General features: G+C 40.5%; 1 protein-coding gene and 1 non-coding gene across 2 annotated transcripts; one reads left to right on the plus strand and one right to left on the minus strand.

Annotated features, from left to right (window-relative positions):
• Window positions 1-5,445: 5,445 nt before the first annotated feature.
• Window positions 5,446-101,163, minus strand: POT1 (protection of telomeres 1). The gene is made up of 20 exons (XM_001508129.5): window positions 101,074-101,163; window positions 95,639-95,772; window positions 91,319-91,391; window positions 87,685-87,776; window positions 81,450-81,560; window positions 79,400-79,447; window positions 78,416-78,530; window positions 50,208-50,338; window positions 40,898-41,188; window positions 36,861-37,016; window positions 30,238-30,407; window positions 29,506-29,594; window positions 28,049-28,105; window positions 23,908-24,064; window positions 19,430-19,632; window positions 14,702-14,837; window positions 9,953-10,041; window positions 8,886-8,977; window positions 7,480-7,585; window positions 5,446-6,535 (listed from the first exon to the last, which is right to left on the minus strand). Exons 2-20 carry the CDS (start codon window positions 95,759-95,761, stop codon window positions 6,423-6,425), a joined length of 2,352 nt encoding a protein of 783 aa, XP_001508179.3. The 5' UTR covers window positions 95,762-95,772; window positions 101,074-101,163; the 3' UTR covers window positions 5,446-6,422.
• Window positions 101,164-103,159: 1,996 nt separating this feature from the next.
• LOC114814841 lies at window positions 103,160-103,297 on the plus strand. Its single transcript, XR_003762638.1, has one exon. It is a non-coding gene; the product is annotated as a small nucleolar RNA SNORA7 (small nucleolar RNA).
• The last annotated feature ends 16,190 nt before the right edge of the window (window positions 103,298-119,487 follow it).

Here is a 119,487-nt window from a genome sequence, read left to right on the forward strand (position 1 = left end):
TAAGACAGATCAGTGAAACTAACTAGAAACTATTCCACCCTGTGTTAAGAAACCCAGGTGGACTCTGGGAGAGACCGAATCCTAGAGAGCTTTAAATGTCTTCATGGCTCATCCAAAACAGAAGGCAAGAAGATGGCCTAGTGGAAGGAGCCTGGGTCTAAGAGTCAAGAGTCACAGATTCTAGTCCTGCCTCCAACCACTGGCCTGTTCTGTGACCTTGGGCACTTTGCTTAACTTCTCAGTGCCTCAGTGTCCCCATCTGTAAATTGGGTTAATTTTACTGTGCTCATTGTGTGAGATAGGGATTGTGTCCAATTTGATTATCTCATATCAAACCCAGTGCTCAGCACAATGCTTGGCAGGTACTAGATGCTTAATACCATCATCATCATTGACAGGTCAATGCCCTTGACCTTAGATGTTTCCAAGTTAAATATGAAAATCACATCCTTTATATTTAATGGCTTAATGTAACTGTACTACAGACCTGAATAATTTATTTTACATTTCTTTCACCTGACTTTTCAAAAACTTAGGAAATTAAACATATAACAAAAACACAACTGACATGCCTTCCTTCAACGTTGGTCCAGCTTGTAATTGAACAGAATTCTTCAATTAACAGAAGCTCACTTGTTCTTTTCTCAGCTATCAGGAAGCCTGCCCCACCCACTTGAGATCATAATTAAGTGACACAAGTCTTCCTAAGTAGCTTGGAGCACTTTAAAAACAGAATTCTTTTCAACCCATGATATGGGGGTAATCTTCCTTCCCCACTCTCATTTAAAATAAATTTAAATGCTATGGTACTTTTGACTCATTCCATAGACCTCACAAAAGAGTTGAAAAGACTTTTTCAGATTCCAAGAGAATACACTGCAATTGGGAAAGGGGAAAATCTCCTGGACAGGAAGGCTATTATAAAAGGACAGAGGTCAGTTATGATTTCAGAAGAGGAATAATCTTTTTCATTTATATTTCTATTCACTCTTATGCAGCTGGCATGAAATTATTTCTCAAAGGTAGCCTGTAACATGGCTCTTTCTACACCTGCCTAGCTTCTTACACTGTCACATTCTTAGGAACATGGGTTCTGAAGAGATTCACAGTCAATCATTTGAGTATATTAGGCTTCCAAGACCAAGTCTGTCCCAAAGATGATCTTTCCTGAAATTGGGATAGGAATTGGTCCTTTCATTCATGATCTCAAGTGAGAGAATATTACAGATTCTATTTGGAAGAGGATAGTTTATAGTTTCCAGCATGATTCTTCAAGGTTTATCCACATACCCCAATGTGAAAAACATTTTCAGTTCCATTCGTATGTAGTAATACCATGGGGCAGAAGGATACCCAATTCCGTTGTCTTCTGGCCCTGCTAGTTCTTTATATTGGGAGGATAATAAAAGTATAATACCACAGAGCTGTGAAGGTGATGCAATGTAATGAACCACTCCAGAATATATAACCCAATTCCACAGAACACCATGAAAACAAACTTCTGAACAGCACTTAACATTCTGGTTCCACTTAGGAAATGATTCAATATACAATTCTAACAACATTAATGCCAAACCAGTGAAAATTGTTCCAATGCCTAGTCAAATCTGAATCATGAATCAAGGGATGAAGCTGCCTCCTAGATAAATCAGAAAGGACATTTTCTTGTGTTTTTTTCTGGTATTGATGACGATGATGATGGTATTTGTTAAGCACTTACTATGAGCCAAGCACTGTTCTAAGCATTGGGGTAGATACACAGCTCACAGTCTTAATCCCCATTTTACAGATGAGGTAACTGAGGCACAGAGAGGTTAAGTGACTTGCCCAAAGTCACACAGCTGACAAGTGGCAGAGCTGGGATTAGAACCCACAGTCTCTACCTCCCAAGCCCGGGCTCTTTCCACTAAGCCATGCTGCTTCTCATTCTGCATTCTGTACATGCTGTATTCTGAGAGGTACTTCTATACCATGAGAAGGGAAGTCTAGTGGAAAGAGTATGAGCCTGGGAGCCAGAGGACCTGGATTCTAATCCCTACTCTGACCTTTGTCTGCTGTGTGATCCTGGACAAGATGCTTATCTTCTCTGTACCTCAATCTCCTCATCTGTAGAATAGGAAATAACTATCCATCCACTCTCACCCTTAGACTGTGAGCCCCACATTGGCAGGGACATATCTGATATGATTGTATCTTACTAAGGCTTAGCACAATACCTAGCACCTAGTAAGTGCTTAACTTATGTTACTATAAGTTAGAACAATTAGTCATGTTAAATTTGTAATTTAATCATTGTTCCTTATGGTTATTATTCAATGATTTTATCTTCTTCCACTTAGATTGCAAGCTTCTTGTGGAACGGGGACCACAACTGAAACAAGTATTTTCACTGGTATTTTTTGAACATGTACTGTGTATAGACCACTGTACTAAGCGCTTGGGATAGTACAGTCCAACAGAGTTGGTAGGCACATTCCCTGCCCACAACAAGCTTACAGTTTAGAGGGACAGATAGACATTAATATAAATAAACAATTCATAAATACATATGTAAATGCTGGGGGCTGAGGATGGGGAGAATACCAAATTCCTAATGGTCACAAAGCTAAGTGCCTAGAAGAAGCAGAAGGGACAGGGAGTAGGGGGAAGAGAGGACTTAATTGGGGAAGGCCTCTTGGCGGAGATGTGACCTTAATAAGACTTTGAAGGTGGAGCGAGTGGTGGTCTGTCATATAAGGAGGGGGAGGGAGCTCCAGGCTAGGGGGAGGACATGAGAAAAGGGTAGATGGTGAGATTGTATTTGCTCCAGTGTTTAGCACAGTGAAGGCCCAATGACTGAATTCCAGAACTAAGTACGCTCACAGGTGAATTTCCTGAAACTTAAAAACAATTACACTACCAAAACCTTGAGTTGGCAGTTAGGCTAGGCAACTTTTAATGAACTTGGTGTAATAGCTGCTATTGACAGGGCTACCTCATAAAAGGCTCTTAAACTTGGTGAGCCGTTTGAACTGTGGAAAGGGCTTTGCACAGTAATTCTGGACAGAAGTCTGTCAGGAAGAGTTAAATTTAGATGACAGACAAGCTGGTTTCTATCTGGGAGATCCTGTTTTGAAGAGGGAAAAAAATACTGAAACTCCAGGAAAAAGAAAATAGGGGTTCCAGCTGGGAAACAAATAAATCATGGCGGCTGAAAATGCAGTCTGCAAGAGCACATTGGGAATACTTTCTAGTGGACAAACTTGAAAGACAAAGTTAAAAAGCTCAGCTAAGTATAGGACAGAAACAATGCTCTATCAGAAATTGATGGGTGAGCTTGAAGGACAAAAACTATTTTTTAAATACCTGCTTACAAAGAATTTGATTGGCAATCATGAAAACTGCCTCCTCAGGCTCAGCATATGATCTGGCAGAGTTGAAAATGTGAAACATTTCAGTAGCATTTCATGGGTCCTTCTTAGTAAAAGAGGACTCTACTGATGGTGAGATCCCACCCATATATGTGAATGGCTGAAAAGATAGCATTACTGTGGTGGGTAGACCAGAGCTCTTAGAGCTAACATTTCATTTATTTTTGTTATATCTCCAGAAAACCTCTATTGAAAGATCCAAATCCTACTGGGAAACAGTTCTGACACCAGCCTGCTAAAGGACAATAGCTAGTCTAACGAGAGAGAAAATGTCACTACCATATTTATGCCATCCAAACAGCTGCCTACTTCAAAGCAGGGTTTGAAAAACAGGAAACCAGGGAAGATACCTGAATTTACTCTGGGGGTTTTTAGAATGGAAGGACACTGGAACCACTGACCCAGTACTCTTTCAGGAATTGGGTTGGGGGCTGGAAGCAGGGGAGGGCTTAAAAGAGGGATATCTAAGGAAATATCTATTTAATTGGGAAGGAAAGAGTCCCTGAGCTATCAAAAAGCAAATACTACTAGATAGGAATCCCTTACCCTCAGAAAGATAGGTAGGGAACACATCATTATTCAAACTTTCCACTGGAATCTGTGTTTGCCAATTGAATCACTTATGCATTTTGTAAAGGGCAAAAGAGTTTGTGTGTGTACACTTACATTTTTTTTTGATATTCGTTCAGTGCTTCCTATGTGCCAGGCACTGTTCTAAGCACACGGGTATATACAAGACAATTAAGTTGGACACAATCCCTGTCCCACATGGGGCTGAGTCTTAATCCCCATTTTGCATATGGAGAAACTGAAGCACAGAGAAGTTATGTGACTTGCTCAAAGTCATACAGGAGACAGCTGGCTGAAAAGGGATTAGAATTCAGGTCCTTTGACTTCCAGGCCTGTCTGTGTTCTTTTCATTAGGTTGCGCTGCTTTTCTACAAAACAAAGATACCAAAGTTCTCTAAAAGAAAATAAGATTTTTTTGATTTTTTTTAAAGAGGATATTTTATTCACCATTATGGTACTCTGTTTTGAATGTATATTCATAAAATGACTCTAAGAACCTTAGATTGTGAAAATGCTGAATTCAATCCCCCTTTTAGATAGGAGCATGAAACTACTCATGCCCCTTGTAAATATCTCTAAATTTGATTTTAAATACAGCATTTCCTACATAGAGTACGTGTAAATAGAAGAGTTAAAAATTACTTTTCTTGTAAAATATCAATAGTTAGCTACTGTCTTTCATGAATAAGTCAAAAGCAGTTGAGTTGCAACATTTACTTTTAGAAGGCCAGTTTGGTTCTCTTATCAAAGACCTCACAAACTCATGCCAAAAGGATATCTAGCTTAGTTCATCAGAGTGTCATTTTATGTACCCCCCCGCACTAGACTCTGAGCCCGGTGTTGGGCAGGGACTGTCTCTATTTGTTGCAAACTGCATTTTCCAAGTGCTTAGTACAGTGCTCTGTATACAGTAAGCACTCAATAAATAAAAATGTATTTTATAATTTACTATTCCATCCCTTGTGGGCCACCAAAAGTCAGGAGAGCAACTGGATCCTGACTTAGCAATCACTGACTAATCAGGAATCACCTTGCCTTGACAATGAACCATTTCCAGACACTGTACCTATTAGCTTCTGACTGGTTCTGTTATTGTAAAGAACATAACCTCGGGGATTATAACACTCTCATGTGACGTAGGGATATTTAAGTAACAGAGGGATCTGGTGATGTTTGGGTAAAACTTAAATGACTGCTCATTTTAGTGCTCTGATCATTTTATTATTTCAAATGACTCGGAGAACTATAATCCTAATGAAAGTTAATTTTGTAAATATTATCTACATTATTTAAAAGCTGAAAATGTCCTCTCCAGTGAAAAGCATCTATGGTCAATGTACCTAGACATATATGAAAGCATTTCTGATTTTGCATTTGGAAAAAATATCTTGAAATTCAAGGCAAAATTACACATTCATTTTTCCATTGTGGTACCACTTTGCGTAATGAATCTTTGCCCAGGAAATTGTTACTACTAATTTTATTTGTCTTATGAAAGGATAGAGAAAAGAACAGCAGATGAGAACTGAGAGCTACAATGGGAAATCTACCCCTTTAGTAAACATTTTTTATGACAACACAAATCTCATCTGATAAAAAGCGGACAATGTCACGCAGTTCAGACATGAATAATCTGTGGATTGACCTTTAAATGTGCAAAATCAGTCCATGGGAAGAAACAATAAAGATCTTTCCCTAGTGTACCTCTGTCAGCTTGACTGGTTGACAAAACACTAACTACAAGAACTATCTGGTTCATGTAAAGTAGGGTGGCTTTAAACAGCCTATCCTGTACAAACAAAACAGCAGTTTCTAAGCTGCGACATGTCAGTCCAATACCCTGGTTAACTAACCTCTTCTAATCCAATAATTGGGTGAATATCATCTGCATCGCTGACACGAAACTTAAGGCAGTAAATGAACCCTAGCCTCGTTGGCCACTGCTCCTTAAGAAAGGAAGAAAACTGATGCTTGATAAATGGAAATACTACAAAACCAAAAGAAATTGAATTGTAATGCTGATATTTTTTTCAGACTTTGCTACTAAAAACATTTTACTGAAGAATAAACATCCAAACACACTGCATGTCCTTCTCAGATGCCTCAAAAGTATCATTGATTCTGGCAGTATAATTGGGTAGCTTGAGGGATAAATCAATTTCTACTGACTCACTAACTGAGCGACCTAAGAGGCAAGATGGTAAAACATCAAAGCACCTTTAGGAACTGATATTAAATCAATCAGTTGAAACTCAGATGGGGAATGTAACTATCAAGACAAAATTCTTTTAATAATAAAATCCATCTGGATAAATATTTTACAATACATTAACAGTATATATATGTACATACATATATGATGAAACAGTTATATTTTCCCAAGAAAACAAAATCAGATGCTGTTATAGATTTACCACTTTGGAAATCCTGCCAACTGTAACACTAGATAAAGTCTTCTGCAACTACAGTGTCAAAGATTTGATAGCAAACTTGCTCTTCCTTTCCATTTCTGACATTATAAGATTTGATGAAGCACTCCAGCCAAGGGTGCGCATCTGTAAATCAAAAGCAAATTACATTTTACCATTAAAACTAGAAACACAAAATCGAAAATCTACTCAAGCGTAATAAACAACTAGCAAAATTAACTCATAATTCAAGTCTGCTGGGGGGAAAAAATCACTGAAACATTTGGTTTGATTTTCTTCATTGGAAACATATTTGAACACATGCACTGACTTTGCAGAGATTAGATTCCCAACTCCAGCCTTGCTCGACTGAATGAAAGGGCAGGTGGGTGGGAGAGTTATCTGGTCCAAAAATTGATCCCTGGCCACATCCTCTCTACTTCTTTGTTCAGAGTGGAGGGGAACCTGTCAGCCCAGCTTCCCTGTGGCACATATCAGAATGGAATTCCAGTTGTTTTTAGCCCAGGCCCACGCCCCGGCCTGGCACACATCCCTCGTTCAGCTGTTAGGGGTGCAGCTCACAGTCAACACTTTAGAGGTGACGATACTGCTGGTGAACTGGGATCCTGCTCCTTGCCCACATAACTTCAAGAAAAATTTTCTAGAATTCCTACACGTCAATCTGATACACATCAGCCTCCCAACTCTAACATATATCAGTCAAAGTAGAGAAGTAGAGATGATGATTATCACAGGGGAGATGACAGTTGAGACAGCTGCCTTTGTCTCCATATTTCCTCCAGGATTATTTAAATGCAAATTTCTTCACCAGCTGGCTGGGCTATGAACTGTGAGCTTGTACAAGGGGTGTATTCATTCAATTCATTCAATCGTATTTACTGAGTGCTTACTGTGCACACAGCACTGCACTAAGTGCTTGGGAGAGTACAATGTAACAGTAAACAAGCACATTCCCAGTCCACAATGAGCTCACAGTCTAAGTGCCAAGGTAAACCCTCTTCTAGTTACATAGGATTATTTTTGAGAATTCCAGTGAAAAATAATTTGAAGCTGTTAATTTGATTCCCTACCTATTTTTTTTCCTGGTGGACAAAGCATACTCATGATCATTTCCAGATTTTTCTGAAGGTCATTACTGGACAGAATCTCTGATGCAGGAATCTGAAAGAAGTTTTCCTAAGGATAAAAGAAAGCTGTCAATATGATGGAAAAGCAAAGCAACGAAGACCCCCACCCAGACAACAATAAAAGCTATCACAAACTAGGAAAGACCATTAAGTGCTTAGAGCCCAAGCCCACTATTTGCTGATTCTCAGATAACTTAAAGCATGCTGAAATTAACAAAAATAACTGTCCATGTGTTAAAAGGTAATAATGGTGAGGAAGAGGAGCCAGATACCCTAACCCGTCAACTGCTTTCAAATTAATTTTATAATTTACATCCCCAGAGAGGATCTCAGCAATGTACATTTCTGAAGCACGTCACACAAATGAAAGGGCACTGTGGGTCAGAATAATGATCCGTCCAGTCTGGGATGCTGCCTCCAAAATCGGCAAAAGGATGCTTAGAGCCCAGCAGGATGGATAGTTGCCTCCTTGGCATCCAACTGCATGGCTTTGGTTTGCTTAACATCATTAATTTTCTAATGACTCATCATGAACCTATCATCCATGAATCAATCTAAATCTCCTCTGATTCCACTCATTTTCTAACTTTTCACTTTAGGAGTCCACTGTGGCCCTCGTGTTCACAAGTTATCCATCCCCTTCTTTAACTTACAGATATTTGCTGTCAAAATCAAAAGACATCACCCACAGTGTAAATAAATGTTTCCTTTTATTTGGACCATACCATATTCAAAACCTAAATGGGTACCATGGATGGTATGAAATTTGGAAAACAATAATTCCGTATTCTCCCCCATCCACCCCTTCCAAAATTTGGGGGATTTCAATTTCTACCCCCTCTCATTTCTAGCCTTTTGAGATTGATGTCAATCACCAAAATGATTAAAAACCAAATTCAAGATCCCTCTAATTTACACATAATTCAGCTAAAGATAAGGATATAATATTCTATTCTAATTGATTCAGTGAAAGTGTTAGTACTTGAATTTTCAATGAGAGTTATATCAAATTCTCAATGGTCATGATCTTCCAACTAGGTAATGAAGCAACTATAAAACAGAGTGACTGACACCTCGGAAAGTCTCTTGTTTACTATTTTAGGGTAGATTCAATGTTATTTTAACAATATGAAACATCTGAAGGATCTTTCTGAACCCCTCCTTGGATTTGGAACTAGTATAAAACAAAAATCCCAAACTTCTCAAAGATTCTTAAGAAAAATAATAGTAAAATTTTATGCTACAAATTTTTAATCCTCAGTTATCTACAATACCAAAAACTTCTGCATCTTCATAAATCTAACGGCAATCTTGCTGCTAAATATGAAATCAATAATCAAGCTACTTACAGAGTCCATCAGATAAGTTTCCAGCATTCCTGTTCCATCATCAAGAATAAACTTCATAACAAAGACATACAGGAGTGGTTCAATACCCAAAACTAGTGAGAAATAAATGGTTAACCTTTTGATAAAGGATTTTAGACAGCAGGCATACAACTGAATTGAAATGGTTTTGTAATACTAATAGCTATAATAATAATAATGATGACGGCATTTGTTAAGCGCTTACTATGTGCCAAGCACTGTTCTAAGCACTGGGGTAGATACAGGGTAATCAGGTTGTCCCACATGGGGCTTATACTTTTAATTTCCATTTTACAGATGAAGTAGCTGAGGCAGAGAAGCTAAATGATTAAATGATTTGCCCAAGGTCACCCACCAGATAAGTGGCAGAGGCGGGATTAGAACGCACATACTCTGACTCCTAAGCCACGCTGCTTTTAGCTATAAAACACTAACTTGAATTGGGATTAGACAAGGTTCATAGAAACAGATTATTGAATTTAAAATACTGGGGTTCACATAAACAAATTAACCTATTGTCTACAGCATACACTGCAAATTTTCCTTAGCAGTCCGAGATAGGTTGTATATGCCCTTTAAGACCAGAGAACAGTTCTTTCACAACAGTCAGAATAGAAAGTGGCAGGAAGAGTGAGGAGTTTAGGTGAGTAGTTGGTTGGGGGGTAAGCATGATTTTAGGATAATGCTACTTTGAAACTCTCTTTCAAAACCCACAGTTTCTGATATTCCCTTTCCAAAAATGATTATGGGGAAGGGTAGAGAAGAGGGTGGGGGGGAAAAAAGAGTTGGGGTGGAAGGAGAAGAGAAGGAGAAAAAAAAAGAAAGCGAGAGGGCAAAGATAACAGGAACGCCATCCATCCTTTATCTTCCCTTCCTCTTGCCTCACACATAAATGCCATTGTACTCATCTCCTGTAGTTGTCCCAGGAAGAATCCCAGACTCTTCATAACCTTGAAGGCATGTCAGTGTCATGTCTATTTGATATTCTTTTATAGCCCCCTTAAAAATAATACTATGAGGGTTAAAAAGCTAATAAAATGTCAGCTCACCTTGGGCCACTGCAGCAGGCACCCATGCTGCTTCTTCAGCAAGTGAATTCAGATTCTGTATAGTCTTTAGATTAGAGCACAGCTTGCACCTGACGATAGGAAAGGAAATATAGATTAGTAAAATAGTTCAAATTCCTGCATTTTGAAAATACTGTTTCTTTGGCACAGACCATTTATACACAAAAATTTCTTAGATAGCTGCGGGGATCTGCCCATTGAATGGAGAGGAACACAGTGTTCTCCCTTCATGCTCCACTAGGCTGCCTCTCTCCCTTAATGGGGACCAGAAAAAAAATGCTGATGTAGCTGCTTCCTGGCCAATTTCTGCCATTCCCTCTCTTACCTTAGGCTTGGTTCCTTTTCAGATGCAGCTTGGACTAGTGGATAGAACACAGGCCCGGGAGTCCAAAGGACCTGGGTTCTAATCCCAGCTCCACCATCTGTCAGCTGTGTGCCCGTCTCTGTGCCTCAGTTACCTCTTTTGTAAAATAGGGATTAAGACCATGACCCCCATCTGGGACAGGGACAGTGTTCAACCCAATTTACTTGTATCCACCCCAGAGCTTAGTACAGTGCTTGGCACATAGTAAGTGCTTAACAAATACCATTATTATTACTATTATTATTAAATGGCCCTGCAGAGCCAGTCACTGGAAGGTCTCACTGGAGTTTTCATTCCACTTCACATAAGCGAATTAAAGGCTTTTGAGTGCCATCCCAAAGCCAGGGAGGAAAGACATAAGGGTAGATGCATAATTTTCTCTCTCAAGGTAGTTCTAAGGCTTTTCTGTGGGGAAAGGAGGAGAAATATCCCCCTACCATCCAGCATACAATTCCACATTTTGGTTTTAAAAAGAGTCATGCTCGAGGAAGGGAGCTCCATCACCCTGCCAGCATTCCCATTTTGCTCCCATCAAAGGAAATGACCAGGCCACGGGCCACTGGTGCAAAGAGTGGAGTGCGGGCACCGGAGAACAGAAAAGAGGAAGGGATACGAAGAAAATACAAGGAAGAGCAATTACGACAGGCAGGGCAGGGGAAAACAGGTAGAGGCTGAAAAGGATCAAAAGGTCTTACAGAGGAGAAATCTTAGAGAATACACAATTGCAAGAAAAGACAGACACCACCACAGCTGAAAGCAAAGGACAGCATGTGGGCATAATGAAGACATATATTAGGAGGGGGTGGGGACCTGAGAGAGTAGAGGACAGAAGCACAGGTCAGAGAGAATGGGGACAAATTTTCCAATGGAAGAGTGGAGAGTTGAGAAATGTCAAAGGCAGGGGAGACAAGAAGAGTGACAGGGAAAAAGAGATGAATATTGATAGGATTGGGGAAAGAGGAAAAGAATCTGACCAAGGTGGAGAAACAATATTTCGGCTATTGCTGATTAAGAGCATATTATTCAGTCTAAGATTAAAACTTCTTACGTTTCAAGTGAATTTCTATCAGATGAGAAAATTTCATCTAAAACAGAACATCACAAACTCTTTTTGGAACTCCCACTAATCATTCCAACTACAATGGCCTGCTGGAAGAAGACTCGATGATAGGCATCTATGCAATGACATCTTAATCTCATAATAGTAGTTTCAGTTTAACAGCACTGACAGTTCTGATTTATGATAATAACAATTGTGGCATTTACTCTTGCTTATTGCGTGCCTACCACTGTACTTAGCACTGGAGTTGCCCCATTAGGTCAGACACAAGTTCCTTTCCCACCTGAGATTCACAGTTTAAGTAGAAGGGAGAACAGGTATTAGATTAGGTAGATCAGGAACTATTTCACCGAAGAGAAGGCTAAGACACAAAGAAGTTAAGTGAATTTCCCAGGGTATCACAGCTGGCAAATGGCAGAGTCAGGAACAGAACCCAGGTCCCCTGATTCCCAAGCACATGCTGTTTCCAATAGGCTACACTTCTATTTCTCCTATCATATTCTGTTTTCTCTGATCTTTGACACTCACACTTTTCTACTTAAAACACACTCTGAACTCAAGTCATACACCTTTGCTTATAAATAGATAGAAACCTGGCATCGTCTAAAACTGGTAGTCCATTTTTAGATCTGCTATGGCAAAACATGTGGCTCATCTCATTGAATGCAGTATGCTCAATTAGGGAACAGAAGACAAATGTGTCTAAGCGCAAACTGCCCCAGTTACAGAGAAACCACCTGTAACATGGCAGTATAACAAAGTCAACCCAATTAATGTTGTCAATTCAGGTTCCCACAAAAAAATCTTCTACATGTTCAGTTATCCATGGCATGAATTTTTAAGCTACGATAAAAATGCCCTAGAAATGACTGCTGTGCCAATGATAACTGTAGATTTAATAGGAAATAAAAATCTCAACTTCATGAAACATTAATGTGGATGTCCCAGTCTAGGCAGGAATAACTCCTCACCCATATAAAATGAATTTATTTACAGGTACCACTTTGTACATTCTCTCTACTGGAATTGCCTTTTGACCTCATGTTAAATAAGACATTTTCTTCCAAGGGCTTAGTTGGAAGTGGAGGGGTTCTACAAAGGAAGTGTCTTTCAATGAAAAACAGCACCCCAACACAGGTAGAAGCTGAAAAGGATCAAAAGGACTTGCAGAGCAGAAATCTTAGGGAATACATGATTGCAAGAAAAGACAGACAACACCACAGCTGGAAGCAAAGGATAGCGTATGGGCATAATGAAGAGGCATATTAGGAGGGGGTGGGGACCCTGCATGCCAAGCATTTAAGGGATGATTCATTCGATAGTATTTATTGAGCGCTTACTATGTGCAGAGCACTGTACTAAGCGCTTGGGATGAACAAGTCGGCAACAGATAGAGACGGTCCCTGCCGTTTGACGGGCTTACAGTCTAATCGGGGGAGACGGACAGACAAGAACAATGGCACTAAACAGCGTCAAGGGGAAGAACATCTCGTAAAAACAATGGCAACTAAATAGAATCAAAGCGATGTACAATTCATTAACAAAATAAATAGGGTAACGAAAATATATACAGTTGAGCGGACAAGTACAGTGCTGTGGGGATGGGAAGGGAGAGGTGGAGGAGCAGAGGGAAAAGGGGAAAATGAGGCTTTAGCTGCGGAGAGGTAAAGGGGGGATGGCAGAGGGAGTAGAGGGGGAAGAGGAGCTCAGTCTGGGAACGCCTCTTGGAGGAGGTGATTTTTAAGTAGGGTTTTGAAGAGGGAAAGAGAATCAGTTTGGCGGAGGTGAGGAGGGAGGGCGTTCCGGGACCGCGGGAGGACGTGACCCAGGGGTCGACGGCGGGATAGGCGAGACCGAGGGACGGTGAGGAGGTGGGCGGCAGAGGAGCGGAGCGTGCGGGGTGGGCGGTAGAAAGAGAGAAGGGAGGAGAGGTAGGAAGGGGCAAGGTGATGGAGAGCCTTGAAGCCTAGAGTGAGGAGTTTTTGTTTGGAGCGGAGGTCGATAGGCAACCACTGGAGTTGTTTAAGAAGGGGAGTGACATGCCCAGATCGTTTCTGCAGGAAGATGAGCCGGGCAGCGGAGTGAAGAATAGACCGGAGCGGGGCGAGAGAGGAGGAAGGGAGGTCAGAGAGAAGGCTGACACAGTAGTCTAGCCGGGATATAACAAGAACCCGTAGCAGTAAGGTAGCCGTTTGGGTGGAGAGGAAAGGGCGGATCTTGGCGATATTGTAGAGGTGAAACCGGCAGGTCTTGGTAACGGATAGGATGTGTGGGGTGAACAAGAGGGACGAGTCAAGGATGACACCGAGATTGCGGGCCTGAGAGACGGGAAGGATGGTCATGCCATCCACGGTGATAGAGAAGTCTGGGAGAGGACCGGGTTTGGGAGGGAAGATGAGGAGCTCAGTCTTGCTCATGTTGAGTTTTAGGTGGCGGGCCGACATCCAGGTGGAGACGTCCCGGAGGCAGGAGGAGATGCGAGCCTGAAGGGAGGGGGAGAGGACAGGGGCGGAGATGTAGATCTGCGTGTCATCTGCGTAGAGATGGTAGTCAAAGCCGTGAGAGCGGATGAGTTCACCGAGGGAGTGAGTGTAAATGGAGAACAGAAGAGGGCCAAGAACTGACCCTTGAGGAACTCCAACAGTTAAAGGATGGGAGGGGGAGGAGGCTCCAGCGTAGGAGACCGAGAATGATCGGCCAGAGAGGTAAGAGGAGAACCAGGAGAGGACAGAGTCCGTGAAGCCAAGGTGAGATAAGGTATGGAGGAGGAGGGGATGGTCGACAGTGTCAAAGGCAGCAGAGAGGTCAAGGAGGATCAGAATGGAGTAGGAGCCATTGGATTTGGCAAGAAGGAGGTCATGGGTGACCTTAGAGAGAGCAGTCTCGGTAGAGTGGAGGGGACGGAAGCCAGATTGGAGGGGGTCTAGGAGAGAATGGGAGTTAAGGAATTCTAGGCATCGATTGTAGACGACTCGTTCTAGGATTTTGGAAAGGAAGGGTAGTAGGGAGATAGGACGATAACTGGAGGGGGAAGTGGGGTCAAGAGTGGGTTTTTTTAGGATGGGGGAGACGTGGGCATGTTTGAAGGCAGAGGGGAAGGAGCCCTTGGAGATTGAGTGATGATTTGTCAATTTCCTACACCTATCATATATGTCATCTTTGCAACTTTCACAGTCCCCATATGCAATTTGAAAACCCAATCTCAGCACAGATAAATCATTAATTGCCTTTGATAGCTATTGAGTCACCAATAGGAAAATAACCTTTATGCAATTTTTGTTGCACAATTAACCATTTCCAAACTTACCCATAGTGCCATGTTTTTCCTTGGATTAGGAATGGTGCTTCAAGGTCTAGGAGCAGGAGGTCTTCCTCATCAGATGTCACAGGAATAATGCTTTGAAATTTCCTGGAGAGTTTGCAGATTTCATTCAGCGTTCCTCCTATTGTACAGGAAGAAATTCTTTAAAAATACAATTTTTAAATAATTCTTTTTGCAAGTTTTAAAGAGGTCATTTACAGAGTAGAATCACAGCTCCCTGGAACTCTAGGCTGAGTGAGTAGTGCCTGTGTGCCTAACAAAAAAAAAAAAAAAAACCCAAAACACTAGGTTACAGGAAATCCATTTCTGGATATTCCTGCCTGCCTTCAAAAGCATAATTATTCTCCTGCAGAGGGCTCCACCAGATGCCCTCTTGGAGTCCCTTCTAATCTACGATTTTCTGGTTCCCAGGTGGCCAGTGGTTGAAATAAGACATTCCCTGAAAACTCATACTCATGTTTATTAAATTTTACATTGAATGACGTTTAGTACAAGTTAGGTTACCAAAGAAAGAATCCCACAGAGAAACCCTGATGGACAAGAATTTCATTATCTTATATAAACCATCATGGTCTAAAGTAGTTTTCAAAAATGAACACGAACCATTTTACTATCTGCTTTTTAATATATTTTAACAACGGTGTACAGTTTTGGGTGTCACAATACCCTTGGATTTCTTGCAATCACTTCTATAAACAAGTATGTAAATTCATTACAAATCCTTAAACATAAATCATGGTAATCATCTGAGAGTTGCACAAAACGGCACTGCACACCACATAAAGAGAAATCCCACTTTTTCAGTGGTTCTTCAATGTGACTCATTTGGTTGTCAATGTCAGATAGAATCTAAAGGACTTTCTGATAAGCATAAATTTCTTATGGATTTTAAGGCCTAAGTCTCCTTCAACTACCAAGATTTAAAATGGATTCATTTTTTAAATCGGTTTTGATTTCTGAAGTGATTTATGGTGTAGAAACTCAAATCTCATCATCTTAGCACCCTGGTCGAAATGTGGAAACATCATCATCATCAGTAAACTTAGTAAGCACTTATAGCTTACAAGATACTGCTATATGCCAGGATCATTATATGATATTCAATTAGAACATGGACCAGGGCACATAAGGGGCTGACGATTTAGTAATAGTACCAATTATTGAAGAGCCCCTAGTTGCACTGTGCAAGGTCCTTGGAAAGTACCAAACAATGAAGTGACTCATTTCCTGCCCACAAGGAACTTAAACTCTAATGAGGGAGGCATACATAAATGTGAAAGATTAAGCACACAGAACAAAGGCAATATAATCCCAACAGCAAGAACACTGGTTTGAATTCAACAACTCGTAACTGACAGCTGAAAGAATATGTAAGCATTAATTCTGTCTGAGATATTTTAAGTACAATAGCTTCACCTCAAAATTTTCACATTTAAAGATCTCCCCAAGAGTGTTGCCCTTCATTTGGCAAACATGTTGCCTTGATGCCCAGTTGTCCACTGTTTATTATGGGTTCTGCTCATTGGCACCAAGAAGTCACTGATATGGCATTTAGCAGAATTCTGCAAACCTAGCCATAGTGGTCAACTGCTGAAAACTCCACTCACTGTTTCTATCTCATAGAAAGGCTCAGTGTTTCTAAGTCAAATAGTACTTTGGAAAGTTGGATCAGTTTGGACCAGTTGAAAAACAGAGAGTAACTCTGTCTAATTATATACAATTTACAGATGATAAAAGTTTTTCTTTCTTTTCTTTGAGTTTCTCTATGGAAGATACTTTTGAAATACATATGATTAGAAACATTAAAATATAAACTCTATCTTCTAATATTCAAATATGAATTAGGTTGACATTTTTGTCTTGAATAGTCAAGAGTAATCCTCTGGGTAAAAGGAAGAGGAACTCCATTGATCCCTGTAGTTCAACTCTATGAATAAATGCAGCTATTTAAAGAATTAGCAAAATTGTTAAAAATCTGTTCCTTTCATTCTATAAAACAGATGGAGGAAACAGATATTTGATTGGGTAGCAGAGCAGTAAATGGTTGCTGTGGAAATTGTATCAGAAAGAGAAGAAAATTATCTCAGGTGAAGAAGAATCAGCATGAGCAGATGGACGCTAAAAAAGCCAAACAAATTTGTTTTGAGGCACATTTTTTTAAAGCTTCAAACAATTGGACAAAGATAGATTTTAAAATTACAGGACATAAAATTATATCATGTTTGGTCAAATGCCTGTGCTTCTATTTTTTTCTTCACTCCCACCCTCATCTACAGAATTTACTGTAATGATTTAAACTCTCTGGATATTGTAGAAGGAAATCTTTTATAATCCCGACAACTTTTATAAAATGTCCAGTGCTTGGTCATTATTCACTTGGCTAGTCCTGTGCTTGGTCATTATTTATGTGGCCAATTCGTTCTCATTTAAAAGACCACATAACTACCCACTGTTGCTGCTGGTGCAATGATGTTCAAGAACAAAAACCACACAAACACAAGAGAAGAAAGATCAGAGACTTTACCAATTTGAAGGTACCAAGAATCCTGAAAATGGCCAAGGAACCCACTAATTGGCCACATCCCCAAGAAAGAAAGGTAAATAATTTAACCAATTTGAGGATAAAAAGAATGCTACTTGCTTAATATTTCAGGCAATTTTTTTTTCCTTTGGACAGACAAAAAGGAAAAACTGGCAAATCAGTATAGTGAAAAGGTATAAGTTATTTTAATCATTTTTCTGTACATAACTCATCTTTTAGTAAAAGTAGAATGATTGGAAAGCCAAATATGAATTGAGGAAATAGTATAAAGATGCCTAAAAGTCCAGGCTAGATTCACCTCAGCTATGCCTGATGAGATGTATTCTAAGAATTGTAAGGACATGGTGGCTGTTATCGCAGAACTACTGATCCTTATTTTTGAGACTTCATATGGAGAATAGGGAAAGTCCCTGAGGAATGGAATAAGACAGATGCTATGCTCCCACCTTTAGACAAAGAAAATGGTGTTGTTGTGACACTTAAAGAGTGGTCTCCACAGCAATTCTCGGGAAGATATTAGAACAAATGATCAAATAAAATCAATTTGAAATGATCTAGAAGGACAATTTGTACTGGAAGTAACTAATGACACTTTGGAAGAACAAATCAAACGGATCTATTTGATTTCCTTCCTTCTACAATAATACACAGCACAAGGATTTTCCCATTATTAGCTGGTCAACAATAATTTGGGATGTTAACAGAGAAAGCTTCCTCTGAATTCAAGACAGTTTTGTCATTACTCAAAGAGTTGATGATTTTAAGACATTTAAAGGGGTAATGATGCTAGGAAGGCCATGGGAGTGGAGGAGAATCTTAGGCTATCCTTAAACAACCCTTCTCTGATTTGAAGTATGGGTGTCTTATGGGTGTAGGACTTTGGGGTGGAGATAAAATGTAAAGGGAAAGAATCACAGAATAAAGGCCCCCAAATAACAAAACAGATAACAAACCATTACTTAGTTTTTCCTCCCATCCTAATATCTCTCATATACACCGCGTAATGGTGTCGGGGTCAAACTGGCAGAAGTAGAAGAATTTTTTTGCATATTTTTTTTTTTTTACTGAATTCATTTGTAATGGTTTCCTGTATAGTGACTTCCTCTTTAGATTGTAAGCTTGTTATAGGTGGGGAACGTATCTACTAATTCTGTTGTGCTGTACTCTCCCAAGTGCTTATACAGTGCTCTGCACATAGTAAGCACTCAATAAATACCACAGATTGATTGTCTCCCCACCAGAGCTCTACTACTTGAACTTCAGTATTTCTTAAAGCTAGCTGAGAACAGTTCTCAATGGGATTAGCATTCCTTCACATATCTCCCAGAATGCATTTTTTTACTATGAGTTTCACAAAGAAGGTGCTGGAGGAATGAGGTAATGGTCTTTGCAGCAATGCACACCTATCTGGATTCAGCATGACGTGGGGTAGAAGGAATGATCTGTGTGTACGCGTGTGGTGTCAGGCATGGGGTATTACAGCGCAGATTTTCTTTAGTGTGGGGTTCCTTAGGAACACAACACCTGCATTTTAGGAGCACTTGGTTTTCCCAAAGAGCTAAAGAGACAATTTTTTCCTTCTATAACTGTTCTTGGGAATAAAGAAGAAAACTTCAAAGGGATTTTATTGTATAGATACTGTTAAATACACACTGATCGTTGTCCAAATGTGACCTTGACTGAAAATCAGGGTGCCAAAATACCCACACTGTTAATGTTCTCTATTCCTACTCTTTAATTAAAACTCAGCTTGCTTTTTTTTTTTGCAACATTCCCCTTTCCATCCCATCCCCAAAAGACTAGAAAAACCAGGCTTTAGTTTAAGTTTTATGAAACAATACTGACATCCAGAGGCCAAATTGATAATAGCTGCCCCTAAAAAGGAAGCCCAGGATTTCTTGAGCTCAGGTTTGACATTAGGTTTGTCCAATGTAAGAGCTGAGTTCAAACGTACATATAATCAGATTTTTATTGCACCACAGCCTCAAAATAAGCTTCTGATACTGGCTTGAAATATGAAGATTTCGATTTTATAACTTTAGTTTTACATGGATATTTCAAGCGTTAAACCCAACTTTATCAAAAATAAATTTAACTCTTAACACTGACTGTTAAACTTTAACACATCTGGAATCAGCAGAAGTTGCTCAATATCAATGACAATAACTCACCTTCAATCAAAATCAAGCTGTCTTCGGGATTTTGGAGAATTCCATTATTTTTTACAAAATGAATTACTATTTTTCTTTCTCCATTTTTGGTATTCCACATGTCTGAATCATACAATGATGTATTTTGTAGTTTGGAATTTGGACTCTTTGCAGCACTCTCTCGCAAAATTAAATCAAAGTCACTCTCATCAGGGACTTCTTGCCTAAAAACATGTCACAACCAATAAGTAAATAAGAGATCTGCTTTAGAAGAAGTTTGGAAGAGTAATGCTGGTCTCAATTCTAGTAGTAAAGATATTCATTGACTGTCCACTGAGTGCAATGCATTATACTAAGTGCCAGAGAAAGTACAACTATGCCTATTATTAGGCCCTAATAGTGATTAGGCACTTGCTGTGGCGTAGCATTACCTTTTTCTGATGGCAACTCAACAGAGTATTACAGTAGGGTATGTTTCATCTTTGCAGACTGGAGTTCTAATCTATTCAGCCTAGCCTGCTTTAGTTGTTCTGCCTACCTTTCTCCAGTTCCGTTATGTCCGTTACAAGATGTGGTGACCAGAGTTACACACAGTATTCCAGTTCCTGGATCCCATGACTTGTTCAGTGACAAACCTATGCTTTTTACTTGTTTTTCAAGATCTTGTTCCTGTGATTCTAAATCATTTTCATTCATTCATTCACCCATTCAATCCTATTTATTGAGCGCTTACTGTGTGCAGAGTACTGTATTAAGCGCTTGGAAAGTACAATACAGCAATAAAGAGAGACAAGCCCTACCCACAATGGGCTTACTGTCTGGGGTGGGGTGGGGTGAGGGGGGAAACTGACATTAAAACAAGTAAACAAGCATCAATATAAATAGAATTATAGATATATACATATATACATAAGTGCCATAGGGTGGGGAAAGGGGGAGGAAGAGCAAAGGAAGAAAGTTGAGGTGACATGGCTAATGCTTCAATCTTACAACTGTATTCATTAAAAAAACAAACCTCAAGCAAACTGCCTTTTAATTGCTTTGAAATAAGTCTCTGAAATGCCCATCCTTTCTATGGCAATACCAAATATATTATAGGGACACTCCATTACTAAGCCCCTTTTAATCGCCAATATTTTGAAAATGGAAATGAGAGTCTCACTCGCTGACAATGTTCCAACCAAATCCCCTCCACATGAGGACAGTATACTTCCTGTTTTCAATGTATTCCTCCAATGACCCAAATTCCAAAATGGGACTTTTCTGATTATCATGGTGCTCCCACTCCCATCTTCCTGGCTAGTGGGGTGCAGAGTTTGGGATTTTAATTTTTTTCTCCCTTAATCCATCACTGGCTACAAGGGTCACTTCCATATATTATTCCACTCTGATAGGGCACTGCATGACAATGACTGCTAATCAATCAGAATGTGAGGTGTTTCTTGTAGCACATGATTTGGGCTGCATTAGGTGAGAATGGACAGCCTGGTTAAGGAGAGCTTAGGGAGATGGGATCTGGATTCAGCTTCATTTGGAGAGGTCTTTAAACATCAGAATGGCATCTGAAGGAAAGGGATGGTTTGCGGCAGATAATTACTAGGATCAGGCCTTCAAAATCTGCCCAGAAAATCATTACCAAGAAGTAAATTTCAGCCATAGGGAAATTGGGCTCAATTTGAAAACTAATAAAGTACTCCTCAGGAAATTCCAATGTTTTTGAAGCTCTTTTTTAAAAAAAAATTAAATTAAATCAGGCCTAAATTGTGACAGGGTTGTGACTTAACAATAGCTATTTCAGGTTGTTTTTTGTTTTCCCCAAAGAAGGCTACATTTCTGGGGGAAAATAATTCTACACTCTCAATGCACAGCTCTAAATCAGTGGTTCCCAAATTAAGTGCCAGATCCCCCTGGGGGGATTGTGGGTGCTCTGCAGAGGAGCGGGTCTAGAGCTAATTTGGAAAGGAATGGAAACAATTTGGAAGCAGGGAGGCCTAGTGGAAAGACCACAGGCCTGGGAGTCAGAAGACCTGAGTTCTAAACCTGGCTCTGCTCTTGCCTCTTTTGTCACCTTGGGCAAGCCACCTTGGGCGGCTCCTTCCCCGCTGCCTTCAAACATGCCCACGTCTCCCCCATCCTAAAAAAACCCGCTCTTGACCCCACTTCCCCCTCCAGTTATCGCCCTATCTCCCTACTACCCTTCCTTTCCAAAATCCTAGAACGAGTCGTCTACAATCGATGCTTAGAATTCCTTAACTCCCATTCTCTCCTAGACCCCCTCCAATCTGGCTTCCGTCCCCTCCACTCTACCGAGACTGCTCTCTCTAAGGTCACCCATGACCTCCTTCTTGCCAAATCCAATGGCTCCTACTCCATTCTGATCCTCCTTGACCTCTCTGCTGCCTTTGACACTGTCGACCATCCCCTTCTCCTCCATACCTTATCTCACCTTGGCTTCACGGACTCCGTCCACTCCTGGTTCTCCTCTTACCTCTCTGGCCGGTCATTCTCGGTCTCCTACGCTGGAGCCTCCTCCCCCTCCCATCCTTTAACTGTTGGAGTTCCTCAAGGGTCAGTTCTTGGCCCTCTTCTGTTCTCCATTTACACTCACTCCCTCGGTGAACTCATCCGCTCTCACGGCTTTGACTACCATCTCTACGCAGATGACACGCAGATCTACATCTCCGCCCCTGTCCTCTCCCCCTCCCTTCAGGCTCGCATCTCCTCCTGCCTCCGGGACGTCTCCACCTGGATGTCGGCCCGCCACCTAAAACTCAACATGAGCAAGACTGAGCTCCTCATCTTCCCTCCCAAACCCGGTCCTCTCCCAGACTTCTCTATCACTGTGGATGGCACGACCATCCTTCCCGTCTCTCAGGCCCGCAATCTCGGTGTCATCCTTGACTCGTCTCTCTCGTTCACCCCACACATCCTATCTGTTACCGAGACCTGCCGGTTTCACCTCTACAATATCGCCAAGATCCGCCCTTTCCTCTCCACCCAAACGGCTACCTTACTGCTACGGGCTCTCGTTATATCCCGGCTAGACTACTGTGTCAGCCTTCTCTCTGACCTCCTTTCCTCCTCTCTCGCCCCGCTCCAGTCTATTCTTCACTCCGCTGCCCGGCTCATCTTCCTACAGAAACGATCTGGGCATGTCACTCCCCTTCTTAAACAACTCCAGTGGTTGCCTATCAACCTCCGCTCCAAACAAAAACTCCTCACTCTAGGCTTCAAGGCTCTACATCATCTTGCCCCTTCCTACCTCTCCTCCCTTCTCTCTTTCTACCACCCACCCCGCACGCTCCGCTCCTCTGCCGCCCACCTCCTCTGCCGCCCACCTCCTCACCGTCCCTCGGTCTCGCCTATCCCGCCGTCGACCCCTGGGTCACGTCCTCCCGCGGTCCCGGAACGCCCTCCCTCCTCACCTCCGCCAAACTGATTCTCTTCCCCTCTTCAAAACCCTACTTAAAACTCACCTCCTCCAAGAGGCCTTCCCAGACTGAGCTCCTCTTCTCCCTCTACTCCCTCTGCCACCCCCCCTTTTCCTCTCCGCAGCTAAACCCTCTTTTTCCCCTTTTCCCTCTGCTCCTCCACCTCTCCCTTCCCATCCCCACAGCACTGTACTCGTCCGCTCGACTGTATATATTTCCATTACCCTATTTATTTTGTTAATGAATTGTACATCGCCTTGATTCTATTTAGTTGCCATTGTTTTTACGAGATGTTCTTCCCCTCGACTCTATTTATTGCCATTGTTCTTGTCTGTCCATCTCCCCCGATTAGACTGTAAGCCCGTCAAACGGCAGGGACTGTCTCTATCTGTTGCCGACTTGTTCATCCCAAGCGCTTAGTACAGTGCTCTGCACATAGTAAGCGCTCAATAAATACTATTGAATGAATGAATGAAAGTGAGTTACCTAGCTGAAAAATGGGGATTAAATCCTAATCCTTCCTATTTAGACTGAAAGACCCATGTAGGACAGGGACTGTGCCTAGAATGATTAACTTGTATCTATTCCAGCGATTATAACAGTCCTTGGCACATACTAAGGGCTATACAAGTACCATAATTCTGAATTTCTATGATTAAGGCATCATTTCAAGGTAGGCCTTTACTCCCCTCACTGAAACTTGACATATCTTCTGAAATACTTTCTTTTAGTACATCTGTGTGACTCTTTTATCAGATGTCAATGTTCACAAAAATTCATCTTCTGCTAAAGTGCAGAATTTTGAGGAGAGCTACAAAGACCTATAAGAAAATGATCACTTCAACACTTAAGACCAACCCTAATTTTAGGAAAGGACACACAGCATCGGAAAAAGTCAGATATTCCTAGAATCAATGCATTTTCCCTAAATCTTTCAGCTCGTTCTCCAAATGGAAAATAACCATATGCTGAGTTTATACTAATTGCTTAAAATTACATTTAAAGATAATTGTACATACAAAATTGACAGGCAACTGTGCTTGAAAAGTGTAATTATGAATTACTTACAATGAGTGGCATTTTGGGCAGTACAGTTTAACGGACTGATAGAGCTTCTGGGGTTTAAAAGTTCTCATTTTGGCTCTGATGCGATACTGGTGAGGAGCTTCATTTTTCAAAATCATACTTAATGACGTTGTCTCCAAATGCTGGTGAGCTGTTAGGACTACAGAGGAATTCTTTGTTAGTGAAGAAACACCATATAATATTTAAAAATGGACTCACTTCACAAATTTCTCCAAATTATATATCTGTATAAAAATATGGTCAAAAAAGGCCATCCCTCAAAATTACTAAATTTGCTTTTTTCTCCTCATCATAAGCCCACATAACTGTGACATCTGCCTGCTCTTTAAACCCAAAGAAAGTAGGGTAGCCTAGGGAAAAGAGCACAGGACTGAAAATCAGGAGCTGCGGATTCAATCCCTCAATTAATAGTGTTTATTGAGCACTTTCTCTGTGCTGTGCTAAGCTTCTGGAAGAGAACAACAGTTTGTGGACACAATTTCTGCTCTCAAGGAGCTAACAAGCTAGCAGTGGGGATAGACACTTAAATAAATTACTCACTGGGTTCTAGTCCTGGCTCCACCACTTGCCTGTAGCGTGACCTTGGGTGTCGCTTAGCCTCCCTGTGTCTTAATTTCCTTATCCGTAAAATGGGAATAAAATACCCAATTTCCATCCCTCTTTAGACTGTGAACTCTAAACTCTCGGGGGAAAAGGGATTGTGTCCAACAGGATTAACTTGTATCTACAAACTACTTAGCACAATGTTTGGCACACAGTAAGTGCTTAATAAATACCACCACCATTATTATTATGATGTTACTGATGGTGAGGTACGTATCTAGGTGTGCAGAATACAGCTGATAACCTGTTCCATCCTGTGCCTCCATAATGTTTGCCCTGTCCTACAGAATCACAATTGCTACCTACCAGTTGGGTACCTGTAATTTGACTCTCAATTTTTTTATTTTCCCAAAGCTTCTACCATAGAAGAACCTACTTCTATATTACACTAACCACTGTTCACTGAACACTACCTGATCAGCAGTCTTACTAATAATAATAATAATGACAGTAATTGTGATATTTGTTAAGTGCTTACTATGTGCCAGGCACTGTACTAAGTGCTGGGGTAGATATGAGGTAATACAGTTGGGCACAACCCCTATCTCACATAGGGCTCACAGTCTTAATCTCCATTTTATAGATGAGCTAACAGAGGCACAGAGAAGCTAAGTGACTTGCCATAACAACTTAGAATATTATTCCATTCAGAGAAGAGGTTATGTGTGAAGAAAGAACTGCCCACAGGACATAACCAAGACAAATTTCCCTACCAAGAAACAGGAGCCTTTAGCCCCGGATATCATGGGCTCAAACGGTGTCAGGGAATCTTGCCCTCTGGCAGGTTCCCAAGAAGACTCTGGTGACAGAATGGGGATTCTTTACTGAGGGGAAGGAAAGAAGTTTTCTAGGGGGAAGAGCTATGATTTCCAGATGCCCCTTTGGGAACTTTTCTAGCCTGGACAAAGGGGCCATGGGACCCTTCTTAGGCTTGCCCTTAATCCATCTAGAAACTGAGGGAACAAGACTCTGAAGGGCAAAGGCTTGATAGCTCTCTTCTCCCCTCACTGCCAGAGAATCACAGGTGGGTGTGCGGTGACTTAGAAGTAATAATTAAATCCTAGAGTCATCAGCTTGGGAGATTTCATAACCTCAACACATTAATTTTTTATGGGTATAAATTCATTCAGTCATTCATTTAATCTTATTTATAGAGGACTTACTGCCTGCAAAGCACTGTACTAAGCACTTGGGAGAGTACAATACAAATGCCATTAATTACAATACAACAACAGACACATTCCCTGCCCACAACGAACTCATTGTCTAGAGGGGGAGATAGACATTAATATAAATAAATAAATAAATAAATAAATAAATAAATAAATAAATAAATAAATTGCAGATATATACATATGTGATGTGGGGCTGGGAGGGAGGATGAATGAAGGGAGCAAGTCAGGGCAACACAGAAGGGGGTGGGAGAAGAGAAGAGGAGGGCTTAGTTAGGAAAGGTTTCTTGGAGGAGATGTGCCAATCTTGGGATCTGAATAATTTTGGTAGGGCCTTCTTTAGAGTTAAGAGCATGGTTTCTATGCCAAAATAATATATGAAAAGGCATTATTAGCTATTGCAAGTAACTGAAAATTTGGTTCAATTTGATGCCTACAGTATAAGACAAATGAATCTCTTCAGTTTGTGACAGTATCAACGTGACATTGTAACAATCCACAAAAATGCTCATTTTAGATACTAAAATGGCTGGCTTCCAATCTGGCTTCTGTCCCCTCCACTCTACTGAGACTGCTCTCTCTAAGGTCACCCGTGACCTCCTTTTTGCCAAATCCAATGGCTCCTACTCCATTCTGATCCTCCTTGACCTCTCTGCTGCCTTTGACACTGTCGACCATCCCCTCCTCCTCCACACCTTATCTCACCTTGGCTTCACGGACTCCGTCCTCTCCTGGTTCTCCTCTTATCTCTCTGGCCGGTCATTCTCGGTCTCCTTCGCTGGAGCCTCCTCCCCCTCCCATCCTTTAACTGTTGGAGTTCCTCAAGGGTCAGTTCTTGGCCCTCTTCTGTCCTCCATTTACACTCACTCCCTCGGTGAACTCATTCACTCCCATGGCTTTGACTACCATCTCTACGCAGATGACACGCAGATCTACATCTCCGCCCCTGTCCTCTCCCCCTCCCTTCAGGCTCGCATCTCCTCCTGCCTCCAGGATGTCTCCACCTGGATGTCGGCCCGCCACCTAAAACTCAACATGAGCGAGACTGAGCTCCTCATCTTCCCTCCCAAGCCCGGTCCTCTCCCAGACTTCCCTATCATCGTGGATGGTACGACCATCCTTCCCGTCTCTCAAGCCCGCAATCTCGGTGTCATCTTTGACTCGTCTCTCTCGTTCACCCCACACATCCTATCCGTTACCAAGACCTGCCGGTTTCACCTTTACAATATTGCCAAGATCCGCCCTTTCCTCTCCACCCAAACGGCTACCTTACTGCTACGGGTTCTTGTTATATCCCGGCTAGACTACTGTGTCAGCCTTCTCTCTGATCTCCCTTCCTCCTCTCTCGCCCCGCTCCAGTCTATTCTTCACTCCGCTGCCTGGCTCATCTTCCTGCAGAAACGATCTGGGCATGTCACTCCCCTTCTTAAACACCTCCAGTGGTTACCTATCAACCTCCGCTCTAAACAAAAACTCCTCACTCTAGGCTTCAAGGCTCTCCATCACCTTGCCCCTTCCTACCTCTCCTCCCTTCTCTCTTTTTACTGCCCACCCCACACGCTCCGTTCCTCTGCCGCCCACTTCCTCACCATCCCTCAGTCTCGTCTATCCCGCCGTCGACCCTTGGGCCATGTCCTCCCGCGGTCCTGGAATGCCCTCCCTCCTCACCTCCGACAATCTAATTCTCTTCCCCTCTTCAAATCCCTACTTAAAACTCACCTCCTCCAAGAGGCCTTCCCAGACTGAGCTCCCCCATTTTTCCCTCTGCTCCCTCTACCCCCCCTTCACCTCTCCGCAGCTAAACCCTCTTTTCCCCCTTTCCCTCTCCTCCTCCCCCTCTCCCATCCCACACCCTCAGCACTGTACTTGTCCACTCGGCTATATATATCTTTACCACCCTATTTATTTTGTTTAATGAGATGTACATCACCCTGATTCTATTTAGTTGCCATTATTTTTATGAGATGTTCTTCCCCTTGACTGTAAGCCCGTCAAACGGCAGGAACTGTCTCTATCTGTTGCCGACTTGTTCATTCCAAGCGCTTACTACAGTGCTCTGCACATAGTAAGCGCTCAATAAATACTATTGAATGAATGAATGAATATGAAGCCAGCTATGCAGTGTTGAAAACACACAATTACTTTAGTACTTCCTGTTTTACCATTTTGGGAACAAACTGAAAATATAAAAAGATGACAAAAGCACAATCACCTACCCTAAGACTTAAGTTGTCAGAATGAAGCTGAACTAGCTGATGAATGATTAGTGTATTAGGACACATTTCTGAAGCAATTTCCTCCTCTATATCTATTTTTCAGAACAGATACATTAGTCAAAAATATCCTACCTGTGGCAGACAGCTGTTGACATCTTTCCATATCATTCGGTGATACTATTCCTTGGCCTACATGATAGAAGAAAATCATAAATAAAACATCTTCTGAACTCATTAAAAAAATACAGCATGGAAGGAAAGCCAGGGGAGGATAGGGCAAAGGTCTTGTTAATTTTAATGAGGTGATTTTATAAACAGTATAAAATGATATTATAACAAGACAGGAGGAGTGGTAATGGTGCATTCACAAAATTTTGCTTCTAAAAAATGGTGTTTTTTTGGATCTAGCTTGGGGTGTTTACAAACTTTTAGGAGAGAGAAAGAGATAGAGAGAGAATATTTCATAAGTTTCTATTTCCTACAAACTGAAAGCCATTTTGGGCTTTATGTTATTCATCCTTCTAACATCTTTAGTAGCACCGGGAAGTATCTGGGTGAAATATTATTAAATTAAAGGATTAGAAGAGCACAAAAAGGTTGGGGAAGGTGATATTTCAATTAAAAGAGGATTTTGTTACTGAAGTAAGAACAGTCATCCAGAGAAAGGTCTCTCAAAATGACCCCAAAGACACTACTGTCAGAGCTGGTCATACTACAGAAATGGCACCAAAGACACTGAATGCCTTTGAGTCACTACACCACTGGATATTGGAAGAGAGCTCATACAAGTGGCAGTCACACAGGATAAAATGCTGGGAACAGTCAGGAGGAAAAATACTACATTACAAGAACATCTGGTTTGAGCCTTCGGATTTCAAGTAGGAGTAGTTTGGGCTACCTCTGGCGGTCTTTAAAAAAACAATTTTTTTCACTCACTTATTGCAACGGGGGTTTTAACATCTTCATTGAATCCATATTTGTATGATTTAGGGCATAACTTTCTGTTGAATAGGGAGCCTGAAGGCTTATACTAATTTAGGGAGTTTTCTCCACTTCTCAACTGAAATGTTCCTGCAAGTACCCAGTGGCAATTTACTCGGCCTCATCACTCCCCATATACCCAACACCTCCAATTCCATCCAACTTTTCTATTCAGAATTTTTGAAATCTTGCCTGTAACAATATCACTCTAAGGTGGGTGAATGTATTAAACACCTTATCAATCATTTATACCCTGAACCAACATTTCACATCAAATGTAAATCCTGGATTGCCTACTTTGTTACTTTTGTATGTACTAAGTCCTAAACACTAGGCATTGTGCTATGGACAAAAGAGGCTATTCTTTAATAATTTAACTGCTGCACTTATGCTAGGTAATTGTAAAGAAAGCGGAGGTTTCATTATGAGGAATCAGTGCTTGCAGTTAACAGGAAAAACTGGTAGTAAGCCTAGGGAGTTAAAATGTTTATAAAAATATAATTTTTTTCTACAATTTACATAAGTGCAAAGTATGGTACTAAATGAGTTTAATATCTTCAGAAATTATTTTTATCAGAAAAAAATAAAGGAAATCATTTGATCCTTACTTGAAAAATTGCTTAAGCTATCATCAGGTTCTACTGGCGGAATGCTATTCAAACACTGGTATGCTGTCAAATCCAAAGATTCCATACATCTATAACACAAAGAATATACGCTTTTCAAATAAAAGTGAATTTCTAACTCAGGAAATAGCAATGTCATCAGCACGACATTTATGATTCACCCACATATTGGACAGATGCAGAAACATCATTTAGGCTTGGATCATCATCCGGAGAGTGCTGGGCTCTGGCCACTGCTGACTTACCCAAGATGACCCCTTGATATCGGTTAGGGGAGTTGGCAGTTGTGGCTAATTTGGGAACTGCACTGTCCAGGGATGGGGCACTTGAGATCTCCTTGTTAGTTGAAAACTTTAGGAATAATACTTGTGATATCTGTAAAGTGCTTAACCTGTGCCATGCACTGTACTAAACACTGAGGTAGAAACAAAGAATTCAGGTCAAATACAGTCTCTGCTCTAACCAGGATTCACGTTCTAAGTATGAGGAGAACAGATATTGAATTCCCATTTTACAGATGAGGAAGCTGGGGTACAAAGAAGTTAAGTGACTTGCCCTGGGTCACACAGCAGGCAAATGGCAAAGCCAGGTCCTCTGACTCTCAAGCCCACGTTTTATCCATTAGGTCACATTGCTTTCCATGGTTGGAATATGCCAGTATTATTTCCTTCAATTTCTTGGTGATTAATACTGGTAGATCATAAACATCCTTACTTTTGCATCTCTTTGACATCAGAGTTACTTTCTGGCAGGACTCTGATTCCTCGTCCGTAGCAGGTGCCCCCGTGTAGGTGAAATTCTAGGTAGGAACTATTTGCCTCATTCTCAGAATTGACTTGATGGATTTTTGCATGAAGACTATAAATGCGGAGAAAACTTCCAACCTAAATGTTTGGAGAGATGATATCTTAATTAAATAATGAACTCCATCAAGGAAGCAGGATGCTGACTGGTCGTCAGAAAGACCCGAGGTTGAGACACAATGTACTGAGCTATCAGCACTAGAAGAGGCCAAAGACTCAAGGATTGAATCAACCTGGGGAACTTCAAAAGAGTAAGGGAAAAGGGAGCAGTTAGAGGCAAAGGAGCAGGAAGTTGTGAGGGTCTCAGTGGAAGGAACCCTTAGACTGCTTCAAAAATAACTATCTTCTTGTTAGGATCTTTTACCTTATCTTCATTTTCCTATACCTCATCAGGCTTTTTGGTCATATCAATTATGCCCTCCTCCAAACCCCAAATTCTCCTGTTTCAGTTAAGAGTCTTGTCTTATGCTGTTGAGTTGTCTCCAACCCATAGCGAAGACACATCTCTCCCAGAACACCCCACCTCCCTCTGCAACCGCTCCGGTAGTGTACCTCATTACATTCAAGAACTTGGCTGAATTGATCAAAGCCCACAGAAACCACTGATTTTCACCCAACTGAATCATTTTAAGGGCCCCAAAATAAGATCATTATAATTGATGAATAACATTTCATAGCAGGAAAACACTATCCAAATAACCCATTTTCTAAAAAATAAGTGATAGTCCTGTTTTGTGGACTCCCCCTAATCGATCAATCATATTTATTGAGCAGTTACTGTGTGCAGGACACCACACTGTGCACTTAAGAGAGTACAACATGATAATATGAGACAAATTTCCAGCCCACAATGAGCTTACAGTCTAGTGGGAGAGACAGACATTAATATGAAAAAAATAAGAGAGGGGAGGGCATGTGAATAAAGGGAGCACCTTTGGGAGACAGAGAAGGGAGTGGGAAAAGTGGAAACGAGGGCTTGGACAGGCCTCTTGTAGAAGATAGGGCTTGGACAGGCCTCTTGTAGAAGATGTGTCTTCAATAAGGCTTTGAAGGTGGAGAGAGCAATTATCTGTCAGATATAGGGGAGGGCGTTCTGGGCCAGAGGCAGGATGTGAGAAAGAGGTTGGCTGCAAGACAGATGAGATCAAGTTACAGTGATTAGGTTGGAATTAGAGGAGCGAAGTGTGCAGGCTGGGTTGTAGTAGGAGAGTTGTGAGAAGAAGGAGGGGGCAAGATGATTGAGTGCTTTAAAGCCGGTGTTAAGGAGTTTCTGTTCGATTTGGAGGTGGATGGACAACCACTGGAAGTTCTTCAGGAGTGGGAGAACATCGACTGAATGTTTTTGTAGGAAAATGATCTGGGGAGCAGACTGAAGTGTGGACTGGAGTAGGGAGAGACAGGAGGAAGGGAGGTCAGCAAGGAAGCTGACACTGTAATCAAGGTAAGATAGGATAAGTGCTTGGTTTAACATGGTAGCAGTTTGGATGGAGAGGAAAGGACAGATAATAATAATCATGACGGTATTTGTTAAGCACTTACTATGTTCCAAGCACTGTTCTAAGCACTGAGGTAGATACAAGGCAATCAGGTCGTCCCTCGTGGGGCTCAAAGTGTTAATCCCCATTTTACAGATGAGGTAACTGAGGCACAGAGAAGCTAAGTGACTTGCCCAAAGTAGCAGAGCTGGGAGTAGAACCCATGACTTCTGCCTCTCAAGCCTGGGCTCTTTCCACTAAGCCATGCTGCTTCTCTTCTCGGATTTTAGCGATGTTGTGAGGGTTGAATCAACAGAATATTGTGACAGATTGAATATGTGGGTTGAATGAGAGAGAGGACTCAAGGATAATGCCAAGGTTATAGGCTTTTCATTCAGTAGTATTTATTGAGTGCTTACTATGTGCAGAGCACTGTGCTAAGCGCTTGGAATGAACAAGTCGGCAACAGATAGAGACAGTCCCTGCCGTTTGACGGGCTTACAGTCTAATCGGGGGAGACGGACAGACAAGAACAATGTCAATAAATAGAGTCAAGGGGAAGAACATCTTGTAAAAACAATGGCAACTAAATAGAATCAAGGCGATGTACAATTCATTAACAAAATAAATAGGGTAATGAAAATATATACAGTTGAGCAGACGAGTACACTGCTGAGGGGAAGGGAAGGGAGAGGGGGAGGAGCAGAGGGAGATGGGGGAAAAGAGGGTTAAGCTGCAGAGAGGTGAAGGGGGGGTGGTAGAGGGAGTAGAGGGAGAAGAGGAGCTCAGTCTGGGAAGGCCTCTTGGAGGAGGTGAGTTTTAAGTAGGGTTTTGAAGAGGGGAAGAAAATTAGTTTGGCGGAGGTGAGGAGGGAGGGCGTTCCAGGACCGTGGGAGGATGTGGCCCTGGGGTCAACGGTGGGATAGGCGAGACCGAGGGACGGTGAGGAGGTGGGTGGCAGAGGAGCGGCGCGTGTGGGGTGGGCAGTAGAAAGAGAGAAGGGAGGAGACGGTAGGAAGGGGCAAGGTGATGTAGAGCCTTGAAGCCTAGAGTGAGGAGTTTTTGTTTGGAGCGGAGGTTGATAGGCAACCATTGGAGGTGTTTAAGAAGGGGAGTGACATGCCCAGATCATTTCTGCAGGAAGATGAGCCGGGCGGCGGAGTGAAGAATAAGTTTTTGAGACAGGAAGGATGGTGATGCTGTCTACTGTGATGGGAAAGTCAGGGGAAGGACAGCTTTTGAGAGGGAAGATAAGGAGTTTTGTTTTGCACATGCTAAGCTTGTGGTGATGGCAGGACAATTAAACAGATGTTTTGAAGGCAGGATGAAATGTGAGACTGCAGAGAGGGAGAAAAAGGCTGAAGATGTAGATTTGGGAATCATCTGCATAGAGGTGGTAGTTGAAGCCATGGGAGAGAATGAGTTCTCCAAGGAAGTAGGTGTAGTTGGAAAACAGAAGAGACCAAGAACACAGAGCCCTGAGGGACACCCTAATATAACTGCCTTTGCTTGCATATGTCCTTCTCTGATGCTCCTATTGTTTCCCAATGCTGGTAGATTTAGTTTTAGTAGATTTAGCATTTTTAGTTGCTGCTGTTCTTTTGTTTCTTGTTTCAATCTTGTTTCATTATTTGTGTGGCTCTTGTATGACGATCAAAGTACCAAGAAAGGGCAATAGAAGTAGAAGACATGATCCCCGCCCTCACAGAGCTTATCTTTTGCAAAGAAGTGGCAGACAGCACCCTTTCAAAAAAACTATAAACTTCATACTCTACAGTGGGTGAGGACACAATGATGTATGCTGTGTTGAGGCCTTAGAGAAACCTGAACTGGATGAAATAGAAATATGTATTTCCTGGTGGAAGGCAAGACAAAGGTGCCCATATGCCCTCTCTATATTTTCCCTTTCACTTGATCTCATAGCAGATAAGGGGAGATATTGCTGGCTAGACTCAGTAGTCACTGGGGTCTAGCTACACAGCAATCACTAGCATGTGTCTTATGTGCCTAGAGTGAGTTGAGCTCTTGGGAGGAAACAACCAGAGCCCTCCCTATGGTCTGTGAATCTGTTCTTCTCCCCAACGCTGGACCACACCTGTAGAGAACGGTCATTAATGAGTCTATCCTCCCAACAGTCAATTAATCAGTGGAATTTATTGAGAGCTTACTGTGCGCTGAACACTGCACTAAGCACTTAGGAGGACATAATATGATGCATTTGGTAGATGTGATCCCTACCCACAAGGAGCTTACAGTCTAGACGGGGAGATGGACATTAAAATAATTATGGATAAGTACATAAGTGCTGTGGTGCTGAGGTGAATAAAGGGTACAGATTCAAATGCATTCTTTTTATCCCTCTTTTGAAGAAAGCTATGAAAATGTTTGGCTAAATATGTGTAGGTTTTTAATCAGCATCAATTGGAATACACTTGGCAGAACTATGAACTGCATTCTTATAGCTTGGAAAAGGAAAAGGATTAAAGGTGACCTCCAAAGTGACATGAGGATGTTAGTTTTCAGGTAGGGAAGAAAATCAACTCCAGAAAAGACTCAAGAAGTTTTCTCCCTGTTATACTGTACTCTTTCAAGCACTTAATACAGTGCTCAGCACAGAGTAAGCACTCAATCAATACTCAATTAATTAATTGATCTCTACATGGGGGGCGGGGAGCACACAGCATGTTGCTTTGATGTGAAAGGGAATAAAGCTGGATGTTTCACTCCTAAAGGAGTGTCACTTTGCTGGGAACTGGGTTCAGATAAAGTGAAAGGGCACAATGACAGCAGATCGAAACAAAATGAGCCATATACCTCAGTCCCACGAAAGAAACTTTACTGGCAGAGTGTGATTGGCAGAGGAATTAAAAACTCATATATATGGGCATACTTCTTACTAATAACTATGAATTCATCTAAGTCAGCATATTAAGTTATGAGACCTCAGGCTATGGCTTCAATAAATATGGGTAATATTTTTAAATTTAAATCAAGCTATAGGCATATCTAGATAAAATTTTAAAGAAATGGAAAGGCAAAAAAATTAGAGCAACCAAATAAGCATAGGAAAGGCATTTTAAGTGCATAAAGGAAAAATAAAGGACACTAAAAATAATTTAGATTCACTAATAAATGAACAGTAGTATGAAATTCAAGAGAATATGGTTGAAATATAAAACCTGTTCTTTAATTCAGTCTTTAGGAAAAGGATTAACACCCCAAATTAACTAGTTCTACAAAATCTGCATTAATCTATTTGAAATATTAGATGAGACACCAAATAATTTACTGAAACCCTTAGCAGTACTGGAAAGAAACGCACACAGAGATACCAAGAAGATGTAAGCTAGGAAGAAAATATGTAAGGAAAACTGCCAAGACAGCATCACTTGAAAATAGAGAAGAGAGAAAGCTGAGGGTACCAGCTGGTATATCACACATAAGTAATTATGACACTGTTTCAATTACTGACAAAATAAGTTAATATTGAAGGAACTAAAACAATGAAAAATGAAGTTTCATGTTTATAGAACAACTTACGGTTATTTCTTATGGGACATTCAGGAAGTGGGGAAAGTTAAAAATTTAGAACGTTATTGTGTGGAAACACACTGGATGATGCATTTGAGTGAGGCATTTTACTTAAAGTGAGGATTCAGATTTATTTAAGGGTATAGACGAGTGAGTAGAACATTTAAAGAACTAAAGGGTAACAATAAGTGCTCCTTTATTAGTGGGGCAGTGTTATTTTAACAATTGGGAATATAGTGTATGCAGAAAAAAGTTAAGAATAAGAGAATCCCATTAAACTGAGAGATCTGACAGGCATGAATTAGAATGAGGAAAAAATGCATACCATGATATTTGGAAATATCCCATCTGGATTACAGAAAATCAAGGGATGAACACACCACACATTCAGTAACATGACAGAGAGCCCATTATGTGCCAGGGCCTGTATCTGGCCTATTAAATCTGTATCTACCTAGCGGGAAAGTAGTATGGCTTAATGTAGAGCACCTGGGTCTGAAAGTCAGAAGGACCTGGTTCTGATCCTGACTGCACTAGTCTGCTGTGTAGCCTTGGGCAAGTCACTACACTTCTCTATGCCTCAGTTACCTCATCTGTTAAATGGGGATTAAGACTGTGAGTCCCAAGTGGGAGATGGACTATGTCTGACCTGACTAGCTTATATTTACCCCTGTGCTTAGTACAGTGCCTAGCACATAGTAAGCGCTTAAAAAACACCATAAAAAAGTATCTGTCTCAGGGATTAGCACTGTGTTAGACACATAGTGCATAATAACCATAACCCAAAAAAACTCATTTTTAATCACACCTGTTAAAATCTTTCAGATGCTGTACCCCCAAAAAACAAAAAAGATAGTAAAATATTTAACAATGAGGTGCCCAAACTAAAAGCATAATTATACTACAGAAAACTAAAAACAATTCTGTGGACCATAAATCAGGCCATAGAAAGAAACACAGCTTCAGAGTTTAAATGACAATTTGCTATATCCACAAATTCCTTCTGGAGGCAGCATTGTTCTCAGTTAGCAGCTACATATTGGCACTAGGCAGATGAAACATTTTGGATGCTCTACATACTCTATATTCCCCAAGGCAAGTATAAAGCCAGGATGCCTCTCATAACACATGGAAGAGGCTGTACACAAACTGAGCAGCCAGAATGGTAGCCCCTTACCTTCACTGTTCCCTCAGAATAGTCTCATGAGCCCATCATGGGGTCCTGAGCCCCCAGGATGAGAACCACTGAGGTCATTTTTCAGAACCACAAATCCCAAATTAACAATATGTTGTATTTTAATATTTGGAGAGTGTCCTTTCATCAGTAGGATTGTCTTCCCCACTCAAGATAATTTATAGCTTCGGGGAAACTTTTGTACAACAGGAGGGACTGATGATGGAAACACATAAAGGAGAGACAAATTTCATGTCCGGCTCATCTTTGGAAGCCCAGGCCAAATTTTTTTCAAAAAAAGAACCCCTAAATAAGAAACTGAAAATGACAGTTCAGTGACTGTCTGAACATTACCTTCAAGGATTTTGCCACAGGAACATGGTTGTCATAAACTAGAATGTCTACTGTTAGATTTTTCAGTTGACGGAGAAGAACTGCATCACCTTCAAGGGCATGATCTTCAATAGAGCCCTTCCAAGCTGGATATGGAGCCTTGGTGCCATCCCATACCTGTCAATATAAACACAAAGTCATCACTTTTTGCAAATGACTAATTTAAAGCAGTTCTCCTTTCCTCTCAGACGAAAGCTCCTTGTGGGACAGTCACTGTGCCTGATCTGATTATGTTGAATCTGACCATCACGTAGCACAAAGCTTAACAGATCCCATATCTAACACAAGAGTAAGGAATTCAGTTACCATCCTAGGCTACCAGCGCCATCCTTAGAAGCTCTCCCTGACCTCTGGGAAATGGGAAAATGGTGGAAACCTTCATGTTCTGAAAACAGGTTTCAGAAAGGTGCTGTAGAGATAGATCTGGACTCCCAACTACCCAAACTCAAATGCGTTAGGTTTTGAACAGCATTTCCTATGAATGCAAATAAGAAACTCATTTGAATCAAAGGGCTCAGAGAGACTCTGACTACTTGTAGTGTTACCTTCTTCCCTTCCACAATCTTAAATTCAGTTGCAATTTAACAGATAATCCCTCTGCACAAGATTTATTATAAAAAGAATCCACACTTAAGCCCCACATAACATGTGTGAGTACATGTTAGAAAACAGCATTTGCTAGCAATGATCCTTCTAAAATATTGATTTTCTATTTGCTCTGCTCTTTTCTATTTGATGATGTATTAAATATATGTGATTCAATATGAGGCACTCCTTGAAAGTTGCTAGCCTGTGCTGGGTATCTCTGTTACTGAAGGTGCTGGAAATCTGAGGCTCGAAATAACATAATAGTCCCCAGAGCAGTTATAAAGGATTCTTATATCATCATTTTCGCAGGGAACAGCTAGTGCCCATTTCATTTATTAGTACATCAAATGATGAAAATTTATATAAAAATAGTATTAAGGGAGAGTTAAAAAACACTGAAAGCAAGAAAACTGTTTCATTGAATAAACACCATAGCAAATAAATGCTGCACAGTGCTCCTGGACATGGTGAAATAGTCATATGAAAAACAATTTGCTTTCTCAGGATCAATAAAGCAAAATTATAAAATCACTAGTTGAATGATTAGTTCCTAGATTTAATTGAGAGGAGCAATGTTAAAATTATGGTGTTTCTCTCCATTAAATCTGTGGAATGATCAGTTATAAAGAGTTAGCCTTAAATATGGGTAGAAACTGGTGCAAGTACAACCACAAAAATCTGGCACTGGCAATATAGAACCATAAGAAATCTGAAATATTTGCTTTCTTTTCCTTCAATGGTTCCTGCTTGTCAAATCAGTGATGGAGAAAGAATGGAGTTTGCCCATGCCCTTTGTGCCTATGGCTTTGTGCTGCTCAGTACAGTAACTTTTTGGCCTCTTTTTTTTTATCCCCTTAAGAATTCTCAGACACCTGGAAAAATCAAGAAAATAGAGCAATAACCAGACACCCAAATTCAATAAATATGATTGAATGAATGAATTTGGCAAGGGAAGCCGCACTGCTTAAGCTTTGGTCACGTCATTATTTTGACCACCAGGGGACATAAGCTACAGACTTAAACCTTAGGGAAAAAGTAAGAGCCACATGAAATCATAAACTACATAGTGGCATTAAACGGCCGACCCGAAAACATTAAGATGACCACGTTAAGATGAGAACAACCAAGCTATAACTTTGATTTTTTTCCCCCAAAACTATCCAAATGTGAATGTTTCTGCATGAAAAAGCTGAATAAATATCTTTCTAAATTAACAATGAAATTTAAGAACATTCTGGGCCATGGACTTTAGAAATAAATCCATCAAATCATGTATACTTCCAATAATAAACAATGATAAATTGTCAGGGGAGTGTCTGAAAGGGCTGTGCCATCAGTGGAAATTTCTGACTGAAGAGCTACCTTGGGTCACCTCACAGGGTGGATGGGCTAAGCAGATATCCTGAAACAACTGGCTAACGTGGGTGGCAAAGATGATAGAAGTGGTCAGGGGCACTATCCTGGCCAGTGTCTTCTGCTCAATGGTGCTCTGGCACTATACGCTGCAGCTACTTTGGCCATTCTCGACAAGTACCATTCTTGTCTGCACTATGCAATGTGCTGTATCCCGATCTATCTACTCCTTGTTGCAATCAGTCCCAGTGGGACGTGGCCGGCAGGTGTGAGGGACTGTGAGTGGAGCTGTGCAAGCCAACAGCATCTATAACCAATTCCTTCGTGTTGGTTCTCAGTTCCAAAGCCTTTGAGACTGGGCCATGGCTGGTTTGTCATTTATGACAAGAGACTCCTTCATCCCTGGCATTTTATGGGCACCAAGGCACAGTGATGGGGAAGTCTTTGGAACTGCTCTGCCACGAAGAGAAGAGGCAGCAGATCTCTGCTTGGCCCCCATCCACCCCTTTGGTGATCAACTCCTGATATTTCTGCTGCATAGAAAGAGGCTGGAAACCACCAGGAGACCTGAGCAAGGTTTTCAAAACTGTTGGCTAGTCTGGACAAAGAAATAAGGCCCTTAAATGTACCTCCTAAAATAATGCCTGAGAAAGATATGAAACTGAATGTGTTTAATATCTACATTCTATTTTGAATGAACATGAAGATCTGAGATTCGGTGTTGACACATCCATTAGCACTGTTCATGATGTGAATTATTTTTTCAACCTGGATCACTTTTATCAAAACAATCTTGGCAGCTGTCTGACCGACAGTATCTCACAAAAATACCTTTTCACAGTTCACATGGATATTTGGAGCTGGGGTTTCTGCTTCCGATAGAGCTGAGTGGGATGCTAGCACGGCCTCGGTGTCTCCGCATTCTTCAGGAGCTTGACACTGGGCCAACTTGATGATGGTTTGGTTGATGCTTTTGTATACAACTGCATTGCCAGCTCAAACTCAGAGCTTAGGAGGTGATGGGCAGGCGAGCACATAAGCTTTTGTGGTCAGGGAATGTGTTGGTTAAATTGTACTTTCCCAAGCGCTTAGGACAGTGCTCTGCACACAGTAAACACTCAATAAATACCACTGATTAACTGAAGAAGCAGTGTGGCCTACTGGAATGAGAAAGGGTCTGGTAGTCAGAGTATCTGGTCTAATCCCAGTTTTTGCTTGCTGTGTGACCTGGGGCAAGTCACTTGACCTCTCTGTGCCTCAGATTCCTCATTGTAAAATGGGAATTCAATACGTACTCTCAGACTGGGAGCCCATGTGGGACAAGGACTGTGTCCAACCTGATAATCTACTTGATAATCTGTAATTAGATAACCTGATAATCTGTATTTAGTATAGTTTTTGGCACTTAGTACATGCTTATCAAATACGCTCCTCATCCTCCTCATCATTATATTATTATTAGACTGGATATCTTTCAATCTGGACAATGATATAAACAATGCACTTGACAGTATCCATCTCTTCTCTTTACCTGGGAAGAAGGTGGTGCTGTAATATGGCAATTCACTGAAGAACACATACGTTGGTGGCTATGGGAGTACACTGAACATATGAGAAGCAGCATGGCCTAGTGGATAGAGCACAGGCCCAGGATTCGGAAGGACCTGGGTTCCTGCCCTGGCTCTGACACTTGTCTGTGTGACCTGGGAGAAATCCCTTAGTTTCTCTGTGTCAGTTACCTCATCCGTAAAATTGGGATTAAGACTGTGAGCCCCATGTAGGACGTTGACTGTGTCCAACCTGATTAACCTGTATTTATCCCAGGGCTTAGTATAGTTCCTGCCACAGAGTATTTAACAAATGCTTGTAAATCACTTTAAAACCCAAATCAAATCCAAAAAGTCCTTGTCCTCTGATTTCAAATATAAAACGTGACAACAGCAATAGAGATCTAGGTATAATCAGGAGAAAATTAAAATGTGAATTATTATAATAGGCTCCAAAGAAGGGGTGTCCTAGGACTTCCACTTCTTCGTGGAAATACTTTAAAAACCTACCTTGAGGAGAATCGAAGATCCATCCACTTCTGCCTTCCCCACCAGCTGACACGTTAGGTCGAAAAACTGCAAAGGCTGGACATGGGACAGCGTGACCATTGGACCGGGAGGGGAAAGATGATTGGCTGCCCAGATACGGAGTGCTTCCACAGTCTTCTCATCCTCGAGGGTGAACCTGTACGTTTTGCTGGAAGTGCGAGGTTTGATGGAGGTTCCCAAAGTTCCCTCAAATGTTATGGCTGCAAAGCCTGCGCTGGTAACACCCTGAATCTCATGGTTGTATTCTTGAATCTAGGGGAGAAAAACACAACATAATTGGGCTTTTTGCATGAATCAGAAGGACCTGAGTTCTAATCCCAGCTCTGTTACTTATCTGCTCTGTGACCTTAGGCAAGTCACTTCGCGTCTCTGTGCTTCAGTTACCTCATCTGTAAAATAGGGATCTAGACTGTGAGCCCCTTGTGGGACAAGGACTGGGTCCAACCCAATTAACATATCTATCCCAGCACTTAATATAGTGCTTGGCACATAGTAAGGGCGTAACAAATATCACAAAAAAATAAGAAAAAAAAAGACTAGATTACTTTGATGATTTTGAATAAACATTTTCTTAGCAAATACAATCAATAAAATATATTTGAGGCAGATTGCGGCCTCTAGCTTGACAACAGGAATGCAGAAGAAGGCAGAATCAAACTCTAAGTAAATTAGTGTTATGTAATAAATCTCGGGTTCCCCAGTTTCTCAGCCCCTATTAGATGATATGAACCTCTACCAACACTGGTTGACAGTCATGCCCACAAACACATAATCTACATTACGTGCCCAGTGAGATTTATTTGTATCTACCCCAGCACTTAGTACAGTACCTGACACATAAATGATTAACAAAAACCATTTAAAAAAAAAGATTCAGATGGACACCTTAAAAGGATTCTTTCAAACATATAATGACTCTGGTTCAGAAAAACCACCTGGACAGCTGAATAAAAAATTCTCCTCTGAACGAAAGGACATCCCTACAGTCACTGATGTGAACTATGCTAACCCTTATTATTAGCATTATGTAGTATTTAGTGTGTGAAAACCACAAAATCTGTGGGCTGAACACTCACAACGCCCCAGGGGACAGACGGGACAATAAGATCTCAATCCTCCTAAAGTGAAAAAAGGATAGACAGTCAAAAGAATATAAAGCAAACCAGTTACAGAATAAAGCCTAGAACTCATAGTCCGCTTAACCCTCTGTAGGTAGTTCACTCAGCTCCCAAACCACTAACTAAATCCCACCTCCTCTCTAAAGTCATCCCAGGAAATGACAATATACAGACACTAAGCGTTTTAATCCTGTTTCATTATACTACCCTGACTGATCCTCATTCATATTTTCGCACCCCGATTTCATTCATTCAATCATTCAATAGTATTTATTGAGCACTTACTATGTGCAGAGCACTGTACTAAGCTCTTGGAATGTACATTTCGGCAACTGATAGAGATAATCCCTGCCCAAATCAGGGGAGACAGATGGCAGAGCAAAACAGAATGAAACAAAAACAAGACAATATTATCACGATTAATAGAATCAAGGGGATGTGCACCTCATTAACAAAATAAATAGGGTAGTAAAAAATATATACAAATGAGCACAGTGCTGAAGGGAGGGGAAGGGGGAGCGGGAGGAGCAGAGGGAAAGGGGGCTTAGCTGAGGGGAGGTGAAGGAGAAAAGGGGGAGGAGCAGAGGGCGGAGAGGCAGCGGAGGGAGCAGAGGGAAAAGGGAGTAGCTCAGTCTGGGAAGGTCTCTTGGAGGAGATGAGCTCTCAGTAGGGCTTTGAAGAGGGGAAGAAAGTTAGTTTGGTAGAGGTGAGGAGGGAGGGCATTCTAGGACAGCGGTAGGACGTGGGCAGGAGGTTGACGGCGGGATAGGCATGAATGGGGGACAGTGAGGAGGTGAGCAGCAGAGGAGCGGAGTGTACGGGGTGGGCAGTAGAAAGAGAGAAGGGAGGTGAGGTAGGAGGGGGCAAGGTAATGGAGAGCCTTGAAGCCAAGAGTGAGGAGTTTTTGTTTCGTGCAGAGGTTGATAGGCAACCACTGGAGGTTTTTAAGGAGAGGAGTGACATGCTCAGAGCGTTTCTGTAGGAAACCAGGACTGCCAGATGGACTTGGCCCAACATGTGGCAATGTTATCATGGCACCAAGGACTTCGCTATTTAATTCTGGGCTAGGTTACCTTCGAAATCTTGGAGGATAACTACATTTCTGGCCAGGGCACACCAAGGGAGAATGTGGCATGTTTTAAGGTGGAGGAGTCCCTGAAAAGGCCTTGCAAGGCTCTGGTGGAAAGAGTTGCTACTGGCCAGTTATGTGATCTTGGGCAAGACACTTAACCTCTCTGGACTTCATTTTCCTCATTGGGAAAATGGGAATATGATAGTAACTCTTTCTCCCTCTTGGAGTATCCAATCTGATTCTCTTGCACCAACCCCAACTGTCAGCAGAGTGCCTGGGACTTGGAGCATGAAATAAATACCACTGAAAACATACATAAATATAAATCGGCAGAATAGGGGTAAAATTCCAGTAGGAACGACCTTTTTTACCTATTTCTTATGGTTTCATCCTAATAGACTTTTCCAAAGGTTCAGAGGTCAGTTACAATAATAATATTAATAATCATAGAAAAAAGATTATGGTAGCACTTACGGTGGGAAAGGGAAAGGGAAGATATGGTAGGTAGGGTAGAAACTCCTTTGTTGCTTTGAAAGCGAGTACAGAGCAAAGTCTCTGGTGAATTGGGAGAGGGTAATGAAGAGAGAAAAGACTTAGTATGAAACTATTTCTAAAGGGGAGAGTTAACGTGAAAGACAATTGGAATTAGAGAATCAAATTTTTTGATCCCTTCTCCAGTTTTCAGAAAAACTGGGAAATAGGGACACTAAATGCAGGATCCTCTTATGTTGCTCTCCTTTCAACGTTCCTAAATGGATCATGGCACTAAGACTGAATTCTTTGGAGAGAATGCAGAACAAAGCAATAAATGATTAGACCTCATTGAGGTAAAGTGCCATAATTTGAAGTATTTTGAAGTCTTAACTTTCAGAAGGGTACTTTCTCATTTAAGTAGTTTTTATGCACGCTCCCCTTTTTAGGCAAGGTGACTGGTGTCTCCAAGTGTGAGGAGCAGACTATACCAAGTACTGTTTACACATATTCAAATATAGGAATTACAGAGCAGAATGGTGAGAGAACAGCAGTATCAAAGGTATTCACTGAGCACTTATTGTGTGCAGAGTATTGTTCTAAGGCACCTGGGAGAGTAATCAATCAGTCATGTTTACTCAAAGCTTACTGTGTACAGAGCACTGTACTAAATGCTTGGAAGAGTACAGTATAACAAAGTCAGTACACACACTCCTTGCCCACAACGAGCTCACCTTCTAGAGGGGGAGGGAGACATTAATACAACTAAATAAATCACGGATATGCCCATAAATGCTTTTGGGGGGAGAGAGGGGTGAATAATGGGAGCAAATCAGGGTGCCGCAGAAAGGAATGGGAGAAGAGGACATAAGGGCTTAGTCAGGGAAGGCCTCTTGGAGGAAAAGTGCCTTGAATAAGGCTTTGAAGGTGGGGAGAGAAATTATCTGTCAGATATGAAGAGGGAGGGCACTCTAGGCCAGGGGCAGGATGTGGGCGAGAGGTTGGCAGTGAGATAGAGATAGAAAGAGATAAAGAGTAACTATGTAGGCATTAGTAGAAGAGCGAAGTGTGTGGGCTGGGTTGTAGTAGGAATAGTGAGGTGAGGCAGGGGCAAGGTTATTGAGTGCTTTAGAACGGAGCAGAGGCCATTGGATTTGGCAAGAAGGAGTACAAAATAATTGCTTGGGCAGACATGATCCCCGTTCTCAAAGAGCTTACGTTGAGTACTTTTTAATGTTTAATAAAAATATGAATGGAAAACTAATCAAATGCACTGCTGGAAGATTAGCTGGAATAGGAAATGGTGTTTTTGACAAAATAATTTGAAGAAATGAAGAATGTTAGACAGCAGGATCACAGCCAAAACGGTGTGATTTAAAATCCTTTCAAAACAGGCCTGGCAGGAAGGAAAACGGAAGCCCCAAATTATAATACCCAGAGTACAACTGGACTGGTTTCTCTACACTTCCCAAAAGCTACTGAGCCACTCTGGAAGGAGAGTGCTCTTGAGAAAATGTTAAGAAAGCCCATTTTAATTTATATGAAATTAAACTCCTAGGCTGTAAACTCGTAGGCAGGGAATGTGTCTAACTCTGTTATATTGTACTCCCCCAAGAGCTTAGTATGGAGTTCTGCACACAGTAAGTGCTCAATAAATATGGTTGATTGATTAGGTTGGAAAATCAGATGTCTATCTCTCCTTCTAGACTGTAAATTCCTTATGGACAAGAATCATGTCCTGCCTCTGACCTGGAATGTCCTCCCTTCTCAAATCTGATAGATAATTACTCTCCCCACCTTCAAAGCCTTATTCAAGGCTCATCTCCTCCAAGAGGCCTTCCCTGATTAAGCCCTTCTTTCCTCTTCTTCCACTCCCTTCTGCGTCACCCTTACTTGCTCCCTTCATTCATCCCCCAGCTTAGTCCCATAAAATTTATAAATATGCATGTACACATTTCATACATATCTGTTAGTTATTTACTTATTTATTCATTTATTTATTTATATTAATGTCTGTCTCCCCCTCCACACTGAAAGCTCATTGTGGGCAGGGATTGTGTCTGTTATATTGCAATCTCCCAAGCTCTGACTACAGTGCTCTGCAGATGGTAAGCTCTCAATAAATACAATTAACTGACAATGACTACTGCAGTGAACTCTCCCGTGCTCAGTACTGTGCTCTGCAAACAGTAAGCACTCAATAAAGGCCACTGATTGATTGATCGATCATGTGCATTCCCAGCTCAATCAGAAAGTCTAATTAGGTATGCTAGATCATGGACTGGATGCCTTTTACCATAAAACCAGCTAGAATTCTCAAGTGGAACTGTGCTAAATTGAAAAAAAAAGAAGTCATCAAACCTCATTTCCTTAGACTGAAATTTAGGTTGGGAACATTAAGTGCAGAAGGTGTTATCCCATCAAATGCTTTTAACTTTTTAAAAACATGTAAAAAATCTGTTGTAGGTAAAGTATTTTCTTTTTGTTTTTTTGGGGTGGGGAATGGGGTGGGGGGGAAGCCTCGAAAGTGCTCCTGGTGGAGCCCTGTTCTCCTGCATATTATCAGAAGTGGCCCTGGACTGTAGAGTTCACTTTACTGTGCCTCCCAGCCTGGCCCAGACCTGCCCTGGGGTTTAAAACAGGCTTGCTGCTTCAGGCTGGAGAAATACAAGAGAAAAGGTCCCCACCAGAAAGGGATATGTCAGGGACTTAGGGAGGACCAAAGGAAGTAGATACAGCAGGAGGAAAAAGTTAGTGCAGGTGATACACTGGGATTGTAGCATCAGCCAATCCACAATCAATGATATTTACTGAATGCTTACTGTGTGCACAGCACTATACTAAGATCTTGGGAGTTTTTAGATAAGATCCCTGCCTGCAAGAAGCTCTCAATCTAGAAGGGGAAGGGGACATTAAAATCAATTACAGATAGGGGAGATGGCAGGTATAAGGATAGATGTTATGAGGCTAGGGGTGGAGTGAGTATCAAAGTGACTAAGGGTACACACCCAATACTATAGGAGATAGAGGAAAAGAAAAATAGGGTGGAGAAATGAAAGGTTAGGGTTATAGTTAGCCTAAGGGTTACCATCTAAGGACTATAGTTAGGTTGTAGTTCCTGAGGGGTTTTGGTAATCTTTTATCATTACCATTAGAATTTGAATAGATTACAAGAGGACCAGAAACTGGGGGTCCAAGTCAAAAAGACTGTCACTGCCCATGGCAGGTGTATAATAGATAACATAACAACATATTAATAGTAATATAATTGTGATATTTGTTAAGCATTTACTATGTACAAGGCATTGTACTAAGCACTGGGCTGGATACTAGCAAATTCCACAAGGGGCTCCAGTCTTAATCCCCATTTTACAGATGAAGTCACTTAGGCACAAAGAAGTTAAGGTACTTGCCCAAGGTCACACAGCATACAAGTGCTGGAGTTGGGATTAAAATCCAGGTCCTTCGGACTCCCAGACCCATGCTCTATCCACTAAATTGTGCTGCTTCCTAAAACATTCAAAATATTTAGGGGATGACTGGATTAGGATCCTTAGGGTTCATCCATCACTTCATTCTGGATCTTTCTGAAGCTCCAAAGTGTTTCCTACTGATTCCTCTTCCCTTTCAGGGTACCAGTTGCACAAAATGAAAATCACTCCAAAGGCTCTTCTGGGATGATTCCTAATATACCTATTCTGGCAGAAACCCTGGCCTTTGCTTCCTCGGGAAATACAGTACAGACGAGTGATGAGGCACTTCCAGGATCTCTTTGAAAACCTGACAGCTACATCAAGATCTGCTAGCCTCCAGGAAAACAGATCAGAGTAAGGGAAGATAGCTTTTTCGTGAGTAAGCAGCTGTTTTTGCCTTGCTTGAATGCCTTTTTGAAGTACTGTTCCTAAATAATTTGAAAACTAATGTGTAAACAAAATGAGCTTCAAATGTTCTATCCTAAAATTAATCTGCTGAAAATAATGTTAACTTTCACTAGGTGGTGAAAAAAACAATAATAAGAACACTATTCAAGCAGAATTAAGTGCTTCCAACCAAGCTGGTTTCTAAACTGTGAGACAAGCACAAGTTATGGGAACACTGAAGTCGCTGAGCACTTTAAGAATGTCAAAGACCTCAAAGAAACTGTAAAGCTGCTCATTAAGCTACCACGGTAGGAAGAAATTCCATGTTCAGGGAACTGTGATACTCTAAATTTAACTATCTAGTGGGGATAATATATGCTTCATTACATTTTCAAGGACTGACAACTTAAAGAAAACTCTACTGGAAACAAAACTGAAAGCCTTTGGGTGAATATTTTTCTTTACCTCGCTCCGCCACCTCTCTGACAAGTTGGATTTCAGGCCTAGCTCTAGGAAGATTATTTTGGTCTGGAGAAAGTCTTGTAGTCCCCAGAAAAGCTTACCACAGCAAATGCTAAGGAAGTTTGGGAAGTGAAATCTTTGTAATGTTGGGGACTTTTCTGCTTAGACTGGGAGTGAGTAAAGAAAACACAGACGAGAGAAATATCAAGATGCTACTGTTTTTAACCACCGACATCATCACTAACAGAATTTATTCAGTGTTAGTGTAATGCACAGAAAAGCTCTAGGTGCTTGGGAACATACAAAAGATGGAAAGAGACAAAATAATAACAATAATGTTGGTACTTGTTAAACGCTTACTATGTGCACAGCACTGTTCTAAGCACTGGGGTAGATACAGGGTAATCAGGTTGTCCCCCGTGAGGCTCACAGTTAATCCCCATTTTACAGATGAGGTAACTGAGGCACAGAGAAGTTAAGTGACTTGCCCACACTCACACAGCTGACAAGGAGCAGAGCCGGCATTCGAACCCATGACCTCTGACTCCCAAGCCCAGGCTCTTTCCACAGAGTCACGCTGCTTCTCCTTGGGCAGTGACTGTTCCGAACTTAGATTTTCTCTCTATAACCTTGAACATATAATAGATGCTCAATGAATGTTAGAAATGAGTAAATGAATGGATGAGATTGGGTTAATTTGGGGGTCGTAAAGAGGAGGGCTAGGAGCTGGAACAGGCCAACCTGAAAAACATTACCCCAGAATTTTCTGAAATACCAAAAAAAAATCAGTTTTGGAAATTATTAGTAAAAATAATCTCATAAAGTGGGAAAGTAGGAAATGCAAGAGCGGTGAAGCTAGGCCAATCACCACCTCACTTTCAGGTTATATGAGTAGTTTTTTTGCAGGAGGTAGAATTTCAAAGACCCCTTTAATTGCCAGAAAGAGGTTCAGCAAACTGCCGAGAGGAATACCAGGCTAGGGATACATTTATAAGCCCTGAGGACTGGAGTCAGCCTGTAAATCCAAGTGAACTTGCCCGATTTGAGGTGGGGATGGGTGCTGGGTATCAGGGAAGACTCAGAATATTATGTAATTTGAGATCTCCTGAGAACTAGGCTTGTTAGCTACTTGGGTTCAGGAGAAATCTAGTAGAGCTGCATCTCTTCGTAGAATCATTATCCGGTGTGTCTACCTGGGCCCAGCAGCAGTCCCTACAGACAACAGCTTGAGCCTGTATTTCCTTACCTTCTGGGTCTAAGGACCAAAGACAGCAACCCTTCCAGAGAAGGGTCTTGAGGCGGAGAACTAGCGTGTCTACTCTGACTCATGGGACATGTCTGCAGCAGGAGAATCTGACTAGAGACTGAATAAAAATAAAAGGAAGCATGCCTTTAACTACTACATTTTGCTTATCTGTTGATCGCCTAGAAATCCATATGATTTATACTGGGGCACTGAAAGGCCCTTCCTTAATGCCAGCATGCTTGAACTTCCTTGAGCCCATGTCTAAAACAAAGAAGGTGGGGGTGGGGGAAAGAGAAAGGCTGGAAAAGCCTTATATGTTATTGCTAATATGTTGTTTGGACTGATGAATGATTCTTTTTTTTTTTTTGTAAAAACATCTGCCTATATTTTGCATGTGTACACACCAGCTGGAAAGTCTGTGCTTACTAACTGTAACCCAAAAAGGATTTGAGTTATTAGAGACTACCAAGTGTCAAAAATACTTGACCACTTCGAATCCAGAAGAAGGACCAACAAAAGGAAGAGAGTTGGGATACAAGAGCCTATATAAAAGGGAAATTCTTTTGGAACTTATTTCTATTTATAATAGCAAAAAGACTCAGGCTTCCCAGATATGGCGACACACATATATATCCTTGTAGACATATACATACACATGATGGAAAGGGGAAACAGGGAGAAGGCAGACTACTTAAAGCCCTCATTTCCTCTACCCCAATTCCCTTCTGCATCACCCGTGCACTCTATATTTACCCCAACCCCAGACCCAGAGCACTTATGTACAAATCCGTAATTTATTTGGATATGTCTATCTCCCCTTCTGGACTGTAAGTTCACAGTGGGCAGCGAACATGTCTACCAACTTTGTTCTATCGTACTCTCCCAAAAGCTTAGTACAGTGTTCTGCACACAGTAAGCATTCAGTAAATGCCACTGATTGATTGGGGCTGTTATTACTTCCTCTGAGCCGCTGTCCCCCGTACATGCAGCCTTTGTGAGCCCTGCCAGCTGAGACTGTCAGCTCAGTCCCACCCCAGAATACCTTTATTCTGTGAAATCGAACAATATCTCCAGTCTTGTAGATTATTGGAAGCGTTTCTAGATTTCCACTAAAAAGCATACAAGTTAACTTGACGTTTGACTGGTCCACAACGGTTACCACTGAGCAGTAATCTGAAAAACACACAAAAAAACTATGAGTGGATGACATTACGTTAGTCACTATAAAAAAAAAAATCACTCTGCCCAGTGGTTGCACAGTACTATAGTAAGCTCAGCTGTCCAAAAGCCTATGTCTGGCCAAGGGGCCAGGTTGGGGTTCATAAGCTGTCAATTGTTCCCTGACTGTCATTCTGTGACTTGAAACGTTGTGCAATTGTTCGTGTTAGTCTCTAGAAGCCACACTGTGGCCTGATGTGAGTTAACCAAAGAAGGCTACTCCATCTTGCAATGCAGCTATTTTAAACCACAAATTAGTCCCACTGGCTTCCAGGGACAATCTTTCTATCTGGAGACATCACACATACCATTGAATAAAAGCAAAGGAAAAAAAAAAGGAACACACTCCCCATGATTCAAGTCAAATTTTCACTTTTAATTTGAATAAGGAAATGAATGGAGAACATAATAATGAATCAGAGACCATGTCCCACACACAGGTGATCCACTGATTTTTCTGATGGGCTGGAGAAAGCCACTAAGACTGTCTAGTTCCCTAATTTAAAAAATGTGATAATAATAATTATGGTATCTAAGTGCTCACTATGTGTTAATCACTGTTTTAAATGCTGGGGTGGATACAAACAATCAGGTTGGACACAGTCCCTAGCCCCCATGGGGCTCACGATCACAGACCATCTGACTCCCATGCCTGTGCTCTATCCACTACGCCATGTGGTTTCTCACTGTCTCAATGTAAATGTCTCAATGGTAGGCCAAACCGACATTAGTTGTTAATATGTTAAGTGGATATAAGACATTGCCAAGATTCATGGTATTCATTACGAACCCAAGATAAAAAGCAAACAAAACTAGAATTTCCAGAGTCCTGGGAATGCTTAAAAAATGCCTCTGCTTATTTTTATACATTTAAGCTATGCAAATGTATATTTTTCTTTTTTTTTATACTGTCTCATTCTCCAGAAGATAAAATAATAATAAAAATAGTGGTATTTGTAAAGTGCTTACTATGTGCCAGGCACTGTTCTAAGTGCTGGGGTAGATAGAAGCAAGTGACACAAATCCCTGTCCTACATGGAGCTCTCAATCTTAATCCCCATTTTACAGAGGAGGTAACTGAGGGACAGAGAAGTTAAGTGACTTCCCCTAGGTCACACAGCAGACACGTGGTGGAACAGGGATTAGAACCCAGATTCTTTTGACCCCCAAACCCTTGCTCTAGCCACTAGGCCACGCTGCTTCTCTGAAAGGAAACAACATTAAAAAATTCAGCATTCTTTACTACTGAACTTGTGTAAGGCACTACTCATTTTGGCCTCTGTATCACAGAGAGACATTCAGTATGTGCCATATCATAATTCACATTGGTAAATATGGCATCAGATTCTCACTGGGAATCATGAACTCTTTCAGACTACTGGAGGACCATTTACTGACCTGAAGCACTATTAAATTGCATCTGAACAAAGCAACAGCTCTAAGGAAAAATGGAAACCTTAAAGACTCTAAAACCACACTTGGAAATTGAAAACATTATAAAGGATACAATTAGAAAGATCTAAGAAATGAATTAAGTGGTTTCTTAAACCAAATAAGGATCTACCTCATGAAATGTGATCTTAGTAATAGTCCAATCTTCTGAAAACACATTATATTGGCCATTAGAGGAAAAGGTACATGGAGGATTCTAAAAGCTCTTACACCTGTATGGGATCTTTTCCATCTCAAAATCTGTTCATTTGTGAAAAGAGTTCTTTATTTCTACTATTAAAATTTTATTAGTTTTAAATTCCTGAACAGAAGACATAAAACAACTTTGATTTATAAATTAGTTATACATGTCATTGCAGAGACTAATGTAATTATTTATTAGCCCTTATTTTCCTACACGTTTTTTAAATCAAAGAGAAGAAAACAGAAGCATATTTTACTCTGTCTATAACTATATTCTTCAAATGTTGCTATTTTTTCAAATAAAAGATTATTTTTGTAAATGCCTTCACAATGACAGAGGTAAATGCTTTTTCTATAATCTGTGGCAGCCTGTCATTCGAATTGATCAGTGCACACAATTTATCAATTTTAGAGTAAATGTACTGAAATATTAAAGTTCAACAACAGCAAGTTGGGAATTTTTAAAAGGTTTAAAGCACCTCAGTGTAATTGATAAATTAGTACATAAGGACATTTTAATTCCAAAATTGGCCAGATGAAAAAGGGGGTTCTTTCTTGCTACATCATTCTTCTCTTTTAACCTCTTGCCCAAACACATTCTTTTCCTTTCAAATCACTGGGGCAAAAGCCAAATTGATCATTCTGATCTCCCAAGTGCAGAGAACTCTCATCAACAAGAGTCTGATAGAATGTTTTCTCTTCTAAGCCGTGGGACTGAAAGGAGTGTGAACCACTAGAATATCAAGACTGCATATAACTTCATAGAATTCTATGGGTCTTTAGACTGTAAAAATGCTGCAAGCAGAGGCTTTTAAGTATCAGAAGACCCAGGATTTGAGGATTGGAATCTTTTGCTCAAATCTTTTTTGTCTTTTTATGTTTACTTGATGGCTCTTAAAAAGACTTGGAAGCATGAGATATTTCTCTTTTGATCTTGAAATCTACAAAACCCCCACAGAATATGAAAGAAATACTGTAATGATTTGTGTAAAATGCTTCCACTGTATCACTGGTTAAAACCAGTAGCATCTCAAGCTCTCACTGACAGTACCCTTTAATTCTCAAACTAGAGTTGTTCAGGGCTGTAGAGTTTTGTCTGTCTCATCCTTTAAATACTGTGAAGAAATGTTTAGGCCCATGAACTCGGTATTCATCTCTGCTGTACTCTTGGCCGTGACTCCTGGCACTCTACCCACCTAAGCTTTCAGTCACTTGGTCTTGCCCCTATTCACACTGAGATTATATGGGGAATTATATCAAATGAAATGGCTGGGTCAACTGTTGACAAGTCAATCACCTAATGTTCAGGCAATGAGAGCTCAATTGCCCACATAACTAATCACTGATGAGAGGTTTGCTGCATAACTTGGCTTCTAGTCATTTGGTTTATGGTTCTTTGCCAAGAAATAGGTTAGCGAGGCAACCTCTGTCTCATTAAGGAAAAAGCCTTCATCCCTATGATTCAAACTAGAATTTTCCAGTGTAGAACCCTGTGTTTACTTGAAGCTCTTTCTTTGTAGTCTACTTGAAGAACTACCATCCTTGCAAATGAGGAAGGAAGGAATGACAATCTACCTTGTACAAGGTAACTGATACATTCTCTCTAGTCACAGTGTAAGTGAATTCCCAGTATTTCAAAATATTTGTTATCCCATAAGATTCCTTCTAAACTCCATTCCCTTTCATGTCTTTATCACTGAACTTAATTATGGTTCACCATTACCACTGGCACATCCTCTTCCTGGAAAGTCTCAACAGAGCCACAGATCTTACTTTGGAGAAGAGAAATGGGGAGGGGGAAAAGGATAGAAACCATGAAAACTCAAAGCTTCTGGAATAATTCATCTTTAGGAAAAAAAATGTTCAAATGAGATTGTTAAATTTTCATTAATTCCATTTCTAATTACTTGGCCACACAATGCATGTTTAGAATTTCCATATTATTCACAGTAAATTAAAATAATAAGCAATAACAAAGGGAAAAGCAAACATGGATAAATGATATTTTGAAGCCTTTCAATTTGCATTTAAAGTATTTATGGAAGTTATTTAAAAAGAGGAAAAGTATCTTAGTTGTCCAATCAATCAATAGCATTTTTGAGTGCTTACTATGTGCAGAGTATTGTACTAAGCCCTTGGGACAGAACAATGTTATTATTAATAATAATATTAATCATATTTATTGAGCGCTTACTGTGTACGAAGCACTGAACTAAACACTTGGAAGAGTACAATATAACATCAGACACATTCCCTGCTCACAACGAGCTCACAGTAAAACAGAGTTGGTAGACTCGTTCCCTGTCCACAAGTAGCTTATAGTCTAGAGGGAGAGTCATGAAACAAGAAGGCAATCACAATTACCAAGAATAGCAGCATTTATGCAGCACCTGTGTGCAGAACACTGTGCTACGTGTTTAGAACCATATTACAAAAGAAAAAAAAAAGTCCCTGCCCTGGAGGAATGTTCAATATAGTGGAGACAGAGAGATAAATTACCAACATGTACACTAAAAGCAGTAATACAGTGGTAAAAACTAAGGAAAAGTGATTCAACAAATAACAAAGATATGTGATTGGATTGAAAGTATGGCAGTGTCAGGATGACAGAGGTTCAGGGAATGCCTCCTGAAAGAACTGACTTTTTAAGAGGGTTTGAAAGTAAGGAGGGATGTGGTCTGGCAGCGTAGAGTGACCATTTCATAGCAGCCTTAATCTACAACTATTGGGGTAGCAAAGGCTACTATACAAAACTTTGCGGTTGCGGGAGACATGAGACCCAGAACTGGCCAGAGACAATGATTGTCTCTAGACTGTAAGTTTCTTGGGGGCAGGGAATGTGTCTACTCACTCTGTTCTACTGTACTCACCCAAGCACTTAGTACAGGGCTCTGAAAACAATAAGTGCTCAATAAGTACAATCGATTGAATCTAAAACTCCTTTTAGTAATTTTTACCTCCCTTAAAAATTAAAAAACTAAGAAAAATACAGTGAATTCCAGCCTGGAATTTTCCATGCTTGTTTTCAGTCCAGGAACAAATTTCTTCAGAAGGTTTCAAGAAAATCCACTTAGCTCTTTTTGAGTCATTTCAGCAAATGTAAAAAAGTAGTGCCATTTCAATAGTTATTAAATTCTTCAGATATATTTTTGTACTTTAATAACTCAGAGAGAATTTAAAATCAGAACTTTAAAATTGGCATATCCTTTACCCAAAGTGGGGATAATTCCTTCTTACATAACATTTTCACCCAGCATTTCAAAAGCCCACAACTGATGCTTGAAAACAGAACCAAAGCCCAGAACTTCTTGTCCTTTATTGTGTTAGATAATTGTTGGATTTACTACAGTAGAATCTTCCAAATCTGAGAGGAAAAAACCCCCCAAAACTAGCATCCCTAAAAGAAAAGTAGTGGAATGAACTTTGTGCATTCATTGAGTAATTTTCTAACTTAAATATACACCTATGGGACAGATCTTTAGTTTCAAATCCCATTAAATTGAAATGTTGAATTTCTTGTCTTGAAAAAGCATTTTGTACTTAAATCAACTCAGAACCAGACTCAGAAACTGTCCTAATCCCAACATGTAAACATAATATTAGGCATCTAGCAGTTTTGAGCTGAAAAACACCCCAATTACAATAAATCAAATTGTTTCTTTAAATTAAGTGAGAATTGGCCTGCTGAGTCCATTTACTGGAGTTGAGAGACTCGCATTTAGCAATAAATGGATCTGTACAAATTTTAGTGTTAGCTAATTCAAAACATTATTCCAATATCAACTGTAAATGTCACATTTTAATTCTGGCACATTTACCTATGGTTGGGAACACAAAGTTCAGTAACTGAGAAAGCCTAAGCAATGGAAAAAATAAGAAAGTTATCACTTGGCAGAGAGATGAACATTGATAATGGTGGTAGGAGGTTGATTCCAACAAGATGTTCTCTAAATTTTCAGGAAGAAAAAAAAGTGGTAGATCTTGTTGACAGGAAAAGGGACTGTGTTCTGGATATCAGGGAAAGCATAGAAAGAAGGGATCACTGAATGTGGCAGGGGCAAGAAATAAAATGGAGCAGGAACAAAGAATTGGTTCCCCAGACCAACTGTCCACAACTCAGCTTCCACATGGTTCATTTGCCTTGCGTAAAATTCCATTTTTTCCTCTCCAGGAAACTGTTTTCAAGAGAAATACAGCCAATATTACATAAAATACAACTTGGTTACAACTGCCTTCCTTGCATTAGCACAAAGTTGAGTCCTGGCAAGTTACTTCTAACCTGTATACAGTCAATTCCATCATAACATGTGTTTTCAATGGATGAACTGGAGATAAAGATACTGAACAATTAGGGAACATTCTTTTCATCAACATGCATCAGTTCATACAGATTGTGATGTGGGGCTGGAAGAAATGATGATGTTAACAAAATTTCTCTTTACTGCAATATTTCTAAAGAACATAACCCCTGCGCTATAAGAAAAGTGACTGCATTATTTTACTTGTTACAATGTCCTCTTCAATCAACGGTATTTACTGAGCACTTACTATATTCAAAACACTGCATTGCTTGGAAGAGTACAATACAAGCTGCTTATGTTCTAAAAAGCTTAGCCACAGAACTCAGGTTTAACCAGTTTAACCCAGTTTCTCCCAAGTCATTTTTTATAGTTAGTTTTAAATCCCCAAACTCCTACAATTAAAATTGCATTAATTCACACTCATCCAAACTCCGTTACTGGCTATTTAGTGTGCATTTATTTTGAACTGACAATACTATTACTCTTACTTTTTGCCATTTTCCAAATTAAGAGAAAACTGAATGTAATACCACCAAACTTGAAATTTTTATTTTAATAATAGAGCTCTGAAACTAATGGAAAGTTTATTAGACTAACCCAATATTATCAAAGAAAAGGCTATTAATAAATCAGTAGCCTTTACCTAATGGGTAGAAGGCCTACAAAATTGCATTTAAACTGTTGACAAAGTTAGAAGCCTCCCCTTACCTTGAGAGGAATCTTGAAAGATAACGGATGAAAAATTAAACTCTACACTCTGCATTAAAGGCAATCTTGAGCAATTCACCTAATTTCCTCAATTTGATGGAGTGCAAATTGCCTTGGAGTTTCATTATGAGGGGAAAACTGCTGGTACTTCTAAACCAAGTCTTTAATCAAAGAGGCCATGCATGCATAAATTATGTAATCCATTAAACATTTTTCAGAGGATATGTTTCCTCTTTTCATCTTGTTCAACACTACTGGTTTTTTTAAAGGAGCCAGCATTTACATGAAATACAAATAGTTGAATAAATGCTTCAAGTGAAAATATACCAAAGTAAAAACCACTAAATGGGCCGTGGGGAATTCTAAGATTCAACTTAGTAATATAAATTCTATAAGTAAAAATAGAGAGATTTTTTTGGTTACTGCAAAAAGAACACAGCAGGTAAAGAAATGAAAATCTGACATCCCCCCGCATTTTCCATTGCTTCCAGTACTGTCTTAAGCAAAGCATCAATTGGCAAATGATTCCCTTGTTCTTTTCATTAGGACTTCATCAAATTGGGAAATAAGTGGCAGGGGGTTCTTTCTTATTTGGTTCCATGAAAACAGACTGTAAGCCCAGTAAGGGTCAGGGACAATGCCTAAATCCCACCTCTTGCATACTTTCCCAGAACTTAGCACAGTGCTTTGTGTACAACAAATGCTTAATAAATTTCATTACTACTAAGAGAGAGCACTAAATGAAATAGAGTTTCCATCCATTACGCTCCCCCTTCTACACTGTAAAGTCACTATGGGCAGGGAATGTGTCTGTTATACTGTTGTGTTTTCTCCCAAGAGCTTAGTACTGTGCCCAGCACACAGTAAGCCCTCAATAAATACAACTGACCCATGTGTTCTCAAGTTCCCCAAAACTGATCAAAACAATATATTTTAAAGGTGAATGAAAAACCTAATATAGTTAACACACTTTATCAATTTACATAATCAAAAAGCAATGACATATATTCCATTATTAAAAGATTATGAATTCAGATAAATGCTAAAATATGCAGACATAAAAATACCAACATGATCATCCTCACCGTTCAACCACCAAGCCAAAGCTTTGCATATGTCAGCTTCAGTTCATCCAAGTCTTGACACTTCAGCACATCTAATTTTAACTGCCAGACTTAAGTCCGCCAGATGTCTGCTACTTGCAGGACCTATTACCAGTTTCAATTCTGCGTGTTAAGAATCTCTCTTTCCCCATAGCCTCTGTTCAAACAGCTACGTGATTACTGCATGACAGGATATATATATATACACACACACACACACACACACATACATATATGTTTCCTTATTGAATCCTAGCAGGCTGCTGTTACATTATTTGAAATGTGTTTTGCTATGCTCATATGTCATATTTACATTAGCTACTCGAAGGGTAGCTCTGTAATTGTAATTATAACAATTTTCACATTTGTTAATGCAATGCAGTAATGTTAATGCTAAAATCAATCAATCAGTGATATTTACTGAGTGCTCACTGTGTTCAGAGCAGTGCTTGGAAGAATACAAGATCACAGAGTTGCTGTGTTAGTTCCCTGCCCACAAGGAGCTTAGAGTCTAGAGGGGGAGATAGACATTAATATAAATGAATAAATTATGGACATATGTGCTTGTGGGGCTGAGGGACAGGAGCTGGTAGTGGGCAGGTGAGTGTTAAACATTCTGAACATATACTCAGGGTGCATGAGGGGTGAAACCAGAGTGCAACCACAAAGTAAGAGAGCTTGGCAAGAAAAGCTAGCATTAAAATTTAATAGCACCATTACAGAAAAACACTAAATGTGTTATAATAAGAGATGGCTGTGGTACATACATAAAATGACAGTGTTTGAGGGGCTCGTAATTGTCTTTTTCTGTGAATATCTACGTATGCCTTCTTCAGTGATTTCCTTTGGGTGTGTAGGAGTGTGGTGAGGTTCCTGAGATTAGCTTTACTTTCTAGGGTCCTCTATCTTTCTGGGACTGACTTCTAAGAACGAGAAGGGAAACACAAGAAAGGAAAATCCTCTATCTGACCCCAACCCTGGAAAGTTCTTCTAGGATGTTCAAGTGCACATTTAAATAATTTGTTTACTTAATGGTAATTGGGACTCAAAGATATAGAGAAGCAGCGTGGCTCAGTGGAAAGAGCACAGGCTTTGGAGTCAGAGGTTAGGGGTTCGAATCCCTACTCCGCCACTTGTCAGCTGTGTGACTGTGGGCAAGTCACTTCACTTCTCTGTGCCTCAGTTACCTCATCTGTAAAATGGGGATTAAGACTGTGAGCCCACATGGGACAACCTGATTCCCCTGTGTCTACCCCAGCACTTAGAACAGTGCACTGCACATAATAAGCGCTTAACAAATACCAACATTATTATTATTATTATGCTTCTGGGAAGACAATTGCAAATTGGATCTATTAATATTATCAATTCCAAGAGTGCAATTTAGACAATACATTCTTATAGAAGGGTTACACTCACACATATTAATTCCTTAAAAATGATGGAAAATGCCCATACACCTTATAACTACTATGCTTTGTTATCTGGAATTTTTCCTCATTGTTACTGTTAAAATAGACATTTTAGTTTACAACTTTCCTGGCAATATTGTAATCCCTGATAAACAAAAGGCAGAGGGAGGTGATTGGTACATTTTCTCTTTTATGTGCTCTTCGGCACAGATAAAACTGATGTGATTCAGCTGCTCTTTAAATTGAACTAATAATACTTCAGACAACTGGCTCACAAAGAGAGGCTGGATTTTGCTTCCAAAATGCAGTTTTGATCTTCACTTACCCTTTCAGTTCCACAAGAATGTTTAGGTTAAATTGGCCCAAAAATATCTAGAAAAAATGCAATTAAGATTTGGAAAAATGCAACATCTCAATGGGAAAAAAAACCTGAAGGAAAACTCAATGGAAAAATCTAGCCATCAACTAAACATACAACCTCTTAACGTAAAAAGAGAAAAATGTTACCGAAAATGAGATATACTGTTCTTTTACAGAAAATCCTGACTATTGGTTTTAGAGGCCTAATCAGCTTTCCCTATTTATCCACTCTCATCTCCCACTAATAATAATAATAATAATAATGTTGGTATTTGTTAAGCGCTTACTATGTGCCGAGCACTGTTCTAAGCGCTGGGGTAGACATAGGGGAATCAGGTTGTCCCACGTGGGGCTCACAGTCTTGATCCCCATTTTACAGATGAGGGAACTGAGGCACAGAGAAGTTAAGTGACTTGCCCACAGTCACACAGCCGACAAGTGGCAGAGCTGGGATTCGAACTCATGAGCCCTGACTCCAAAGCCCGTGCTCTTTCCACTAAGCCACGCTGCTTCACTACACCCCAGCTCGCACCTTCTGAACCCCTCAAGCTAATCTGCTCACTAAGCCTTGTACTCATCTATCCCATGACCAACCTCATGTTCATGCTCTGCCTTCATAAAAAAACAGACTATAACTCCCCCTCCCTTGAAACCCCTTCTTAAACACATTGCTTCAGGGTGGCCTTCAATCAATCAATGGCACTTACTATGTGCAGAACACTATACTAAGTGCTTGTGACAGCACAATTAGCAGAGATGCTCCCTGCCATCACAAGTTACATAAGTATTGTGGGGCTGGGGTGAAACAGGGGCGGGTAGAGGAAATAAAGGGCTTAGTCTGGGAAGGTCTCTTAGACATGTGTTTTCAGATGCTTTTGAAGGTGGGGGAATCCTGAACTGTCGGATATGAAGTGGGTGAGAGGTCCAGGCCTGCGGGAGAATGTGGGCAAGGTGGTGCTATAAATGAGATCAAGCTATAGAGAGGAGGTTGGTGTTGGAGGAGCCAAGAGTAATGGGTTGAGTTGTAGTATAACATTGAGGTTAGGTAAGGGGGAGAGAGCTGACTGAGTGCCCTGAAGACAAACAGAAGGTTGCTTCCGTTTGATGAAGAAGTGGATGGACCTTGGAGGTTTCTGAGGAGTGCGGAAGATATGAACTGAAAGTTGATTTAGAAAGATTGTCTGGGCAACAGAGTGAAGTATGGACTGGGGAGGTAGGGAGGGGGTAGTGAGGAGGCTGATGAGTGAGGAGGGAAATGATGATTGCCTGGATCAGCATGGCAGCAGTTTGGATGGAAGGGAAAGGGAGGACTTTAGCGATGTTGTGGAGATGGAACTAACAGGATTTGGTGATCGACTGAATATGTGGGCTGAATGAGAGAAACAAGTCGAGGATAATGCCGATGTTATGGGCTTGAGAGACAGGGAGGACAGTGGTGCTGCTTAAAGTGACAGAAAAGTCAAGGGGAGGACAGGATTTGAGTGGGAAGATAAGTAGCTCTGTTTTGGACATGTTAAATTTGAGGTGCAGGTGGGACATCCAAGTAGAGATGTCCTGAAGGCGGGAAGAAATCAGGACCCCAATAAAATAGAGTTGGTACAAGTGATCCATGTCTTTAGGGAGTTTATATTCTAGTACGGGAGACAGACAATTAAATATATTACATATAAAGGAAATGCAGAGTATAAGGACAGGTTCATAAGTGCTGTGAGACTGGAGGTAAGTATCACAGTGCCTAAAGGGTACAGGCCCAAGGGCATAGGTGACACAGAAGGGATGGTGAATGGAGGGAATGGGGGTAGGAGGTGGGGAGAGTTTAGTTAGAGAAGACTTCTTGGAGAAGATGCAATTTTAGTAGGGCTCTGAAGTTGGGGAAAGTGGTTTTCTGCTGGATATGAAGAGGAGGGAGTTTCAGGCCAGAGGAAGGACCCGAGCAAGGGGTCAGAGACTAAGGTAGAATAAATATGTTGGGATTGAGCAGCATGGTGTAGTGGATAGAACATGGGCCTGGGAGTCAGAAGATCTTGAGTCCTAATCCCGGCTCCGCCACTTGTCTGCTATGTGACCTTGGGCAAGTCATTTCACTTCTCTGTTACCTCATCTGTAACATGGGGATTGAGACTGCGAGCCCCATGTGGGACTCAGTCCAACTTGATTTGTTTGTATTCACCCCAGCGCTTAGTAAAGTGCCTGGCACAGAGTAAGCACTTAAATACCATCATTATTTCTGATGAAGGGTGCAGGCTGTGTCATAATGTGAAATGAGTGAGGTTACGCAAGAGAAGGAAAGTTGACTGAGTGCCTTAAAGCCTGTATCCTAGACCTTCATTCAGCTAATAAGAAAGCTTTTGGAAACTGCCAACTGCACAAGAAGGAGCTCATGAGATTCCCTGACCATGGTCTTGTTTCTGGTTTTGGGATCCAATTTTCTGCATAAGAAATTCACAACCAAGCAGAAGGTCAAAGCAATTCACCCAAGGAATGAAACTGGATTACACAGAAACATTTAAGCCTCAAAGTGATGTCTACAGATACTTTCTAGAATTTTAGAAAAGTTATTACTAGATATACACAATTTAATTACAATTTGATAGGAAAACTTGAAATAATCAACTAATACTATGGTCTTTAATTAAAATTTTTCTCTTTGTACTTTACTCAACTTGACTTTGTGCTTTAAATTCCAATTTCAGTAACTATCATCTTCACTTCATTAATGTGCTTAAACAAATGAAATGTTATTTTTAATGTTTTTTCTTCTTTTACTCAGCATATATCTTCAATAGATAATTCTAATGCAGTTTTCTAGAACAAGAGCAGGCAAATAATCACAGCTTTAATCATATTTTCATTGAATATTCTACACTAGTTAAAAATGAGGTTGTTTTTAAATAAAACCTTAACTAATTTTCCAACAGAGAGGGTTTTATATAGATAATACCAAGTATTTTCTAATTATTTTTCACCCAGCAAAACCTCAAAATTAATTTCCTAATAATTTTTCCTTCCCAATGGCAGATTTATGCATTTTATAATAAGCAATTTTTCTTTGGAAAAGAGAGCTCTTATGTGTATGATTAAATTTCTTAACATCAATTCTGAACTGAAAATAATACCAGTAAAAAGAGTTGCCACTTCAGGGTGGTCAGTTTTTAGCTTTTCTGATGCTTCTATTTGAGAAGCAGTGCAACGCCACTCCTTGTCTGCTTTGTGACCGTGGGCAAGTCACTTTACTTCTGTGTGCCTCAGTTACCTCATCTGTATAATGGGGATTAACACTGCGAGCCCCATTTGTTTTTATTCACCCCACAGCTTAGAAAGTACCTGGCACATAATAAGTGCTTAACAAATACCATTATTATTAGTATTATTTTATACCAAGCATTCCAGCCAGCTCCTGTCTGGGATAGAACTGGACATTTTTTATGTCTTTTTCAACTTTTCTATAATTGAGTCCCCCTCCACTATAGCTCCTGATGCTGATTTCTGCAGCTCAGACAAGGATCTACAGTTCATTAGGTCCACAGAGGGAGACGCAACTGTATAAGGTGGCAGGGGTTTGTCTCCCTGGAGAAATACATGACATAATTCTAATAAAAAACAATGGTACATGTGACATCATCACCTGACCCTGCTTGCCCAATATAATGCAAGTGGTATCATAAGAGAAGCAGCATGGCTTAGTGGAAAGAGCACGGGTTTAGGAGTCAGAGGTCATGGGTTCTAATCCCGGCTCCACCACCTGTAAGCTGTGTGACTCTGGGCAAGTTACCTGACTTCTCGGTGCCTCAGTTACCTCATCTGTAAAATGGGGATTAAGACTGTGAGCCTCAAGTGGGACAACCTGATTACCCTGTATCTATCACAGCGCTTAGAAGAGTGCTCGGCACACAGTAAGCGCTTAACAAATACCAACACTATTATCATGTGCATCTCCTGGTCCTGTATTTGCAAGAGTCATCAGTGACCACCCTACTCGAATTCACAAAGATACTATACCATCTCCATAATCAAAGAACATCTGATAAATTTCCTTAGGTACCTGGCAATGTATACAGATTAAACATACACGGCTCAGACCCTAGGAGGTATAATAGCCTACAACAGTTAACACAGACATGGTCACACATGCAAAAGGAAATACAAAGCAAATCTCTCTCTCTCTCTCTCCCCCTCCCTCCCTCTCCCATTCCCTCTTTCTCCCTCCCTGCACAAATACTTGAATAGTCTAATTGGGGCCTGTGTGGACAATGAAAAGTGAAATGAATCGCAAAGTCCCAAAACAGATGCAATGGGGATACACCTGCCATCTTCTTCTGGTGTTTATCTAGATTTGAAGATTTCCCACTATGCAAACAATAGCTTCCTTTTGCATACATCAAGGATTCATATGGGGCTGATTTAAAATCACTGTTTTACAGGATTTTACAACCAGTAGCTTATTTGTCACAACAGCTTTAGAGATAGATCAAAAATAAAATAATCTCATCATTTAAGGAAATTTTAAAATGGATTGAACTTTATGGAGTCAGAGATTTTTGAGCCCATTAGATCACTGTTAATTACAACTAAGATAAAAAATCTAAGCTTGCTGAGTTTAACCAGGCATTTGAAGAAAATGAGTAAAATATAAATGAGCAAAATTTGTTCAAGGCTTATTTTTCAAAAGATAACATTTTTTAAAATGTGTTGCCTTCATTTTTAACCTCTGTTTTATTAAAAGTCTTGAGCTTTTTTCTTGGTTGTCTTATGAAAGGAAAAATATTTCTGTAGGGCATATTTAAATTAAAAACTGTACTCTTACTCATAAGGGAAATAGAGACAGAAGAAAGACTTATCTGAAGGGCAGAAACATCAGTAGCCGAATTGTACATTCCAAGTGCTTAGTACAGTGCTCTGCACATAGTAAGCGCTTAATAAATACGCTTGAATGAATGAATAAAATGCCAAAATTGGGAAGGAAATAGCAGAGTTATGTTGACATCAGCACTGGCCCGACATCTCAGCCACCCCATCCTACAAAATTATGATGATGGTGATAAGGAGGAGGAGGAGGAGGATGCAGTCTCCCTTCAGAAACAATAGATGAGAGTCAGTCCTGAGACTTGGGGACCCAAAAAGGCCAAAAAGGTTGAGGGGACTCAGCAGCCGTTTAATTAACTGATATAACTCTGTGATCAAGGGTCTCAATTCTATCGCCCTTTTTAATATTGGAACAGGGAAGCAACTGCCACAGTAATGTAAAGGAACACACAGGAAAGAGAGGAAAGGTGGGATGGATAATCTGGAGGCTGCAGATAAACACAAATAGGTGGGATGGCATATATGCTGTGGCCCTGCCTCCCTGGAATCATAAAGACTGTGACAAGACCAAGAGATGGAAACAAAGAGATGGAATTAAAGAAAGAGACAAAAGAAAACAAAGAAAGGAACAGTGGGGAAGGGAAGAAGTGGGGGTGAGAAGTATACATTTTGAGACCTGGGTGCATGAATGAGCACCCTGCACTTTATCTACTTTTTAATCACTGAAAATAAAATAAGAAGCTTCATTTTAAATCAGGCTTCTTGAAAGAGATTGTATTTAGTGTTTTTATTGGTAAAGATTTTTTTTTGTATGAACTAAGTACCTTAATTTTCTCCCAAGTACTCTTCAATTTCTCAAAATTACTTCTCTTTGGGGAGTTAAATTTAAATCCACTGAAAAGAGATCTTAATGAGAAACACTTTATTTCAATGTAAACACGGAGATTGCCCCTAATTTTTTCAGATGTTCTTAAAAAAATACATTGCAATAGAGGGAAAAAAACTTTCCAAATTCATAAACAAATGTTCACAAAAAGTTTCCATTTTGCAATTCAAGGATTCTAAGGAAGACATATTGTCTGTCACGTGATTGTCAAAATAAAATGTTCACATTTTCCTTAAATAACATCAATCATTAATGTTCTGTTAGGTGCTAAGTGCAATGAGGTATAATACCTAAGATGCCACAAAACTGAAAGATACTGAGCTAAAGAATTAATCATCAATCAGTTAATTGTAGTTAATGAGTGATCTTTGCATGCACAGTACTGAACTAAGTGCTTGGGAGAGTACAACTGAATTGGTGTACAAGATCTTTGTCTTCAAGGAATTTACAACCTAGCATCAGAGACTAACAGTAAAATAAATTACAGATAAGAGGAAGCAATAGAGCTAAGTTATGGAATAAATGCTATAAGGGATAGTTTACTTAAATACTTAGGTGTAGAACTGCTGAAGAGGTAGTTTGGGGGATGTACAGTGAATGGAGAAATGAGGGATTAATTGAGGAAGGCCTTCAGGAGATGTGATTGCAGAAGCGTTTTGAAGGTGGGGAGAGCTAAGGTGCAAAATGACATTCACTGCCCTTCTCACTAGAAGGTGCTATGCTAGCCACAACAATACATGCCTAAGGATTGTCAGAAGATAGTGAGAAGCAGTGTGTCCAAGTGGTTAAGGCACAGCCCCGAGAGTCAAAGGATGTGGGCTCTAATCCTGGTTCCATCACTTGTATGCTGCATGACCTTGGATAAGTCACTTCATTTTCCTTTGCCTGAGTTATCTCAGGTACCTCTTCTGTAAAATGGGGATTAGCATTGTAAACCTCATCTGGGTCAGGGACTATGTCTAAACTGATTTGCTTGTATCTATCCCAGTGCTTAGTACAATGCCTGGCACACAGTAAGTGTTTATTATAAATTACATATTTATTCATATTAATGTCTGTCTCCCCCTCTAGACTGTAAGCTCATTATGGGCAGGACATGTGTCTAATTCTGTTATATTGTACTCTCCCAAGCACTTAGTACAGTGCTCTGCACATAGTAAGCGCTCAATAAATATGATTAACATAACATAAAAAGATTAAAATTCCTTATCAATTATGATATTTGCTGGACATTTATTGTATGCCAAACACTGTAGACTGGATAAAGGTTTAGATTTGTCCTATTTCTGGGGTAGTTTTACAGAAAAATGGAGTTAACTTTGGAGACTGTGTTCTAAATATCTAAGTGAAAGAATAAGAAGCAGAGTAGAATTGGATAGATTACGAAAGGATATAAGACATAATCAATAGAGGGAATAACCAAATGTGATTTTAATTAAATATAACCTTTGTGTTACATCTAAATTACCCAAATGAAGCCTTTTAGTTCTTCATATATTTAGTTATCAGCAGGTTTAATTAATTCACAATAAACTATTAAAATTTAAATCCATATGCAGCTTCACATGGGATTCTGCTTATATTTGTAAGCTTAACCAATCTTAACTTCATACCTCTTTAATATTATAACACATAAAAATTTCAAGTTATCTTTGAAGCTTAACTGCTATTCATATGGGCAGTTCCTACACTGTTTTAATAACATTTGTATATCCAATGGTCTCCAGTGCCATGTTTTTATTTGTATTTTTAATTTCCTTTACAAAGGACAAAAAAAAAATTATATTCATATTTTAGAGGTCTCCTGTCAGAGGAACTTTTTAATCTCAACATAGGTTTCACAACATTTTGAAAATACTGCAAAAAGACACTTTTCATTGATCTCAAAAATGTTAAGAATTTTATGGTTGAGTGTAGAAAATGCTCCTCAACCAATAATTTCCTTCATTTTATACCTAGCTAATTATTTTCTGGATATGGAAAAGAGTATATGTGACAGTCAAACAAACTTAAAAGAAGAGTTTAAAGCCATCAGTGAGATATTAATCTGGGTAATTTGGGAAGCATATTAACTTGATTTTAATCAAAAATGATGACTGCTGCTCCAAAATGCCAGGTTACCGGGCACTGAAAATTAACTTGGCAGGGCAAGGTGGCAAAAGGCCTCTTTTACTACACTGGGGTTGTGTTCCACAATATGAATCAGTGAAAAGCAAGCCCGGTTTTACAAAATAATAACAACAATGATAATAATGATGCATTTATTAAGTACTTTCAGTGTGCCAAGCACTGTAGTGAGGCTCTAAGCACCACTAGGCCAAATCTCATTCACTCCCACCAAGTCACAGATGAATCGGCATGTGCATGTATGTGGGGCTCCACCAATCAGTCAACTGCCCAAGCTAACCACATCCCATGGGTGCAACCAGTCCATTCAGGAAGCACTAAAGAACCTATCCTTGCACAGAGTAGATTGACTACGGCTGGAGAAGAATTTGCATGGAGAGTTGTCATTAAGGACAGGTCAAAAACACAGGAGGAAAAGACCCCAAACATAAATTGGTTGCTCCTTGAGGCAGAAATCGGTTCACCAACTCTTTTGCGTTGTACTCTCCCTGGCACCAAGCTCAGAAGAAGCACTCAAACACCACTGACTGACTGATTGGTCAGTTATCATCCCTTTGGTGTACACAATTAGAAGTGTTAAGCAAAATAAAAAGTTGCAATAATAACTTACTAATAAGCCTGTAGCAATATCACATCCCTCAACTAAGCTATCTCAACAAAGGATACAAAATGCAAAAGGTTTTTTTCTTACAACACTGGGGTACAGGTGTTTTTTCCTTCAAGGAAAGTTCTTCGGTTACAATTAGGCCTCAGTTCACTTATTTATTTTCAAAATATACTGCATTTAGGAGATTTCAAAAGCACTAAAGAATTATCTAGGACTCTCCAAAATAAATATAAATGCACTTTTGTTTCATCAACAGGATCTCACAATTTTTCACTTTCGGTTCAACAGATTTCCTTCCAATTTTTATTTTATTTTTATGGCATATGTTAAGCATTTATGTGCCAGGCACTAAACAAAGCACTGGAGTAGAGACAAGCTAATCAGTTTGGGCACAGTCCATGGCCCATATGGGGCTCTCAATCTTAATCCCCATTTTACTGATGAGGAAACTGAGGCCCATAGAAGTTAAGTGATTTGCCCAAGGTCACAAAGCAGGCAAATGGCGGACCTGAGATTAGAACCCAGGTCCTCTGACTCCCAGGACCATGCTCTTTCTCCTAGCCCATGCTGCTCTCTGCTGCAATGTGATACATTTTGGTCCATTCACAGCTGTTTGCTGAGAATACTGAGCAATACTTTTTAAACAGCCAAACAGTTAAAGAAAGAATGCCTTGAAGAACTGAGGTAATTTCACAGGAATGGGAACATTCTTAATTATGAGGATGGACTAAAACTATCGGGACCCTTGAATCTTTAAAGATGAAGGTTGAGAGACAGCGATTGAAGCTTAAAAAATTATGAAACCTGTGCACAGGGTTAACATGGAATTGTTGCTCATCAAATCCTAAATTCCAGGGGAGGAGAAGCCCTCTGAAACTTGAGGGAGGCAGATTCGTATGTAGCAAAAAGAAAATAATACGGCAGCAGCAGGGAAGTTGTGCAGGCTGAAAGTGTCAGGAGATTCAAGTGAGGACTGGTTAAATTCATGGACGTAATAATAGTAGCAGCAACAGTAGTAATAATAATAATAATAATAATAATTGTGGTATTTGTCAAGCACTTACTATGTGTCAGGCACCAGAATAAGCGCTGGCATGGATACAAACAAATTGGGATGGACACAGTCCCTGAGCCCAGGGGGCTCACAGTCTCAATCCCCATTTTCCAGATGAGGTAGCTGAGGCACAGAGAAGCAAAGTGATTTGCCCAAGGTCACAGAGCAAAAGAGTGGAAGAGCCAGGATGAGAACCCATGACCTTCTGATATCCACGCCTGTGCTCTATCCACTATACTATGCTGCTTCTCAATGGTAGTGGTACAAGCAGTAGAAGTGATACTGGCAGTAGTAGTAATAGTAATATTTACTTAATGCCTACTGGGTGCATTGCACTGTACTAAGTGCTTGGGAGGGTATAAGAAAAAAAAGCAGGCATGTTCCCTGCCCACAAGGGACATCTAGAAGGAAGGCTAGGGATATGAAATAAAGCATTAGAGCTATAAAACAGTGCATCTGTAATTGTTGGGAACAATATCAAGGAAGGGAACCATCAAATGTTTCTTTTAAGCTAACTGTTGACAATACTGAATGTGGAACGCTGGCCTACATGGACCAGCAGTTTAACTCCATAATGGCAATGGCCTTAAGTATACATTTCTGAATAGGGCCAGCAAGGGGGAGGAGTGGGCTGAAGTGAATCTGAGAGACTTTTCCTAAAGAAACAAAAACAAAATATGTTTTTCTTTCTTCGAGAGATCAATAGATACTATTAATTGATTGATTCTAGGCACAAAGGGATGAGTAAGGAAGCATGGATGGTTTTTGCAAAAAAGGAAAAAAATTCAGTCTTAATAATGATGGTATTTATTAAGCACTTAGTATGTGTAAAGCAATAATGTTGGTATTTGTTAAGCGCTTACTATGTGCCGAGCACTGTTCTAAGCGCTGGGATAGACAGAGGGGAATCAGCTTGTCCCACGTGGGGCTCACAGTCTTAATCCCCATTTTACAGATGAGGGAACTGAGGCACAGAGAAGTTAAGTGACTTGCCCACAGTCACACAGCTGACAAGTGGCAGAGCTGGGATTCGAACTCATGAGCCCTGACTCCAAAGCCCATGCTCTTTCCACTGAGCCACGCTGCTTCTCAGCACTTAGAAAGCACTGTTCTAAGCACTGGGGTGGGGGATACAAGGTGATCAGTTTGTCCCACATGGGGCTCACAGTCTTCATTCCCATTTTATGGATGAGGTAACTGAGGCACAGAGAAGTTAAGTGACTTGCCGAAGTCACATAGTTGACAAGTGGCAGAGCCAGGATTAGAACTCATGACCTCTGATTCCCAAACCTGTGCTCTTTCCACTGAACAACACTGCTCCTCTTTGCATCCGATTATGTTAGGATATAGCTTTCCCTTCCTTTCAACCCTAAAGTTTATGAAAACACAAACAGTTTCATTATGGTGTCTCTTTGAGGAATAAATAACAGTGCCACTTGACAGCATCTTTGGTGTCTGAGCAGCATTACTTAGGGATGCAGTGTTCAACATAAATGACAAGGGCTCAGAAGAGTAGAGTTTTCAGAAGACAGATAACATCAACACACACAGATTCACACACACACATATCAAAATTCACCCCTAACAATGCCATTTCTATGAAAAATACCTAGCTATATATTTTTTACTAACAGGTATAGTTTACTTCATGTAATTTCCTGAACACAAAATCTAGTTTGGTCAAAAGAAAGTATGATGTTCACATGTAAAGTGTCCAGAAATTCACTTACAATCCATGGGATTCATCAGGATTTCCACTAAGGAATTTTATGATGTTTATAATTTGCTTGTACACATTCTCCCTTCTGGATTTTCACAAAACCCGAATTAATTTTGCTGAAATAAAATCCAACTGGGAATAGTAATACAGAAAGTAATTGCTTTTAAACCTCAGCTGCTCCTCTAACCACCCATCTTGAACAGCTAATGATTTTGTAAATTTTATCCAATAAATTATTGGTAAGATCTTGGATTATTGTAACATTCACAAGACTTTGAACTGTAATTTACAAAAAAATGTTTCTCATTCCTTCTTCCATGTTATTTTCTTGAAGAATTATCACAAAATTAGGTCATTTGCAGATGGAAGTGAAAGAATGTATCACTAATTAATTATTCAGAGGAAGAAAGGCTTCCTGGCATGACACATAAGAACCATTTAAATTAACGAAATGGGAAGATGTTTTTAAGCCACCTAGGGATGAAGTCTATTATGCTATATAGAGAGGTGATTAATTATACACCTCACAGAGCAACAGAAGAGACAACACTTTTGGATGGAATTGAGATAGTAGTTAGCATTTATGCAGCATTTTAAGGGTTCAAAGAACTTTAGAAACATTAATGAGAGCAAACAATCTATCTGCGAGGTAGGAATTCATAAGTATTATGCAGCCCATTCAGTGAAACACATTGATATGTAGATTATGTCATTTGACTAGGGCCTCCAGACAGAGGCCCACTGAAGGCTCTGTTTACACCAAAATACATTTTTTTTCCTTTGGCTCCCCTAACACCTTCAGAAATAGGTACTACTCTGCCACATAAATAATGTTTCCTGACTTTCTACAGAAAACCAAACATTTAAAGATATAGGAGATGCAGTACAGATAGAAGGAAAATAGAACAGGATTGCAGACTACCTCAGTTAAGAAGGGCTGAGGCAAGGAATCCCCTCTCAGGGTCACACCTAGAGAGTTTCTACTACTCTATCAATCTTAACTATGGGAGGGAGAGTCAAGCACAGGCATACCATTCCATTCCTAGCTTGGTCAGAGGCTAGCAAGTGGAAGGCAATCTGCTACAAGTGGAAGGCAATCTGCTACAAGTCAAAACTCACCCGTACTGGGCAGCAGAGGCATGGGAGAGAATCGAGGGTGGAGACTCAGGTTTACTGCGGAAGAAGGCAATGGCAAACCACTTCCGTATTTTTACCAAGAAAACTCTATGAATACACTACCAGAACAACTGCAGATGGAGATGGGGCGTTCTGGGAGATCGGTGTTCATGGTGTCACCAAGTGTTGGAGACTAAGACAACACAAGAGGCAAGGAAACAGTTTTGGCTTTAATCACTAGCCTGATCTGGTTGAGAAAACATCACAGTTTGTATTAACACCTGTGACACACTGGGGTTCAAGTAGTAGGCTATTTAGATCCCCAGTGGCCAGAAAAATGGGCTCCGGGAAACAGTATCCAACATATCCAATAACGGGTGTAAATTCTAACAGTTCACCAAAAGTGTTTTAGAAATATAATTACTTGCATGATTGCCACACTTTTAAGATAACTTTTGCAACTCAGAAATAGGGGAGGAGCTATTGCCAAGGAATTAGATCTACCAATAAGAGGAGCAGGAGAAAAAAGGAGAGAAAAATGAAGGGAGAAGCAAACGAATGGGAAAAGGGCATCCATTATTATTTCAGTCCCCTAAGTGTTGCATACAAAAAGTCCTCAATGAATTCTTGTAAACCCTCCCAATCCTCCCTTTCCTTCCTATCTCTGCACTCATGATTTAGAAAAAAAGAACACTTCAGAGCAATAGCCTCTATCCCAGGCTTTCAGAATCGGTGTCCCTTCCTATCCAAGCACGTGCTGCTATCGATTCCTTACCAAAATAATCATTTATTCTCTCCTCAACAATAGGGGGGAGAGGGAGGGAGAGAGAGTACGTGGTGATCAATTATAAGAGTAACAATAATACAGCATATGAAAAATACCTTATGGTAGAGCATGTGAAAGGCATCATTTCAGTTCGCTCCAAATTCCTTTTTTCTTGTGTGAATTTGTGTAAGATCCTTAATGCACTTTTTATTGATTTTTATTTCTTATTTTCTGGGACAACTTGAAGCATTGTGGGCTAGGTACTACTGAATTTATGCTGGCTTGAGTTAGCTCGATATGAGCTTGAAGGCAGTTAAAAATAAGCTTCTTTAGCCCGCTGGCTGAGTGTTCATCTCTGGAAGGAATGACTTGGGCTGTACTGCCACCAAATTTTTTCCCATTAATTTATTGTGTATAAACTACGTAATGCCCTCCAGTTCTGCATTAGGAACTTGTCTGTACCAAAAACAATTGCCTCCAAATTCAATATAGTTTCATTTGATCTGCCTCTGTGAGTCACAGCTCCAAAATTATGTCACTGAAGGCCACAGAGTGCACCCTAAAAAAAATGACCAAACTATCCTTGACTTTTGAATACATTATCATTCAGATTGAATGAATGCACATTTAAATAGGCTGACATAAGTAAACAAAAGATAGTTGGGCCATATTCCCTGGAAAAATGTGTTTTATGGCAAAAGAAAAACATTTTATAGAAAGCAGGGAGATACTGCAGTGAACTGATAGAAGGCTAAGGAAAATTTAAAAAAGGCAATGAAATAATAAAATAAGGACCAAGATTAACTGTCTGCCCCTGTGCTATTGCAAACTCCAGTAAATATCAGCCTACACTTAATAACTTTGTGTTGCCCTTGTAAAGTGCAACTATTAATAGCAAAAAGATATTAAAAACTAATTTTACCAATGCAATGACAGAAAATATCTCAAGTCAGAAACCATTCTAATGAAATCCAGTGCTGACTTACTCTACTGAGCAGAACCCAGTAGTCACCCTAGATGTCATTACAAAATACAAAATGTCAAACTATACCTGACATGAAAAGCTAGGGGCTTGTCACACAAATGTGACCAACCCTCAAATGACTGATTCATCTCTTACATCACATTACCACCTTCTAGAGGGGATGGAGAGAAGAGTTCTTAGAACAACGATATGTCCCCTCACTTCATGCAATGCCTTATACTGATTCTGTGTCAGGGTTAGACTACATTTTACACTAATGACACGTAGAAGCTAAACATCCAACTACTTCGTAATTAGTACTTTGAATTAAGGATGCACGAAAATGGGAAGGAAAGAGTGAACTAGAGACAAAGAGGTGAGTGTGTGTGTGGGGGGGGAGAGAGAGAGAGAGAGAGAGAGAGAGAGAAAATGGTTCCATCCATCTTGTGGTGCTCCAGTCAAATGGCCACTGCACAATGGCTGACAGCCTATGCTCAACAATGTGACAACTTCAGCTTTACAACTCAGCCTGACCAAGGAGTTCATGACCTTCACCAGGACCCTTCTGCTCACTTTTCCAAAAGCAAAAGCCCCAACTGTGTTGGGCCATGAATCCATCAATCAACTTACTTTATTTATTGTTTACTGTGTGCAGAGCATTGTACTAAGTGCTTGGGAGAGTACAATACAACAGAGTTGGTAGACATATCCCTTACCCACAAGGAGTTTACAGTCTAGAGGAGGTTCTAGTGAAAGCAGACTAAAGGGAGAATAAATACTGGGAAGGGTGAGGTAAGGGGGAGAGAGATGACTAGACATGACATATTAAAGAGCATGCCCACTCTTGGGCAAAATCTGTTCTTTAAGAAACTACATTACTGCAATATGATTAAGACTAATTAAGACTTCTAAAGAATAATCCTCCAACTAGCTCCTCTGCAGGCCAATGCATGATCAAAAAATATTAACAATTTACTTCAAGAGACAACTGATTCTAAAATATGAGGGTCTGAAAAACCTTTTAGACCACATTTGTACTGGTTAAATAAAGTGTTCTATTGATAAATAGAAAGTCTTTGCTAGACCAACTTCTAAAAAGGCACCCTGTTTCTTTTTTTTTAATAAAATAACACATTGGCTATGACCACCATCAGTTTCAGTATAGCAGTTTTTTCCCATTTCCAAATAAAGCGTTAACATATGTATAATATCTCCACTGACTCCCATACCATTGCTGACTTGCAGCTTCCCCTGCTGAAAATGCATTCATTCGTTCATTCAATCAAATTTATTGAAGGCTTACTGTGTGCAGAGCACTGTACTAAGTGCTTGGGAAGTGCTTGTGCTTGGCAACAAACAGACAATCCCTACCCAACAACAGGCTCACAGTCTAGAAGTGAGGAGACAGACAACAAAGCAAAACAAGTAGACACACATATATTTGTTACGTAGAAATGCATATAGGATTGCCAGTAGAAAGGCACCACGACTACCACCTTAAGGACCTAGAGAAAAAAAATAATAGTATTAAGTACTTACTACATGGCAAATACTTTGCTAAGCACTGGGGAAGCAGCAAGACAGTCAGATTACATATAGCTCTGGTCTACAAAAGGCTTGTGGACACATGGGATGGGAGGGAGGATGAATGAAGGGAGCAAATCAAGGTGACGCAGAAGGAAATGGGAGAAGAGGAGAGGAGGGCTTAGTCAGGGAAGGCCTCTTGGAAAAGATGTGCCGCTATAAGGATTTGAAGAGGGGAAGGGCAATTATCCATGTGACATGAGGAAGGAGGACATTCCAGGCCAGAGGTAGGACATGGGCAAGAGATAAGCAGCGAGACAGATAAGATCGAGGCACAGTGAGAAGGTTAGCATTAGAGGAATGAAGAGTGTGGCCTGGGTTGTTGTAGGAGAATAGCTAGTTGAGGTAGGAGGGGGCAATGGGATTCTATGCTTTGAAGCCAATGGTGAAGAGTTTTATTTTCAAATAGTTTTCAAATATTACAACCATCCCAAATCCTTCTCAGACCTTAAAATATGGTGGATGACACGCAGATCTACCTATGTGCTCTCCATTTCAAACCACCCTCTCCACCTATTACTCACTAAATGACTCATCACAGATTTTATTAAGAGGTCTAAACAAAATGTATAAATACACACACACACACATTCCCTCCCCTCCCTTAACCATCAAATTTTAAAGTCTAAGAATAAACTTTGGGAAGTTCTAACATTTGAAAACTATCCGGATGGCCTCCTTAGTAACTCTGACAAGCACTGCACTTATTCACTCATTGCTATTTAAACTAATGTATTTTGAAATTGTGAGTAAAATAATGCATCTACCTATTTTAACATCACAATGATCTCGTACAGTGTAATACATCAGTGATAAGGCTAATTACATTAAAATTCCTTAAAAATTAGTTTAGCTGTGGTTTTAGGTATGAGGGACACAGCAGAACCATTAAAATAATGAAATTTAATTCACTGTCTTCTGTTTCACTCCCTCCTTTCCAAGAATGATCAGTAAAAGCGTTTAAGGATCTTGATACTTCCATTTTACTTCTCTCCAAAAGGTGAAAACTGCAGCAGAGTGATTTGCTTAAACTTATTACACAAGTGAAGAGTTTACAATTAAACCAGATTACTCAACTAGCATATCAATCTGATGCTTTTAACATCATGTCTGAAGAACTATTTGACATCAGAAGTAGCAATTTAATCTCCATCTTGGAATACATTCAATATAAACTATTTGTGATTCAATTGTGAGCTAACAAAAGACATATAAATGATGTCTATTTGCCATGAAGGGTCAATCATAAGAGAACAGACAAGATAAACTCAAGTTTCTGCTACTTAGGATGAATTATCCTACAATTCTTTCCTCAGGAAACAATACAAAATTACATCCGCCCAAAATACAATCTATAAATCAAAAATTTTTGCTAAAGTAATTTTAAAAGAAATTTCCAAAACTTGGTAACCTTTATTTTTAGACTTAATTTCAATTTTGGGAAGACTCTCCCCTTCCCCACATCATTGTACAGTATGTTCTAATGAACACAATTTGGAATTTAACTCAAAACATAAAAAAATACCACTTTTCTTTACATAATATAAAACAGCAGCCGCTCCAGCTTACTGTTCTAAATTTATTCTTGTTCTTTTCTATTACAGCACTGAAATGATCGATCTTAAAAGTACAAAATCAGGGCTACTTGTTCTACTTTGTTGAGGCATTCGCTGCTAACAGAACTTGACTTCCTCAATACAAATGAAAAGTAGCCCCAAAAAAAGACTTAAGGAAGGCTTAAAGCCCAAAGATCACTGGTTTATCGACACTATCAAGTAGCTCAACATCATACAATGTATTACAGTTATCAATACACATGGATAATGACACTGTTGACGTATTTTAATTTAGGGTCTCCAGAGGACTAAAAATATATGTTACAATTTCTGAACTAGCAGATGGCCCACTTCCAGCTCTGGATGCCTCACTAAATGATCACCTCCATTTGAACCTAGCTGACATCTATCTTTAGAACCTTGTGGTTTGTATTTTCTGACATATATTATGGCATCTGAAAAAAACACCCTAAAACATTTTATGTCTTTCCTAACCGGTTGCAAACTTAGATTCAATATAAATTAGAGTTAAATCTGTCACCAGGTTTGAATCTTAGATACTCTTTAAGAGAAAACTTTTCCACAGGAAGCTTCTTGGAGCATTGTTTTTCTCCCACTCCATATTAGTCTAAATCTTTCACTTCTCTGTTTTGTTTTGGCAACACAAATTGTAAAAAAAGTTTTGATGACATTTTTCACAGAGCATGGTTAGTTCCCTTGTAAATACCATAAAAGCTGACACCAATATGCTCAGATTATATAATTGCAAGGTATGAGTTGGCCACTGATAGACTCAGATATAGAATGATATGGCTGGAAGGGATTTGGGAACAATCTGGTTGGTCTCCTTGACTTAACTCAATTTAGTCTAAACCATTTAAGCATATAGCAATTTATCTACAACTCAAGGAAATAGGATATTTTTAACTTAGACTGTGAGCCACAAGTGGGACAGGGACTGTGTTCAACCTGATAAACTTACACCCATCCCAGTGCGTAAAATAGTGCTTTACACATAGTAAGCATTTAACCAATACCATTAAAAAAAGAAAAGTTGGAAAAATATTTCAACAAAGTCATAACTGCTCACTGTGGGCAGAGAATGTATCTACAACTCAGTTGTACTGTGCTATCCCAAGCGCTTAGCACAGAGCTCTGTACATAATAAGCACTCAATAAATACCAATGATGATTATCATCATCATAAATATTGCTGACTATAAGTATTGAATTCTTGATGAGTACACAACTATAATACATCTGAAATTTAACTCCAGCAAAGACATAAAGAAGATAAAAACTTTTTATAAAAATCCAGTGTGATACCTACCAGTTCCTTTGCTTCGATATGGGGGCTTGAAAAACTTCACAATTCCATAGATGTTGACTACTGTTCCACCTTTAAGTTGATTAAGAGGTGTGTATGTATATTTGGGCGCCACTGCCTAGGGAAGGAAATGCAATGGCTTAGTAGTTTCAATGTTTACAATGAGGTGTATTTTTTTAAGCACTGTCTCTGAGGAATAGCCAAAATCTTTGTTCATTCAGTATTTCCAAAGGAATAAAATTAAATATATCCTCAATACAGCTTTTCTGATACACCAAAGTTCAAATTTTCTTGGCCACTGCAGCCGTTTCAAAATTTGGCACAATCTAGCAAAAGGAAATCACCATCACCTTGCCCTCAGTTTGTAGCTACTGACTCCATAATCACATAGCCAGACAATTAGATTCACTTAACTTCACTGAGAATTAGATACCATTTTGCCAAAGAAGAATGAACACATAAATGTAAATATGTATTTATATGAATAAATACTTTCCCAAAATGTAACATCTGCAAAAAGCCACCTGCCCTGAACAGTGCTTGAAAGTCAGGTTTTGAGATAGACCATTCGCCAAGGTGAATATAAAATAAAATGCATTTGTTTTACATATTTATTTATTTGGAGGTTAGCTATTATTATTCAACTGCATGTAAGCTCCCTCTAGACTGTAAGGTCATTGTGGGCAAGGAATGTCTGTACTCTCCCAAGGGCTTAGTACAATGCTCTGCACACAATATGCACTCAATGAATAAATAGGATTGAGCATCTGACATCGTTTGGCTTAAATGATTTAGTTTAAAAAATGTACATGTTATTTCACCAGAACAGAGGGAAATGACAGCTTAAGTTTTCTAGGTTCATTGAAAAACTGCAATAAAAGATTCTGTATTTGAAACCCTTGGTTATAGGAAAATGTTCTATTTATTTTCTACCTCATATAAATCTAAAAGTACATGAATCTAAAATAACTGTGAAGATAAACTCACCAAAGATGTAGCTTCTGGCGGAGTATCAATCCCCGATTTAATATAAACCTATAAAATATAGAGCAGCTGTCTATAAAGAAATGTGGTGAAAATGATTATCCAGTACCTGCTTTTTAATTCTTTAAAGTTATTTCCTAATAGTATGCTTCCCTCCTACTTAGTCTGTGAACCCCATGAGCTCACAACCTTATTTTCTTGTACCAACCCAGCTCTTGGTACAGTGCTTGATGCACAGTAAGTGGATGACGACAGATGAACTTGGTTCCAAGTGATGAGGTCTGAGAATCTGGGCAAATGTGAGAGTCATATGCAAAGAGTACATGCAGACTCCATTTATGGACTACATGATTGCAGCACAGTGCTGATTTTGAGCCATGTAACCAAAACCCAGCAGTCAGTTGTGAAAAACATATAGGAATGTCAGGAATAATGAAAATCATTCAAGGCAGGTAAAGATAACTTTGAATAAATAGCTTGACTGTTCAAGAATGAGATCAAGAAAAATAAAATGGGAACAGAGTCGCAGATTGCAAGACACTTCAAAACAATTAGTACATCCATTTACTGCGCAGAGAGCCACCTGCCCGGGGAAGCAGCGTGGCTGGGGAAGCAGCGTGGCTCAATGGAAAGAGCCTGGGCTTCGGAGTCAGAGGTCATGGGTTCGACTCCCAGCTCTGCCATTTGTCTGTTGTGTGACTGTAGGCAAGTCACTTCACTTCTCTGAGCCTCAGTTACCTCATCTGTAAAATGGGGATTAAGTGTGAGCCTCACCACGTGGGACAACCTGATTACCCTATATCTACCCCAGCGCTTAGAACAGTGCTCTGCATATAGTAAGCGCTTAACAAATAACATTATTAGTATTAGTATTAGAACTGCCCTATTTCAAAATACTGAATTCAGAGTGATTCTGAAAAATGAAGAAAGTTCTGTGGAAAACGAAATGAAATTCAATAGGTACAAATTTATATATTTAAGTAGAGAAGCTAAAAACCAAAAGGCATAAATAAATTTGAGAAAAGGCTCAACTAGGTACAACTGTGATAGAACAAGAGCTAGGAGACATGAAATGAACTGCTAAGCTTTAAAAACAGCTAATATGATCTTGTAATGTATTAACAAGGGTATGCCCAAGAAGCAAATCCTGCAATTCTTGATCATTATTGTACTGGATAAGGAAGTGCACTATATTCAGTCTGGGTCTAAAAATGTTTAGATAAATTTGGAGAAACTGGAGAACCACAGAGCAACAAGATTAAAAAAATAGAAACAGAACTTTTGAGTAATGGTTAAAATAATTTGAGAGCTATTTACCTGGAAAAGAGGTGCATTATAGGTACCTGAATCACCGCCTTTCAGTTCTTGGAAGTAGCATGGCCTAAAGGAAAGATCACGGGCCTGGGAATTATAGGACCTGGGTTCTGATTCCAGCTGTACAACTTGCCTGCTGTGTGACCCTGGGCAAGTCACTTCCCCGCTCTGTGCCTCACTTTCCTAACCTGTAAAATAAAGATTAAATCCTGCTCCCTCCTGGATGGTGAGTCCCATATGGAACAGGGATTGTGTCTGACCGATTATCTTGAACATCCCACTCTATGAATTTGTCAGCATCCGCCAGAAAGTGCTTAACAAATACCAGAATTATTGGTATTACTACTAGTACTGTTACTGTTGTTATGATAAGGACAATGCCGAAAGATTTTTTCTGTTTAAACAGGGAAAGAGCAAGACGTTACCGGTTTAAATTGCAGAAGAGATTTAGGTAGACATAAGAATTGCTTACTTTTAAATATGATTAAATATTAGGTGACTACCAAGCCTAAGGTAGTCTAAGTATCTAGAATAGAAATGTCTCACGGAATAATCAGCGATAACCTCTCAGGTCAAGAGCAAGTCAAATGTGCTCATTTTCAACTACTCCAAAATCTCGACACATTGAATGTAGTTAGTTCAGCCAGACTGTTTTATCTCTGAAGTTCCCTGAAATGTTCACTTTCACTTGCAAATTAGTCAGTCACTTTAATTAAAACTGAAATATCTGCATACTTACATAAACAACTGATCCAATATCTTCAGATACTTCCAAGTGAAGACTGTGTCTGTCATCTTTGCTTGTGGAGGAGGATTCAGCCAAATCAAATCCAGTCACCACAAGAACATCCTGTGGAAAAAGAGTCTGTATTTTTAAAAATGAATATATATAAGGACCTACAATCTAAATCCTGTTCTGGATGAATTATTTTATTTAAAAGAACAAAAAGCAAACCACACCCACTCATATGAATCTGCACCTGTATATAATAGAAAAAATCTATTTGCTTTGAATTTCAATAGGTCAATAATCTGAAATTTTTCTTCTCTGAATTATCATCTTTGTACCTTTCCCCACTGTTCAGGGCAGTGCTCTGCAAAAGGCACTTAAACACAGTAAATTAAAAATACAGTATACCCCATTTCAATTTTGTTCCTTGCTAGCTCTTCTTTGCTGATTTTCAATTTAGGGGAGGAAACAAACTTCAATTTATAGAAAATGAATTTAACAACTTCAGTTTATACTCTCCCTTGTGCAAAAACCACCCCCAATTTAAAATTCCATATGGGCAGTGCCTAAAGTGATTAGCTGCTAATTTATTTTATAGAGGACATATTCCTAAGCACTCTTCCCTTTTCAGTGGCACTGATAACTATCCTGCCACAGTATTTTTTAACTTGTGGAAAATTGATCGGAAATCCGGGGACTATTGGGAGTTTCAAAGCAAGGCAGGGAAGAAAGGAGAGTCTGGATAAAGAATTAAAAGAACACTGCGTTATTTTAATGATTCCTGAAGTCTAGCTTGAATATGGTTAAACATACAAAACACATTATGGAACACTTCAAACCAACAATTCGTAAGTATATTATTCTAAAATTACATGTTGCTTGAAACTCAGTAACATAAGTTACAGACACAGTTCAAAAGTTATCCCTTTTCCTTTAAAAATCTTCTGATTATAAATGGATTCAAAGTTAAAGCAGATTATAAGAGAGAAGTTCTATGACAAAATTATAATTCAGATTTGTAATTTTAGGTGATTTTCTCTTCTGTCGAAAATTTCAACCATTAGGTCGTAAAGAAGCCATCTAATTAAACCTAAAATGGACAGCATAATATGGATTTAAATCCAAAATACATAGCAAACTGTGACCTCAATCTTGTAACCAATACAGCCCATTCTGCTTAAAAAATGCAAATACCTGATTTCCCAGGAATAACATCCTCCATTATCTGACAACTACTAATTAGCTGGCAGCACATCTATTCTGCTCTAATGACTACTTGTTAAAAACTAATTTAAACAGAAGAACATGTCTGTCATATGTCTGGTTAGGCAAGGTGCTACTGCCCTAGATTTTGCAACAGTTTTGTTCTTTCCATAAGTTTACTTTAAAAAGTGAGTACTGTTTTTTAAATGAAAATGTGAAATTTTCCTAAGAGTTTTCAAAAAGGACTGATGTGTGTAGTTGCCTTCAAATTTCCCTAATCAGATAAGCACATTTATTATCATATAATGTGATATCATGTCTTCGTGAGGTAGTATATTTCAGCACAAACCAAACGGACCTACACCAAGGGCAGAGCCCCACAAAGGCTAAGCCTGGGCCGTGGAATCTAGACTGTAAGCTGGTAGTGGACAGGGAATGTGTTGGCTGTGTTGTATTGTACTCTCTTCAAGCACTTAGCACAGTGCTCTACACAAAAAATACCACTGACTGACTGTTTCATGGAGCTGATGGGCTGGGTCAAGGTGGTGAGAAGCTAAACCCAGTTGAGGTTGAAGGGTTCTCCAATTTCCCACAACCTTCTCCCCCTCTCCATGTCAGATGAAGGGTGGGAGAATGTCATGGCACATCAAGGATGCATTTAGAGGCAGGGGCAGTGGATAAGCAGAAGCCAGAAGCAGGCCTGGGATGAATAGAAAGTGAACTGTGTCTCACTTCCACAGGATGCAGCCATATTTGTGGTTACTTTGCACCCTTGCAGTTTTCACCTGGACTACTGCAATACATTCCCAGCAATCGACAGTTGAAATCCCACCTGCACAGCGGTGTCCCCCGGAACTAAATCCGAACTCATTTTTGTTCAGCTGAGACTTGGCTAGGCCTTAGATTACTAGCCAGAGTGGGACTCCACTAAGAGGGCACAGTTTCAGAGACAACGTAATTCTGGCAGCATGCACTATACTGGGGCTGGGACTGAGTCTGTGTCTCATTGGTACACAGTGAGTAGCCTAAGTACCCTGTTAGCAAAGCTCAATACAGTGGTTACATGTGCCATAAGTGACAAAAGGAAAAAGTTGAACATTACAGAGTACTCAGAACAGTCGAAAGATGAATTTTAAAAAGTTAAAAGAATGATCATGTTCTAGAGGTATTATTTTTCACCACAAACATGATTCCAAGCATTGACCAGGATAAGGGGAATTTTTGTCTTCTGACAGTTATGACACCAGTGGTACAAATAACCCCTTTAACAGTGAAAACAGAATATTGATGGCAGTTCCAAACACCTCAAACAATAATACTAAGGGACAAAAGCAGGTCATCTTGTGAGAGCAAACACAAAACCTGTCGGCCCTGCTTCAGATTACTGAGTGAATAATGATTTTGCAGACTGGGCTTTGAACAATGAGCCTTTGTGCCAATCGCTGGATTAGTGACGAATGAGGAGTCTGAGTTCCTAAACGGAGAAGCAATATGTTGGCAAGATGAGGATAAAGTCTGGACATTTGCTTGAGAGAAAACTTAGAGAGAAATGAAAAATCAATATACCCAACATTTTCAACGAGTATCAGGATGGAGTTTTCTGTCCCATCTCATTTGTTTGGTGAAAGGTCACAAATAGCAAAGAGTCTAACACCTGGGTAAATGACATGTTTGAATATGAAAATTAAACTGAGCATAAATTCCATGTAGTATCTTTAAAGGCAAGAGGAAACACTTTGGTTAAGTTTAAAGAATTCACTTTGGTCGACATTTTTTAAGACACACTGCTATCATTAATCACTCAATGATATGTGAGTGCTTAAAGTGTGAAGACCATGATACTAAGCACTTGCAAGAGTACAATACAACAGAGTTGGTACATATATTCCCTCCCCAAAAGGAGCTTACAGTCTAGAAGGCAGAGACAGATGATAAAGCAAATTACAGAAATGTATATAAGTGTTACGGGTCTGAGAGGGGAGTGAATATCAAGTGCTTCAAGGGTACAGATCCAAGTGCATAGGGAACACAGAAGGGACAGGAAGAGGGGAGAGATGGGGATTAGTTGAGAAAGGCCTCTTGGAGGAGATGTGATTTTAATAAATAACTAGAGAAGCAGCGTGGCTCAGTGGAAAGAGCACGGACTTGGGAGTCAGAGGTCATGGGTTCGAATCCTGGATCTGCCACTTGTCAGCTGTGTGACTGTGGGAAAGTCACTTAACTTCTCTGTGCCTCACTTACCTCATCTGTAAAATGAGGATTAAGACTGTGAGCCTCACAAGGGACAACCTGATTACCCTGTATCTACCCCAGCGCTTAGAACAGTGCTCTGCACATAGTAAGTGCTTAACAAATACCAACATTATTAATAATAAGTCTTTGAAGGTGGGGAGAGTGTTACTCTGTCGTATATGAAGGGGAAGGGAGTTCCATGCTAGAGGGAGGATATGGGGGAAGGGGTCGGCAATGACAGAAACGAGACCACGGAACAGGGAGCAAGTTGGGGCTATAGAAGCAAAGTGTGTGGGCTGGTTTGTAATGGGAAATCAGTGAGGTAAGGTAGGAAAGGGTGAACTGGTTGAATACTTTAAAGCCCATAGTAAAGAGTTTCTGCTTGATGCAGAAGTGGATGGGAAAATCATGGAGGTTTTCGAGGAATGGGGAGATGTGGACCTACTATGGACCTGCCCTACTGAGAGCTCACCTCCTCCAAGAGGCCTTCCCAGACTGAGCTTCTCCTTTTCCCTCTGCTCCCCCTCCGCCCTCTGCTGCCTCCCCCTTCCCCCCTTCACCTCCCCTCAGCTAAGCCCCCTTTCCCTCTGCTCCTCCCCCTTCCCTTCCCCTCCCTTCCGCACTGTGCTCATTTGTATATATTTTTATTACCCTATTTTGTTAATGAGGTGTACATCCCCTTGATTCTATTTATTGTGATTATGTTGTCTTGTTTTTGTCCATCTCTCTCCCCCGATTAGACTGTAAGCCCGTCATTGGGCAGGGACTGTATCTGTTGCCAAATTGTACATTCCAAGTGCTTAGTACAGTGCTCTGCACATAGTAAGCATTCAATAAATACTATTGAATGAATGAGGATGGTGAGCCCGTTGTGGACAGGGATTGTCTCTATCTGTTGCAGAATTGTACTTCCCAAATGCTTAGTATAGTGTTTTGCACACAGTTAAGTGCTCAGTAAGTATGACTGAATGAATGTGGACTGAACTTATTTTAGAAAAATGATGCTGGCAGCAGAGTGAAGTAAGGACTGAAATAGGGGAGAAGGGAGGCAGGGAGATCAGTAAGGAGGGTAAGTAAATCAAGGTACTACCTATTCATGATCTTTCCTTTAAATGGAAGAGAGCCTAGTTTCAGTTTCAAACATTATGGGTCCACTTCTAGCTAACTCATGTCCACACTATAATTCTAGGTTATACTTATGGGCAGTCTGTTTAGGCAATGATTGAAATGAAACTGGACAATAGATGACTACGGAGGCAAAGACCACAATGTTTCTTCAATAGGACAACTCATCCCCCCAAATCAAATTCAAACAGTAAGCTGGAGCATTTTTATAGCTCTAACTAGGATGTGTGTCCAACAATGCGAGTAATCACAACAAGAATTAAAGTGACGCTTTCACTGTTTATAATGGAAGATGTGGTAGGAACGTATAATTGCAGGTGCCGAAAAGGAGCTTCTTTCCAATTTAGTCTCCTCCAGTACTTATGCAGATGATCTTCATCATGCGCAACTCATCCATGGAAAGTTCTGATAAACTCAGTCTGGATGCACCTGAATGGTCAAGGAACTTTCTAACATTCTGGCCAGCCAATGAGGAGGCCTGCTGAGTTACAAATTGAGAGTGGAATAAAAAATGCAGGCTTTGATATACTAGATAAATAGAGTGTGTAGCTAAGAATATGTCTTTGCTATGCTCAATCACTTCAATTGGTAAAAATGAGAGCGAATCGGGGAATCATCCCAAAGAAGTTTTATGTGGCTAGCCAAGAACTTCTAAATTTCTCTACTGCCACCAGTACCTTCTGAAAAGTGAGACAATCAGTTTCAACCCATAAAAGATAGCGGTGATTATATGTTTGAACTTTAGTGGGCTCCGGCTGATATTGTGAAGAATTACAAGGTGAAATTGAGGAAAAGAAAACAAAACTTCGAAACAACGTTGAATCCCCAAGAAGTAGAACGTACCAGAGTGAACTTCGAGATAAACACATTTTCTGGGAGTCGATAACCCATAATTAGAACAATAGGGGAGAAAAGCACCATCCAAAGCCTTCTAAAGAAAATTCAAATTTCTTGGCAACCTAACTCAAATGGAGCTATCGATAGCAGCTTTTGTGCCAAGACACTGTGAGAGTGCTACCAGAACAACCAAGAACAATAACCAGTGAAGCATATAAATCACTACATTTAACTCAGAAGCTCGGCAGGAAGAAAAAACAAAGATGGCACCACAAACTTGCTACAGCTTGGTCAATAGTCAATGCAGCTATAGGGATATAGGGAAAAATCCACAATTTTCTTTTAAGATTCAGTGGTGAGTACTTAAAAATGAGACAGCTATTTTTCTACTAAGACAGAATTACTGAGGTCCTCTGCAACTCCAGTCACTTTGGATGGTGAACTTAAGTCATTTGTTTGACTATCACTCCATCCTTTTTGTGCATCTCTCCATCTTTCCAGGACTATGTGATGGCTCGAAATAGCAGACTGTTTTAATAAACAGGATAGCATTCCACTATAAAGGAGATGCAAATCTACTTTCAATTCATTTCATCAAAGCTAGTACGAATATTGCTTTTCACCAATCATGTTTTCATAAAAAAAAAACTGGAGATAAAGGCAAAAAGCCCTTTCAGAGCTCAAAAATATGAAAGGAAGAAATTAGAGCTACAAAGAAAAAGCAGTTAAGTCCCTTGAAAAATCTATTAACTAACTTTACTGACAAACATGGAAAACAAGAAGGGATAATAAATCCTACTACTGGGGAAAAGGGACTTAAAATAATGAAGAGATAAAAATATTTTACCCCTTGACAAACAGCTTTGGCACAATGCTCTGCCAACTTTCCAAAGAATAATATATTGATGGTGTTGATCTCTTGATGTGACTTTTCTTTCTCTGAAAAAGCAGCAAAGAAAAACACAGATTACCATAAAGCGCTCTCGTTTTTTCCATACATGGAAAATTGAAGCCGAGTACCAATCAACTCAAAACTCTTTTTTTAAACTCTTGTCAAAATACAATTTCAAGGGATGTAATTATAATGCTATGTGTCTAGCTTTTCTTTTCCTCTGGTTATGCTGCTATTATAAATACTGCAACAGTAATGTAGGAAACCTCACTCATTTTCCATTAAAACAGAAAAAGGCTCAAATTCCACACTGAAAGCTGGATTCAAGCACCCAGCATGAGTAACCATCTTCTACTGAATATTTTTCTATATTTATGACCCAATATCTATCAAGTGTAGCCTCATAAGGACAGTATTGTTAGAAACTCAGTAACAGTTCACTCCAAAAATGTTTCATTTTTATGGACCTCCAATTCCCCTGATCCATAAGTTACCCAGAGCAATTTCTTTATTTTATTCTTTCCTTTAACGTTTCATTCCTTTTATTGACAATTCTCATTGTCAAAACTCATAGTTCATTAACATCACTAATACTTTCGCTGTCTTGCATCATTCTCCCTTTTCCTTTAGTAAATTTTAATAAAGTATTCCAGGATTAAATTTCATTAACTTTCAAATACATTAATAATGGCTGCTGCAGTCATTAAATTTTCATTTCTGCTCAAATATGACACCTCAGAGTATTTCCCAGGAAATCAAATGTTGCTGCAAAAGGTGATTGGTAACCAGGAAATGATTGCACACCTAGTTCACGTGCTGTGAACAAGGTTTCCACCATTGCTGATAGAGCTTGACTCTCTGGCTGTATTGCCATAACCTGAACAGGGCATGTTGCTCGGCATAACCACCGGGTACATATAAGGAACACATTTTAAACGAGGAACAGCCTGGCCTATGTCGGAAAAAAGCACAGGCTTGGGAGTCAGAGGATCTGGGTTCTAATCTTGACTGCCAATTGCTTGCTGTGTGACCATGAACAAGTCACTTCACTTCTCTGTGCCTGATCCTGGGAATGGAAATTAAATAACATTCAAGCATGGACTGCATCCATTCTGATTAGCTTGTATCGAGCATTTAGAACAGTGCCTAATACACAGTAAGCATTTAAATACCATAATTACTATTCTTAGGGACATCAGTGATGGAGCTGCAACATGACAAGACCATCCCCAAAAATAACCAAGAGGAAACCAATGAGCAATACCGAATCAGCCATCATTTTCCAGGGAGCAGAAGAATAACCTAACAAGATCAAGAACTCCCACTGGTCTGTTTTTTACCTCAGAAACCTTCTGCCTACCAGGTGTTCACTGAAGGCATCTAAAAGATATTTCCCATGACTTCCACCATTGGTCCAAGGTGCCCTAGATCATCAGTGGGAGTCATTCGATGCTAATACCAGAATTCCTCAGGAAATGTAGGGCTCCAGACATTCCCTAAATTCCCACCCCAGGCCATTTGAGGTTACCCTTAGAACTCTGGGGGCCTTCAGACTGCAACTCTTGAGGGGCTCAGGACACTTGCCTCTAGTGTCTGCACCTCTTGAAAGCTGCGTGTCTGCTTCTACCGAACTCAGAAAGCCCTAGCAAAGGTAGAGAAATGCTCTATGACTTTTGCATGCAAGGTGAAGGAGGAAAAATAACCATGCATATTGAAAATATATATATTTAAATAAATTAAGCACGAGAGAAAGACAAAGGAAATCTTTATTGATTTTTTAGATGGAGAAGAACCACTCATTTTGGGTGACACCAAAAGAGGCCAGAACCTTTTGAAGGTATCCTACTTGACTGTCACATAAAAATGAACTGGGAACTAGAAACAAAGGTCAGGAAGCACAAATCTCACTTAGTGAAAGACCATTTAAATAAACCAAACATATTCAAATCTGCAGGTCCTGGTGACCTGAATTCCTGGATAATGGAAGAGAGAAAATGCTCATTAAAGCACAGATGGTGCCAGGGAGGCGGTTGGAAGGCGGAGGGAGTCAGGATGTTAAAAGACAGAGCCAGAAGTCAAAATGACCTTGGTCAATTTCCTAAGATCAGAAACTAGAATAGGTAACGGACAAGTATACAGGAGGGGTTTGAAAAGGAAAAGTCAAATTTGCACGAAGACAAAAAAGACTGGATGTGGGCAAATTCAACAGGGAAAATGGTGGAGAAGCCATGGAGACTAACCATTTGACCATGGAGGTAGGAATTTAGTACTGAAGTTACAAAGACAAGCACGACACTGGACCGCACAAAGCATGGGCTTTGAAGTGTTCCCATCCACCGATTAGATCTCTATGGTGAGGGGTTCCAGAATTGAAAAACAAGGAGAACCTGGGTTATAGCAGTAGCTAAGAAAATGATTACAGGATAAGAAATTAAACCTATGAGGAAAAGTTAATGGTTCACAAGACTACTCAGACTGGAGATTTAGGAGAAATTAAATAGCAGGGTCAAATCCAGGAAGAAGACAGTTTCAGACTTTATTCAAGGACAATTCTCCTCAGGCTAAACACTGGGACAGGTTACTGAGAGAAGTTATGGAAACTGTTTCTCTGCTTTTTTTTGTGGAGGCAAAGAGAGGGGAGGAAGAAAAAAATTGAAAAGATTCTCTCTCCTCTTTCTGAGATGAGTTAAATATGGAAGGGGTAAATTGAACTAAGCCACCTCTTTAAGTTCCTTCCAATCAAGATTCTGTGATGATTTTACATAGTACCTTTCATCCAAATAATTATTTCTTTGGCTTTGTGTTCATTTTACTATAGTTCACTACTGGAAGAGGGCTGGCATTGGATTTCATTTGTTCTTAGACCAGCTTAGTACCACCAGCTGTAAAGAAAACATTGCCCCAAAATTGAGTTAACATGTACCGTATGTCAATTTGATATTTATTGAGCACTTACTGTGTGCAGAGAACTATACTAAGTATTTGGGAGAGTATAAGATTTGCAGACACACTCCCTGCCCAAAGGAGCTTAGAGTATAGAGAGGGGAAAAAAACACTGAAATAAAAATAGATACAGGAAATGGCAGGGTGTAAGGATATGTACAAGTGCTATACGGCTGAGAGTGGGGTGAATATCAGATGCTAAAAGGATACAAATCCAAGTACCTAGGTGACATAGAAAGAGTAGGGGAAATGAGGGTTTAGATGGGGAAGGCCTCTTGGAGATGTGATTTTAATAAGGCTTTTAAGATGGGGAAAAGATATTTCTATAGTGTCCATATGATGGATTGATGAAAGTATCAGTTACGCCATGTCATAATCTAAGAGGTAGGTGGAACTGGTATCTTACCCATTTTATAGATGAGGAAACTGCGTTCAAGAAATGTTACATCACTTGTCCAAAGCTACACAGCAAGCCACTGGCAGAGTTGGAAAGAGAACCAGGTCTCTTCACTTTCAGCTCTATGCTTTTTCAACTAAGGCCACACTGGCTTCCTAATCTAACTCACTCAACAAATGTGCCCTTCTTACTGGAGAGTTATTATAAGAAAATTATAGCTTTTCATTTTTTATGACAACATTTAAATACCTTGTAGTACAATCTTCAAAAAGGCTTTTCCGTTTCCGAGATAGGTTAAAGAGTAGCTATGCAAAACTGTCCCCTGAAATGATAAAAAAAGAACATTGCTATAAAAGTAGCTAAAATAGGCCTTTATCATTTCTGTATGTAAAATTTATGGGATTTTGAAGTACTGCAAACAGTTTATTTCAGGGACAGTTAATACTTCAGGATATAGGGCTATTGCATTTGTGAATAATTGCACAACGTGCCACTTTTCCAAAATGCTTTTTCTTCAGAATGGGATCTCTTGCACATTATAACAGTCACTTGGGCATGCAGTTTCTGCCTCCTGGTGTAGTTCTTTTTAGATTTTTGTTTTGTTTTTAAAGTTCAGAATGCTAATTTCTTGATTTTTCTTAGAATAGGTTAAAACTGTGTTTCCTGGTCATTTTTCAAAATGCTTGCTTCTGACTCTTTCCACTGTAGAGGGCTTTTCTTGTACAGGTGAATCCAAGCACAATATATAAAATCTGGGGCTCTGTCATGAGGATAATTGCTGATGTAGCCCAGGATTCCTAACCCCTTTCAATGCCATCAGGCATGAGCCCAACTGCAACAGATTCCCTTCTTTTCCTGGCTCTACCACCATCACACTACTTACCAATAACCAGAGTCTTTCAGGCAGGTTGGGTTCTCCTCAGTAAGACCCTGAGAGGGAGGGAGGGCAGATGGGACAGGGGGGCAGGATCAGAAGGGGGAGATATCTCCTCCTCCCTGTTCTGATTCTGTGCTCCCTTCAGTCAAAGCAAGAAAAAAAACCCCTATTTGGCCATTCTTTCCTCCTTCATTTCATGTGCTGCATCCAGGGTTCATCATCTTTCCTGCCCCGATTCTAGTGGGAGAGGAAGAAGGGGTGGTGGCTGGGAGGGAAATTGCCACCACTTCTCAGCAACTGGAAGTGTCAGTGGCTTGAAGCACCCCCTAATCCCCATGGCGATGGAAACTCACAGGCAATTAAGAGGAGGGGCCACATAGAGAAACTAGAAGCCAAGCAGACAGAGAACAACAAGAGGGCACATGGCTGTGGCAAACTAAACTGGCTTAGTTAAGACAAGAAGGCAGGGCCGGGATTCAGGTATCTGGTCACTGGGGTCCAGAAAGCTAAACCGGGCTTTTGGAGCAATTAGTCCAGCAGAAAGGATACAGTAATTTTGAGGGAGTTTGTATTGTGCTGATAATCAGAAATATATCAAACCAGAGAAGCAGCGTGGCTCAGTGGAAACAGCCCGGGTTTGGGAATCAGAGGTCATGGGTTCGAATCCCAGCTCTGCCACTTGTCAGCTGGGTGACTGGGCAAGTCACTTAATTTCTCTGTGCCTCAGTTACCTCATCTGTAAAATGGGGATTAACTGTGAGCCTCACGTGGGACAACCTGATTACCCTGTATCTACCCCAGTGATTAGAACAGTGCTCTGCACATAGTAAGTGCTTAACAAATACCAACATTATTATTATTATTACAGCAATTATTTAACTATTTAACTGTTCAATTAATTCTATTCATTTCTCGCTCAGAAGAATAACAGCTTCCAACCCCATCTCTATCTGACTTTCCTAATGAAAGAAAATACAGGAAAATAAAAGCAAGAATACAGAAGCTCAGAAAGAATAATGAAATGCTATTTACAAGCACTGGAACTTAAGAGTGGAAAACAAGGAAAAAATCTACATTTTACAAAGATTAATATAGTCTGTGGAAAATGAGTTAGTTATGTAAAAGTGAATCTGGCTTAAACCTTCCAATCAATTGTTCTATGACCCAAAATACAAAGAAAATATTAGTTATTTGATTTTTACAGAAGAATCTTACTTACAAGGATCAATAAAAAGGATTGCTTTCACCTCATAAGACAACTAAAGGAAAGTAAAAGACGAATTAAGTGCAAACAAACTAGATGCCATCGCAATGAATGCAAGATCAACATTCACTATATTGAAGAAAACTGAATTAAATGCAAGAAAAATTCATACAAGGCAAGATGATGGAGGTGTAAACTCCTGGAAAGCTGTAAGAAACATATCTAATCAATTTTATTTGAAAAATAAAGATTATAGCATTGTTAGCCATGTCAGATTAACATATTTTAATGTTAATCCCAATATTTTCACTAGGTCAAATGAAAAGACAAAAATGCTAGACAGTGTAATGCAAATATGAAGATTTGTACACATAAAACTCCGAAAAACTAAATTAAATGTAGGGATTCATACCCAATTGAAGGCTCTGAAACAAATGATTAAATATAAATCCATGTAGCTGGTTTCTCCAAAGGTAAATTTTGCTAAGCAGTAAGAACTAAAGAAAAAAATTAGAGTAAGCAGATGAGAAACTCAGTGTCAGTAAGTATCTTTACAATTTTACAAAGCAAAAGCAGCTGGTACACTGCTTTAGTGTGTAAATCAGCATTAGGTAATGATGGGTCAGAATGATACCCTGCTACTCTGAGAAAAACAACATAATTCTATGAAAATCTGCAGATAGTTTGGATAAGGAAAAAAAGGATGAAACACCTAGAAATTCTAACTTATGGGGATGTGTTAAAAAAAAATGGAACCACCTTTATAAGAGTATAATATTTAGAAGATGATGAGGTTGGCACATATCTTTAAGAGCTGTCATTCTAAAAATTGGATGTTTTCCTACTGAAGTAACTATCAAACTATCAATAGAGATTATTATGAATTGAGCACACCTTAGGTGGAAAATTAAACTGAGTATATGTCTTGTTCATATTTCAGAACATGAAAAGGTGTTCATGAGATTTATGATTTATAAAATTAAATTTTTTCATGGCTTAGTCATCACATAGGTAAGACTCACAAGAGAATTAATTATTCAAAATAAATCAAAGAACCACATCTTTCTTCCCAACCATAGTCTTGGTACGAGATATAAAAACTTACTAATTCATGTTAATAGTGAGATGATCTATCAAGTATTACAGAATTTATGGACTTTTCTGAAACTAAAAGATAAGTGGGAATAACAATTGAGGCTAAAGGAATTCAAAATTAAATTAAAACCACATCACTGTCAACACAAAATTATAACTAAACACGGCTGCTCATGAACAGCTCACCCTGAATAGGAGCAACACTGGAAATATTATTCCAAAAAAGCAGCTTGCTTCACCCAAGTCTAGGTTAAATTTACCAGCAGATCACAACTGATGAGTCTTTCCTTGCTCATGCACCTGAATATAAACACCTATCAAACTCTAAGAAAATAGCATAATGGAACTTCAGGTGGTAAGTGATGAGAAAAGTTGTCTAAAAAGCAACAGATCCAGTTGCTCCTAAGTTAGACAGACATTGAAGCACTGAGCAAACAAAAAGACCTCCAGGGTGAAAGACAATTGATAGATAAAAGTGCCTGATATATCCTTTATCTGGAGCGGGCTTCCCCGTGAACAAAGATTCACAGGAGGAGTCTTCACAATCCAGCAATTGCTTATTTCAAGTATGCTTAATTCTTCAATGTTTTGCAAATCTATAAGTACAGGGCTCTCTTGATTATCTGCACCCAAAGCAAGTCCCTCTTCCAAAGCACCAAGGCAATTTCTCCTATGACCACCTAGAGTTTCCCCAAAGTTACTGTCTGTCCATCCATCCTCCCTTCCTCTCTCTTCCTTTCTGGACACTGCCCTATAAACTATTTCTCTTCCCTCAACCAAAGCCCTGGTAGATACCCAACCAGGCTTGGAGTTGGCTTATCCTTCCCAATAATCAAGCTCCTGGATGGTTTCAGTTCAGTCCAGCACTGAGACTACTTCCTTTTCTCCTCCCCTGTGCCCTTCCAAAAGAATTGTGGAATCTAGTATTAGAACACACTTAATTTTTCTATTATGCATTAACTCTGCTGATGCCTCCCTCCAATGGCATGAAAAACAGCTGAATAATCATCATCACTTCCCCCTTGTAATTTATAAGCTGCTTGATGACAGGGTCACTTTTTTTCTAACATTTCCCATGAACACATCAAAGGTACTCAATAAATCCTTGTTGACTCTTACTTAAATTTTAAAATATTTAAGGAAGCATCATCAAATATTTTGAATGAATCTTTAAAAGCAAACCTGAAATTTTACTGAAACAACCTCAATGGCATTCTTCCTCTATTTGCCTTATCTTACCCAATCAGGAAAAAGAGGTATGTATATGAAAGTCAACCATAACTTCTACAAAACTCAAAAGCAAAATTACTTTACTAAATTGAGGACGTTAATTATGCACTAAAGAAATAACCATTTAAAAAATGTCTTTTGTTAAGCTAATCAAAACTCTTACCTGGACATATTTGCTGGCGTAATCATAATCGAGTTGTAGATTTTTCAAAACTATTTTTTGCAAGTGGCTTGGTAACTGAACTTCAGGCATCCCATTGATGACCTTTACTAGTTGAAGAGGCATATCCTTTCTTGCTGTTAATTATTGAAAATAAACTCATTAGATCATCTGATAATTTTATTTTCCTAGTAGTCACGCAAAGCAAAGCTCTTAAGAGAACATACAGCCATTGTTGCCACTGAATAACCCAATAAACATTTATCGGGTAGTCATAGGAGCCACAGCATGGAGCTTGGTATATACTGTATTACACAGCTTCTGCCCTCAGCTAGTAACTCCCTTCTCTCCCCCAGGCCATGCTAGGTGGGACAAGAACTATGTTTCTAGACACAGCATTTAGCACAGTACTTGGCATATAGATAGTAAAGTGCTTAATAAACATCATAATATAAAGGGAACGGTGATGGCATGTGTTAAGTGCTTACTATGTGCCAAGATATGTTCTAAGTGCTGGAATAGATACAAATTTATCAGGTTAGACATGGTCCCTATTCCTGTGGAGTTCATAGTCTTAATCCCCATTTTATAGATGATGTAACTGAAGCACAGAGAAGTAAAGTGACTTGCCCAAAGGCACACAGCAGATAAGTGGCAGACCCAGGATTAGAACCCCTATCCTTCTGGCTCCCAGGCCCACGCTCTATCCACTACACCAGGCTACTTGTTAAACTGAAACAAAAATGCAGTCGATCAATCAATAGCATTTATTGAATGCTCACTGTGTGCACAGCAATCAACTTAAATATACCAGTATAACCTGTACTAGTCTGAAGACTCAAAGTGGGTGTTGGATTGCATTGACAGGTTGGAGGATGGGTGGCATTAATCAGGAAAAATGCCCGGAGAGGGTGGGCTTGGAGTTAAGCCTTTGAAGAGAAGGAAGTGATATGACAAAACAGCAGCAGGAACTGCCTGGGATAATTTGGCAGAAGGTCTGGAAGCAAGATGGGGAAGACAGCTGGAGAAGACTAGGTGCAGAAAGCTAAGGAAAGAAGTTCACATGTAAGAGATTAGATACATAATAGTATTATTCCTTGTAAGACAGGAAGGGGATCTAAGGAGCAAATGCAGAAAATGAGATCTAAATCAAATCAGTAGTCTTACAAAAATGTACTTTCACTATCTCCCCTATCCCTTCCTTCTTGTACAGGACAAGTGTATAGCCTTTTCAATCATCCTGTGGTATTTACTGAGTATTTATTTTGCGCCGTACACTGCACCGAGCACTTGCGAGAACCATAGAGTTGGTAAACCTGAGTCCTATAAGCAAAAAGAGCTTACAGAACACAAATGCTGTCTAGTACGATGTGGTCTAACCTACAATGAATATTCATATGAAAGCAAAACGATGTTGCTGCAGAGGACAACTTATTCACTATTTTCAGCATTTTAATAAATTCCCAAGCATTAGAGTCTGTATCTCCAAATCCTGAGTTTCCTTCTGATTTCCCTCAACAAAACTAAGACTAAAGTTTTAACGGGCCAAAATAATATTAACACTGCACTTACAAAAAACGTTATTTAGCACTTACAACACTGATTTTTACCATCCCTGGTGGGAGATCTAAAATCATCAAAATTCCCAGGTTTATGGTTTTTCAGTGCTTACTATGTGATACACACTAAGCGCTGGGGTAGGTACAAGTTAATTAAGTCAGACAGAGCCCTGTCCCTAACAGGGCTTGTAGTCTAAGTAGGAGGGAGAACAGGTAACCTCATTTTACAGTTGAGGAAACTGAGGCACAGAGAGGTTAAGAGACTTGCCCAAGGTCACATAGCAAGGTATTGGCAAAGCGAGTGCATACTAGCAATGACGTTTAGTCTATTAAAGGAAGCAGGAGCATAGGTAACCCAGGGGCTTCACCCCAAACCCACCCCAGAAGGAGAGAAGGGCTTTCATTTGGCTGCTGTCACTGTTTAAAGGGATGATTTAAGTCCGACCACTTGAGCTCAGGAAGAAAATACCCATTAGGTCTTGACCTTCGGGGAAAAATTTTGCTGTCAAGGGAGAGGTGAGATCCGGAATTGTCTGGAGACTGTACTCTCTAGACCATAAACTCCTTGTGTTTACTGTCATACTATACTGTCCCTTCATTTATATTCACTTTATTAAGCGCTTACTCTGGCCAGAGAGAGCACTGTACTAAGCACTTGGGAGAGTACAATATAGCAATTAGTATTATTATTTTGGTATTTGGTAAGTGCTTATTATGTGCCAAGCATTTTTCTAAACCCTGGGGTAGATACAAGGTAATCAGGTTGTCCCACGTGGGGCTCACAGTCTTAACCCCCATTTTACAGATGAGGCAACTGAGGCACAGAGAAATGACGTGACTTGCCCATGGTCACACAGCAGACAAGTAGCAGAGCCGGAATTAAAATCCACGTCCTCAGACTCCCAAACCCGGGCTCTTTCCACTAAGCCACGCTGCTTCTCGATCACATTCCTTGCCCACCACGAGATATTCTCCCAGTCACTTAGTACAGTGCTCTGCACACAGTAAGCGCTCAATAAGTACGAAATATTGACGTTTGTTTCGTAAACAAGCAAAAAGGGATCAACAATTCATCAATAAAATGTTAACAAACAAAACAAAGGAGGGGTTTCAGAGTGACATTAGTCAAGCCCTCACCATCCGGGAATAAGTAAGGAAATTGACAAAAGAACAGATCTCTAAACTGTGAGCTCATTGTGGACAGGGACTGTGTTTGACAGTATACTGTATTCCCCCAAGCACTTAGTACAGTGCTTTGCATCCAGGAGGCGCTCAATAAGTATGATTAATAATAACAGGGGGTTAAACTTCTTCCACTACCCTCTGCGTCGCCCTTGCACTTAGATCTGCACCCTTTCAATCAGCCGTATTTGAGCACTTTCTGTGTGCAAAGCAATGTACTAAGCACCTATAATAATAATAATGTTGGCATTTGTTAAGCACTTACTATGTGCAGAGGATTATTCTAAGCGTTGGGAAGGATACAAGGTGACAATAATGTTGGTATTTGTTAAGCGCTTACTATGTGCACAGCACTGTTCTAAGTGCTGGGGGAGAGACAGGCTAATCAGGTTGTCCCACATGAGGCTCATAGTTAATCCCCATTTTACAGATGAGGTCACTGAGGCACAAAGAAGTGAAGTGACGTGCCATCACATAGCTGACAAGTGGCAGAGCCGGAATTCGAACCCATGACCTCTGACTCCCAAGCCCGGGCTCTTTCCAGTGAGCCAGGCTGTCCCATGTGGGGCTCACAGTCTTAATCCTCATTTTCCAAATGAGGGAACTGAAGCCCAGAGAAGTTAAGTGACTTGTCCAAAGTCACACAGCTGACCAGCGGCAGAGTGGGATTTGAACTCATGATCTCTGACCCCCCCCCAGCCCAGGCTCTTTCCATCGAGCCACACCCTGCCCTCAGCCCTGCGGCGCTTAGGTCCACGTCCGAAATTTATTTGTTTATATTCATTCATTCAATAGTATTTATTGAGTGCTTACTATGTGCAGAGCACTGTACTAAGCGCGTGGAGTGTACAATTCGGCAACAGATAGAGACCATCCCTGCCCAAGGACAGGCTCACAGTCTAAACGGGGGAGACAGAGGCAAAGCAAAACAGATCAAAGCAGAACAAGACAACATCATCAAGATAAATAGAATCAAAGAGATATACACCTCATTAACAAAATAAATAGGGTAATAAATAATATATACAAATGAGCACAGTGCTGAGGGGAAGGGAGAGGGAGACATTATACTAATGTCTGTCTGCCCCCTCTAGACTGTAAACAGGCGATGGGCAGGGAAACACGTCTGCCAACTCTGTCGTAGTGTTCTCTCCGAGGCGCTGAGTACGGGGGTCAATAAATCCGATTGATCGATTGAAGACCTTCGGCAAAAAGGGAAAGGAGAGAGAAGAGAGGAGGCGAAGACACTTTCCCCTCACCCCACCCAGACGGCGACCCCGCGCACTGATCGATCCCTTCACTTCTCTGTGCCTCAGTTACCCTATCTGGAAAATGGGGATGAAGACCATGAGCTTCATGTGGGACAACCAGAGTGGCTCAGTGGAAAGAGCCCGGGTTTGAGAGTCAGAGGTCATGGGTTCTAATCCCAGCTCTGCCATTTGCCAGCTGTGTGACTTTGGGCAAGTCACTTCACACTTCTCTGTGCCTCAGTTACTTCATCTGTAAAATGGGGATTAAAGGTGTGAGCCCCAAATGGGACCACCTGATCACTTTGTATCCCCCAGCGCTTAGAACAGTGCTTTGCACATAGTAAGCGCTTAACAAATACCCAATACCAACATTATTAAAGAGCCCAGGTTTGGGAGTCAGAGGTCATGGGTTCTAATCCCGGCTCTGCCACTTGCCAGCTGTGTGACTTTGGGCAAGTCACTTAACTTCTCTGTGCCTCAATTACTTCATCAGTAAAATGGGGACCAAGACTGTGAGACCCATGTGGGACAACCTGACCACTCTGTATCCCCCAGCGCTTAGAACAGTGCTCTGCACATAGTAAGCGCTTAACAAATACCACCATTTTTATATTTATTACCCCGGATCTCCCCCAGCGCTTAGAACATTGCTCTGCACATAGTAAGCGCTTATCAAATACCATTTTTATTTTTAATTATTACCCCGTACCTACCCCAGCGCTTAGAACAGTGATCTGCACATAGTAAGCGCTTAACAAATACCACCATTTTTATATTTAATTATTACCCCGTATCTCCCCCAGCGCTTAGAACAGTGCTCTGCACATAGTAAGCTCTTAACAAATACCACCGTTTTTATTTATTACCCTGTATCTACCCCAGCGCAGCGTGGCGCAGTGGAAAGAGCACGGGCTTTGGAGTCAGGGCTCATGAGTTCGAATCCCAGCTCTGCCACTTGTTGGCTGTGTGACTGTGGGCAAGTCACTTCACTTCTCCGTGCCTCAGTTCCCTCATCTGTAAAATGGGGATTAAGACTGTGAGCCCCACGTGGGACGACCTGATTCCCCTGTGTCTACCCCAGCGCTTAGAACAGTGCTCTGCACATAGTAAGCGCTTAACAAATACCAACATTATTATTATTATTATTAAAATGGGGATTAAGACTGTGAGCCCCACGTGGGACGACCTGATTCCCCTATGTCTACCCCAGCGCTTAGAACAGTGCTCGGCACATAGTAACCTCTTAACAAATACCAACATTATTAACAGTGCTCTGCGCATAGTAAGCACGTAACAAATACCAACATTATTATTATTATGATGGCTCGATCAATGAGACGAGAGCCGAAGGCGTCCTATTTATGTGCAGCATTCGTTTGGGAAAAGTGGGGTGCGCCCCGCCGTCGGGTCTGCGGGGGGGTGGGGCTCCACCCCGACGAGGGCTCACCTGGACGGGCCGGGCCGCAAAACCACTCAAAATGGGCGCCTCCAACCCCCCGCTCCGGCCACGCCGCCGCCGGTGACGTCAGCGCGTCGCCTGCCGTAGAGCTGACGTCAGCGCGTCCCCTCCGCCCGAACGGGTGGGTGGAGCCACGAAGCGGCGCGGTGACGTAGGTCGGGATCTGCCGTCTAATCCTGGTTCTGCCACTTACATTCATTCATTCATTCATTCATTCATTCATTCATTCATTCATTCATTCAATAGTATTTATTGAGCGCTTACTATGTGCAGAGCACTGGACTAAGCGCTTGGAATGTACAAATCAGCAACAGAGACAGTCCCTGCCCACTGATGGGCTTACAGTCTAATCGGGGGAGACAGACAAAAACAATAGCAATAAATAGAATCAAGAGGATGAACATCTCATTAAAACAATAGCAATAAAGAGAATCAAGGTAATGTACATCTCATTAACCAAATTAATAGGGTAATGACAATATATACAATTGAGCGAACGAGCACAGTGCTGAGGGGAGAGGGGGAGGAGCAGAGGGAAAGGGGGGAGCATTCAGTAAATGTTTAATACATACCACAATTATTCCTATCCTTGCACACTCCCTCAACCCCTTTCCTGCTCCTACACTGGAGTCTGCTCTCTTGGGCAGTTTTACTCTGAAACTGTGGTGCAACTTTTTTATCCCTCCCACCTTGCCACCTTCCACCCAAGATGAATACCAGTGAGCACAGGTGGGTGTAGGGCAGTAGGTGCAAAAATACTTAATCAGAGGTTTTTTGTTTGTTTTTTAAGTAGACTGACCTGAGTACTACCCTTTTGGCATCACAGTTTATTGCTACAGTTGCTCTTAGTCCCCTTGGCAGCCCCAAAGTCTACTTTGGTGTTGGCAGGGCTGGTTCTTAGACTAGCAGAAGTGATAAAGCTACTCTTAAAACCCAACTTCTGTGGAGCCCTCTTTTCTTGGGCTTTCCCCTTCCCTATGAAAATGACTATCTGAAGCTTATCTGAAGCTTACCTGCCTTCTTAAAATTAATTTTCTGTATCTTGCTGTTTTCTCTTTAGGATCCTGTTCTACAATTTGACAGTCCCTTTCCCCCAAGTGTCCTCATTTCACTAAATATTACTTTAAATATTACTTTGCTTTATTAAAAAGCAACAATCCTGAAACTTTAGGACTGAGAGAGGACTGGCAAAAAAGAATTGATTATATCCTAGCTGTTTGTCCAGTACCACTCTTACTCAATTATCTATGCCTGCCTCTTTCCCAGTGGGTTATGCAATGTAATGAGCTAGTAGAGAGGCCGGCAGGGCATAATTTGGCATGAATGTAGGAGTGGGATTTTGATTGAGGGCAGGGAGGTCGTGGCTGGTGGAGGTGGTGTGAGACATTTGTGACTTAAATGATTGCAGCATAATACCATATAACAGGAACCAAGTGAAATTGGTACTATACTTTCCCTTCTGATGAGTCATCTGTGTAGGAAAGATCTTACAATTTGAAGAAATAAGCAATGTACTAAAAATCTAGGGCAAGCAAAACTCCGAAAATGGATACACAACTGGGATGTGGCTGACTCAATTTGACATGAGTACCCCTGTCCATAATGTTGAATTAGCTTCATGGTGCCATGATAAAAAAGTGACATTTGTCTAAAGTGGTTATTTAGGTACCCTAGGACTTTGTGATTCAGAACCTCCCAAATCTTTATAAAGGTGTCCCAGAAGCTAGGTTAACATGTATTCCCAAATAAAGGAATCACGTAGCTTTATCAATCTTGATAAGAGCACCAAGAACATGTAGATTAGGTCTCCATGTTAAAGTACTTTTCTCTTGGCCTGATAATGTAGACTGTTGGAATCTTAGACATCCAAGAATAATTTGTAATAGCTTTAGTCTCTAGTGATTTTTTTTTTTTTTGCAACCAGAAAAAGGACTTTGTCTAAGGACTTTGCACTTGTAGGTATGTGTGTGTTTCTCTTTCTTCAAGGAGGCATTTTCTGATTGGGTGACCGGTTGGTATCTTCACTTATACGAAAGGTATAGAATCCTGAATTATACATGACTTACATTCCTAACCCCTCTCAGGGTCGCACCTGGAGAGTTTTCAGTATTCCACCAGGCTCGGCTATGGGAAGGAGAGTCAGGCAGAGGCATACCTATTCCATTCCTAGCTTGGCCAATGGCTAGCAAGTGGAAGGCAATCTGTTACAAGTCAAAACTCACCCGTGCTGGGCAGCAGCGGCACGGGAGAGAGTCAAGGGTGGAGACTCGAGTTTGCTGCGTGGAGGGAGGCAGTGATAAGCCACTTCCATATTTTTACCAAGAAAACTCTATGGATATACTACCAGAACGGTTGCAGATGGAGAACGGGGTGTTGTGGGAGAGATTTGTCCGTGGTATCGCTGTGGGTCGGAGAAGACTTGATGGTATAAGACAAGACAGGACACATTCCTAAAATCTTATATTATTTAAGTATAAAAGTGAGCTGCAGGCTTTTCCTTGGATATGGTCATTCCTCATGGCCAATAAAAACAATTTCCCTAATGATGCAGTTTGGGATATCTGTTCCCTTGCCAGCACACTCTGTCAGTCAACAGAGACTATAGTTTATTAAATTTTGCAAGCAGTAATATTAGATTGTACTACTGGCATTTGCTTAGGTTAGTCAAAGTTCCTATTGTCTGCAAATGTTTTGCCTCATTTCTTATGAAAATATCTCCTGAGAGGTCCCAAGATAACACTCATGTTTAAAATGCTTTTTCCAACTGGTGCTAGGGAATAACGGAAAGCGGAGTAGTAGTCTTTTCATCCAAACCTCACCCTGATTTTTTCCAAGTTTAATTACTAGTAATACTTTACAAGTGGATGTTTTCTTCCAGTTTCTGGTATTGGAGTGCTTTCTTTGCACAGAGCATTGATCTTCTACTATGAAAGCTGGTCTGTCCTTTCATCTATCTTACTGAGAACCATTAGGGCCGCATCCTGAATTGGTAGAGTTGGATTCAGACCAATAGTCACAAATATACTAAGTGTTAGAAAAGTATGCTGCAGCCCCAGATTCTACCTGTTCCATTTTTTAATCTGTAGTATTTATTGAACCCCTACTTTGTGTATACCATTGTACTAGTCACTTAGAAGAGTACACTAGATTAGCAGACATCCCCGCCTTTAAGTAGTTTGCAATCTAGTTGGGGTGGAAGAGGAATGGGGCATACACTAAAATATATTTCAGGAAAGAGGAAGTAATAGAGTATGAAAGATCTTTATATTAATACTGTAGAGGGTTCTTGGTGCTTTAGTGCCCAGGTGGCCTGAAAGTACTGATGTTGGAGTTGGGGGACTATAGAGTGAGGAGATGAGAAATTAATCAGGGAAGGCCTCCTAGAGGATATACGAATTTAGAAGGATTTGGAGATGGGGCGAGCTATGTTATGCTAGATTTGAAGGAGGAGGGAGTTTCAGGCAAGGGAGAATATGAGCAAAAGGTAAGCAACTGGAGACACAAAGCACAAAAATGAAGTACAGTGAACAGTTTAGTTGGGAAGAAACAGAGAGAGTAAACTGGTGTATAGTGGAAAAAGAGTGGATAAGTAAGAATGAAAGAGGCTAACTGAATACCTTAAAACCAATGATCAGGAGTTTCTGCTTGAAGCAGAGAGGAATGGGCAATGGGCAACCATTGAAGGTTTTTGAGAAGTAGGAAGATGAATGCAGAATGTTCTATTATGGTATTTGTTAAGCACTTACTATGTGCCAAGCACTGTTCTAAATGCTGAGGTAGAAAATAGATTGTCAATCATCAGTGGTATTTTTGAGCACTTACCGTGTGCAGGGCACTGTACTAAGCAAGGGGAGAGTACTGTATAACAGAGTTGGTTCCATAAGCCCGATGTTGGGTAGGGATTGTCTCTACCTGTTGCCAAATTGTACTTTCCAAGCTCTTAGTACAGTGCTCTGCACACAGTAAGCACTCAATAAATACGACAATGAATGAATGAATGAATGAGCCCATTGTCTTCTAGACTATGAGTCCGTTGGTCGGTAGGGATTGTCTCTATCTGTTGCCGAATTGTACTTTCCAAGCGCTTAGTACAGTGCTGTGCACACAGAAAGTACTCAATAAATACAATTTGAATGAACGAATGCCCATAGTGAGCTTACATTCTAGAAGATCGTCAGGTCAAAGTTCCTGTCCCACTTGGAGCTCACAGTCTAAGCAGGAGGAAATAGTTTAGAAAAATGATCCACACAGCAGAGTGAAGCAAAGACTAAAGAGGGGAGACACTGGACACAGGTAGATCAATGAGGAGGCTGATGCAGTAGTCAAGTCTAGATAATGCAAGTGCCTGGACCAGCTTGGTAGCCATCTGGATAGAGATAAAGGGGTGGATCCTGGAAATATTGTGGAGGAAGAACTTAAACAGAATTTAGCAACAAACTGAATATGGGAGTTGAAAAAGGGAAGAGTCAACTAAAATGTCAAGATTATGGGCTTGAGAAACAGAGAGTTTGAGGGTATTGGGAAAGAGGTGGAGAGAATAATAATGATAATTGTGATATTTGTTAAGCACTTACTATATGCCAAGCATTGTACCAAGTGCTGGGATAGATACAAGATAATCAGGTCATACACAGACCCTGACTTACATTGGGTTTGCATTCTAAGGGGGGAGGGCGAGCAGGTATTGAATTTCCATTTTACAGACGAGAAAACTGACGCACAGAAAAGTTAAGTGATTTCCCCAAGGATTTGGGAGGAAAAATGAGGCATTCAGTTTTGTACACATTGAGCTTGAGGTGCCCATGGAACATTCACATAGAGAAGTCCTGGGGGCAAGAGGCTGGATGTCCTTTCCCTTGGTACAATCAGAAATATACTAGTCTGACTCTGAGGTGGACTGGTCTGTTAAACCCAAGCAAAGTATTTCTGTGGAGGAATCTGTCAGAACATCTTGCATAAACAAATCCTTGGCCAAAAACAATCAATTAGTGGTATTTTTCGAGCACCTACTGTATGCAGAGCACTGTACTAAGCACCTGGGAGAGTACAATACATTTCGTATATGCAACCCAGTATGTGTGAGATCCCCTTGCTTCCAGTCATCACCTAATGATTTCCCTTATTTCAATTCAGTAAATCACCTACTGATTACCAAAGCAGAAGCAGGCTAATTATCCATTGTGGTGCCCCTCAGGTCCTACAAACAAATGCATCTATCATTAGAGTGACAGGAGCAAGCCAGTTGGTCTGAGCTGAATTTGAACTAGGAATTGTGAAACCTTTTATAGTCAGCTTCTCTGGGAGACAACCACCTCCATCTCACCAATAAACCCAAATTCCACTATTCCAGAGCCCATATTCTGCACACTATGGGTCTGTTAGAAACCGTGATGTAAAAGACAAATATACAGCTTCTTGCCAACCCTTTCGTTGCTGAATCTTGATCGCCCAAAAATCTCTGATGCAGGGACAGGATTTTCTGACGATTAACCAACCCACATCCTTGATCCATTAATATAGTAGGTAAGGATAGACCTCAATGGATGATATATATTTTAATTAAGCATTAGAAGCTGGAGCTGAAAGGTTTTGGTTTTTTTGAGGGAAGAATAAAAGTGGAATAAACATATAAGCATTTAAATAGTTCAACTGACTTTTGGAGATAACACTTTATTAAGATGAATAGAGGGAATTTACACCTCTTGAGTGTTAAATTGTTTCACTCTACCTGACTTCACAGGTTTACCAGTGCATTGATTTATGGCATGAAGGCTATCTTTGCTACCAGAAAGGTTAGATACTTTATTATTTGTTAAATGAAATCTTAAATTCTGCAGAATTCAACAAAAGCAGTGGAGGAAAGAGCCTGCACTATATCTTTTGTTTGCATACGTAAGTGAAAGATGAATTATATTTTGCATCATTTTTAGGAAAGAGAGCTTCGATTCTCACAAAGCCAGCCTATAATCTTGCTGCCTTTCTCCTGGAAAAATATTTTCACTCTGTGGGAACAGAATAAAAGCCTCCAATTTAAATTCTGGCATTCACCTTTCTGGATTCCTATATCACCTCCCCCAGTCTTGGTAGTATTAGCATGATCAAAAGAGATGACTAAGAGAGAGGGTTGAGTACCAGAAGCATTGTTCTCTGTCAAATGAGAGTAACTGATCAGGAGAAGAAAATACCTCATGTCTACACTTGAGATATACTGAAGCAACCTGGCCTAGTGGACAGTGCAGCTTTCCTCAGTTGACTGGAAGCTCCTCCAGCTTTGTAACTTTGAGTAACATTATTATCTTGGATTGTTGTTTTTGTAATATTTTTATGTTTAGTTTTTCCTTGTCATTGTTCTTTGTGCTTGTTCACTTCCATTTAGATTATGAACCGTAATGTGGGACAAAGAGTGAGTCTGATTCTTTTATCTTGTAGTTGCTCCAGTGCTTAGCATGAGGAAGGGCTTAATAAAAACCTTGTCTATTACAAATAACATCGCCCATGAAATGACATCTCCCGTGAAAATCAGTTTAGGCAAATCATCAATATGAAATAGTGGTATAAAGAATATTCACTTGCAGTTTTTGTGTTTCATTCATTCATTCAATAGTATTTATTGAGCGCTTACTATGTGCAGAGCACTGTACTAAGCGCTTGGGATGAACAAGTCGGCAACAGATAGAGACAGTCCCTGCCGTTTGACGGGCTTACAGTCTAATCGGGGGAGACGGACAGACAAGAACAATAGCACTAAACAGCGTCAAGGGGAAGAACATCTCGTAAAAACAATGGCAACTAAATAGAATCAAGGCGATGTACAATTCATTAACAAAATAAATAGCGTAACGAAAATATATACAGTTGAGCGGACGAGTACAGTGCTGTGGGGATGGGAAGGGAGAGGTGGAGGAGCAGAGGGAAAAGGGGAAAATGAGGCTTTAGCTGCGGAGAGGTAAAGGGGGGATGGCAGAGGGAGTAGAGGGAGAAGAGGAGCTCAGTCTGGGAACGCCTCTTGGAGGAGGTGATTTTTAAGTAAGGTTTTGAAGAGGGAAAGAGAATCAGTTTGGCGGAGGTGAGGAGGGAGGGCGTTCCGGGACCGCGGGAGGACGTGACCCAGGGGTCGACGGCGGGATAGGCGAGACCGAGGGACGGTGAGGAGGTGGGCGGCAGAGGAGCGGAGCGTGCGGGGTGGGCGGTAGAAAGAGAGAAGGGAGGAGAGGTAGGAAGGGGCAAGGTGATGGAGAGCCTTGAAGCCTAGAGTGAGGAGTTTTTGTTTGGAGCGGAGGTCGATAGGCAACCACTGGAGTTGTTTAAGAAGGGGAGTGACATGCCCAGATCGTTTCTGCAGGAAGATGAGCCGGGCAGCGGAGTGAAGAATAGACCGGAGCGGGGCGAGAGAGGAGGAAGGGAGGTCAGAGAGAAGGCTGACACAGTAGTCTAGCCGGGATATAACGAGAGCCCGTAATAGTAAGGTAGCCGTTTGGGTGGAGAGGAAAGGGCGGATCTTGGCGATATTGTAGAGGTGAAACCGGCAGGTCTTGGTAACGGATAGGATGTGTGGGGTGAACGAGAGGGACGAGTCAAGGATGACACCGAGATTGCGGGCCTGCGGGTCGGGAAGGATGGTCGTGCCATCCACGGTGACGGAGAAGTCTGGGAGCGGACCGGGCTTAGGAGGGAAGATGAGGAGCTCAGTCTTGCTCATGTTGAGTTTTAGGTGGCGGGCCGACATCCAGGTGGAGACGTCCCGGAGGCAGGAGGAGATGCGAGCCTGAAGGGAGGGGGAGAGGACAGGGGCGGAGATGTAGATCTGCGTGTCATCTGCGTAGAGATGGTAGTCAAAGCCGTGAGAGCGGATGAGTTCACCGAGGGAGTGAGTGTAAATGGAGAACAGAAGAGGGCCAAGAACTGACCCTTGAGGAACTCCAACAGTTAAAGGATGGGAGGGGGAGGAGGCTCCAGCGTAGGAGACCGAGAATGATCGGCCAGAGAGGTAAGAGGAGAACCAGGAGAGGACAGAGTCCGTGAAGCCAAGGTGAGATAAGGTATGGAGGAGGAGGGGATGGTCGACAGTGTCAAAGGCAGCAGAGAGGTCAAGGAGGATCAGAATGGAGTAGGAGCCATTGGATTTGGCAAGAAGGAGGTCATGGGTGACCTTAGAGAGAGCAGTCTCGGTAGAGTGGAGGGGACGGAAGCCAGATTGGAGGGGGTCTAGGAGAGAATGGGAGTTAAGGAATTCTAGGCATCGATTGTAGACGACTCGTTCTAAGATTTTGGAAAGGAAGGGTAGTAGGGAGATAGGACGATAACTGGAGGGGGAAGTGGGGTCAAGAGCGGGTTTTTTTAGGATGGGGGAGACGTGGGCATGTTTGAAGGCAGAGGGGAAGGAGCCCTTGGAGATTGAGTGGTTAAAAATAGAAGTTAAGGAAGGGAGGAGGGCAGGGGCGATGGTTTTAAGAAGGTGAGAGGGAATGGGGTCCGAGGCGCAGGTGGAGGGGGTGGCACTTGCGAGGAGGGAGGAGATCTCCTCTGAGGATACTGCAGGGAAGGATGGGAAAGTAGGGGAGGGGGTTGTTGGGGGGGGAGGGGAGAGGCGGAGGGGTGACTTTGGGGAGCTCAGACCTGATCGTGTTGATTTTCGTGAGGAAATAGGTGGCCAGATCATTAGGGGTGAGAGATGGGGGAGGGGGAGGAACAGGGGGCCTAAGGAGAGAGTTAAAGGTCCGGAACAATCGGCGGGGGTGACGGGCATGGGTGTCGATGAGGGAGGAGAAGAAGCTTTGCCTGGCGGAGGAGAGGGCAGAGTTAAGGCAGGAAAGGATAAATTTGAAGTGTGTGAGGTCGGCTCGGTGCTTGGACTTTCGCCAGCAGCGCTCAGCAGCTCGAGCATAGGAGCGTAGGAGGCGGACGGAGGAGGTGATCCAGGGCTATGGGTTAGTGGAGCGAGAGCGGCGGAGGGAAAGGGGGGCGAGAGAGTCGAGATGAGTAGAGAGGGTGGAGTTGAGAGCGGAGACCTGATCGTCGAGAGTGGGAAGAGAGGACAGGGCAGCAAGGTGAGGAGAGATGCTATTGGAAAGACGGAGTGTTTGTCTAATGCCTTTTAAAGAACACCAAGGATGCTTTAATAATTGGCTTAAAGTTCTTCAAATTAATGATTTGGTAGGTATAAGTACCATAGGCAATCTCTGTAGAGATACTGGAGGAAGTCTAACAGTGAATTTCAAAAAGTAGAATGCTGTAATTTCATTTGCCTGGTTTCAACACTTATTAGAACAGTAAGTGAAAATACATTTCTTAATCCCCAAGAAATTAAACTGAGTAGGCACCCTAAATTAAAAACCTCAGATTAGAAGTAGGTAAACTCCAGTGGTTCCAGTTTTAATTACATCACATGGCTTAGGTGGGTGCCTAAATAAATTTCTCTTTGCTGGAGATTCCTCTTCTGCAAAAATGTATATGATAATAATAAGGCCTTAGCAACTTACTTGTTCGCTTGTTCAGTCAGTCAGTGACAAGTCAGCGTGGCGCAGTGGAAAGAGCATGGGCTTTGGAGTCAGGGCTCATGAGTTCGAATCCCAGCTCTGCCACTTGTCAGCTGTGTGACTGTGGGCAAGTCACTTAACTTCTCTGTGCCTCAGTTCCCTCATCTGTAAAATGGGGATTAAGACTGTGAGCCCCACGTGGGACAACCTGATTCCCCTGTGTCTACCCCAGCGCTTAGAACAGTGCTCTGCACATAGTAAGCGCTTAACAAATACCAACATTATTATTAAGTGAAAATAAATTCATATTTAACAAGAGATCAGCACCTGTAATCATATGAGTAAGAGTGATCCATAAGAACCAGCATGGTCAAGTGGATAGACCATGAATCTAGGAATCAGAAGGACCTGGGTTTTAATCCTAGCTCTGCCACTGTCTGCTGAATAACCTTGGGCAAGTCACTTCTCTTCTCTGTGCCTCAGTTACCTCATCTATAAAATAGTAACTAAGACAGTGAGCCCCATGTGATTCATGGATTGGGTCCAACCTGATTAGCTTGTATCAACCTCAGTGTTCAGTACAGTGCCTGGCCCAGAGTAAGTGCTTTATTAATACTATTAAAAAAAACAAAAAACCCATCTGATCCATTTAAACTAAGCCTGCCATTGGGAGTGGATGCTGTTGTGTCCCTCAGCCACTGCAAATTTGTGGAATAAATTGTGGTGACCACAGAGGGCCTCAGTTGTTACGTGCATTACAATGGGAAAACTCATGGTGGAGATGGGAACCCTACTTTCAAGGTAAGGTTTAGAGTGGAGTAATCCCCCATTATAACTCTCTTCTTGAATACTTTTTTAATGGTATTTATTAAGTGCTTGCTATGTGCCAGGCATTGTACTAAACACTGGGGTTAATAATAATAATAATAATAATGATTATAATAATTATGGTGCTTGTTAAGCACTTAATATGTGCCAAGCACTGTTCTAAGCACTAGAGTAGATACAAGCTAATCAGTTTGGACACAGTCCCTGTCCCACATGGGGCTCACAGTCTTAATCCCCATTTTACGGTTGAGGTAACTGAGGTGCAAAGAAGTGATGTGACTTGCCCAAGGTCACACAGCTGACAAGTGGCAGAGCTAGGACTAGAACCCAAGTCCTTCTGACTCCCAGGCTCATGATTTGTCTACTAAGCCACGGTGCTTCTCTAAAAGAGAGTCCTTCGCGCTGGGTAGGTACGAGATTATCAGGTTGGACACAGTCCATGTCCCACGTGGGGCTCACAGTCTTAATCCCCATTTTACAGATGAGGAAGCTGAGGTCCAGAAAAGTTAACTGACTTAATACTCCTTTGGGATAGCGGTATTGAATCTTAATGTCAGGACTTCTGAAAGGCCTATCATATTGGGATAATGCACTAGACCATATACTCATTGTGGGCAGGGAATATGTCTGTTATAGTGTACTCTCCAAAGTTCTTAGTACAGTGCTCTGCACACTATAAGCACTCAATAAATATGACTGATTAAATGCTGCCTAGTTGTATTTAGCTATAACACCTCCTGTCTCCCCCTCAAGTTTTGAAGGACTTTAATTGACTTGAGTGATTAAAAAACATTTCAATTTAGAATTGGATAATGGGTGGACTATGACGCATAGTTGATGACAGCTCTCTAGTTTGTTGGCATGAGGTACTTTTTTGATGAAAAAGATGTAAAGATAACACTTTGAACATTAAATATTTGTATACATACCCGTAATTTTTGTAAACTCAAAATATACTGGCGTATATTGAGGTTGTTTGATCGAGTAACTATTTTGGTTTTTAATCACTATTTCTGGTATATTTATATTGTAATTTTCAATTTTGGTTTTGACACTATATTTTTGGGGGAACTCTGCTTCGTGTAGTGCCCTTTCACTTAACACTGTTTTTGTGGAGCCAATTCAGAATACTGAGATGATGCCGAATGTACACTGGATTTCATGTTATACATCCCCAATAAATAGTAAGCTCCTTAAGGCCATTGATTGCCTTATGCTTTTTCTGTATTACCCTACAATTGGCTAGAACAATTCACTGCAGAAGTAGAGACTGAATAAATGCGACTCAAGATGTTCAGTTTAAATATCCCACATAAAGATTTCAAAACATCTAATCTCAGAAAAAAATCATTCCCATCAATTGCAAATGCACAATTCATCTTTTGGGTTAGCCCCTTATACAGCCCAAACTGACCTGGCCAGCTGTTATTATGGATGGCAACATTCATATAAAGCTGTATTTTCAAATATAGTGTTGAGGGGCCAAATCTGTGCAATAATGACAAGGCAAAGAACAGTTTCATTAAATGGCAAATCATTTGCCAACAGCTGGGCCTAACTCCTTCAACAATAACCAAAAAATATACAAATTAATGGGTCACCTAAAAAAATTGTCTCCGTTAAAATATTTGTAGAGGTTTTTCAAGAACTCTAATGGTACTCCAGTAACCCATTCTACAAAAAGCTATTAAGAAAGCATGTGTTTACAAAATGTTGTGCATGTAGCCTTTAGACTCAGTGCTGAGTAATAATACTTTTTGCCCAAAATATAGGATATACCTGCCAAAGGAAATGGGTTTTTTAAAGAAATGTATTTTGGTGGGAAGGTCCAAATCAGCAGCACGGCCTATTGGATAGAACAGGAAACTGGGAGTCAGAAGACCTGGGTTCAAGTCCTGGCTCCACCACGTGTTTGCTGTATCACTTTGGGCAAGTGACTTCACTTTTCTGGGCCTAAGTTACCTCATATGTAAAATGGGAACTAAGACTACGCCCCATGTAGGTCGTGGACTGTGTCCAACCTGATTAGCTTGTATCTACCTCGGCTCTTAGTACAATGGCTGGAACAGAGTATTTAACAAATACCAAAAAAAAAGCAATCCAAGTCATAGGGCAGGGGTGGCAAGGGGTGGCATGGTTGGGTAGTAGGGCTGGCTTCAGGGAAGAAGCAGGTGAGGCAGCCGCCTCAGGGTGCAGCATTGGAATGGATGGCCTGATGGCCCTGCTCTCCCATCCATCTTAACTCTGTGTGAGGAGCTGAGGTTGGGAAGCAGGGAAGAGATCTTATCCCTTCTTTAGCCTTTCCAGCTCCTGACAGTCAGACTGGCTCTTTGTGCAACAGTTTTGGTCCTTTTAGCACCTTCAATATAGTTTGGAGCAACTATTCTTCAAAAAATTCATCCCAAATTCCCTGGATTTTAGAATCAACTTAGCAACCTTAAAGTATTGGATTGGGTCAAATTGGCTTTTACAGTGTGATTGCTTAAAAATAATCTAATGCTCCTCTTTTCCCTAATAGCAGAGAACTCTCAATCATGTTTGTAATATTTTTAAATCACATACTAGCCAAGTTTCAATTTCTGAAACCTAAAGTGTTTGAAATAAATGGGAAAGAAACTAAGCATATTTCTCCTCCTGTTCAGTGTGTGTGCTTTGTGTTCAAATGATTTAGAAACAGATCATCCCATTTCTTTTGACTAGAATAGCTTCCCTGCTAATCCTTGAAATCTTTTCTGAGAAGTCTGGAGGACATTGTTTTGACATAGCTTTCCAGTATTGATTTTTCTCCCAACTGCCTCTTCCCCTCTTCTCTATTGAACTCTTCTTTACAGAAGTGCATTGTGTATATCCATGTTAGTCGGGAAGTCCCTGGAAACTTTGCTTTTATTTGTTTGAAAAGTGCCATGGACATCCACACTCATCTATAAATAATAATATCCATAGACACAAATAGAAAAGCAAACAAAACCATATTGTCTTTTCCTCCAGAAAAGAGCTAAACTTATGGTGATGTTTCTACCGTAAACTGCAATATAATTAAAAGGGAGTAGGTTATACCTTGGGAAGACCTACGTCCCCAGTTCTTGGACTTGTGGAGGGGTCTGTGGGTTTCCCTAGAGTTAAAAAAGGGAGTGAAGAGTCCCCATTCCACCCCATTCTCTGAGATGGAGGGGACTTTGTTTTCTCCTTTCACCATTCCAGAAAGCAGGAACCTGGAAGAGGAGGAGGAGGTGCTGGGGAGAGTGGGATATATGGAGAGCTTTTGACTCTGAAAAAAAGTTCAGAACTTTCCTTAGGGTGTCTGATAGTTTGGGCAGGGAACGTATTTACCAACTCTACTATATTGTTCTCTCCCAAGTGCTTAATACATTACTTTGTGCATAGTAAGCCCTCAATAAATTCGATTGAATTAGTGAATGAATAAATATGATTGATGGGGGGGTAACTTATAACCAGGATAATTCTAGCTTGGCTGTTTCTGGAAATGCTGAGGCAAAGGGAATTATAGTTAAACTGTTCGCTAGGCTTTAATTTTACTGTTACCAGTGTTACTCTTTAATCCTATTCGATGTTCATATTCTTGTTTATGAAAAAGAGGTAGGAGATTCCTTTGGCAATTGATTTTTGTGTGTTCGAGATATGTGAAAAAGCAGTAACATCTTAGCTATCTTAGTGTTCTAATTTAATGCACTAATTATCCTTTCCTTGCAGGGCAATGCTAGGCTAATTAGTTTAGGAGTCTTATCCTATTGTCAGATCAGCAAGTAATTTAATTAATCTTATCTCTTCCTCTCAATACGCTTCCATAAAAATGAACAATAGCTTGGTGTTAGTTTTCATCAATCTCCTGTCATGGGCAGGACTCTGCATTTAGCCGGAGTGTTCCTGGGTTTAAGGGGTGTTATCCTGCCTTTCATTTCACTAAGAATTCTGTTTGGTGACCTTCTTTTTTTAATGGTAATTTTTAAGGGCTTGCTACGTGCGCACTGAACTAAGCACTGGGATAGATTCAAGAAAATCAAGTTGAACACAGTCCATGTCCCACATAGGGCTCGCAGTTTTAATCCCCATTTAACAGTAGAGGTAACTGAATTAAGTGACTTGCCGCAGGTGGCGTAGACAATTCGTCCTTCTGATTCCCAGGCCCGTGCTGTATTCACTAGGCCATGCTGCTTCTAAGTGACCTGTAACAATAAAAATTATACGACTCCCCCTTTCTGATTTACTGTGTTTCCTACACTAGCATCGTATTACATAATATCTGGAAAGTTTCTTAGTAGTACACACTTTTGAGTTATATGTTCTTAATTAAAATTTAAGGCAGAATGAGATTAGGAAAAAAAAAACCTGTTCCTGTTTGTAGCTCTCTCATGCAGTGCAGAATTAAATTCAGACCAGAATTTTTAAATATGTTCTATAGAAATTTTATTTCCTAAGTATTTTATGATATATAAGACTGGGTCTCATTTAGGGCATGGCATTTTGGTGGCCAATTAAATTCAGAAAGTGTGGTGTTCTGCTGAAAGAGGTCTGAAACAGCAAGCCATTCAGCCATCCACCCTAAGAGGACATTATACAAGGGATGCACTCTATGGAAATAGTCATTTTAAAAAATGCAATTTCAACTCCCAGTTACTTAGGCGTAGGAAATCTCATTGGTTCACTGCTCTCTGCCTACCTGACTGGACAATTAAGTGTGTATCATCAGATAGTCTTAAGTCTCTAGAACAATAATCAATCAATCCTATTTATTGAGCTTTTATTGTGTGCAGAGCACTGTACTATACCCTTGGGAGAATACAATGCAACAGAGTTGAAATGATTCAGTCCGTCAGTAGTATTTCCTGAGCATTTGTTTGGTGCACTGTGCTAAGCCCTTGGGAGAGTATAATTGAGTTAGACATCTCTGCTCTCAAGAAGGTTACATTTTCCAAGATACCTTTTTTTTCTATAAATGCCAGAATCATGGTACATGTATGAATCTTGAACCATTTCAAAATTGATAGACTGTACACTCATCATTGGTGGTGAATATATCAGTTTATTGTTATATCAAACTCTCCCAAGCATTTAGTACAATGCTCTGCACTCAGTTAGTGCTCAAAAAATGTGATTGAATGAATGAATGATTGGAAAAGCTAATGGCATTTAGATGAATTGTCAGGCATAGATGAATCCAACCACTAAGGTTTAGTATTCAGAGTCCAAAGGAATGCAAATTAAATTTATAAGAATCTTCTAGCTCCTGACTTCTTAAGCCTCAAGTTATTCCACCCCCAGATACCATCCCTGTGGAAAACAAGCCTGTAGAGTTTATGACTGAAAGTCTTACGGATCCCTACCCTATTAGCTAACCCTTGATGTGAACATAACACAAAAAAATAGGGTCTGTTCAATCCATTAGCCACCTGGAGTGAAAAATTAGAATCCTAAATGAAAGGGCAGGTTTGAACGTGTAAATTAAGAAACATGACCCCTATTTTACACAAGGGAGATTTCAGATTTAAAAAGTGTTGATGAGGCATAAACTGCATATCTACACATTACTTACTCTGAGAACTATTGAAAAGGAAGTCGATACTGATTGTGGTAATAAAGAAGCCTATTTTCCAAGAGGTCCAATTCAATCAGGGTTGTTAAAACAGTCTGCCTGGTCCTCTCCTACCTCACAGAGATATTGGGGAAATGCAATCATTAATAATAGATTCACCAAGCAGTGGTCCATTTCGGATTCAGACTTTTTCAAACTTCTAAAATGCACCTGATTCTGAAGGTTTGGCTTCACTCTTTTTTCTACCAACCCAAACCTAATTCGTCACTTCCTTCCCATCCACCACCCCCAGGGATTTAAAAATCTGTATAAGAGAATGTCAATTCTTCTTTCTCCCTATGAAGCTATAGAACCTCTTTATAACAAGAGCTATTGTAATAAAAATTCCAAATAATCAGAATATTTCAATTGGCTCCAGAAATGTTCTGGGTAGTTTCTATAAAATGCAATTTGCTCGTAGAAGACCACCTTAAAAATTCCCATATAATTAAGTCTCCCAATTTGGACTCTTTATATGGACTCTACAAACTTTCACTCCCCCTTTCTTCCCCAAAGAAGTATCACATGTGAGACTTCCCAGCCCTCCCTAGTTTTTTCTGTTTTATTCCTTCCTCTTTTTTAATCTCTTCTTTTTTTTAATGGTACTTGCTGAGATCTTACAAAGTGCCAGGCACTGTACTAAGCAATGAAATAGATTAAAAAAATAATCAGGTTGGACACAGTCCATGCCCTTCATGGGGCTTGCAGTGTTAATCCCATTTTACAGATAAGGTAACTAACTCCCAGAGAAGTTAAGAGACTTGCCCAAGGTTACACAGTAGACAAGCGGCAGAGCCAGAATTAGAACTCAGGTCCTTCTGACCCCCAGGCCAATGCTCTATCCACTAGGACACACTGCTTCTCCTTTCCCATTTCGTCCCACCTCCCTTTTCTTCTTTCCCCCTTCTCCCCTCCCTTTTCTACTCCTATTTGTCTGTTTTTCCCTCTATCCCCTTCTAGGTTCCTCTCATCCTCCCTGACTCTAATCATTTCCCCTTCTCAATCAATCATATTTATTGAGTGCTTATTGTGGACACTGTACTAACTGCTTGGGAGAGTACAGTATGACAGAGCTGGTAGACAAGTTCCCTCCCAAGAGTGAGTTTACAGTATACGGGACTTTCCTCCCTCCTCCCCTTGTCCTCTCCCTATTCTCCTCTCCCACATCTTCCAACCTTGCCAGCCCAAACTGGCCTTTTAAAAGGCTAAAATATAGGAAACAAGACTTCAGAATTTCCATATGCAAATATATTGTCCATATATCAATGCTAAGTTAAATTAGGTGAGTAATTATGCTGAAAACTGCAATTTGAATTCCTCCTCAGACATCTGATTTGGTTCTAATCCCTTCACTGGGCCCTATCAAGGATTGAAATGGCTTTTATATGCTTAAAGATCTTTTATTAGAAATGTTCAACTAGGTGGAAGTATAATTGTGACTTCAATTAGGTGCATATTTGTTGCTTTTGCTTTTCTGGTTTGTTTAAATTTAGTCCTAAGTAATGACAGAGAAACTTTTTCTGTTTTTTTATCCTGTGGAGGGGGTGAAAAATCAGTATATGTTAATTAGGTTTGAACACAATTCCTGTCCCGCATGGGGGCTCAAAGTCTAAAGAGGAAGAACAGATATTGAATGCCTGTTTTACAGTTGAGGAAAATGAAGCGTTGAGAAGTTATGTGACTTGCCCAAGGTCACACAGCAGCATTTGGTAGAGCAATTGGCAGAGCTGGGACTAGAACCCAGGTTCTCTGACACCCAGACCCGTGCTCTTTCCACTAGGCCACGAAGTGGCATGGTGTAAATTCAGTTTACTAAAAGCACCAATCTATAGAGAAAAATACCACATACCTGGATCAATGTTGCTTGCATTACTAGAATTTCTAGTCTCATGAGGGCCAAAAAACTTCAACATCTTCGTCTTCTCATCAGTGGCTTCATCCAAAATATTTCTCTCACTGTCATCCTTTTGCTTCAGATTTGTTCTATACTGCAGCAGAATCTCAGCAGCCTGCGTGATCTTGTTGGACCCTGACTTTCTGCTTCTTTCATCACATGATTTTGCTTTGGCTTGTGCGTGAGTGGGACTAAATAAATAAAACAAGATTCTTATTTTTAAATGCAACTTGGCTCATTCTATCTAGCTCCCCGGCTCATACTGGCAGGTGCAAGTAGGATTCTGGAACCCAGGACTTATCAACCAGCAAGAGAAAGTTAAAGGTAAAGAGGGGAAAAATTATGGATGTTAGGGAGAACATCTGTAAATATTAGGATGAATGTCAAAGAGGACAACCAACACAGAGTTCCTCCATCAATCTGTTACTCAGTTACCTCATTTGTAAAATGGGGTTTAAGACTGCGAGCCCTGTGTGGGATATGGACTGTGCCCAACCCGATTTATTTGTATCCACCCAAGTGCTTAGTACAGTGCCTGGCACATAGTAAGAGTTTAACAAATACCAGAATTATTATTAATCTTGGCCTAGTGGTTAGAGATGGGCCTAGGAGTC

The sequence above is a fragment of the Ornithorhynchus anatinus genome, chromosome 10 (genome assembly GCF_004115215.2).
Source record: "Ornithorhynchus anatinus isolate Pmale09 chromosome 10, mOrnAna1.pri.v4, whole genome shotgun sequence".
Classification (NCBI taxonomy): domain Eukaryota; kingdom Metazoa; phylum Chordata; class Mammalia; order Monotremata; family Ornithorhynchidae; genus Ornithorhynchus; species Ornithorhynchus anatinus.

Bases quoted from the DNA above. Each gene is read 5' to 3' on its own strand.
- POT1 (XM_001508129.5), bottom strand. From the start codon at position 95,761: ATGCCTCTTCAACTAGTAAAGGTCATCAATGGGATGCCTGAAGTTCAG. The intron at 30,408-36,860 runs GTAATGTTCAGA...CCAAACATTTAG, and splicing joins CTGTGGCAAAATCCTTGAAG to GTTGGAAGTTTTCTCCGCAT. The intron at 28,106-29,505 runs GTAAGGATCAAA...TCTATCATGTAG, and splicing joins TAGCTTAAGCAATTTTTCAA to GCCAAGGAATAGTATCACCG.